The sequence below is a fragment of the Pristis pectinata genome, chromosome 1 (genome assembly GCF_009764475.1).
Source record: "Pristis pectinata isolate sPriPec2 chromosome 1, sPriPec2.1.pri, whole genome shotgun sequence".
Taxonomy (NCBI): domain Eukaryota; kingdom Metazoa; phylum Chordata; class Chondrichthyes; order Rhinopristiformes; family Pristidae; genus Pristis; species Pristis pectinata.
This window is the reverse complement of record NC_067405.1, coordinates 37,665,716-37,809,894: the sequence shown is the minus strand read 5'-3', so window position 1 is coordinate 37,809,894 and position 144,179 is coordinate 37,665,716. Positions and strand designations below refer to the sequence as shown.

General features: G+C 39.6%; 1 protein-coding gene across 1 annotated transcript; it reads left to right on the top strand.

Moving 5' to 3' along the window:
- Positions 1-56,303: 56,303 nt before the first annotated feature.
- tank (TRAF family member-associated NFKB activator) lies at positions 56,304-120,682 on the top strand. Its single transcript, XM_052028103.1, has 10 exons — positions 56,304-56,450; positions 63,157-63,289; positions 63,650-63,734; positions 64,333-64,356; positions 68,766-68,920; positions 86,173-86,343; positions 88,552-88,648; positions 94,806-95,303; positions 95,339-95,358; positions 116,597-120,682. The coding sequence occupies exons 2-10, from the start codon at positions 63,191-63,193 to the stop codon at positions 116,786-116,788; spliced, it is 1,341 nt and encodes a 446-aa protein (XP_051884063.1). The 5' UTR covers positions 56,304-56,450; positions 63,157-63,190; the 3' UTR covers positions 116,789-120,682.
- The last annotated feature ends 23,497 nt before the right edge of the window (positions 120,683-144,179 follow it).

Below are 144,179 nucleotides of genomic sequence, written 5' to 3'. Positions count from 1 at the left end.
ACTCACAATTACTGCTCATTCATGATGCTACCAGCTGAAACACACTTGCACATATTCCAGCTCCCACTCCCAAAAACACACATGCCTGGTGGGTAATTTGCAAGATGGTGTGCTTTTTCTGCCATTTACTCAGAGCTTCTATGCTGTTCTGATGCATATACTCTAGATGCTCAATACCATCCCAAATAGTCCTTTTCATTTTGCATAGTCATGGGTCAGGGATACACAGGAGTCAGTGGGGACATTGTATTTTCTCAAGGAAGCTTTGAAATCCTTGAAATTTTTACCACACAATTAGAAATATTTTGACAATATTGCTTCATGGTTTTGTAATAACAGTCAGTGCTATCATTGCTAATCAGTGTGCAGTATGTGTGTATTGATAAATTACTATTTTAAATTGGTCCATTATATCATCAGTTGATGATTAGTTGCAGTGCCTCACCAAGATAGTAGTCATTTGAATATATACTCATAGTTAATAACTGGCAAATACAGCACCTGAGTTGTATCAATGGTTCAGTCAAAATAAGATGAGGTTTATTGTGATAGATGTTGAGAGTTCACCTTGTGTATAGAAAAGTATGTTTTTCTTTCTGGCAAATAACTTGAAACACCATGGAGTAGCCGCATCATAGCAAGCATTAGATTATCCCTGCTGCCCACATGCTTGTGTCTTATCAACCTTTGTCTCAGAAACTCAATGTTGTGAGTGAGACTTCATGATTATTACCTGAAATCCTTCATTGCTCTTCTTGAAAGTGAGGGTTCTGTTTTTGAGTGTCCCAGGAATCATGGATGAGGCAGGAGAAACACCTGATTGGTGTTCAAAAACTACAAAATGATGTGATTGATGGAACTTAGATCATTAGATCTATGTCATTATTTGTGGAATGAATCATCTTTCCTATAATTTCTTATAATTTGGAACTAGATAAACATTTGATCAATGTTCAGTCTGGCTATGAATATTTTTTTTAAAAAAAGAGCTGATGATCAGTGAAACTCTACATAAAAGACTTTCTGATTGAGTTGCTCTTGGATGTTCAGACATGTCTGCTCCTCCAGAGAGTCACATGATCATGTTCTTCACCTTCTTCCTCAGGCTCATCATCATCCTGCTGCTCATCTTCATCTGGAAATCTCTTCCAGTTGATCTTCATCAAAAATGGGCTGAGGTCTCCCGTTAGCTAAGTTGTGCAACTTATAGCAAATAACCACACTATTTCCATTTCTGTTTAGAGCATATTGCAGTGTGCCCCCTAATTGCTGCAGAGAACAGAATGTCATCTTGGGAAGCTGATATCATTCTCCACTACTAGCTTGGTTGTGCCATAGCTTTCACTGCAACAGCACACAACAGGAATATTAGGAATATGTAGCGGTTGCTACTGCGAAATAAAACAAGACGCTAGTCGAAGGATTGTCAAACAAGAACTGGTTTATTTTCCCGCCTTGTACGGGCCTTTTAGGGGAGACTGTTCCCGCCCAATGCAACCGGCAATGACGTAAGTGCTACGTCATCAAGTCTTTCCCGCACGCGGGTTCTCCCCGTCGCTCGGGAAAGATGAGGCCCGCCGCCATCTTGGGCCTCGTCGCTCCGACACCGCATGACCCGACTGCCGAGCCGGTTTGCCTGACCGGACGTTGAGTCGCTACAAATATATACAGGTGTCAGAAACCATTTGAAGAAGTGGATAACCATCATCTCCCAAGTTCTGACCATTAAAAAGGTCTGGTAAACAGGATTCACCAATAATGAAGGAGTCTTGTGGGTTTTTTGCAGAAATGACATTGACTACAAGAAAATTCTTCCATGATTAACAAGCACTTACAAGTTAAACAATAAAATGACCTGCTGACAAAGGATCTCAGAGCCAAAATGTTAATTCCGTTACTCTTTTCACATGTACTACCTGCTGAGCATTCCCAGTATGTTCAGTTTTTATTTCAGATTTCCAGCATCTACAGTTCCCTTGATTTTCAATAAAAAGACCTTTCCAGTCGTGAAGAGTTACAAACTCTTCAAACTAACCTAGAAGTACAGTCCAGAGCAATCTGCAGTCTGTGGAATGCCAGTCAAAGTACACGATGTCAATTCTACTCTGGTATAATATGTTAATGATCTCTTTCATGCTCTCGCGAGCAGCAAATTAAGGGACCTGGCACAGATCAGATGCAGCTGCCAGAAATGATCCCGAAGCTAGCAAGTTGAATGAGACCATGAACTCGACCTCCACAGTTGGAGCAGTCCAGGCATGTATGCTGACTGGAGGCTCTCCTGCAGAATATCACATCTGCGTGACAGCTGACCGCGTAAACCCGAGACTGCAGAAATACTGCTCCTTGCAGACTGTGTTAGGAGTACGTCTTGGTATATTCAATGAGGCTAACATTTTCGGAAGTGTGCACATCTGTCTCTCCTTCTCCCAAGTCCCTGACCCTGCCTTGGGCACTTGTAGGATTTGGGCTGAAGATCCAATTCAAAGACACTTCCAAAAGTAAAACAATAGAGACACTCAAGAGAAAAAAATTCCCACATGCCTTTTTTTAAAACTAAGGCAAAACAATAGATTGAAATGATCCCAAGGTGATGTGGAAGAAGCCTCTGCTGATATTTGAAAATGGTTCCTTAAGTTTCGCCACTTTAATTACTGTTCTTAATGACAGTTGTCTGCTCGACCTTGGAACTCTACCAGGTATCTATATGATGCTTACAGGTACAGTAAACAGCGGAATCTATAAACCATTCATTTAAAAGGATTTACATGGATGCTTCAGTAATCTTAAATTGAATGAAGATACAGTCTCCACCTGTAATTTTTTTTTTGACACATTTGATATTAAAATCCTTTATCTTCGTGTCCACGTTAAGCATACAAAATGTTCCTTTTGCATAAAGGCAAAATCCGATATCACATCATCACAAAATTCCAGTTCTTCTTAGGTTAGATGACAGCAAATCCATCCTCCCATCCATCCCTCACCTCCCACCCCCACACTAGGATGAAGAGTCCTGAGGCAAAATATTTCAAGTTATAGTTCATAGCATTTAAGTTCAATTACCACCATGCTGTCCTTACCTGGCCTGGTTAAATTTTAAAATTTCTTTTGAAATGACCTAGCAAGTCACCCTGTGCAGGGGCAATGAGAGGGGGACAATAAATGCCAGCCCCGTCAGTGATGCCCACATCCCTAAGCAAAACAATTTAAATATATCCTGTCTATATCCTGTCTCATCTATGGCAGTATTACCAGGATTATGTGATCATGAAAACGGCTTGGAGTCAATGACACTAACACCAGACCTCACGAAGTCTTACATTCTAAGACAAGGAATGTTCGTGTTGATTACTATCAGTTGCCTTGCATCAGTGATCCTGCGATCTCTGTCTCAGAGGCAGATGTCAGAACATCCTTCAAGAGGGTGAACCCTCACAAGGCATCAGGCCCTGATGGTGTACCTGGCCAGTGACTGAAAGCCAGTGCTGACCAACTGACTGGAGCATTCAAGGACATCTTCAACCTCTCACTGCTGCAGTCTGAGGTTCCCACCTGCTTCAAAAAGGCAGCAATCTTACCAGTGCCCAAGAAGAGCAGGCTGAGTTGTCTCAACGGCCACCAACTGTAATATCTACCATAACGAAGTGCTTTGAGAGGTTGGTTATGGCTAGGATTAACTCTTGCTGAGCAAGGACCTGGACCTGCTGCAATTTGCCTACTGCCAGAACAGGTCTACAGTCTCACTGGCTCTCCACTCTGCTTTGGAGCACAAAGACAACAGCAAAACACACGCCGGGCTGCTGTTTACTGATTACAGCTTGGCGTTCAACACCATCATCCCCTCAGTATTAATCACCATGCTTCTAAACCTGGGCCTCTTGTACCTCCCTCCGCAACTGGATCCTCAGCTTCCTCATCGGGAGACCACAATCAGTACGGATTGGTGATAACATCTCCTTCTCGCTGACAATCAACACAGGCACACCTCAAGGATGCGTGCTTAGCCCACTGCTCTACTCTCTCTACACTCATGACTGTGTGGCTAAGCACAGTTCAAATGCCATCTATAGATTCATAGATGACACCACTATTGTTGGTAAAATCTCAGTGGTGACAAGGTGTACAGGAGTGAGATAGATCAGCTGGTTGAGTGGTGTCACAACAACAACCTCGCACTCAACATCAGCAAAACCAAGGAATTGATTATGGACTTCAGGAAGGGGAAGTCGGGAGAACACGCACCAGTCCTCGTTGAAGGGTCAGGGTGGAAAGGGTGAGCAGCTTCAAGTTCCTGAGTGTCAACATCTTGGAGGATCTGTCCTGCGCCCAACACATTGATGCAATCATGAAGAAAGCATGCCAGCGGCTCTGCTTCGTTTGGAATTTGAGGAGATTTGGTATGTCACCAAAGACTCTTGCAAATTTCTATCAATGTATGGTAGAGAGCATTCTGACAGGTTGCATCACAGCCTGGTGTGGAGGCTCCAATGCACATGATCACAGAGGGTTGAAGACTCAGCCAGCTCCATCACGGGCACAACGCTCCCCACCACTGAGGACATCTTCAAGAGGTGGTGCCTCAAGAAGGTGGCATCCATCACTAAGGACTCTCACCATCCAGGACATGCCCACTTCTCATTACTACCGTCAGGGAGGAGGTACAGGTGTCTGAAGGCCCACACTGGAGGCAAATTCATTGGGGACTTTTAAGAAAATGGAGGGATATGGGCATTCTGTAGGTAGGAGGGATTAGCTATGTCAGTACAACATTGTGGGCTGAAGGGCCTGTTCTATGCTGTACTGTTCTATTTATGTTCTCAACATTTCCCCTCCTCCATCAGATTTCTGAATGGTCCATGAACCCATAAATACTACCTCATTATTCCTTTGGTTGCACTATTTATTTATTTTGTAATTCATAGTATTTTATGTGTTTGCACTGTACTGCTGCCATAAAACAAATTTGACATCATAAGACAATGATAATAAATCTGATTCTGATCCAACTAAATATGATTTGTTAGGACCACATATGATAGTGAGGGCACAGAAATAAACTACTCTGAACACTTCATTTTCCATCAATAAGAACAAGTTGGTAAAGCCACCACTCACTGACATGGCTGAACCATGCAGGACTAAGCTATCAGGTTTGAGGTGGTGAAATAAGCTAATCTGTTTAATCTTTCTCTCTCCATATCAACACAGGTAATAATAACCACTTCAACCAACAATGTCCTCCATCACGTTTCATATCATGATCATTGTGCGAAATGGGATGAATTAATAACCTAAGAAGTCAAAACAATGGTTCTATGAAGTGCTGTGGGCTGTCAACCGGCAGTGTCTAGCGGCTGAAAAAAATTAACTGTGAGTAATGGAAAGATGAGTCAGTTAAAAGTTAACTGCAGTTTAAAATTCACACCATTAAGTTATAAAAGAATACCAAAATTTTTGAATGATCCATGGAAAATGCTTTACTCTCATATATACTTCTCATCTGTGTTCAAAACCCTTCAAGGGCATAATCTATTTGGTTGAAGGTGATTACAAAGTGGTAAGGTACAGCAGGAGCCAGAGCCCTCATGAAGGTACATGTATAGTCTGTGATTGTGAGTGGAAATTGACACGATGATGAAAGCCCCAGGACTCAGGGGTGCAGACAACAGAAACAGTGAGCTACAGAAATTGGAGGGCAGCAGGTGGCATTCAAGGACACCTGGGCCTAATGGATCCTGCTTTTCAGCCTGGTGGCAATAGAAGTGGATATGTTGGCCACCAACATCAGAGTCCTGAGTGGGGAAGCGACTGACCTGTATTACTCTCAGTGGTCAGCTTCGGTCTGATCGTGATTGCGAGATCAGGATCAGACTGCACCGAGCCCACAGGCAACAGAATCAAAGCAGCACTCTTCGGGAAAAACAGCATTGTGTGAGGCTGCAACAAATTTGAGCCTCTGATGCATAAGTAGTGGAGTCTCCAGGGAGAGGAGCAAGGATTCTTAAAAGTCAAGTCTGGGCCTGGTTCATATTTGACTGCCACACACTTACTTACTGATCCTGATATTGGTGGTCTGAATTGGAATACTGAGACCACCACCACTGCACCTCTCTCAGGACTCTTGTCCAACCATGTGGCAGATCAGAGTTCATCACATACTGGCATTCTGCTCTATCCATCTCACTGCTGCCTTTGGCAATGCTGAAAATAGATAAGCTATGCAGAGCATTACATTATTTTTTTAAAAACATTTCTGTCATTAATGAATGTGATTAAGCCATTAACAAACATGTTAATGTGTAAATGAGTGTTAATTTGTGTTTGCTGTAAATCCCACATCAATGTGATTAATGGACAACCTTACGGTCAACAGCTAAGCTGTGTTTTTACCAAAATCCATACCATCAGAACTTGGCAAACCTCTCACTCTTATATCAGTAAAATGAAAACAGTGGAGCTTGGCAGGAATATATGCAAGCATCGCTGAAAATTATATGCCAACCTTGCAATGAATCCATCTGGTACTTCATAGACTGTTGATGTTACAAGATCTTCTGGAGATATTTGGTGTGAAGGTCAGCACAGCATCAGACAAGGATGGCTCGCTGCTGGCAGGAAATTAAGACAACAACTTTTGGATTTCTGCATTAAACTACACATGTGTAGAAGTTCCAAAGCTTCTGTCATTATGGTGACAATCAATTATATTTTTGTCACCATTAACATCCAGAATCCTGGATTATCAAACAAGCCAGATATGCTTCAACAGCTTCTTCTGGAAATGTAGAACATTGAAAATGATTGGGAAAATGTATGCATTGAGCTAATCAAAATTCACAATGTTTCCAATAATATACTTAATATCATAGCATTTTGCCAAATTTCTAGGTTGTAAACTGGATGTAATTCACGTGTTTTAAAAAACAAATTTTTATGCAAATTGTTAAAAAAATCTCAGGTCGGTTTACACTGAAAATAGGTAATGCATGAAGCATATACAAGAAGCTGGAAAGATACAGCACATTTAGCCACATGAGATAACAACATTGTGGTAATAACAGAGATCTGGCTAAAAGAAAATGGCAGGATTGACCACAACATATTCCTGGAAACAAGCTGGTCAGGAAAAATGGAAAAGGGAAGAAAGAAGTGATGACAGTTTGACAAAACAGAATGCTACAGTGCTGGAGAGAGACGATATCATGAGCTGGAAAGGACAAATCTAATCAAACCGAGAAGGGAAATGGTATAAACTGAATTGCTCTTGCATACAGCCAGCACAGTCTTGATGGACTGAGGGCCTTCTTCAATTTGTGATCTTCTCAGATTCTCTGTCTTCCAACTAAAACAGATATTTCCCACAAATTCCTTACCAAGAGCCAGTATCAATCTAGTTCTAGCTCACTCAGCACCCAAGTGCTTCATGCACAGTGCCTGGTAATGTAGCATTTCTCAAATCAAACGAAACATCGTTGTTAATGAAATTCTCACATTGAAATTGACATAAGCCCTGTTGTGAATTTAGCCTTGGATATTCGAAGAACTGAACACTCAATTACACCATGTGATTAGCTACAAACCATGATTTAAGATTATTGCAAGCAAAAAAAAAATCAGTAACTGTGGCCAAAAATCAATACAGATATAACTAGATTAATTTAATTTACACTTACTCCAATACCAAATAACAAAAACTAGCACTTGCCACCTTTCAGAATATTGAACCTTGCCTGCAACATAAATGTATACATCATTTAGTCCATCTCCAAAGAACCTCTGCGTGACCCAGAGGAAAAGAACAACTTGATTAATTAGAATTGGCTTTGATACCCAACGTGGGTAATCTCTGGATACACAGTTGACACATTTTACTTACAGACAAAGTGAAACAGAAAAAAAGAAACAGCAAGGTTCTTCCTTGGAACAGAGGAGAATAAATCACAATTGTGCACTGGTGCATATAACCTGATTATGACAAGCTGCATACTCTGGATAATTAATGTATGTGCAGCTTTGCTCACGTCCATCAAATACCTGGAATAGCTTTCGTCGAGGCTACTCCAAATGCCAAATGATTACAAAGTTAATTATCATTTCTCCCCTAAGCATATGCACTTTTACTAAAGATGCTCGGGTTCCAGAGTAAAACAGGCTGTTTATTCTACTTAAACTGGTGCCACCAGATCTGATGCACTACTGTTTAATAGCTGGGTTGAGGCAATGCCCAGTAGAATGGAAACTAATCAATAGTTCTTTCTCTTGGAATGGATGCACATGCAAAATCCCCAGATGTGTTAAGGCTAACCCCTTAATGAAACTACTGATGGAGCCCAACTGAGCCCTCCCAAGCACTAGTTTCTGATCAGCAATCTCAAGATACATGCAGCAGCTAACTATCTCCACTGATATATCACAGCACTTGAAATCCAAAGAAGTATTCAGGCAGCCACTTTGGTTTGTAGTTTAATGCAACAGTCATCTGTTTTCAGCAAGATCTTCCAAATTTAAGGACATGAAACGTTTCTTCAGTTTGCTACTTGTGTGCTCCATTTATGACCTTCATGAAAATTCCATTTCATTAAATCTATTTCAGCCTATGCACTTGGCTGCCTCACAGGCATCATGAGCCAGAATTCAATCGGCTAGAAGACAGTTGAGATCATTATGAAGCTACTATACTATCATGGCTTATTCTGGCTTTTAATCAGTGGCATAATTGAGAGCTCTGTGATACCTGTCTGGGGAACAAGTACTGAGACACATCATATACAGTGCTAATTAAGTCAGACAACCTGAAGTGATCCTTTCCCAAAGATGTAAACTGTTGAAGTGTTTGAGATGCCAAATTCAATTACAACCTTCTCTGACCAATCCTGAATTTGATGGCTGCAGAAAATTGCATCACCTTCTCATGTTTCAAGGAAAATTGAAATTACATCTACTTCCTCCTTAGCTGCTACAAGGACAAGGATCCCTTTGACCTCACTTTCCACATCACCCCCCACATTCAACTGATCATCATAATTTTGACACCCTCTACAGATCTCCACCAAACAAATTTTTATTCCCTTCTCCATTCAGCATTCCAAAGGGACCATTCCTCTATTTTTCCACCTCCACCAACCGCAGAAGATACAACCCTTTTACCCGTTTACTTTCCATCATCCAGTGACCCAAACAGTCCTTCCAGGTGAAGCAGTAATTCATCCACACTTAGAGAAATAGGGCCTCTTTCCATGACTCTTTGGCCCAACAAGTCCATGCTGACCAAGATTCCCATTTAAGCTAGTCCCATTTGCCAGCATTTGGCCTATATCCCTCTACACATCTTCTATCCATGTACCTGCCCAAGTAGCTTTTAAATATTGTTAATGTACCTGCCTCCACCACTTCCTCTGGCAGCTCATTCCATATACTGACCACCCTCTGGTTGAAAAAGTTGCACCTCAGGTTCGAATTAAATCTCTTCCCTCTGACCTTAAACCTATGCCCTCTAGTTCTTGATTCCCCAACCTTGGGAAAAAGACTGTATGCATTGACCCTATCTATGCCCCTCATGACTTTATATACCTCTATAAGATCACCCCTCATTCTCTTATACTCCAATGAAAAAAGTCCCAATCTGTTCAACCTCTCTCCATAATTCAGTCCCTCAAGTCCCGGTAACATCCTCATAAATCTCCTCTGCACTCTTTCCAGTGTAATGGCATCTTTCCTATAGCAGGGTCATCAAAGCTGAACACAATATTCCAAATGCGGCCTCACCAACATCTTGTACAACTGCAACATAATTTACCATCTTTCATACTCTTATGCCCTGACTGATGAGGGCCAGCATGACAAAACCTTCTTCACTACCCTGTCTACTTGTGACATCACTTTCAGGGAACCACGTACTTGTACTCTCAAGGTCCCAGGTCCCTCTGTTCTAAAACACTCTCAAGGGCCCTACCATTCACTGTGAATGTCCTACCCTGATTTGCCTTCTCAAAATACAATACCTCACACTTTTCCAAATTAAACTCCATTTGTCATTCCTTGGCCCACTTACCCAGCTGATTGAGGTCCCTTGCAAATTCTGATAACTATCTTCACTGTCAACAGCACCTTCTATTTTAGTGTCATTTGCAAACTTACTAACTATGCCTTGTACATTCTCATCCAGATCATTGATAATAGATGACAAATAGCAATGGGCCTAGCACCAACCCCCGCGGAACACCTCGAGTCACGGGCCTCCAGTCTGAAAAACAACCTTCCACCATCACTCTCTGCTTCCTACCATCAAGCCAATTGTGTACCCAGTTAGCTAGCTCTCCCTGGATCCCTTGTGATCTAACTCTGCAGAGCAGCCTACCATGCGGAACCTTATCAAAGGTCATAACTATGTCTACCACCCTGCCATAATTGACTTTCTTGGTTACTTCCTCAAAAAATTGCAATCAAATTTGTGAGAATGATCTCCCACGCACAAAGAAGTGCTGACTATTCCTAATCAACCTCTGTCTTTTAATTAAGGGAGAAACTTCTTCCAATTTAACATATTTCATTCAGTGCTCATAATATGGTCTCCTCTACATTGGAGAATCCAAATATAGATGTGGTGACCACTTTGCAGAGCACCTCCTTTCAGTCCTCAAAGATGATCCCAAATTTCCTGTCACCTTAATTCACCTGTCCACTACCACTCTCACCTTTCCATCTTTTACCTCAAATGATGCCTCTGCAAATTTGAAGAATTACAGCTCGTCTTTCAAAGCCAAAGTCGAGTTTATTGTCATTTGCACAAATATGTATGCACAGATGCAATGAAAAACTTACTTGCAGCAGCATCACAGGCACGTAACATCAAATACATAATTCACAAGAAAAGCATAAATTATACAAGAAAGGACACCATTCGAACAAAAAAATGCAAGTCCATTGTAGTGCAAAGTAGTCAAAGTGGTTATTGTGCTGCTATACTGAGGTAGTGGGCTATGTCTGGGTACTTTACAGCCATTGGGACTTAACGTTGAATTTAACAATTTCCAGTAACCGACTTTTTCTTTGCTCCCTTTCCATGGATGTGGCTGTAACTTTTTATTTCAATTTATTTTGTTTTTCCTTTCCGTCTCCAACTGCTAACTTTTAAAGGTATTACCTTGACAATTTTGGTCTTCACTCTTCTACAGTCACTTCCTATTCTCGCTACCCTTCCTCCTTCTGCCACTTAAAACATACTTGTCACTTTTTTTTAGTTCAGAAGGGTCTCCCTCCATCCCTTCAATGATGCTGCCTGGCCTGTTGAATATTCCCAGCATTTTTCTGCCTTTGTTTTGGATTTCCAGCATGGAACAGAACAACACAGCAACAGGCCGTTCAGCCCACGATGTTGTGCTGAACTAATTAAGCTATTGATGGAGAGTTAAATTAATTCCTTCTGCTTGCACATGGTCCTTATCCCTCCATTGTCTGCATATTCATGTGCTTATCTAAGAGCCTCTTAAATGCCTCTATCGTATCTGCCTCCACCACCACCCCTGGCAGTGCATTCTAGGTACCCACCACTCTAAAAAAAACTTGCCCCGCACATCTCGTTTGAACTCCCCCCCCCCACCTTAAATGTATGCCCTCTAGTATTGGACATTTCTACCCTGGGAAAAAGAAGCTAACTGTCTACTCTATCTGAGGTCTCCCCTCAGACTCCGCCGCTCCAGAGAAAACAACCCAAGTGTGTCCAACCTCTCCTCATTGAACATGCTCTTTAATCCAGGCAGCATCAGGGTAAACCTCTTCTGCACCCTCTCCAAAGCCTCCACACCCTTCCTGTAATGGGGGCGACCAGATTGAATACAATACTCCAGATGTGGCCTAACCAGAGTTTTATACAGCTGCAACATAACTTCCTGACTCTTGAACTCAATGCCTTGACTAATAAAGGCAAGCATACCATACGCCTTCTTTAACACCCTATTAACTTGTGCAGCCACTTTCAGGGAGCTATGGATTTGGACCCCAAGATTCCTCTGTACATCAACACTGTTAAGGGTCCTGCCATTAACTACGTACTTTCCCTTTACACTTGATCTCCCAAAGTGCAACACCTCACACTTGCCTGGATTAAACTCCATCTGCCATTTCTCTGCAAATGATCTATATCTCACTGTATTCTTTGATAATCTTCTACATTATCCATAACACCTCCAATCTTTTGTGTCAACTACAAACTTACTAATCCACCCATCCACGTCTTCATCCAAGTCATTCATCTATACAACAAACAGCAGAGACCCCAGTACGGATCCCTGTGGAATACCACTAGTTATGGACCTCCAGCCAGAATAAGAGCCATCAACCACTACCCTCCGTCCTCTATAGGCAAGCCCATTCTGAATCCAAACAGCCAAGCCACCATGGATCCCATGCATCTTAATCTTCTGGGTGAGCCTACCATGAGAGACCTTGTCAAATGCTTTACTAAAATCCACAGAGATAACATCGACTGCTCTGTCACCTTTGATAACCAAAGGTTGAGCAGTAATTTCTACCACAGCATCTAGTTTTATGCTTCAATTATTATCTAGTTCACTGCCACCTCTCTTCCTGGAATGCCCACATTGAAGAAGTTCTGATCCTCTCTCTGACAGGGATTTTTCTCTATCTCTATAATGGTTGATAGTTTCTATTTCCCTTCTTGTCTTTTCGATAAGGTGGTGACAAAAATTTACATCCCTCTTTCCTTCATAAACGTCCCTGACTCCAACTTAATCCATGAGGGTCCCACCATCCACAGTTTCCATCCCCAATGATCTCAGTTATGTTCATATATACAGAGTTTCTCTAATTACCACCCTCATCCATGCTCAGTGCTTCAGCACAAGCATCCTCTTGACCTCTCTCAACAACAGCACTAACTCAGTCTATCTCAAAGTTGTCCTTTGAGGGCAAAGTACTCAAACTTTATCCTTCTCCACATTTGGTCTTTCAACAAGAAACAGTTTTCTTTTTCCCCACCTCGCATCAAAGTATGCAAACCAGCAGCTCCTGAATTCCAAAAGTACTCCTCCAGACCCTTCTTCCTCTTTACTTTCCACTAACCCCATCACTACCCCAAATCCCATTCTTTGCACTGCTTTCACAATCCCTCCTTATCTTCCCTTCTCTGCTGATAATTGATTATTTGGAATCAGAGGCCTCACCTGATTTCCAAGCCTGATATGATGTTGAACTCTTCCTCCACTGCATTCATCTCCATGCCCATCTCTTTGTCCAGGAGTCCTCACCCCAACCATGATCCTTTCTCCTACCATCAGTCTTCATGATCCAATGGACTGCTCCTTTCAGTCTCTTAACCTCCCCAGGTTTATTTATCACTAACTGCCTGCTCAACATCGATGGTTTCAATTTTTCCACTGCCCTTACTCATTCCAACTTAATCCTCCTCTGAATAAGCATCATTCCATTCAACCAATTTCAACATTATCATTAAACACACTGTACTATATTTGCAAATTGATATTAATTTTGCAGAAGCTGACTGTCAGATTTCAGAATCCTCCTCATACTGCTCACTGTACCATGACCCCACCAATATCCCAGGCCGTTACTGACCTAATTTCCTCAGGAAATCTTCTCTTGACAGCCTCCAGACTGGTTAACACCCAATCTGCACTGCCCACTTCTACCTCTTCCCCAAGATTCACAAGCAGAACTGTCCTGGTAGAACCACACTGCTTCTGCCTGCTATCACTCCACAGAACTTGCTTCTTCCTACCTTGACTCCTTATCTTTGTTCCCTTGTCTCTTGTCCATTCCCACTTACATGTGTGACACTTCTGATGCCGTCCACCACATTGACAGTTTCCATTTTCCTTGTCCCAATTGCCTCATCTTGATTATGGACATCCAAATCCTCTAGATCTCAATCGCACACCAGGATGACCTGAGGGCCCTTTCCTTCTTCCTTGAACAAAGGTTCAACCATTCGCCTTCCAACACCACTTTGCTTTGCCTGTCTGAACAAGTTCATACATTGAACTTCACCTTCCACTCATTTTCTCCAAATCAAAGGTATAACTACAGGAACTCACAAGTTATGTCTATCTTTTCACTGTGTCTGCCTACATTTTTAAATTATTCACATTACTGCAGAAGCATATCTGTTTAAACTATTAATTGTGTTTATTTGGCCAATTATCACCATGCAAGTTATTTGGTTAAGCAACTCAGATACAATGAGGAGAATTTTTTCATTCAAAGCGTAGTGAATCTTTGGAATTCTCTGCTTGAAGTGTTGTAGAGCCCCAAGCATTGAACTCATTTAAAATTGAGATCAATAGATCTCTGAATATTAGAGGAAATGGGGATTGTGCAGGCTGACAACGTTGAAGTCAAAGATCAGCCACGATCTTGTTGAATAGCAGGTAAAGCTCAAGGGACTGAATGGCCTACAGCCTATTTCCTATGCTCTTACATTCCTAATGCTGCTACTTGCTCATTTTCCAAAGCCCTGCATCATCCTCTGCTGTGAATGCTTGCCCACTTTTCCCATAAGAGGTTCAATGATCTCTGCTCAATTACCCCCATGTCAAGCCTACCACGATTTAGCATCACTGTGCGGTGAAATTTCTCCAAATATCTCACCTCATGCTTGAGTGATAATGTAATATTAATGTTCCCTCTACAGACTCTACCTAGAGAATATAAACCTCTCCTTGTGCAGCCCATCAAAAGCCCATAATTTTAAAATCCATTAAATCATTTCAATTGCATCTGCTCAAGAGGAAATGATAAAATAAAGTGATACAGTGCCATACTGTGATGGAGCATATTTTCTGTCCCAATACCAGCGCTTATTCCAGGACTTTATCACATTTTTCATCAGATGTCCCAGCTGACGTCTGCTGCTTCAGTTTGAACTTCCACGGATTTCCTCAACTCAGGCTGGGATATCTGCCTGCTGAGCCTGTGTCAGGTTACAGCTGTCCATTCAAATGAATAGAGAAATCGCTTGCCAGGAAAAAAGGCAAAGGGAACTATATTTTTCCTATTTAGCATAATTAGTTTAAATGTTGTTAATGTTTTTTTGTGTGTGTTTCTTTTAGTTTTTTTTAATCATTTTTTGACAGGTCCCAGGTGTGAGCATTTGTGCACGACAAAGACATTCACAATCATTCATTAACATTGACAGCCTTAGCAGCTGGTAAGCCTGGTTGGGGAGGGGTGGGGAGGGGGGTGGGGTTTGTTCACTGGCCATCAAAGCCATTCTGAGTGAGTTTCCAGCTGCTTGTGCTGAGACAGGTACAACGCAGCATTCTGACATGTTGAAATGCTGGAAACTGGACTCCATGGGAAGGCTGAGCCCAGGGCTATGCTGGAAGTGTAGTTGAACACTAATCCTGGGACAGGGGCAGATTTACCTCATTATCATTCTGGACTACAAAGGACTCTAGAACAACAGTAAGAATTAAAATCCTAATTTAAAAGCACTGTATATTCTCCCAGCTAATCCAAAAACATGACATAAATCTTATTACAAAATCTTGAGATTGGTGTATGATATTCTCATTTTTCATGCGAGTTACACAATTGATAAAATGCTTTGCTCAGTCTCAAAACAAGACTTCACTATTTTGATTTTTTTTAGAAAAGACATGATAAATATCATGTTTTCTTCCATTAAAATTTTTTATTTGTATCTTTTTATGCTATCAAAATGTATGGCTTTTGTTGATAGACATGTGAAGTTAATAAACCAAAAGCAAAAGTGTTGATGCAGGGAATCTGAAATACACTCAAAATACTCAGTGAATCAGGTGGATGGCCACAACCATTGCCAGAGTCACAACATCTGGCTTCATTCAATCTGACAGGCTCCAGGAACCTACCACTCAGCCAAGTTATCATTCCTCTAAGTCCAACAAAATCTCTACTCCTCCCTCCATGGTGACGCCAGGCCAAAAGATCACTACCAAGCTGGGACTGCATTCCACGGCATCACCCTCTAAACTCTAACAAAAGGCAGGATTATCCCTTTATTTCCCTCCCCACCCCAACAATCACCACTACATTCAACCAATGTATATCAGTGAGGGCTGTACCCCACATCCTAACTTATTACAAAGCCCAGAATTGATGCCATATGCATTTAAGTCCCATACTCAATATCTTTTATCCTTAATACTTGCAGGAGTCACTGTTACACCAATTACATGAGCCCTGTGCCATATGACCAATGTACATAGATTTTTTTTTAAAGATATCTCACAATGGAATTGACAGGCACTTTGCTGGTACTCTAACACCTACTATTGTATCAGAGGAGAAAGAAAATGCTTGCTCCAGTCGAAAAAATTACAGTTCACCCCACTTTATAGGAGAGCTGATAAGCTGTTGTTATTTTCCAATGTGCTCTTTTTCAGAGTACCAGACTACCTGCTTGAGCTCAATACCAACCAACAGCACCCCACCGTCCACTTCCTTAGAAAGCTGATTTGCATCTTTCCATTGGCTAACACACGTCAATTCAGAGAGGATCATATCTGCAATGAACCAGCCCACTTGAAGTTCCTGGAAAAAACAGACAGCAGGAGCAGCCTAGTGTATCCAGGTCTCCTTCAATTCTGAGACCTTGCCTGCACTCCCAGCTGCCATACAAGTACACATATCAAATATGGATTTCAAAATCCAACTAATATACTTTGCATTCTATATTCAATTTTCATAGAATCATCTGAAGTTGGAGAATTCAGTCCCTGCATTACCAGCGAAAGTCCAAGAATACTCACAAGTAAAATGAAATCCGACTTAATCAGATTTTGTAAGTCAGTGACCCTAACGATTTCTACTGCTTGGTATGAACATCTATATTGTTATAGAATCACAAATCCTTTTGCTTATATTCAGCACATCACAGGAAATCTGCATGCACATACAAATCATTTTAAGCGATTGGCATCTGAATCCTTTGATTTCCCTACAGCCTTCAACCTGGTCACTGTATAAGTTATCTGTTTAAAAGTTACATCTGTTGGCACATAGATTTGAAAGCATGAGGGAAATAACATAACAATCAGTTCTATTTTCAAATATAAAACATACAAACTCATCAACACCAAAGTAGCTTCTCCACTCTAGATTTATCAACCCAAAGCACACCCAACCTGATTAGGTTGTCTTTATTATACAACAATCTCTTATTGTAACCTCAGCTACAATGAAGAGAATAATAAAACTCTTCTGAGGGCAGTTTGCTGACCTAAAACATTAACTCTGTTTCCCTTTTAACACGTACTGCCTAACTTGCTGAATATTTCAAATATAGGCAGCATTTTGCTATTTCTATTATGGTCTCCATAATTCTACTAGGATCATTTGCTGACTCAGAAAAATAGAGTAGCTTCAGAGATCTTTTATGTTTATTGGTTTCGTTATTTTGCACATGAACATTATTCACTTAAGTTTGAGTTATGACTGAAATTCAAGATTGTGGATGAAAATATTTGAGTAAAACTAAAAATTATTCAAGCTAAATATTTTGCTTACATTATGATTTGGAGAAAACTCAAAAAATTTCTGCCAACAGAATCCAGATGAGTGAGAAACAAAGGACTGCAGATGCAGATGAAAAACACTATGATGCTGGAAGAACTCAGCAGGCTAGGCAGCATCTGTGGAGAAAAGCAGGTGGTCAATGTTTCGGGTCAGGACCCTTCTTCAGGACTGAAGATAGGAAAAGGGGAAGCCCAATATGTAGAAGGGAAAAGCAGAGCAGTGATAAGTGCACAAAAGAGGGAAGGCAGTGTGGGCATAGAGTGGTGATAGGTAGATGCAGGTAAAAGATAGTGATAGGCAGGTGCAGGGGAGGAGGGGAGAGCAGATCCACCGGAGGATGGGTAAAAGGTAAGAAGAGAGATGTGTTCTTTTTGTGATGACCATTATCGGTATTCCTGGATTTCCAAAAGGGTTGCATTCCTGGAAAATGTGTTACTGAGCAAAAATTTGTAATTGAAAAGGCATTCCCCATCAGCTTCAATACAAAACCCTGGTTATATTCCAGAGTTCAAGAATTATGGTCAAAGAAACTAAATACTTAAAATATATCAATGTAACTATCTGCTTAAGGAGCAGCACCTCATCTTCCAGCTAGGTATATTAAAATCCTCAGGACTTAAAAGCTTCAGGTAAACTCCCTTTCTTCCCACAGAGGTGATAATTATGGTTTAGATTGTTTCCATATCATTTTGTTCCAACTGTCAGTTTTTACTGTAATTGTTCCATAACAACTTTGGTCTGCACACTGTTCCCTCTGACCTAACCACACACCCCTCTCTTTATAACCCAAGACATGCTTGTCTTTTCATTTTTCCAGTTCTGATGAAGGCTTTTTAAACCTGACACGTCAACTCTTTTGTGCTCCCCATTAATGCTGTTGAGTGCTTCCCATATTCTGTTTTTGTTTTGGATTTCCAGTTTCTGCAGACTTTTACTCCAATTAACTGATCCCTGTTTGTAAGCTCTTGACCATCAGATTCCAAAACTCTTTCACGTCACCCTAATTCATGAAACCCAACCTTATTTCACAATATCTTTTTGGAGATTTTAGGTTCATAAACCCATGGAAGCCATGCACACTCTCTGGACATTATTTCCACCATTTTATTGTTGGGTTATGTCATCCCATAGCTTTCTTGATGTTGTACCTCTCCTAGACTTCCTGAATGGTGGGTTGGTGATTGCTACTTAAATCCAAAACGACATGCCTCATTATGTGGTACAGATAGTAAGTCTTGAATGTGGTGATAGCATCCTGTGGTGTGAGGAGGCAAAAATGCTTGTTGGATGATGTCAGCCACGTCCTCACCTTAACTGGTTGTCACTGTTGAAGATGAGCAAGGCTCTGTCGTCCATAATGCTTCTCAATGAAGGAGTAGAGAAACAAGATTTTTTAACTTGGAAAATTTGCATGATCATCCAGGTTATTTTTGTTAGATTGCCACACCACTGCAAGATTTGCCTTTGAATATCTCTCTAGGTCGATTGTTGGGGTTTTCGGAGCAGTATAATAAGTGAGACTTAAGCTTGCAGTCACGCCTTGCCTCCAAGGAAAAGAGTAAAGCAGTATTCAGGGAGCAAGGCAGTCTGAAGCAGTTCCTTGATGATTTGCTTTAACTCTTCGGGAGAATTTTCACCTGTTATAATATCTGCACTTGCTGCATCCCTGCAAGATAAATATTATGCAGGTATGTATGTTTCAAGTTTTCCCCCATTAGAACCTTGCTTTTTCCTGGATCATGCTGTGTATTCTGATCTTTTAAACAACAGGTTTAACCATTTTTCCCTTCTTTCCATCATAGCATCTCTGCCCTTTATAATACAGTGCATTTCCGGTGTTTAATTTTGGGCATTAACTTTTATTTTGCCATGTTGCAAAGGAATGTACACACCATCACTACTGAAAGCAATGGCTGATGTTCACCAAATGTTCAGTTTTTTTCCCACTTCTAATAATTACATCCAGCACAGTATTAATATTTTAACTTGTTATTTCTTGGTGGACATGCATCTTCAGAACAGCTGGAATGTTTTGAAACCACCTTGAAGGATGAACAGCATAAACTGTAATGACCTCAATGATCTTGATTAGAATAATCTCGCAATGAGAGGAAGCATAAATGCATTGTGGTGGAGATTGTTATGGCAAAGAAAGCTTCACAAATGAAGGAGTGAATGGTTGTAAGAAGAATACCTGTAATAGAATATTACTTTACTGTAAAGTTTCTGCTTGTTCAAGCCCTATGTACAGTACAAATCAGGAACAAAAAAGTCCCATTAACAATTTGATATTCATCCAAGTATTAGGACGTCTGCAGTAAGTGTTCCATTAAACCTAGTAAACATTTAGGAATGTGGGATGTGTCTAATTATACATATGCTTCTTGTACACAGCTTTAAAGTGACATTTTTCCAATACATAGATGGGAAGAATGAACGTAATGCATAAAGTTGCTGATAACACCAGCTTAAATGAATTTTTCAATTTTTTTTACTATCTATGGTTCAAACATCCACAGGTTTGTCTCTGGAAAGAGCACTTGAAAGAACTCCTCAATGAAGGCCCTATCCTTCAGTGCCCTTGCTTCCCTCTCACTGCTATCCCAGCCTGACAAGAGGTTGAAAAGACTGTATTATACCTATAAAGACAAAAAATGCTACAGATGCTGGAATCTGGAGCTATACACAAAAAGTGCTGGAGGAACACAGCAGGTCAAGCAGCATCTATGCAGGGAAATAAACAGTCGACGTTTCAGCCTGAGACCCTTCATCGGGACTGGAAAGGAAGAGGGCAGAAGCCAGAATAAGAAGGTGGAAAGAGGGGGAGGAGCACACGCAGGCAGGGGATAGGTTAGTCCAGGTGAAAGGGGGATGGTAGGTGGGTGGGGGAGAGGGAGAAGATGTAATGAACATAGGTAGAAGAGGCAAAGGGCTGAAGGAGAAGGAATCGGGTAGGAGAGGGCAGTGGACCATGGAATAAAGGATGGAGGAGGGAAGGAGGAGATGGCCTTTATTGCCACGTTGAGGCTAGATGCAGGTTGGAGGAACAACACCTCATGTTCCACCTTGGGAGTCTCCACAACCTAATGGCCTCAACATTGATTTCTCCAACTTCTGGTAACCCCACTCCTTCTTTTTCTTCTCCGCCAGCCCCCCCCCCCAACCCCTTTGTCCTCCTTTATTCCTGTGGCTCCCTTCCCCACCTTTACAACCTGCCCATCTCCTCTCCTCCCCTCTGCCATCCTTTATTCCACGGTCCACTGCCCTCTCCTACCCAACTCCTTCTTCAGCCCTTTGTCTCTTCTACCTATCACCTCTCAGTTTATTACGTCTTCTCCCCCCCCCACCTACCATCCCCCTCTCATCTGGACTCACCTATCACCCGAACTCACCTATCACCGGCCTGCGTGTGCTCTTCCCCCTCCCCCTACCTTCCATTTCTGGCTTCTGCCCTCTTCCTTTCCAGTCCTGATGAAGGGTCTCGGCCCGAAATGTCAACTGTTTATTTCCCTCCGTAGATGCTGCCTGACCTGCTGTGTTCCTCCAGCACTTGTTGTGTTTTATGCCTAAAATACCAGGCCTACTTGGCAGAGGAACATCTAGCACAAATTCACTCTCAACTCCCTCATCTGAGAAGAGGAAAGTATGCCAGAGGAGCTCCAAGGTGGTATAATTGTGATCATGGAAGGAATGCAGCAACTACAGAGGGGTCTCCCAGAAGCCTACCAAATGGAAAGATACTGCAAAAAGACTTCCTCAACTGTCTTGTCCCCATGGTTGAAAAACTAAATTCAGAGTCACAGTAGAGATTTAAAAGGTACAATGGACATGATCTTCAATAAGTATTAACTCCAAGCAAACTGCATGGAAGGGCATCAATCACGAAACCTTTATCAAACTCACAAAAAACCTTTGAGAAGAAACCATCCTCAGAAACTTGTCCCCATGCTACTTCTGCTACATGATGACATGCAAGCTATACTTCTGAACATCGCATTCACCACAGACCCAATTCCAGCGGAAAGACAGGGAAGGCCATGTCATTGCTCTTCTTACCCTTCAATGCCACAAAACTGCAACTCACTTTCAACAACTTCCCTACTGGTGTGAAGCTAATGTACAGATTGAATGGGGAAAACATTCAACCTTTTGTCACTTTCACTCTAGAACCAAGGTCACTCCAACTTAGTATGCAGAGTTTATATTTGATGCTTGTACGTGCTCACTCAGAGCCCAAACTCCAGGTCATTGTTAATTCATTCACCGAGGCAAAAGAGAGCTTGGGCCTGACACTAAACATTAGTGAAGACAAAGCTCCAGTACCAACCTCCCTCCACTGCACAACATTGTCCCTGACCATAGCTGGTCCATGACTATATTTCCATATCTTGGAAGTCATCTGTCAGTGAAAACAGACATTGATGACAAAGTTCATCAGCTTCAGTGCATCAGCACAACTTTGGCCATCTGAGGAAAAGAATGTTTAAAGATCAAGAGCTCAAAGCCAGCATTAAGCTCTAGGCCTTGTGAACAGTAATGTTCCCCAGCCACCAACATGCTTCATAAAAAGGGACCATCTATAGCAGACACCTTAAAACAGCGAAGAGGTATTACCAACACAGTGTCCACAAAATCCTCTCCCATGCCAGTAATCCCTGCATTGAGACTAATTATGCCCAACCAGCTCTGATGTACAGTCATTTCATTCTTATGCCCAAAACAAACACCCCTCCTTCAAGTTCCATCACAGCAAAATTTTCAGGACAAGGAAAAAGCTTCAACAATATATTCAAAGCTTCTGTGAAAATGTTACATCCTATTTATTCATGGGAATCCTTGGTGTATGACCACTGGAAATGGAGCAGGAGCAGTCAAAAAACCACCAAGCACCTCACTAAAGCAGCCAACATAACCAAAGACCCCACCCACCCTGGATATTCTCTCTTCTTCCCTCCTCCTATTGAGCAGAAGATACAAAAATCTGAAAGCACATATCACCAAGCTCAAGGACAGCATCTATCCTGCTATTATAAGACTTTTGACTGGTCCTCTAGTATAAGATAGACTCTTGACCTCACAATCTAACTTGTCATAGCTTTGCATCTTATTGTCTGCCTGCATTGCACTTTCTTTGTAACTGTAACATTTCATTCTGCATTCTGTTATTGTTTTCCCTTGTACTACCTCAATGGCATTGTTGTAATGAAATCTGTATGGATGGCATGCAAAACAAAGTTTTTCACTGTACCTCAGTACATGTGACAATAATAAACCAATTTACCAAACGCCAACATAAATGGCTGGAGAGCAGAAACTCTCAAACAAACCACCCACTCACAATGGCAAAGATGGAGCAGGATGTGTTTGACAATCTGTGAATCCCACATAAGCCTTATGAACTAGCTCACTAACCACCGAACTTCAGTGAAAATAAGTCACCCATGACCCTGCCAGGGGTAGTAGTGGAAGCAGATACAATAGTGATGTTTAAGAGGCTTTCAGACAGACACATGAATATGCAAGGAATGGAGGGATATGAATCACGTGCAGGCAGAAGAGATTTAGTTTCTTTGGCATCATATTCGGTGCAGACATCTTGGGCTGAAGGGCCTGTTCCTGTGCTGTACTGTTCTATGACCCCGAGGGACACCTAGGGAGCAAGAGGATGGCTGCTGAACATTTAGGAAAGCGGTTCATGTCCTGTGATACACATGCCTCACATCCACAACTCAAAAGTAACGCTTTTCAGATATCAAGCTGTTCTGGGGGCTGGCCACAAACTCTGGACTTCCCATCAATATCTTTAGAATGGGGCCACTAATAGTGAGACCACCTTATGCATCAAATAAGCATGAAAAAAAGGCTGTCCTACTTGAATTCCAAGGAGGTACTCATCTTTTCAAAGTAATGATCACATTGTTCAAGACAACTTCACTTTGAATCCCCTTTTATATTTTATATATTGTATCTTAGTCCAGCTTCTTAAATGCCTCAAACTTCACCACAGCTTAAGGTTTTTTTAAATTCATCACGCCTATGGAACAGACAAAGACAAGAAAGGGAGGCGAAACAGCAATTTTTATTCAGGAGGCAGGATCTAGATTGACATAGTGTGGGTGCTTAGTTGTTGATTACAGACTTAATTTAGCTATTCTCTCTATTAAAAGATCTTGAGAGCCCACATCATCCTCGACCTCGAGGGACAGCCACGACGACTACTAAAAGAAAATACTCTGAAAATCAACAAAATTTTACATTCTTTGATTAAACTGTAAAAAAAACTTTAAATCTGCATAATTAACAAGTGATTACAAGGTATGGTGGGCTGGATTCACCTTTTATCCAGCACCTTTTCCACAATGTATTATTTTGCAAAAGGATTCTTGACTTCCTGACCAACGGACTGCAATCAGTGAGGATAGGCAGCAACACCTCCGCCACTATTATTCTCAACACTGGTGCCCCACAAGACTGCACCCTCAGCCCCCTGCTCTACTCCCCATACACTCATGGCTGCATGGCCAGATTCTGCTCTAACTCCACCTACAAGTTTGCAAATGATACCACCGTAGTGGGCCATATCTCAAATAACAATGAGTCAGGGTACAGGACAGAGATAGAGAGCTTAGTAACATCGTGCCATGGTAACAAACTTCCCTCAATGTCAGCAAAACAAAAGAGATGGTCATTGACTTCTGGAAAGGGGGCAGTGCACATGCACCTATCTACATCAATGGTGCTGAGGTTGAGAGCTTCAAGTTGTTCAGAGTGAACATCACCAATAGCCTGTTCCGGCCAGCCATATAGACGCCACGGCCAAGAAAGCTCACCAGCATCTCCACTTCCTGAGGAGGCTAAAGAAATTTGGCATGTCCCTTTTGACACTCACCAACTTTTATCGATGCGCCATAGAAAGCATCCTATCTGGATGCATCATGGCTTGGTATGGCAACTGCTCTGCTCATGACTGCAAGAAACTGCAGAGTTGTGAACACAGCTCAGCACATCACGGAAACCAGTGTCCCCTTCATGGACTCTGCCTATACTTCTTGCTGCCTCAGTAAAGCAGCCAGCATAATCAAAGAGCGCACCTACCCCAGACATTCTCTCTTCTCCCCTCTCCTCTCCGATCATGCACAAGATACGAAAGCCTGAAAGCACCTACCACCAGGCTCAAGGACTGCTTCTATCCTGCTGTTATAAGACTATTTATTGAATGGTTCCCATGTATGATAAAATGGACTCTTGACCTCACAATCTACCCCGTTATGACCTTACACCTTATTGTCTACCTGCACTGCATTTTCTCTGCAGCTTACACTGTATTCTGCATTCTGTATTGTTTCACCTTGTACTACCTCTATGCACTTGTGTAATGAATGATCTGTATGAACGGAATGCAAGTTTTTCACTATCCCTTAGTACAAGTGAGGATAAATAACAAACTCTCCACAAAACAGGCATTGCTATGAAATTGTTACTGTGGAAAATAACCCAAAATGATCCAACGTAACCTCGGCCTTGACATCACCATCCGTTCTGTTTATGTCCACATTTGGTACTCGAACTCCTGAAATATTTGCTCCGTCTGTATCACGTGACACACAGTTCATCAAATTAACAGAATTTAAAAGTCGAATGACGCAACTGTAGTCCGACCACCCCTTCCTGGTGATCAAAGGCAAACAAAATCAAGAGTGAGCGATTCTCAGTTATTTCTGCTGCAGCAATGTGCCCATTGCAGGGCAACAGTTGTTAGCAGTTTTCACCTATAACTTAGTTCTGTACCAAATGCAAATACAATTTAACTTCTAACATGTTTTTAAAGTATCTCCGTGAGCACACGAAGTGGGAATTTGGCGGTGCGGCAGCTTGTACCTTCGCCCTCTCTTGCTTCCCTTCCTTCTGTGCATTCGCGCACTTCTGACTCCGAGAGCCGTTGGCCTGCGTATCCTCTGTAGTCTGACGGTTCACCTTGCTCTCCATGTTGCTGCCGGGATGCTTCCCTGTTGGTTTCCCTTTCCCTCGCCAGGGCTCCTCGACCCCGTTCATAGCCCGGAGCCAATGAACAGGCGCGGCCTTGCTGGAGAAAGAGGAGATGTGGCGGTGTGAGGGGGGGGGTCGTAAATAAAAGCGGGCGGCCTGATTTTTGTTCGGCCCGCTTGTTTCGATGGTTGTTTGTCTCCTCTGCTGGGCTGGTGGCCGCTCCCGAGAATGATGCTGCGGGCGCGAGTTCAAACGGTCGGACCGAGCGCAGGCTGCGGCCTAACCCTCACAATGGAGGCGGGGAGTCGGGGGCCCACGGGAGACTGCGGGCGGGGAGCCACGCCGGGGGCCCGCGGGCGGGGAGCCACGCCGGGGGCCCGCGGGCGGGGAGCCTGGGTCCACGCCGGGGGACTGCGGGTGCTGGGACCTGGAGCAACAAACAATCTGCTGGAAGAATTCGGCGGGTCGAGCTGCATCTATGGGGAGCAAGGAATTGTCGACGTTCTGGGTTGAAACACTGCATCAGGATTCAGTCCTGATTAGTTCTGATGCAGGGTTTTGACCCAGAACGTTGACAATTCCTTCTCACTCCTCTCCCCACAGATGCTGATTGACCTGCTGACTTCCAGCAGATTGTTGTTCCAGTGCTGGATACAAGCTACATTTAGGTGGGTTGCTAGAGATCTACTCAGGACGATTTTCTTAATGGCCATTTAAGATATCTTTATTAGTCACATGTACATTGAAACGCAGTGAAATGTATCTTCTGGGGGGCAGCCCGCAAATGTCGCCACGTTTCCGGCGCCAACATAGCATGCTCACTACTTCCTAACCTGTACGTCTTTGGAATGTGGGAGGAAACTGGAGCACCCGGAGGAAACCCACGCAGACACGGGGAGAACGTACAAACTCCTTACAGACAGTGGCCGGAGTTGAACCCGGGCCGCTGATGCTGTAAAGCCTTATGCTAACCACTACACTACTGTGCCTGAGAGATTTTGTTTATTTGTGGGATGTGGATATTGTTGGCACTGACTGGCCCTCTCTGATAAGCCTCTGAACAGAGCAACCAGCTGGGCAATTTCAGAGGGGCAGTCAAGTTAACAATATGGCTCTGTGTCTTGGCCAGATGGGGTGGATGGCATATTTGCTTCCTTGGAGGATATCGGTGAACCAAATGGGATTTGTATCAATCCAGGATTTAGTTAATTTACGCTACTGAAATATATACTTGTGTCTCCAGATCATTAGCCTAGCCTAGTGCTGTAACCATTAAAGGGTAATATCCTGGCATGGAGTGAGAATTAGTTAACAGATGGAGAAAATAGTGGGAATAAACAGACCCTTCTCTGATTGGCAGGCTGGAATGAGTGAGGTACTGCAGTGATCAGTGCTACGGTTATTCTCAAGCTAGATCAACAGTTTAATGGAAGGGACTAAATGTCAACTTTTCAAGTTTGTTGATGCAAAATTAAGCAGAATGGTAGAGAAAGTTGGATGATATAAAGAGGCTTCAGGGGGATATAGACAAGCTCAACAAGTGGGTGAGAACATGCAGATGAAATGCAATGGGGAAAAAAATGTGTGGTCATTCACTCCAGTGTACAAAATAGAAAAGCACTTTATAAATGGTGAGAGATTGGAAAATTGATCGACAAAGGACCTGGGAGTGTGTCCTTGAATGCAACTTAGTAAAAGCTAAAATGAAAATGCATTGTATAGTGAAGGCAAATGTCTTTGGCCTTTATTACAAGAAAATTTGAGTGAATAATCAAGAATGTCTTATCACAATTACAAAATGCCTTGGTGAGACTGCACCCTGGAGTACTTGTACAGTTTTAGTCTCCTTCCCTTTTTTTAAAAAGAAGATAAACTTGTGCTAGAGGGAGTGCCGTGAAGATTCATTAGATTGGCTCCTGGTTTGGCAGATACACCAAAGAAGATATTGAATGAGTTTGGCCTCCATTCTGCAGAGTTTAGAAAAATGAGGTGTTTTTATTGATACATATAACATTCTGAGAGGGATCAACAGGATGCATGTAGGGAGGATGTTTCCTCTGATTGAGGAGCCCAGAACGAGGGATAACTCTCAGAATGGATAAGCAATAGAGGACTGAAACATGCAGAAATTGGAGAGTACTTAATCTTCTTGATTCTCTTCCCCATAGGTTGCGGAGAGTCAGTCATAGATTGCATCCAAAACAGATCAACAAGGAATCGGGGAATAATGTAGGTAAATAGATAAAAGTGTGCCTTTATTCAAGAAAGGCTGCAAGGACAAGACAGGGAACTACGGGCTAGTAAGCCTAACATCAGTGATAGGGAAAGTTACTGGAGTGGATTATTTGAGGGATAGGATCTATCAGCATTTGGAAAGACAAGGACTGATTAGGAATAGTCAGCATGGCTTTGTGTGTGGGAAATTCTCTCCTGAATTTGATTGAGTTTTCTGATGAGGTGACGAAGAGGATCAACGAGGGGAGGGTGGTAGATGTCTACATGGACTTTAGCAAAGCTTTTGACAGGATTCCGCTTGGTAGGCTGGTCTGGAAGGTTAGATCACATCCAGGGTGAGCTAGCCAATTGGATACAAAATTGACTTGGTGGAGAAGGTGGTAGTGGAGGGATATTTATCAGATGGGAGGACTGAACAGTAGTGGATGATCCACTATTGTTTGTCATTTACATTAATGGTTTGGATGACAATGTTGTTAACATGGTTAGTAAGTTTGCAGATGACATCAAAATTGGTTGTGTGGTGGAAAGTGAAGAGAATTATCTAAATTTACTAGGGCATTTAGACCTACTTGGGAAGTGAGCCACAGAATGGCAAATGGAATTTATCTCGGACAAGTGCAAGGTGTTGCACATTGGTAACATAAATCAATGTAGGACTCGCACAGGAAAGGGCAGAGCCCTGGAAAGTGTTGCAAAACAGAGGAACCTGGGGGGTGCAGGTATATAGTTACCTGAAAGTGGAGACACAAGTAGACTAGTTGAAGAGGGCGTTTGGCATGCTTGCCCTCATTGGTCAAGGCATTGAGTACAAGAGTTGGGATGTCATATTACAACTGTGGAAAACATTGGTGAGACTGCACTTGCAGTTCTGGTCGCTTGGGTATAAGAAGGATGTCATTAAACTTGGAAAGGTGCAGAAAAGATTCATGATGATAGATTCATGATGCATAAAGGTAGGTCCGATTAAGGACAAAGGTGGGAGAATTTGCCTGGAGGCGGCGGAAGTGGGAGAAGTTCTCAGTGAGTACTTCTGTTCGGTATTCACCAAGGAGAGGGGTCTTGATGATGTGGAAGGGAGTGCTGGTAGGGGTAATGTTCTCGAGGTTGTAGATATCAAGAGAGAGGATGTGTTGAAGTTGTTAAATAATATTAAGACAGATAAATCTCTGGGTCCTGACGGGATTTTCCCCAGGCTGCTTCGAGAGGCTAGGGAGGAGATTGTTGAACCACTGGTAAGGATCTTTGAGTCCTCGTTGTCCACGGGGATGGTGCCGGAGGATTGGAGGGTTGCGAATGTTGTCCCCTTGTTCAAAAAAGGTAATAGGGATAGGCCAGGGAATTATAGACCGGTGAGTCTCACGTCTGTGGTGGGTAAGCTGTTAGAAAGGATTCTAAGGGATAGGATTTATGAACACCTTGAGAATCATGGACTGATTAGGGATAGCCAGCACGGCTTTGTGAAGGGAAGATCTTGCCTCACAAGCCTGATAGGGTTCTTTAAGGAGGTGACCTGGAAGATTGATGAGGGGAGTGCAGTAAATGTGGTCTACATGGATTTCAATAAGGTGTTTGACAAGGTTCCACATGGTAGGCTTCTTCAGAAGGTCAGAGGCCAAAGGATCCAAGGAAGCTTGGCTGTGTGGATTAGGAATTGGCTTGCATGTAGAAAGCAGAGGGTTGAGGTGGAAGGAGTGCCCTCGGATTGGAAGGCAGTGACTAGTGGTGTCCCGCAGGGATCAGTTCTGGGACCTCTACTTTTTGTGATATTTATAGATGACTTAGATGAGGGGGTGGAGGGCTGGGTTAGTAAGTTTGCAGACGACACTAAGATAGGCGGTGTTGTGGATAATGTGGAGGGCTGTCGGAGCTTACAGAGGGATATTGATAGGATGCAGAGCTGGGCTGACAAGTGGCAGATGGAGTTCAATCCGGAGAAGTGTGAGGTGGTACACTTTGGAAGGACAAACTCCAGGGCAGAGTACTGGGTGAATGGCAAGCTACTTGGCAGTGTGGAGGAGCAGAGGGATCTGGGGGTTCATATTCACAGTTCATTGAAAGTTGCCTTACAGGTGGAAAGAGCAGTTAAGAAGGCCAATGGGATGTTGGCTTTCATAAATCGCGGGATTGAGTTTAAGAGCCGCGAGGTGATGATGCAGCTTTACAAAACTCTAGTTAGGCCACACTTAGAGTACTGTGTTCAGTTCTGGTCGCCTCATTATAGGAAGGATGTGGAGGCATTGGAAAGGGTGCAGAGGAGATTTACCAGGATGCTGCCTGGATTGGAGAGTATTGAATATGCGGAGAGGCTTAAGGTGCTAGGGCTTTATTCACTGGAAAGGAGGAGGATGAGAGGAGACATGATAGAGGTATATAAAATACTGAGAGGAATAGTTAGAGTAGACAGTCAGCGCCTCCTTCCCAGGGCACCAATGCTCAAGACGAGAGGTCATGGCTTTAAGGTTATGGGTGGGAGGTTCAGGGGAGATGTCAGGGGGAGGTTTTTCACCCAGAGAGTGGTTGGTGCATGGAATGCACTGCCTGGGGTGGTGGTGGAGGCAGATACATTGAACAGGTTCAAGAGCTTGTTGGATAGGCATATGGAGGAGTGTGGGATGGGGGGATATGCGGGAGGAAGGGGTTAGGTAGTGTGAGGGTGGTTTGATGGACGGCACAACATGGTGGGCCAAAGGGCCTGCTTTGTGCTGTATGGTTCTATGGTGTTACGGGGACTGGATGTCTTGAGCTATGAGAGACTGGTTAGGCTGGGACTTTTTTCCCTGGAACCTGATAGAGGCTTATAAAATCTTGAGGGGCATAGATAAGGTGAATGTGCACAGTTTTTTCCAGGGTAGGGGGAGTCTGAAACCAGAGGCCCTAAGTTTAAGGTGATCTTGATGAATGGCTGAGCAGGCCTTGAAGGAGCAACTGGCCTGGTTCTGCTGCTAATTATATTCTTATTGTAGAATATGAAACACAGTATTAGTTTTCAACTATAGTTGTTACCTTAGTGTATCCCAAGCTCTGGGTTGCAATACTGTTCATAGAAAGTTCCAGAGACACTGATGAGCCCATGAATTGTTTTGACTTTGCATGTTTCGTATGCTGCAATGGACTGCAATGGAGTACACATTTGTAGGTCCAAGCCATTAACGTAGGTGTTTCATTACTACACTAGGAAGTTCTAATTTCAAATATTCTGTAATTGATTTTTTTTTGTAAATGTACATGCACACTTTGGGTGTCCAAACTTCCCAAATGGCAGCTTCTTCCTTGTCCTTTTCAAGCTAAAGTTTGTTACTGTCTAGAGAAATCAGAGCAAAATCAGTTTTTAAAAATTGGACATGTGATTAATCTGGAAGCAAGCTATGAAATGTATATGTACAAAAGGAAGAAAAATAAGTGCAGAAAACAAACTACTGGAGGAACTCGGCAAATCAGGCAGCATCTGTAGAGAGAAATGGACAGTTGACATTTTGGGTCAAGACCTTTCATCTGGACTGAGAGTAGAGGGGAGATGGCCAGTTTAAAGAGGTAAGGGGAGGGGCAAGAGTTGGCAAATGTGAGGTGGATCCAGGTGAGGAGGGGTGATTGGCAGATGGAGGAGGGAAGCATGGAAATTTTGATAGACACTGGGAGGTGATAAGTGGAGGCAACAATGTTAGAGATTTGCATGTAGTTGGGGTTGTAAACATGTATGCCCAAATCACGATGATACCACCGTTGTGGGTCGTATCTTGAATAACGATGAGTCGGAGTACAGGAAGGAGAACGTGCCTAGTGAAATGGTGTCATGATAACAACATTTCCCTCAGTGTCAGCAAAACAAGAGCTGGTCATTGACTTCAGGGAGGGGTGTAGTGCACATGCTCCTGCTTACATTAACAGTGCTGAGGTCAAGAGGGTTGAGAGCTTCAATTTCCTGGGAGTGAACATCACCAATAGCCTGTCCTGGTCCAACCACGTAGATGCCACGACCAAGAAAGCTCACCAATGCCTCTACTTCCTCAGGAGGCTAAAGAAATTTAGCAAGTCCCCTTTGACCCTCGCCAACTTTTATCGATACACCATAGAAAGTATCCTATCCGGATGCATCACAGCTTGGTATGGCAACTGCTCTGCTTCTGACTGCAAGAAACTGCAGAGTTGTGAACACAGCTCAGCACATCATGGAAACCAGCGTCCCCTCCGTGGACTCTGTCTACAGTTCTCGCTGCCATGGTAAAGCAGCCAGCATAATCCAAGTCCCCATCCACCCCAGACATTCTCTCTTCTCCTGTCTCCCATCAGGCAGAAGATACAAAAACCTGAAAACACCTACCATCAGGCTCAAGGATAGTTAAGACTATTGAATGGTTTCCTTATATGTTAAGATGGACTCTTGACCTCACAATCTACCTCGTTATGACCTTATTGTCAACCAGCACTGCACTTTCTCTGCAACAGTAACACTTTATTCTGCACTCTGTTATTCTTTTACCTTGTACTACCTCAATGAACTGTGTAATGAATTAATCTGTATGAACAGTATGCAAGACAAGTTTTTCCACTGCATCTCATTACATGTGACAATAAATCAATTCTCCAATATTTTGGTGATACAGCTTCTTCCCAAGTTACGACAGGGTTCCATTCCTGTGAACTGTTCATAGCACAAACAGTTTGCAAGTTGGAAATTTGGCCACAAATCTTGTTCCCACACAGCAAAAGGTGCTTCAGCCCCACAGCAGCTGGCAAATCTGTACTGCTAGTCTCCCAAACATTGGTTAGTACGTAAGGACTGTACATAAATTGGGAGTTTGTAAACTGGGGAGGGGCCTGTAGATTTAACTCTGGTTCCTACAGCCAAAGAACTTAGTAAAATAAATTAATCATCTGAATCCTTGCTGCACTTAAAGAACTGTTATGTGTTTTACAAGAATACATCATCTGGGGTCTGTCACACCTGAGGAGCTATCTTAAATGTTGCATTCATCAGTTAAGTTATCTTTTTCCATTTGTTTTATGTTCAATGCTTTTCTATTTTGCCCTGTGAGGTTCTTTTTCTTGCTACCTGTATTTCCCTGCAGTATACTCAGTTCCTGAGACAATCGAGTGGCACTAAATTATAAATATTTTGTTATAAAGTACCAAATATAAAAGCATGACATTGAAGCAGTTCAAGCTACACTAGTGTCTGCCCAAACACCTAAAAACATATTTACCACTGATGTGAGTAAACTTCCTCTCATGTAGTTAGGTGCATAGAAGCCAGATGATTGCATTTTATGAATCAGAAACATCAGCACAATATATTGTACTTTTACAGGGTGTTTTTATTTCAACCTGATGTAGGGCTAACTACTCGCCTTGGTGCACTCCACTTCTTCAGCATCAAAGGAACACAGTTACTCATGTTTCAACACTTTGATCAATTTCTTCACATTTCTGTCTCTCCGCATCTTCCAATTAATAACAGGTTCTATGTTATCTTATTTCTGCAAAGAGGTTAACAGAGCAAATTATTTGGGCAAATTTACCTTTTCAAACTCCATACCTGCTCAACCCCATTTTACTACGATTAAAAATTTTGACTTATCTCAACAATGGCTGTAGTTTGTGCACAATTCAACATCACACATTCTTTTGTATTCATACTGCTAAATGCTGAAACAAGGATTATACATTTCAATGTCCTTATTGTGTTTCAATCTTCAGTAACATAAACTTTCACATGTGTACCTGCTCAATTCCATTTTGGAAAGAAGTAATCACCTTTCTAATGAAAGATCATTGACATGAAACAGCTCTTTCTCCACAAATTCTGTCGGGTATTTTCAGCAATTTCTGTTTTGCCCTTTAAACAGTATTTCCTTATTTTATGTATTATTTTCAGTTATTTACAGTGAACATCTGCCACCTATATATACATATCCAGCTTTTTCTCCAAACTTGTGCAATATTTGTCAAACATTTTTTAATCAGAAAATTTATAGTTCTAAAATATTTTTTAAATAAAATGGCCCCATGCAACTCTTGGAACACCATATCACATGCTTTTTTTTCATTCAGAAACTTTTTTTTACTCTTAGCCTCTGACTGTTACCTCCCATTATCGTTATATATGGCCCAGTGATGTAGCTCAATCATTTATAGGCCATATTTCATTCAAAGTATTGAATTTTATTTATTTATTGGCCAACATTCTTACCTTAACTAACATTACCAAATAAAAGAGTAGTTGGCCATTCATCTCAGGTTGGCTTGCATGAGTTGACTAATACAGAATTGATTCTGTATTTGACTGCAGAACAAGAAGCTGCACTTCAACAATGACTTATTTTGTGAAATGATTTGAAGCATTCCAACGTGGTAGGCTATAGTATGATTGTAAGTTTTAATTTACAAGTATTCTTAGGTGCTGAACAGCCAGATACAAGATTTTGCTTGTCACTGTAACTGCAGATGGAGCTTTTCATGTAACATCTTGTTGTTATTGTTTAGTCATCTTTTAATCTAGCTTATTTGTTTTCTTGATTATTGTTAAACTTTAGTCTATTTGAAAGATCTGCAGGTGAATAAATCAAGCCTGATTATTCACTAGTCTTAATTCCCAGGTGTTGTTCAACATTTTTAGAAATGAATATTAAAACTAGCAGTGTTATGAACAAAATAATACAAAACATTCATGAGATTATATGATAAAATACCATCTTACATGATAATAAAATTACACCTTCAGAATCCAAAATATAAAAATATTCCTTTGCTAGCATGTTGTTGTAACATTTTGCAAAGGTTAATAATTTAATTAATATAGTTATCAAGTAAGATTTCAATCAGTGAAAATGGGAAAATACAGAAAAACGTTGCATCGGGTCACATTGGTGCATCTTAATCATCGTTTTAAAAAACAAAAAAATTCCAAACAACCAGATTTGTGTATTGTTGTCAGCCTCAAAGCACCAGGGGAGTGTCAATTGTGACAGAATGAACATGTCTTGATGCTATCATGAGAAATTTACCAACAGATGGATAACATTGTAAGTATCACAGACCACATTTGATTATTCACAAAAGACAACCCTTTCCAACTGTAGAGTCAGATTGGATTCTGTGGCTTTGCATGCATTTCAACATTCATGCAATCTGTTACCTCCAGTCCCAAAGAAAATTATGTTGGTTATCCTGTATTTTACAAGAAAAAGAGATTTGGCAATCTGCAAACCAAAGCAAAGCTTCTGTTATACAATACAATATGGATGGTGGATTGCTCAGTCCTGCAATAACGTTTGCATGATCTTGAACTATGCAATAGAAAACATAAAAAACAACAATATGGATTATATTTGGTGCAATTGGCAAAGATATAGCTGATCAAGAATTTAATTTTTAATAGCAACTGAAAATGTCCAATATCTGCCTGCCTCATAATCTCTTTCACAGGTGTGTTTAGATTTGCAACCTTTTTCTTGTCTTATCCTACAATATGTGAGAAATAAAAGTTTGTCAAGTTTGCTCTGTAGTTTATTACATATGAATTATTCAATCTTGCACATTTGAAGAATTATAGATAAATATTTAAATGAATAGATGAGACTGTCTAGCATCTTGATGCACAAAATGAGCTGAGTTATAATGACCTCATAAGTAGAAATATATAAATAGAAAAATAGCCTTGCTATCTGGTTACATTGAGCAAAATAATCACTCATTCAAAAATTATATTGCCCAAAATAAATAAATGAAAGACTAGAATTTCCTTCAAGAATCAATACCAGAAGAGAATCTTGATCACATTTCTATTTGCCAATGTGATCCTGTCCTGCAATGGCAATTTAATATTACAGGCCATTCACAACACTATTTATTCTCTCGGTCCAGTTTCTTTTGGAATACAGATAGGAAGGAAACATAAGTTCTCAGTGCAGCATCAACAATTAAGGACTTGCATTCGCCATTTCATTATGGATTAAATTAGAACAACAGCAGTTAGTCTAAATTACAAATTTACAGGCTATTGAATTGAAGTTTTATTGTCATAAATCAGGCAAAAGAAGCAGCAAATTTGTGGCACAAACAGAAGATTTCCCATAGGACACACTGCAAGCTCAGTGATCTTAGTTCTACTACCTGCAATTCCTGGCCAGTTACTTGGTCCTAGAATAAGGTAATTGACATATGAAGTTAGCTGGAGTAGTAAGCTGTCACAAGTTGACTTAAGCCAATGCTATGTTAAAAAACAAGTTTTACCTTTCTACATACTGTATTCTACAACATATTATATCACTGAAATGTCCAAGAGAAATAATGAGATTCTTTATTATCTCTTCCGTGTGTAGGTTTGCTTTCTTAAGATCCTACCATTAAGGTAGTTGATAAGAGATTGTCCTCTGTGTTTGCTTGTTTCCTGAAGCTATCATCACCATCAAGGAATGCATACTGAGATCTTTGTTCTATTCTACATAATTGCAGGCACAAGGTATAGTCAGTAAGTGCCCCATTGGTAAAAATAAACAAACTGTTAACATCTCCTTCCTTACAAGGAAGATGGCTCAAAGGCTTGTCCAGGGATAAGGGAGAAATATGAAAAATTGAGAAATAGAAGATTGATAGCTGCAGTTTGGTCAAGAAAACTGCTCCATCAAGATTCAGATCAGATGTAATCTCTATTCATAATTTACTGAAATTACTTAACATGAATTGCTCTGAAATATCAATCACCACTGTGGTGTTCATCTACTTTAGCTTCCATTTTTCTACAACTTATACTTTCCTACATTCTTTGCAGCAACACTCATAAAAGAAGGTTTAAGGGCAGCATTATTACTCTGTTTCTAAATGACTATGTCAATGCATCTCATTTTTACAATCAGCAATTTAATATGGTCCATACTTTGGGGAATAGACATACGGTGCTGCACAGAAAATATATATCCAATATATATACAGTATATGCTGCCATTCATCAGGTCAGTGTTCAATACAATCACCCCATCCAAACTCATCATCAAGCTTCAAGACCTGGGCATCTGTAACTCCCTCTACAATTGGATACTTGACTTCCTCATCAGCAGACCTCGATTAGTAAGGAATGGGAACAACGTCTTCTTGCTGACCATCAATACAGGTGCACCTCAAGGCTCCATGCTTAGCCCACTGTTCTCCTCGCTATACACACGTGACTGTGTGGCTAAGCACAGCTCCGATGCCATGTACAAATTTGCCAATGACACCACTGTTGTTGGATGAATCATAGGTGGTGATGAGTCAGCTTACCGGAGCGAGATAGGACACCTGGTTGAGTGGTGCCGTAACAACAACTTCTTGCTCAATGCCAGTAAAACTAAAGAGCTGATTGTTGACTTCAGGAAAGGGAAGGAGGGCAAACGTGCCCATCTACATTGGGAGATCAGGCATGGAGAGAGTCAGCAACTTTAAATTCCTGGACATTAACATATTGGATGACCTGTCCTAGGCCTAGTACATAGACACAATCACAAGTAAGGCATGCCAGCATCTTTACTTTCTTAGGAGGTTCGGCTTGTCACCGAACACTCTAACAAACTTCTACAGATGTACTGTTGAAAGTATCCTGACTGGTTGCATCATGATCTGGTACGACAATTCGAACGCACAGGAATGTAAGAAGCTGCAGAGAGTAGTGGACTCAGCCCTGTACACCACGAGCACATCCCTCCCCACCTCTGAAAGTATCTCCAGGAGGCTATGCCTTAAAAAAAACAACATCCATCATCAAGATCCCCAGCATCCAGGACATGCCATCTCCTCACAACTACCATCGGGCAGGAGGTACAGAAGCTTCAAGTCCCACACCACCAGGTTCAAGAACAGCTACTTCCTTTCAACCATTCGGTTCTTGAACCAACCGGCACAACCCTAATCACTGCAGTTTAGCAACACTATGACCTCTGATCACTTTGCACTAGAATGGACCTAATGATTTTTTTTGATCTAATTGTATTCTTTCTTGTAAAATGTGTGGATAATTTATTTTTAATTTTTCTTGTGAATGCTGCTTTTATGATGCCATGTACCTGTGATGCTACTGCAAGTAAGTTTTTCGTTGCACCTGTACTTGTGCATATGACAATAAACTCAGTTTTGACTTCGACAATAAAACATAAGCCAACACTGGATATATTCCTGGAGATATTAATACATGATTTCCTGCCTCCAAGTGTCTCATCCTCGCACTACCTTCATAGGCTTCCTTAATATCCTCTCTGCAAACCACATTTCTGCAAAGCCAGGAAAATGAATAGACGCCTCATTGCCCGTTTGAATGATTGTTGGTTCCCAGTCTACCAATGTTTTCCATGCCTGACAATTAAATAAATATATTTTTGGAGGGAAAGTTTTATAACTGCAATGCTGACTTATGATGATTGGTCTTGTTAAAAGTATTATTAAGGATAGTGGAAATAGTTTGAATAATTATAAGGCAAACGTAGGTGGATTCTTGATAAGTGAGGTAATGAAAAGAGTGGACAGGAAAACGATGTTGAAATTACAATCAGATCAACCATGATCTTATTAAATGGAGATTCAGGCTTAAGGGGCCGAGTTGCCTATTCCTGTATCTAATTCATATATTTATATGTTTCTTGAATTTTACAACAAAAGTTTATTTAAAAGTAATATAAACAAACAGTTCTTTACCAGGAATAAAAATAAATGAGTATCTCAGGACTATATGTTTGTAAAATTTGGTGCAAAAAGATAAAATATATTCTTCTTAAAATTATAAATCATAGAGAATGGCAGAAACTGCTTATTTGTGGAATGTCATTGATCGTAATGCTTCTGAATTTGTCATTCCTAATTATCAAATTCCCAGGCAGCAGATATTTCAAATTTCCTACTGAATGTCAAATTGAGGTCCACGATACTTTCTATACACAGTGAAGTCACATTTATTTCAGGTCCTTAGGATTTACCCAGATAGTTGCCCATGGGTCTGTTTGTGTATCAAGAGAATTCAAATAATATAAGCATGGGTTGTAAGTTTGGATATTCAGTTTACATCTTCAGGAAAACTGCATCAATTATTTGTAAGACCCAATGGGAATTTCTCAATTTGAAGCCATAAATGAAAAGAGTTGAAGAGGAGCCAAGATAAAATATTTATTCTTTCATTTGGCTGCAGTAAGTAATGCCTTATCATTCAGATTGGATTAATTACTGTAATGGTGTTTGATGCACAGTCTGATCTCCAGATCTAATACGATAATTATCTTATAACATTCTATCATACAAACAGGCTTTGAAACTTGCACACTTAGAGAAATACAGGTATGGATTAAAAAGTAGTAAGAGAATTTTCCATTAGTATAATATTACCACGAAGTTGTGTTTTGGTTCTTTTAGCATATTCATGTTCCTGGGCCAATTTTATTCTGAAATTGTAACCTACCAAACAACTTCCTAAAATAATTACAAAATTATATTTTTAAACTTTAGGAATATAGTTTAAAAGAAACTAATTTCAAATTGCATGTAGAGGAAAGAAAGGAGAAGTTGACAGAGAAGTTATGCAAAATTCCAATAATACATGTGCAAACAAAGGTTATTTTACCATGGAGTAAATTTTTGCATTTATCCATTTGATGTAAACAAGGCAACAATTTTTGCATCATGCCTTGTGTATGCAATAAGCACCATTAAAACAATGCAAATAAACTCATGCAAGTATTACCCTAATAGGTTACCAGCAGGCATATACAAGCTGTATAATTTGAAATATGTATATTTACTGCAGAATTTTCTTCCGTTGATTATCAATTTCCCTGTAAATTTTACCATTTTCATGATATTGACACATATTTTAAAAAGAAAATGAAGCCCATCTAAAGTGTACCTAAATGTCTGACTGAATATTCCTATAACCATTTTTACATTTCTCTGGGTTATAACTGAATTAGCTGGTTGTTGTCAGTTCAATGTGAGAGCATATAAGGGCTATGGAGCGAAGGTAGGGGAGTGGTATTACCTGGATTGTTCTCACATTGAGCCAATGTGGACTTTACAGGCCAGATGACCTCCTCAGTGCTATGAAGAATTTCTTACCGGAAACAGTCAACTCAGTTTTCAAAGATAGAACTGTGCTGCCCATCCCCTGAAGGATTATGGCATCAGTAATTTGTTACAAGTAGGTAGCTTCTTCCATTAATAACAAAAGCAAATATATGTCTTGAGAATATGAGTGAGACTAAGTAAAGCTGTCAGAAAATAAAAATAGTTTGACTTTGTAAAAATGGTATAGGGTACAAGAGCAAAGAAGTGATGATAAATGTGTGCAAGGCAATATTTAAGTAACACTCCACAGGAAAGGTGTGCAGTTTAAATGCTTCTTTATAGGAGGCACATAAAAGTGATAAACAACATACAGTGCAGATTCAGCAGGATGTTGTTAGGAATAAAATAACAAAGTTATTCGGAGAAAAGTGGAACACAGGGCTTACTTGAACTGCTTCAGAAAGATAATAGGTGCATGATTAGAAGTTGTCAAAATTACTTTTTTGAAAGGATGAATAGGGAAAAACGAATCCCTCTGGTTGGGGGTTAATTAGCGAGAGTCATCTATTTTAAAATATCAGAGAGGGAGAAATTAGAAATGTTCCAATGCAAAAAAAAGTGGAATGACAGAAGTCTTTGATACAGGGAATGGTTGAGGCTGACGTTATTGCACTATTAAAGATAAAGATTGAAACAAAGGAAAACCCAGAACAGATGGAAGATGGAAGATTGGTCGGATTATTTATCAAGTTCTTTGGCAAAGACCTGACACTTCCATATTATCCTGCACATTAACAAGGGCCAATGATGGGTGGAATTTCAGATTAGAAACCCAGAAGACCCAGTTTCCCCATAATCTGTGGAGCTTTCAGAAGCATTTGTTGCTGAGAATCCCTGTGGTTGTGCAATCAGCAGCCATTAAAACAATTGTGATACCCTAATTATAGTTGTTTTTACCATGGTATTAAGCAAAAAAATAAACTGAGGGCACATCATGTTGCAATTCTAACCACATCTATGAAACTCTGAAACCATGAGCTTGACTTGAATTTTTTGTTTTTGGACAATGTGGCTGCAGTTATCTGTCACTTTCTTCTAACTGTGCCTGCTAAGGCTGTGAATATGTCTCAGGGAAAAATCCATAGCCCACCATTTATTTTGTCTTTTAAATATTTAGTACATCACTCAAATTCATAATATTTGTATTGTATCCACACATGGTGTATAAGAATATTGTTCTTGTTCATAAGTTCTTATTTTATTCAATATCAACAGATATGAGGATCATGTATATGGTCTTGCATGCATCCAGTGAAGGAGTTTTCGTGGAATTGTGATTGTTTATACTTTCTTTCATGTGAGGTATTGACTGTAAACTTAATAACTATTAATGAACACCACCGAAGACTAATACTAAATTGTATGATAAAACATAAAATATTATATGAATTTTAAATGTCCTAATTATCCATGTATTGTTAATGCACCTTCTTTTTAATATGTCTCTGCCAGTATTGAAAACTTACTCATCCTGTGCCAGGCCCAACAAAACTTAAGTTTCCTGGGCACATTCCACAATGATGGTGCTGAGCAATTGTGCTACATCTTCCTCTGGATGGCATGAAGAATTCAACACTGCAGCACAGTTGGCAAAGCAACAGCATAGGGTGACTAGAAATTTCAGCACTTCTGCACTTGAATGAGACCCCTAAACTTGGTGGTAGTTACACTGGGAAATATTGGCTGGTCAGCGTGGAACCATCAGTATTTCCAAACAAGTTCTGGCTCAATGCTCCTTGAATTAAATTTAACATTTCATTAGTTGATTCCCTGTGATAATGCATAGACAAAGCCAAGGATAAGAAAAATCTTTAAGGTTAAGGGCAAGGGATTATTGAAGCTTGGCATACTTAAGTGAATATTTTAGTGAGAAATAGAGATGGGGGAAAATAATTCAGCAGGAGGTAAAAACTATTACTGGAGGCAAATCATGGCTGATTAATGTTTTTCGTTACTAACAAAATACTACTTAACATATTGTTATTTTCTTTATACATGTGATGTGGGCATCACTGGCAAGGCTAGATTTTAATCCCCATCCCAAAATGCTCGTGAGTAAATGGACTGATTATTTTCTTATTGTACATATTCTCAACACTGGTGCCCCACAAGGCTGCGTCCTCAGCCCTCTACTCTACTCCCTATACACTCATGACTGTGTGGCCAGATTCTGCTCTAACTCCATCTACAAGTTTGCAGATGATACCACCGTTGTAGGCCGTATCTCAAACAGCGATGAGTCAGAGTACGGGAAGGAGATAGAGAGCTTAGTGGAATGGTGTCATGACAACAACCTTTCCCTCAGTCAACAAAACAAAAGAGCTGGTCATTGACTTCAGGAAAGGGGGCGGTATACATGCACCTGTCTACATCAACGGTGCTGAGGTCGAGAGGGTTGAGAGCTTCAAGTTCCTGGGAGTGAACGTCACCAACAGCCTGTCCTAGTCAAATCACGTAGATGCCCCGGCCAAGGAAGCTCACCAGTGCCTCTACTTCCTCAGGAGGCTAAAGAAATTCAGTTTGTCCCCTTTGACTCTCACCAACTTTTACCAATGCACCATAGAAAACATCCTACCTGGATGTCTCATGGCTTGGTACGGCAACTGCTCCGCCCAGGATCGCAAGAAACTGCAGAGAGTTGTGGACACAGCCCAGCGCATCACGGACACCAGCCCTCCCCTCCTTGGACTCTGCCTCTACCTCTCATTGTCTTGGCGAAGCAGCCAGCATAATCAAAGACCCCACCCACCCAGGACATTCTCTCTTCTCTCCTTTTCCATCGGGTAGAAGATACAGGTGCCTGAGGGCACGTAACACCAGACTTAAGGACAGCTTCTACCCCACTGTGATGACTATTGAACGGTTCCTTTATACAATGAAATGGACTATGACCTCACAATCTACCTTGTTGTGACCTTGCACCTTATTGCACTGCACTCTCTCTGTAGCTGTGACACTTTACTCGGTACTGTTACTGTTTTTACCTGTACTACATCAATGCACTTTGTACTAACTCAATGTAACTGCACTGTGTAATGAATTGACCTGTACAATCGGTTTGTAAGACAAGCTTTTCACTGTACCTCGGTACAAGTGACAATAGTAAACCAATACCAATACCAATACCAATCCACAGTGTTGTTAAGATTGACTTTTTGAAACAGAGTCAAAGTTAGTTTGTTGTGTGACTTGGAAGTCAATTTGTGATGGCATTTTACCCATGTGCTTGCTACCCTTGTCCTTCTTGGTGATATAGGTCACAGATCTGCAGGGTTCCATTGAAGAGGGTGGTAAGTTACTGTAGAGCTATTTGTAGATTTGTTTTTACCTGTACTACATCAATGCACTCTGTACTAACCCAATGTAACTGCACTGTGTAATGAATTGACCTGTACGATTGGTGTGCAAGACAAGTTTTTCACTGTACCTCGGTACAAGTGACAATAATGAACCAATACCATCATTCACACTGCAGCCATAGTGCACCAGTAGTTGAGGAAGTGATAAGTGAGTTGATTTATTCGGAATTGTGCTCAGTTTCTTTAGTTTTATTGAAGCTGCACTCATCCAGGCAAATGGAAAGTATTCCAACACCCAACAACCTTGTACTTTGTGGAAAGTTGAAAGCTTTAGTATTCAGGTAGAGAGCCACTCACTGCAGAATACCCAGTCTTAGATTTTCTTAACAGTAGTGTTTATGTGGCTGGACCAATTATTTCCCTTCGTCGACAGCCCCTTGAGGATAACTTGCTTCCACTCCAGACAGACAAGTGGAAGATGCCCACGTGTGAATTCTTTCAATGTTAGGTGATCATTGCACATCAGCTACCACATAAAATTGAGAGAGCAAGCTCTTCAATTAATGGCAAAGTGGTCCAAGATGATTAGGGCCCAGATTCTGCTGCACACATGTAATGGACTGAAACAAACAGAAACATGCAGACACACATTCTGAGCACACATAGACATACTAATATCATTAACACTGTTGTTTCTTAACCTTTTCAAAGTTACGTAATAGATTTACTATTTGAAACAGCACTGTATTTCAAGAAATCAGCTGCATTCTAAAGAAATGAAAAGTGAATATCTTGTAAAAGTAGAAATCATATTGAATTTTGTTACTGCTGTTTTGTTCATATCTAGAATTATTCAAAAGCATCCTACAACTAATTTGGAAGTTTCCATCTCTTTTCTTATGCTTTTCATCCAGTATTTGCTTCCCTCTATTATGGTTTCAATATTACAACAGTGCAAACAGTACTTAAAAGATTATCAAGGACCATGAAGGATGCCATATAAATGCAGGTATGTGATTATTGTGCCATGTTTACTCCAGCTCAGATGCTCAGCTTGTATAAAATTTGCTTCCATTGAAAACTGACCTATAAACAGAGGAGTGAAATATCCACCTCATTGCAGAATTAATGTCACCACCAGGAATTTGTTTTGGAAAAAATGAATTAATTGCAGATCCTTATGATTGAATTATGAGGAACATGTATCAGTTCTTTAGATGTCTTATCAGTGAATGTGGTTATTTTCAGCAGAGAAATGGCTTGGAGAAAAAGGGAGAAACCAACATTACTTGCTGCACTCATCATAATGTTTTTTTAGTGAAATGTTACTTCATCCGTAGTAAACCCTTCCTCTCATTTCTCAAATTCTCAAGAAGGTTATCAGCATTAACAGATCAAATAAAAATATATCCACCTACATTACTAAAACTGTGTTGTCTACTTTACCAATTTTAATGGCCATTAAGTGAGTATCCTCTTCTGATCATCTAATCAGTGCTTTGAAACCAAATGAATATTTAGCTCGAAGCCCTACAGACTGCTTAAAAAGAAAAAAGTTTTCATTCATGTTAACTGAACTTTAGTATGATTATTCCTTTATTTTGTGCATCATTAAAAAGCTGCTGATTAAATAACATTTTCACGTAAAGGCACGAGAACAAATAACTGGCAGGATGGTGCAATGTTGATGATAGGGGATTTGGCAATGTTAATACCATTTCATGTCAAGGGAAGATGGCTGAACACTATTGTGGGAGATGATTATTTTTTGGGATTTGTGTGGTGTACAAGTCACTAGCCACCTCAACCAATGCCTGTAATAGGTCTTGCTGCATACCACCATCTCAAACTCCTTCTTTAACTGAAGACTTGTGAATGGAACCGAATATTTTGCAATTTTCAACAAATCAAAACTTCTGACATTGTAATGTAGGATAGATAATCAAAGAAACAGCTGTTTCTTCAATAATCTATCCTACATTACAATGTCAGGTTGGTTGTAGTACACTTTTCTGAAGAATACCTCCAGTGATGTCTTGGAGTTGATCTGGTTTGGCCATCAATGATGCTTCTTTGTGCTAAGTATGACATCTTCACTTAAACCAGCCACTGCAGAGACATATCAATCGGGTTAGAACTTAATTTCCAGTGACTGTCAAGGTGACTTTAACCATAAATGTAGATATCCTACTCATTCCAAAGATAGTTGCAACTGTTTGCTTTCATTGTTGCAAAAGGGACTAACTCTCTCTGTTTAAAGAAACTTACTTGTTTCAGTCTCTCCTATCAAATAGCAGCAGACAGAGGGAGGAAGCAGCAATGTGAGGTTTGCAGGCTTCCCTATGGTTTCAAGAGGCCATTTTAGGAAGTGACGGGACAGCTTAGCTGGCAACTTTCTCACCAGTGTTATCTTTGAACAACATATCTCTCTGTGATATCAATAAATGCAACCCCATTTTCACATCCATCAATGCTCCCATACCTTATTTTCCCTCTGTCACTGACCATCACAGGGTCCAGGACCACAAATGAATAACTAAACTCCAACATAAATTAAATTTTCAAAACCTAATTTACAAAGCAAAGCTTACAATGTTAAGATGGAAGCATCAATTAATCATTCATCTGTTTTCCTTTACTGTCTGCTTTCTATGCCTTTCCCTGTCCTAGTGATCCTCATTGGTAATCCAATGGCTGTAGCATAATTGGTGGATGGTTGCTGGCTTTCAACGTGAGAGACTGCAGATGGCTTTGCAGGATAACCCTGAGTAACTCTGGGCCTTAGAGAAACCATCCTGGCATGTTGGCAGTAGTTTGGCCTGGCCGGCTGTTAGGTGACACCAAGGGTGTTGACGAAGTGACAGACATAGGAAAACAAATACAGTCATAGGGAGAGAGGTGGTTCATGCTCCACATAGCCAGTGCCACAGCTCCAGTGTGGAGCCTGAGCAATCCTCATAATCTATTGAACTGAATAGGACCCTGGAAACTCCATTTGGAAACTTGCATCCACAGCCCTGATGCCAGCGGAGTGAGCTTGTGTGGCTGCAAGCTAACAATGTGTGACAGAAGTCTGAATTTCCATTATAGCATCCAGATATTGGGTGACTTCTGATTGTGCTTCACTGGTAGATGAGGCGATGAAAAGTCCTCTAGTTAGACATCTTAAATATTCTTTAAATTATGCGTCATGCCAACATCTTAACAAATGATGAGGAAAGTGACACTGAAGAAGAGTTTTCTTCAGCATCACTGTCATAGAGTCATAGTCATAGAGTCATAGAATCCTACAGCACAGAAATGGACCCTTCGGCCCAACAGGTCCAAGCCGACCAAAATTCCCATCTAAACTGGTCCCATTTGCCCGCATTTGGCCCATATCCCTCTAAATCTTTCCTATCTATGTACCTGTCCAAGTACCTTTTAAATGTTAATGTACCTGCCTCAACCACTTCCTCTGGCAGCTCATTCCACATGCTGACCACCCTCTGGGTGAAAAGGTTTCCCCTCAGGTTCTTAATAAATCCCTCCCGCTCACCTTAAACCTACGCCCTCCAGTTCTTGATTCCCCAACCCTGGGAAAAAGACTGTACGCACTGGCCCTATCTATGCCCCTCATGATTTTGTACACCTCTATAAAATCACTCCTCATCCTCCTGTGCTCCAGTGAAAACAGTCCCAACCTGCTCAATCTCTCTCCCTAACTCAGTCCCTCAAGTCCTGGCAACATAAATCTCCTTTGCACTCTTTCCAGGTTAATGACGTGTTTCCTATGTGAGGGTGGCCAAAACTGAACATGTGGCCTCACCAACATTTTGTACAACTGCGACATAACATCCCAGCTTCTGTACTCAATGCCCTGACTGATTAAGGTCAGCATGCCAAAAGCCTTCTTCACCACCCTGTCCACTGTTGATGCCTGTTTTCACCTGTTATAATTCTACCACCACCTGGCCCTGTTGCAGATTTGTGGTAACTTAAAGGAGAAAGGCACATGCTTGAGGTGAGTGGAGGGTTCCAGACAGACTAGAATGTGGGAATGGAGTAATGGGCTAATAGTATGGTAAGAGATGCTACCTTCAAATCAGAAGTGGTTGTGAGATGAGGGGAGTTTCACACATGAGAAAACTTAGTTTTGAGGATATGTCATTTATTGGTTCAGGCCCCACCAATGACCATAGCCTTAGCTATCCAGAGATAACAAACGCTGAATTATCCATGGGGTTAAAGTTCTGATCTCTTGCCAATTTTGAAGACAAATATTAACTTAAGTCATACAATGTGTTTACATGGTGATGGCTATTATTTAGCTAGTGTATTTAGTCATCAGTCAACTTACAAGGTATGGGCATGCACCGTAGTGTAGCGGTTAGCGTGGTGAAACTTGCAGGCTACGCCCAGAACACTCTACACAAAAAGATGCATTTCACTGTGTGTTTCGATGTACTTGTGACTAATAAAGATATCTTATATTATGAGACTTGCAGCAGTGTTAAGTTTATGAGGGTGAGGTATGAGTGGTGATTGATGGTTGTTGGGTGAGAGATGTGATGTTGTGAATGAAGCAGTTGTTGAAACTAATGGCATTTTAATTGGGATGTGGCATTAGTTGGTGCATTCGTTGATCATGCCCACAAGTGTGAACCTTTTGTTGCACTACATCCATTTCCTTGTGACTTGATCCCTGGCACTGACTGCTATGCCTATTTGGTTGCTTAGCCATCTGGGTGTTTATCTGGAGGGCCTCCTTCAGAAAGACCCCAATACAATATTAGATCTTTTAACCAACTCTTCCATGTTCTTCCATTATGACATTCTCTTCTACATCAGAATAGGTTTCACATGACTTCAAGCATCGAGCGTTTGTCGGCCCTTGGACTGTACTCACTGGAGTACAGAAGAATGAGAGGGGACCTTATAGAAACATTTCGACTGTTGAAAGGACTGGACAGAGTAGATGTGGCTAAGCTGTTTCCCTTGGTGGATGAGTCCAGGACTAGAGGGCACAGTCTTAGAATTAAGGGGTACCCCATTTAGAACAGAAATGAGAAGAAATTTCTTTAAGCCAGAGGGTTGTGGATTTGTGGAATTCGTTGCCACATACAGCTGTGGAGGCCCGATCATTGGGGATGCTTAAGGAGGAGATTGATAGGTATCTAATGAGTCAAGGTATCAAGGGATATGGGGAAAAGGCCGGAAATTGGGGCTAGATAGGAATAGTTTAGTTTAGCTCATGGAGCAGCCTCGATGGGCCGAATGGCCTACTTCTGCTCCTTTGTCTTTGATCTTGTGATCTTTTGGAAGGAGACTGGCTTTATGTATTGTAGGTTATCTTTAAGTGCTGGTAGTATTAGTCCCCTGCTGAGGCATCCACCACTCAAAAGCTCTGTTTGTGCTGGTTGCAATCTTGAAACTTAATGTCCAGCATGAGGTTGGTGTACTACTTGTAGTGGAAGAAATGGATGCAAGTTAACTCAGCATTTGATGCCTGCATACATATTCTGGGATTTCCTAGTGAATTCAGCCTCCAAGGATTTACTGTGGAAAATAAAATAAAGATTATTCCTGAAAAAATATATGAAAAAAAAGAAAAAATTGAGATGATGATGGAAGAGTTTACCTTCAATCTACCAGGAAAACATAGTGTGAAATGTTACATTTTATAAACCAAACAGTAACATGGATAACCTGAGCACATATTTGTAACTGTATTTCACATTTCACCTGATAACTGTTAAGGCTGATTCTGTCGTGGGAACACAATATGCATAGCTGCAATTAGATACAAAATTGACAAGACATGGTTGTGATGCAGTAAGCCAACTGTGATTGGTCAAATCAGATGGTAAGCATCAGAAGTGTTATTACATAGATCTATCATACAATGATATCGATGCATAAGCAAGAAGTAGCTAACTAAGAAAAAATAGTAATATCTAGGTGTGCACCTGTATTGGGTATTGACATTTGTTTTATGAGCAAATTTATGCATGGTTTGGAGAATGATTTTAATCAGAGGGAAGTATCTTGATTTGAAAATGGAAACAGTGGCAAATAAATCTACTTTAACCTCAACATCAATGCACAAGCCAATTTTTCTAAAATGTAAAACAAATGCAATTAAAGGAAAGTACATTAGAGATATCATTTATTTGAACAGGAGGATAGGAAATCCATTCAAAGGTCTTCAAATGCATTCTTAAGAGTAAGTACTTTTCTATAGGGAATATAGCTATTGTTTGTGTGAACAATGTTTGAATATAGATAGAAGTTATATTTATTACACTGCTTGAAAAAAATTAGCAAGGTCAAAAATAAATGGTAAATATAGTGGCTATACTATTAGAAAAAAAATCCAGATGCCTGAATTAATAATCTGGTGATTTGTGTTCAAATTCCACCTCATTAAGTGCAAATTTAAATTCAATTAATTCATGAATAAAATGCTTGCATTAGTGATGGCTTTCTTGTTAATCAATGTCCTTTGGACAAGAAATGTGCCTTTTTTACTTGGTCTGGTCTATATGTGTCTCCAGACCCACAACAATGAAGACCCAAGAGGGTCTTGCCCAAAACGTTAACTGTTCATTTCCTTCCATAGATGCTGCCTGACCTGCTGAGTTCCTCCAGCATTTTGTGTGTGTTGCCCCACATTCTCAACTGCCCTCCGAATGGCTTAGAAAGCTATTCAGTCTTACCAACCTTCTGCAATAAGCCATAAAGAATAAAACTGGACAAAGCACACAACATCAAAAAAGGCACTGGGATTAGAGTTTAAAAATATACATCCTATCCAAGAGACCCTGATAAGTCCTCCCCACAAATATATTGGATGAGACTAAATTAGAAGAGCTGCCACATAGTTTATTCAAGGAACAGCTTAACATAGTTGAACCCATGCAATCATGCTTTTAAACCAACCTTCTCCATTACAAATCCAAGGTTATGTCCTGTCTCACTGCCAACACAGATCCAAAAGAGGTAGCAGTTCATCCCACTAATATCAATTCCTTGCTCTTAATCCATACTGGCTGCAGGTAATTTGCTCCCTGATCCCATCATCTTCCTCCCCATCAACCATTTTCTCCTCCTTAACCACCTCTACCCTTCTGTCTTCACCATTTGTTTTGTTCCCTTCCCCAACTCCTCCTCCCACCTTCCTCACCCTTATTCTCCTCTTCCCTCTTTATATATTTGATCTTGACTTCAGCCAGAGGACTCCATTATGGAATTCAATCAAAATGGCAGCAATAAACTAATGGTGCAATAATCCTTATTTTTATGAGATGGCATAGGTGCAATCAATGAAAATCAAAAAACTCCAGATACTGAAAACCTGAAATAAGTTAAATGCTGGAAACACTCAGCAGATTGGACAGCATATGCGGAAGGAGATATAATTACTGTTTCAATTAACCGTTAATGAAGGGTCTTGGACATGAAGCATTAATTACTTCTCTTTCCACAGATACTGCCTGGCCTGCTGAGTGTTTTCAGCAATTGTAGGTCCGATCATGATTCAATAATTGTACAGGGGATGGAAATAAATCATGTTAAATTCTCCAGACTGATAAAACTATCAAAGAATCAGGTCACGGCAATTTGAAGAAAATTGTTCAAATTAACTCAGTTTGAAGTGACTTGCTAATTGTATAGATAGAGAAATAGACTGACACTTTTTTCCCAATATATTTAACAATAATAATAAGCTGGATAAGAGGGTTTGCAAGGAAATTGGCAGACAGTGTAAGAAGGGGACAGAGGATGTGTTGGTGGAACATGGAACAAAGGCAGAGAAACCACTTCAGTGGGAGGAATACCAATAAAGAATGGAGAGAGCAGAAACCTTGGTCAACAGGCTCTTGCATATCAACAATAATATATTTAATTAAAAATCTGCAAATTCATATGAAGCTTTGTCAAAATTACTTATTACCTGCAGCCAAATATGTTGCTCTTTTTCTCAGGTGTTTAAATCATATTTTTATGTAATGAAATGAGGGAACACCAGATAATGAAGAAAGGTAATTAGCACATTGCATTATTACTTGTGGTTATGCTATAGTTTCTGTTGACAGGTTTGATACATTTTAATTTTAATTTGCACTTCCTTTCTCAAATCAATAAGATTATTGTGTATTAAATTTAATTACAGGGTATTGACTCTCCCTTCTGTTCAATTGTTCTTTCCTTGTTCAAAGGATTAATTTTATTTGACAGATAACTATAGATTAATTCAGACTTCAGTTTCTTTCATCACGTTAGGATAGGAGCTGCTGCTGGATTTATATAATCTCTGGAGCTGGATGACAGTTTTGAGCCTCCACTTGCAATATTGATTTTTGTGTTTTTCTGAAATAAGCTTGAATTGAATTTTATAATTCTGATTTTCCAAATGTCAGCAAAATGATCATTTAACTATGATGTGCTACTGTTTTATCCTAGTTATTTAGCCTTATTTTCCCTTATCGATCCTTGTACAAATGATTCTAAAATGTAGATTGCTAACCAACTATTACATAACCTTGTGAACTTGTTATAAAATCAGAAACTACTAGAAAGTCTCAGCTCATCAAGCAATATCTTTAGAAAGAGAAACAGTGAATGTTTTGGATAATGAGTCTGAGGCAGACTGGGAAGGGCATGAATATACTTATAGGGTTTTCTACTCAAATGTGTTTATTGGGAGAAAGACCTACAAACTGTAGTCCACACAACATGGAATGTTTGTAACCAATAATGCAATGGTGTTGCAAATGTGCAGATATTAAAATGAATACTTACATGTAAAAACAGAAGTAGAATTCTTGCCACTCAACATGTACATGTCATTATATGGCCATTTCGTATAATGTGTTCTGTTTGGTCTTCACACATGCAACATAATACTAAGGTCCTGTGAAGAGATCCAGAAGAGGACAACTTGGTTCATCTAAGGTGTAAATGTCCTTAGTTTTCAGGGTATTGACATATGAACATTGTATTTGTTTTCTGAACAAGATTAGATTTTGAGGAAATATGTTTGAGATCTTTTGGATAATAAAAATGTTTAATTCCAAAGAAGTGAGTTAAGTTTAATACCAGTACAGGGTATTGATTTTTCCATCAGTTCATTTGTTCTTATTCAAATGATTGATTTTATTTGATAGAGGGATGGTAAAAAGCTGGAGTTAAGTTAAATAATCTGAAATTTCTGTTTTCACAGAGAATTGTAATGGGAGTTTGGATTCAATGCAAGCCATTAAAAGGCCCGTAAGTGTTTCTGTGAGTAGAAAACATCTCAAGTTGTGGAAGATGAGTGGGTTAACTAAAACTAGTGATATCAGTCACAGTGGCATCCTGGAGCTTGTCTATAACATCAGAAGAGTGGAGACTAAAATAAAAATGTGTGATCACACGTGGCAAAATATGGGCTGAATTTTTATTTCCTGACATGCTGGTAGCTGTAGGGGTCTTTTTAACTGTTGTGATGAAGAAGCTTGTTGATGAAACAAAGAAGTGACTGGAGGTCGCCAATGAGGTCACCAGCAGGAGTGTATTGTTACGCTTGTGGTTTAATGCCAAAAGCGGTTCAATTTCCTCGACTGTGAAGGAAGGGTGAGTACAGTGAAAAAGTCATAGGCATCCCGATATTTATATCACCTCAATTCTCTCATCTGCTTTCTCAAGTCTGTTTCACATCATATTTCACTTCAATATGGGGTTCTGTGACCTGGTGATTATATTGGAGTAATGATCCAGTGGCCTGTACTAATTATCCAGAGGAATTAGTTCAAATACCATCATGGTAGCCAGGAAATTAAATTTATTTAATTAAATAACATTTTGAATAAAGGAAACTAGTATCCATAATGGTAACCCTTGAAATGATCAGATTGCTAGAAAAAGTAAAAATTGGTTCATTTGTGTCCTTAAGGGAAGGAAATCTGCTGTCCTCTCCTGGTCAGGCCCATACGTGACACCAGACATACAAATGAACTTTTATTAATTCATTTTTTGAGATGTGGGCATCAGTGACTAATCTAGCATTTATTCCTAATTTCCCTAAAAAATTATTGGTGAACTACTTTTATGAAGCACTGAAGTCCAAAATTGTTAACCTAGACTTAGTCCTTAACACTCTAGTTAGAAATTATGGACTCCTGTCCACTTTGGTGAAAGCTTCTGGATTGTCTGAGAAGTTATTAGGTTTTTAGCCTTAGAATTCTTGGGTTTTTAATGCTCTAACCTTCTTATACCACCAGTATAATCCAAAGCCTGTGAAATACTGCAATCTCAATGCATCCCTAGCTTATCCTTGTACAAATACAGAGAGAAGCAAATATGAAATGACAATGAGTTTCTGTGGTATGGAAAATATTACAATATGTAATATGAATGTAAGATTTCCATCCTGCAGTAGAATCCTTATTTTTAGTCAAAAAGTGAAATTAAGTTGAAATTAAGGACCAATAATGGGGAGCTATCATCCCGTTCCTCATGTTTTGGCTGAAAATAATGTTTTGTGTGGGATTACCATGGCACTAAATGGAATAGATTCTGATAAATCTGAAAGAATTTTCATAAGAGGCAGCCAGTGTCATGGACAGGAGCTTGTCTATGGATGTGCACATAAAGTTACAGAAAAATATTTGATAACATTATTTAGAAGAGGCTATCAGATAAAGTTTAAGCACCTGCAGTGCAAATGGAGCAGTCTATGTCAAGTATTTTCTGCTCCTTTCAATCAAAAGAAAGCACATTACATTCCATCTGCCGGGTTGGTGCCCATTCACTTAACCTGTCTATATCCTCTCTCTACTTGCTCCACACAGCCCACATTACTACCTAGTTTTGCATCATTAGCAAATTTGGATATAAAATTTGATTCAGCACCAATCCTTGCAGCACCCCTCCTGTTTGTCTCAGCCTCCCAACCTGAAAATGACATTTAATACTACTGTTTTCTGGTAATAAACAATCTTTAATCATGCATATATATCACCCACAGTACCACACACTCTAATTTTACTTAATTATCTCTTGTGTGGCACTTTATTGAAAGCCTTCTGAAAGCCAAATACACCACATCAATTGGTTCACCCTTATTCTATGGATTACGAGCTCAAAAAATACCAACAGAGTTGTCAAAAATGATTTCACTTTCATAAGTCCTTGCTGACTTTACTTAGTCCTATTTTTGTTTTCTCAGTGCCTGCTACTGGACTTGAATTTCTCAGTGCCATCCCAAATGTTCTTTCTCCATTTTGAGACATACTTGCATTGGCTGCTGCAGTGAACAAGCTCTTTTTCCTTCGTGTGTTCTTTCTGATGCTCTCAATATTCCTCTTAACATGGTCATGACCTTCATTATAAAGTTCACAAATAAGTCTATGTTGAAGCAACAAATCACTGAGGATTCTTGTCTCTCTGCTTCCGCTGTTTTGGCCATAAGTGGGGGAACAAGGGGAGTTGTCTGTTGAATCTTCAATCTGAAACATTAGCTCTATTTCTTTTCCCACAGATGCAGCCTGAACAGCCTGAGTACTTTCAGCATTTCTTGTGGTTATTTCAGATTACCAGCATCTGCAGTTTTGTTTTTTTTCATTTTCAGAGGTTTACTCAGAATCAGAATCAGGTTTACTATCACTGACTTAAATGTTGTGAAATTTGTTGTGCTGCGGCAGCAGTATAGTGCGAAGGCATAAAATTACTATAAGTTACAAAAATAAATAAATAGTGCAAAAAAAAGGAATAACGAGGTAGTGTTCATTGGACTGTTCAGAAATCTGATGGCGGAGGGGAAGAAGCTGAATTGTTGAGTGTGGGTCTTCAGGCTGCTGTACCTGCTCTCTGATGGTAGTAATGAGAAAATTGCATGTCCCGGCTGGTGAGGGTCCTTAGTGATGGATGCTGCCTTCTCGTCTGCTTGATGTTTTTTGTACCCAATGGACACCAAATTTCTTGCCCAAGACAGAAAGAAAATTGCAGAGAATTGTGAATTCAGGTCCGTCCATCACACAAACCAACCTCCCCTCCATTGACTCCATCTATACTTTCTGCTGCCTCAAGAAAGCAGCTAACATAATCAAGGAGCACACCCACCCCAGTCGTTCTCTCTTCTCCCCTCTCCTGTTGGGCAGAAGATGCCTGAGAGCATGAACCACAAGACTCAAGGACAGCTTCTATCAGATTCCTGAACACTACCTCATTATTCCTTTTTTTTGCACTATTTATTTATTTTTGTAATTTATCGATTTCTTATGTCTTTGCACTGTACTGCTGCCATAAAACAACAAATTTCACGTCATATGTCAGTGATAATAAATCTGATTCTGTCTTCTATAAGATTCTCAAACAGACTTCTCATACACTAAAAGATGAACTCTTGATCTCCCAATCTACCTCGTCGTGGCCCTTGCATTTTATTTGTCCATCTGCACTGCACTTTATCTGAAACTGTAACACTATATTCTGTTTAATACCTTGATGTAAAGAAACAAAGGACTGCAGATGCTGGAATCTAGATGAAAAACACGATGATGCTGGAGAAAACTCAGCAGGCCAGGCGGCATCCATGGAGAAAAGCAGGCGGTCAACGTTTTGGGTCAGGATAGAAGAAGAAAACTTCTTCAAAGAAGGGTCCTGGCCCGAAACGTCGACTGCCTGCTTTTCTCCACAGATGCTGCCCGGTTTGCTGAGTTTTCTCCAGCATCATTGTGTTTTTCAACTACCTCGATGTAATTACGTATGGCAATGATCTGCCTGGATGGCACGCAAAACAAAAGCTTTTCACTGTATCTCAGTACGTGTGACAATACTAAACCAATACGAATGATCTAAAATGACTTGTAGGTAACTTAGTGCCATGTAGTTGCGAAGGTATCCTTTTGCTTTGGAGGAACGTTTGATATTTTGGTATCTTTCTCATTGATTGGATCATCTTATATTAATGGATGTCCAAAAATAGGAAACGTGTTGGTAATTTTTATCCATTGCCCTGGAGCACTCAACCCCTGCCACTTCAATGGTCCAGCAAGAGAAGACCCAAGTTGTGCACCTGCTTCTCGGCTCAGGGAACCTGTGTTGCTGGTGAGTTGGGGAATAGCCCCGTTAAGCGCTGGAACGGAGGGTGCGGCCCAGCTTCCTTCCCTCGGGTGGCTGAAAGCAGCAAGGCGGAAGTCAGCGAGCTCAGAAGCCGGGGATTCCCCACCGGGGACTTCCGAACTCTTCTCTCGGCCGTCAGCGAGCAGCCAATGAGCGGCGCCGGCCAAAATCCTCAGCGCCAGCGGGTGCGACGCTACAGCTCCGCCGGGACTCGGGCTTCTGATGTTGGTGAGTCTGGCGGCGACCGTGGCCGGTTAGGGCCCGAAAGTGTAGAGGAGCCGGGCCCAAGGGAGCGGACACCCGGGCTCCCAGGTCTGGGACCAGCATCAGCCCCACTGCCAGGGGTGGGGGGGAGACCGCTGCCCTTCAACTGCTGTCGCGTCTCGGGTGACTTGCTGAGGCCTAGTGAAGGGCGCTCTTCAACCCAGCTGCTCGTAGGGGAGGGGAGAGACCCATTCATGTGATCGGAAACACAACGGGCAACGTATGTCTTAGATCATCCTTGCAAAGTGCTCTCTCGTCAGTTTTTACGGTTGCATAAGGTGCAGTTGGAGAGCTAACTAAAATTACTGTTTTGCCACTTGGTCGAGTGGCGGAATGGCCTCTTCCGCTCCCATTTATTATGTTCTAACTGTTAACATCGCTTGAAAGTTCTCTGCCGAGGGAAACGATGAGTGGAACATCAAAAGCACAATGCTGCAGATGCTGGATATCTGAAATAAAACAAATGCTGTAAATGCCCAGGTTAGACAACATGTGTGGAGTGAGAAACAGATCAGGTCGATGATCCTTCATCGATTCTGGGAAATGTTGGAAGAGGAAAGAACTAAAGGAAAAGTTTGAATTAAAGAGGGGTAAAAAAAATACTGGAATTATGAAATACAAAGGACTGGAATTGCTGAAAATTATTCCTAGAAGACTAATTGGAAACTTCTTCAAGCTTCATTTAGGCATTGTTGATAAAGATTGAGGTCCAAGTTGAAATACATTGGGGACTGAAGTTATAGATGACTCAGAAGCTTGAATTCACACTTGAGAAATGGACGTAGACATTCTGCTAAGCTGTTACCCAGATGACATTTAGTTTCCCCAATGTGGAAGAGTTGACTCTGAGCATTGAATACCGTACACTAAATTAAGAAACGTACAAGTAAATTGTCTTATCTGGAAGGTGTTTTTGGGAAGGGCATCTATGGCTCTTGCAGTTGCACAGGAAGGTGCTATGAGAGGGAATGGTCCTCTAGGAATGCTCCAAAAAAAAAAGTGGGCGTGACAGATGTATCATGCTGAAGGTGTTGGAAGTCCAAGATGACAATCCTATGAATATGTAGTGGATGGAGAGAAGGCAAGGATGTGGGAAACATTTTCCTTTCTCTGAAAGTGAAGAGGAGGTACGAGAACAGGAGTGTGAGAAATAGAATAGGCATGGTTGAGGGCCTTGTCAATTGAGGTAGAGGGGAACCCATCATCAGAGGGGGAGAAAAGGAAAAGCTAATGGAGGTACTAATGTGGAAGATGGTATCGTCAGATCAGATGTGGTGGACTTAAATAGAATGGAATCTTTGGAGGAAGAAGTGTAGTTCAGGTCATAGTAGGGATCTGTAGGTTTGCAAAAGATGCTGGTCATGAGATTTTCCTCTGAATTGAAAAATCAAGAAGTCAAGGAAGGGAAGAGTCAGAGATATACCAGATGAAGGTAGGAGTAGGGCAGAAACTGGCAGCGAAGGTAATGGAACTTTCTAATTCGGCAAGGAGAGTAGGAAGTAGAACTGATACAATCATCAGTGCATCAGTAAGAGAGATGAGGTGGGAGGAGGGGTGTGATTTGAGTGGCACTAAAATGGGGAATGTTCCACCTATCTCAGAGATGGCTATAGCTTGGACTCTTACAGGTTCCCACAGCTACCTCACTTTTTTGGAGGAAGTGGATGGAGTGGTAGGAAAGATTGTTCAGTGTTACAATGAGTTCACCCAGGCAGCGAAGGGTGGTGGAGGATTCAGACTGGTTTCGAATCTATTCAAGGAAGAAGCAAAGAAGCTTTGGTGACCTGGTGGGAGATTGTGGTGTGGGGAGATTGGATAGACACCTGCTGAAACTGAGCCAGCTGGGGGCAGTAAATTAAGGTTGTTAACATAACAGTGTAGTGGGGAGGAGTTTACTGTCAGAAAAGATGTAGATGTAGCTGGGAAGAGATTGGACAAGGAAGCTAAAACAGAGTTAAGATAGGAAGAAATGAATTTTGTGGCATCCTTGTTTACACACACATTCCAGGTCTGTCTGTCTTTTTCTTGATCTCTTCCTATCCAATGCTTTATTATTTCTTACTTTGGTTTAATTGATCACTTCTGATTCTCTATGCATCTTTCTTCCTCTGTAATTATACACATTGGTGCCTATGCTCCTGCCAAATTAGTTTAAGCATTTCTTGAGCATGCTAGTGAGATTCCCAGCAAGGACATTGGTCTCAGACTTCTTGAAATGCAGTCCTTCTATCTTGAGAAAGTCCCACCTGCCCAAGAAATGAAAACAGAAAATGCTCAGTCGAGCATCAACAGAATAAGAAACAGGATTAACATTTAAGATCAATGACCCTTCAGCAGAAATGAAATATTACCTTATTTTCTCCCCCAACAGGTGCTGCCTAACCTATTGAGTATCCCCAGCATTTTCTATTTTATTTCAGATTTTCACCACAATAGTATTTTTCCCTTCTGCCTTGACGTCTGATCCTGGAATTACTTCCATAAACCTCTCTCCCTTTGCATCCTCCTCCTGTTCCTTTTCAATGCTTCCTGAAAAATCTTCTTTAATCAAGCTTCTAGTTGCCTGTCCTAATATTTTCCAGTGTAGCTCAATGTCAAACTTATTTTGAAGCTTAATCAAAGTATTTTTCAGGCTGCAGCATTTACAGCCATTGTCAGTCAGAAGTGCTGAATGGATCAATCATCTCTGTTATTCTTTAGCCACTTTTGTTCACCTCATAAAATATCCAGAAATGGCTGAGAGTGCTGGTCACAGCAAAGACTATGGGACCAACCAAGATCCCTGCTGTAATTCTGAATGTCTTTGCTGCAGAACTAGCTGCCCATTCAGCCTTGCTATTCGAATACAGTTCCAATGGTGTGACGTGACTGTTCAAGATTAATTCTACTGTTATCCACTCAAAGTATTAATTTAAGTCCAGATCTAAGTATACCAACATTAGAAATAGGAAGGTGATTTCTGCTTATTATCAAACAGCTTGCTTCAGGGCAAGAGTTAGGTGATTTTTTTAAATCTGCACAAGGACTATTCCAGACAAAATTAATTCCATTTGGGCAGTAGCTATGTCACTCAATACCGGACCAACTGAAGGATGTCAATAATACAAGTGAACAAGCTTGCCAATATAGTTATTTCATTAAAAAGGTTAGTTAATGATAGAGGAAATAGTATTCCTAAGGGATATCCAATTTTTGTGAAAAAAAATTAACTAATATCCATTGGTGGTGACCCATCTTGAAGGTGTTTGTCAGAGTCTGAATATGTAACAATGTTCAATCTCAGTCAGTATTTTAGATTCCATTCAAAACAAAAGAACTAATATTTATGACCATTATGTTTTAAAAATCAGGTCATATTGATTTTAATTAAAGAGCAGCTTCTCTGGCTTTGAGCAGTTGGACAAGAAGAAGAAAACAAGGACCAGATGTCCAGTGTTTTTCTTTTTCCCTCGTGTCGGGCCCTTGTAGTTACTAATTTAATGTTATGTGAGTGGTGTTGCTCACAGTGCACGATAAAGACAATTTTAAATTCTTAATGTGACAACATGCTGATATTGGATGATTATGTTGTACTTTTGTAGGAAAATGTTTTCTTTCCCCATTTGCTCACTAAGCCATTTTCTGTCACGGTACTTTGTGACCCAGTCAAGACTGAGCTTTCCATAAACTTGTTACTGGCCCAGCACAACAGCAATGCTTATGCCTAATCAACTTGTATTTATATCACAACAGCAAAGGAAAACTTTAGGAGCCATTAAAGGATGACTGTCACCTTTCAAAAGCATTCTCTGCAGTGGTGTACCAGCTGTCTCTGCTTCTGTTTATATTATTTGATGATACAGTTATATTATTAATGTTGTAAATGAAACCATAATTATGGGGATTAACTGGAGAAATATTTGACCCTATTGTTTCACCATGAGACAGACTCAAAGTGGATAGAGTCCAGTTTTATTTTCATTACCCATGCTGCCCATTGGATCCAAACAAGGAAGACAAAGATATTTAGTTCTTGTAGATTATGAAAAAATAGAATATTTCTGGACACAAACTGATATCAACACACTGACTCTCCAAAGAACAAAAGCTAGTTCAGAAGGGAATCCTAGGATCAGCAGCAGGCATATATAACAATGAGGCACCACCCTAGCAAAATTGTAACATTGGGCTTCAAACATACCAAAGAGCGAAAGCAGCATATTAACAGACAGACTGAATAATTCCCACAAACAACAGATCAGATTAGAGGTGTGCAATCTTGCCAAGTCAGATTATGATTGGTGGTGGACAACAGATGGTTTTGGGAGGAGGCAGAGGCTTCAAGAACATTCTCTTTCTTGATGATGACCGAGGCCAGCACAGGTCCCAAAGGTGAGGTTGAAGGATTTGCAACCATCTTCAGCCAGAAATGTCAAGTGGACAATCCATCTTGATCTCCTGGTTTCCCCACAATTGCACAATCTTCAGCCAATTTGATTCACTCCACGTAATATCAAGTGTGAATCAAATCATGCCACTGGATAAAGCAAAGGTTTGGGGACGAAACAACATCCTGGTGGTAATGCCGTTAACTTGCATCCTGAACTAACCCACTTCTCAACATCAGTTTTGAATAATGCCTAGTTATATTCTGTCTATGAATTAGGAATGAATTCAGTCGAGGTAATTACTGCATCATCAGTCTACTCAATCACTTCAAAGTGATGGAAAGTATCTTTGATAATTCTGTCAGACACCACTTATTCACCACTAACCTGCTCACTCAAGGACAATTTGGCTCTAGACCTCGTTACAACCTTGAATTCCACAGATTAGTTAAAAGTGACTGCCAATGATATCAAGAAAGTATTTGATCAAGTGTGGCATCAAATAAATAGAAATCATGGGGAAACCCTTCACTTGCTGAAATCGTAACTCATACAGTTGTGGTTATTGGAAATCAGTCATCTCAGCTGATTTCTGTTCAATCCCATTTGAAGCCCCTCAGATTTTGAATCAGCTTGAAATGTTGATGCATGAGCAATTAAGTGAAAAATAGCATTTAACTGAAGTGCCAAGTAGTGACCATCTTCAACATGAGAAAGAATCTCACCACCCATTCTTGGTGATGCTAATGCTTTAGAACGCCAAGTTCCATACCATTGTATTCAGATATTTACCTGGCTGGTCCAGTTAAATGTAGTGGATATAAGAGCAGATCTGAAATTGTTAAGTTTACTGTATGTGACTTGGGTCCTGATGTCCCAGAGCCTTTCCACTACCTATGAGGCACAAGTTGGTAGTGTGATGGAATATACTCTTGCTTGGATGAGTTCACTTCCAACATCACTTAAGAAGCCTACATCATCCAAGACAAAACAGCCCACATGATTGGTGCCCATCCAACATGCTTGAATAAATTCATTCATTCTCTCTACCACTGCTGCAGTGCCATCCATGAAAAGTACTACAGCAACTGGCCAATCCTATTTCGATGATATCTTCCAAACCCACACATCCTGATCCATCCAGAAACATAAGGGCACAGGTGCATAGGAATGTCACTTTTTGCAAGTTCCCCTCCAAATCACAGGGCATCTCAGTTGGAAATGTATTAGAAAGAATCGTGCTGACTGATAACCAGCAGGACTATCATCTGTTTGCACCTCAGAAAATCTTGGACATCCGTGCATGCATGGTCAAAAGCATTAGTCCCAGATATGTTGACGGTTAAATGCTGGTAAATCTGATTATGTTTCACCATTGGGGTTGCCATTGATACACTTCATCTCAGTGCTGAGAACTTGTGGAAGTTTCTATTTCCTCCATTGAACAGTCCAATGGTGAACCATGGTTATTTAAGATTTCCATCCTTGCTCAGAAATTTTAAAAACATTAAAATTTTTAATGTTAATTACTTACCCAGTTAAGCAGGGATTTTGGCTGTCTATTTGTCAGGTAAAATAGTTCAGCTTAGTAATTGCTGCCATAACTATTCCATTATGACCATTTTTATTTGCTACCTTTTCTAAGATTTCACTACAAAAGTCAAAATGATACCAAGAGCATATGACAAAATTGTTAAATGGAGATTTCTTCATGAAAACATGAAAATCAATCCCTCAAACCCTAGAAGAATTCCAGAGATGCTTCTATTTCTAAGTAGTATTTGTCTTACTTAGCCTTTGTTAATTCATTATGTTTATTCTATATTTCAGGTATTAAAACCATGTACTGTATGTTGTTATAAAAACCTCACAAGCTTTAGGAAAAAAACTCAGAATTCAGTGTACATTTGTGGATCATTCTGCTTGGTTGTCTGAAATATGCCAAGTCTGAGAACATCTTAATTTGGTGGGTCTTGTCACTTGCATAGCCCAGTCACACCACAAGTGTAAACTCGCTCTAATAGCGCTGTGTCCTCAAGAGTAGCAAGAACAGAGGACCATTTTGCAGTCCTAAGATACTGATAGTTGCTGATTTGATTGCAGCCCACAGAAGGGCCTGCAGGAATGAAGCTTACTACAATGCTGGATAGGGATTTACAAGATAGGATTTACATTCTTGGGTCTATTGTTTTCTGCCGAATGGTGAGAGGCACAAATAGGACTTTTGCGATTTAATGGTTTTTGTATGGTATTCTAAAGGTTTATATGCAAGTGTTGATACTAAGCATTTTTTTGTGTTGCAGTTATTTTTAGATTTGTAATATTGTTCTGCTAAATATGGATAAAAATATTGGAGAGCAGCTCAACAAGGCATTTGATGCTTATCGTCAGGTATGTGTGGAGAGAGACATCATCAAGAAAACACTAGAGCAACAGGTATGTTATCTGTTTATGGATTATTGAGTACTAAATTGGATGCAGAGGATGTACATTTCAGTGAAAACTCATGAATTATCTCAAGTACCTAGATAAGGCTCTGACAGTTTTCCACAGTAATTTCCATTTTCTTTTGACTTAAGAGTTCAAGCAAAAATTTGATTTTACAATAACTGCCGATATAAATTACTAAACTCCTCCTGTGTCTTATAATAACTTTTGGATATCACGATATTTTTCCCATACTTGTTCAGATGTGTACTTTTGTAAAATGTGCATTTATATTTTAATATTGTCTAAAATAGTTGATTCTATAATAAGTTAAAAGAATTATTTGCGTGAATTTTATTTTTTATTCAGATTTGTGTCTTAGAGCAAACCCTGGAAAAGAAACAAAATATCATTGCAAAATTACAATCACAGGCTGCCTCTACCACTCCTAGAGGTAAGTTCTGGCTGCCAAGTAAGAGAATTTTTTTTAATCGCACCACCACCATTACTTAAAAACTCATCAGGCCTGCCTGTGTGTCACTTTGAGTATCCAGTCCCTTTGGGGTTATTTTTTATTCTTTGCAATATAAGACTGTGAGGTTATTTTGAAATATTAGTCTCTAAACCTTTTTCATTGTATTCCTCAACTGTATTTTCCTTGAACTGTCTTCAATTCATCAATGTCCAGTGTGTTTCCTTTTCCTCCTTTGTTCTCTTTTGTTGCCACCCTCCTGTAACACCCCCCCAAAAAAAAACTGTGTGAACAAGGTCTTGTTCCTGCTCTTGGCACTGATTTCTGATTTTAACTTTTGCTCCCATAATTGGGAGACAGATGGAATGAAATACTACTACTATTCATTGTATTTCTAATTTTGTGGGTAACATAAATTGCTTAACTGAGATGCCATCTGCCAGCTTTATGAATTCTTGGATGAATTGCTTTTACTTTGTATATTGCCTTTTTTATTAAATTAAATCTAATATGATGGAACAATTCCACATTTACTTTTGTTTTTATTCATTTTAATATTCAGCTTTTAATGTTTCAACAGATTTCACCCACTCTTCCAATTGTGGTGAGTTTTAAATCCCCTTCAGAAGGTTGGGGGTGACAGAGGTTAAAACTTCAAATATTTGGAATCTGGCTTTAAAGCAATGATTTGCAATTTAACTGAGATCACTTGGGGTCACATTTGTTCTCCAGAGGCAGGTCAGTTATTTAAATGTTTTGGACTGCAGTAGGCATAAGATTCACTTTAGTTTAACGCATATGTGAGGAGGGTGTTGTTATTTACATTACAGGAGGAGTCTAAGTTTTTATTCACTTTCTGGCATCTGGTCATCACCGTTATATCATGGGTCTTTTGCTTTTTTGCTCTTTGGTCCATGTTTGGACCAAGGTTGTAATGAGGCCCAAAGTGCCACTTGTTGCACTGTTAACAACTTCCATCATTTTGCTTCTCATTTGCAATATCTTGCACTTCAGATGGAATTCTATCTGCCACATTTTTGACCACTGGACCAGTATATTGATATCTTCCTGCAGGCTAGAATATTATTCTTCATCGTCCCTCAAGCTGAGTTTGGTTTCATTGGCAAACCTTTTGGTCATGGCTCCTGGTTTTGAGTCCAAGTCCTTAATTGTATCACAAAAAGCAAAAGTTCTAGCACCTACCCCTGCAGACTCTGACTGCCCACAGCATTCGTGACAGCCTGGCTACATGGAATCTGTTACAGGAGTGGTACAAGCAGTGGGGTTCCATAGGTCTGTGGTTGGCTTTGCTATTTGTAACACAATTAGAGACTTGGTCTTCAAGGTTGACTGTTACTTTTTACTGTACTTGATTTTTAATCCAATTTGTAACTTTCTCTTAAATCCTATGGATTTTTACTCTCCTGGTCAATCTGCCATCTGGGATTTTGTCAAAATCCTTGAAGGATCCATGTACACTACATCAAATACAACACTGCCTCAAAAAAGATTAAATGAACTTAGACAGAAACAACTTCACTCAAACCCATGCTGACTGTCCTTAATTAACTACTGCTTCTCTAAATGTTGATTCATACCATGCATTAATGCAACAGAATCTTTTCCAAAAGTTAAGCCACCACGAATTTGGGCTGAATGGCCTGTAGTTACTAGATTTATTCCTTTTTCCTTTCTTGAAAATAACAATGCCGCCAGAGTTAAAATGGAAAATGCTGGAAATGTTCAGCAGGTCAGGTAGTGTCTGTGGGAAGAGAAATAGAGTTAAGGTTTCAAGTTGGGGGGAAGAAAAACCATCAGAATTGTTGAAGGATCTGAATTTGGGTCAGAACTGAAGGGTGAAAACCTGAAACAGTAACTCAGTTTCTCCTCCTATAGATGCTGCTTGATCTGCTGAGTCTTTCCAGCTTTCTCTGTTTGTATTTCCAATTTCAAGCATCTACAGTTTTTAATTTTTTTTGTTAATTATCATACGAGTCGTCTTTGCTCAGCTGCACAGATCCAGCTCTGAGATTTATCTATGCTAACAAGCTCAATGACTAGCAACCGCCGTTGAGCTAGTTACCGCACAGAACTCTTCTTGCAGCAGATTAAGAAATGGGAGACAGGAGGTGATGAGTGAGACAATAGGATCCAGGAATTTTGCCAACAGATGGAGCAGGCTGCTGCCAGTCCCCAATAGTCCACAATCACTGCCAGCCAGGATGCGTGCTTATGCCCCACATCTCAGGGCAGAGCTTCTGCACCCGCTTTCGCAGGCATCCTGTGCACCTTTGCCTTGGCAGCTAACTCCAGAGCAATGAGATCACCTTTTCCTAGTGTGGGAGCATCAGTGACAGCAGGGCTTTGCTCCAGTGTTATCACACACCAGAGCACAGCCTGAGTCCATGTCTGTCTTTTCACCATGATGTTGCCTGGGATGGAGTGTATGTGTTATGAGGATAGGCTGGGTTTGTTTACCTTGAAGTGGAGAAGGCTGAAGGGGGACCTCATGGTGGTGTACAAAACTGAGGGGCATAGATAGAATAGGAGTAGTAAACTTTTCCCATAGCAGAGGTGTTTACAACCAGAGGGCATAGGTTTAAGGTAAGGAGAAAAAGGTTTAGAAGGGATATCAGGAAGAATTTTTTTCACCCAGAAGTTGGTTGGGGTTTGAAGAACACTGGCTGAGTGGGTGGTGGAGGCAGAGGCTCTTATAACATTTAAGAAGTATCTTCATGAGCATTTGAATCACCAAGGCATAGAAGGCGACAGATCAAGTGCTGATAACTGGGATTAGTAAAGATGGTTACTTGGTCAGAAACAAGGTGGGCCCAGGGGCTATTTCTGTGCTGTATGCTCTTTACAGTATACCTGTGAGTAACCAGGATCAAGAGCACTATAATGAATCAAATATAATGTATATGCAAAGTGGGATACCAGTGTAATTGAAATCTTCTACTGTTGCTGTCATTATTTTTCATTTCTCAGAAATGCACAATTGTTGGTAGGCAGGAATGGCCTGGTCCTTATGGTGAATGCTCTTTCAGTACCTCTTGTGGTATAGCTGGAGCATGAATATTTCCATTTGGCCCTACAAGCAAATCTGCTTCTCTCTGGAAGAGTAATCGCCACTAACCATCACCCACAATCCAATGAGTTGACCCTTCCCCTCACAATCCAATTCCTGTCAAAATAAGGCAGGTTCTCAAGTTTACTTATATTTTATAAGTTCCCAGAACATTGTAACTTCTCCCAGTTTCTTCCCCATAAAATCAAAGCTATATCATTGGAAGTTTGTCTTTTTTTAAAACTTGGCTTGCATCTTTGTACAGCTACTGCAGTATCCAAGGTTACTGGCTTGCAAGCACAGTTGTATAAATGGATGTAGTGAGGTCAGGAAGAACACTAAAAGCTGTTTGTACTGCAACCTTCTATTTAAACAGCACTAGTTCTTAGTTATCAGTGTTGAAAATATTTCCCCCTGGTGAATGTTGATTAAACAACATTTATCTTTTTAGATTTAAGAATTCAATTAATATTTGTCCTAGATACTGCTGCTCAAATATTTTTCAATTTGTTGCAATAATGGTCAAAGTGGGATGTTTCAGTGTGTTGTGTTCAACAGGTAGCACAGGAGCATTATTCCTTCATGTATGACAGTTTCCACAAAAGTTTAAATTATCTTCTGTGTGAGAGGGAGGATATTGCAATAATCTTAAACATTCAGTCTCCATTTATTTTGAATCTTTGTGGAATGTTTTCAGGTTATTTGTTGACTCGCACAATTATTTGTAAATCTCTTCTACTGTACTGCACCAAACATGTTGGTTTACATTATAATTACAATGTTAGTCATTGGAAAATTGAAGTTTTGATATAGACACTGATTACATCCAGTTCCATGTCAGCAACACTTGATGCTTCCACTCTTTAAATTGTCACAATTTATCCAAATTTCAATTCAAGTCAGGAAGAAATTTCCTTGAACTAAATTTTAGGAAGACCAAAGCCCTTGTCTTAAGTTTTGTTCCCTTGGCACTGACCAGCTTTCTCCCTTATTCACCTGGAATAATTTTCTGATTGCATATCTCACTGTCATTAAGACCTCCTAGTTCCACCTTTAAAAAACAATCTCTGATTTAACTGGAGTTGCAGAAATCCTCTTATGTTTTGACATAAAAGCTCATCTTGTTCACTAATGACTTTCTGGAAAGGAAATCTGCCCAGACATGATTCTAGATCCATTAAAGTGACAATGAATTACCTTCCAAAATAGCCAGCCAGCCCAGAGTTTAGGATAAATGCTTTCTTTACCAGTGAAACCCTCATCTCGTGAATGATAAATAAAACAAAAGATTACTTTAAATTAGTATTGATTGTTATTCCTGCTAAAATCCTGACTATCTCTTGCTCTGTTGGAGGTAGACTTTCTTCATTAACGTTGTTACTTTTGTGAGCTGTTTCATTTTCTTATTGGGGTGTTTATATATCTAAATGATTGCAAAACCTTAGAGGATTCCTATTATTTTGGACTAAAAAAGTTGTCTGCTTCAGTCTTGTGCTTTTTGCCATTTTTGTAGATTGTCCGTTATTAAACTTGTATTTTTACATCTGGTTTTAGATTGTTTGATATTTTTAACAACAGCAGATTTTTGCCAAAGCAGGCCATTTGACTTCAATAACATCTATCTTGTGCAAGGTTCAAGGATATGCAATTTATGCCAATGAATAGATGGTAAAGCATGTATTTGTATCTGATGAAAACCTTTGATCAGAGAGGTCCTAACTGAATGTTCCACTCATTGGACTGTGCATTGCAAATCCAAAGTTCTTTTGAAAAAAAAGAGGGGGAAAATATACATGAGAGAGAGTTAATTGCTTGAATTAAGAAAATCTTAATTGACTAAATAAGAAAAAGAGAAATGGAAACATCTTTGTCAGTGAACATTGATTTACCACCCCCAGATAGTAATCACCTTCACATTTACCATTTTGGTACTGAACTTTTTGCAGGTAATATTCCTGGTCAAGTTCAGGCTCTGGACACTTTGCCACAAATAAATGAGGGTGACATACTGAAAGTCAGAAGAAATGAGGCGCAACATTCTGCAGCATCTGATTCACCAGAGGACTTGAAAGAAGCATTAGAAAGGGAAAGACTTTGGAAGGTAAACTTCATTTATCTGAAATTACGAATGACTTGAATGAAGATGTAACCTTCACATTTTAATTGTGTGTGTGGCTCTGTCTGTGTATCTGTGGCTCCTCAGTCATGGAGGGATTGCAGCCAAGTCTGATTTACTACTCTCCCATTTTTTTTTGAAACATACTTTTCCAGCAGGTGTCATTGGAAAATGATTAGAAGGTGCTGCTTACTCACTGGCATTATTCCATTGGCCAAAGGCATATTGGTGCACCACAAGCTCAGCTGAGGTTGCCAAGCTTGGCACAGATGAGGAGTCAAACCTAAGACCTCTCTCCACGACTTGCTCAACCACCAATTTGTCCCTAGTTACTTTCTTTTTTTATATATATATATAGTTATTACAATGGCTGGAGGAACTCAGTGGGCTAGGCAGCATCCATCGAGGGAAATGGACAGTCGATGTTTCAGGCCGAGGCGCTTCAACTGGATTGAGAGTAGTGGGAAGATAGCCAGTATAAAGAGGTGAGGGGGAGGGTGGGGCAAGTGATAGGGGGATTCAGGTGAGGAAGAGTTGATTGGCAGATGAAGTCAGGTGGGGGAGGGAAGGTGGTAATAGTGACAGAGGCTGGAGGTGGTAGGTGGAGGCAACAAAGGGCTGGAGATGATGGAATCTGATAGGAAAGGAAGGTGGAGCATGGGATTAAATAAGTAGGTTGGGCAAATGGAAACAGTGGGAGGAGGGGAGCTAGTGGGAGGAATGTGTGGGTGATGGTGTCGTGAAACAGATTCGAGGTCTCGAAGGACGAGGTCTCGAAGGACAAGGACTCTGAACACAGTCTTAGAGATAAATGATTTATTTACAATGACAAACTAGGGAAAACAGTAATGGGAATAACACATACACACGCACAGTTTATAGAGAGCATGGGAAAACCGCAACAGGGGTAAAATTCACACACACAACGAATTGGGTACATACAATCAAGGAAGAGATAATACAATTGCCGCCACCCCTTGACTCAGTGCAGGCACGGCTCTATGCTGCTAGGGACATTAACTAAGATGCTCCTAACCCTACTTAACAGTGCACACCTTACCAACGATCTCTCCAGCACTGTTCCACGGTTCCTCGGCCTGGGACAAAGCAGGGTGAATCCCTCGGAGCAGTCACAAAGAGGCCAAGCCAAGCACATATGGCACTCTTTATACTGCTGGAGGGCTGGGGGGGCGGGGTTCAGCCCAGGTAATTTAAACAGGCCAATGGCCTGAGGCCAAGTACAAAGGTGTTTAAAGGGACCAATGGTCAGGTGTGCACTGATGGGTGGGGTGGAGCCAAACCTTGATTGACAGTGGTGTGTCTTTTGACCAGGTAATGGGCAGTGCTGTCACGTGACAGCCACGACCCTCCACAATACAGATGGGCAGATGGATTAGGTGGAGGAGGGGAAAGGAATTAGATGATAGGGGGCTAGGGTGGGGGTGGGAGTTTGGAAAGAATAGGACCTGGATTGATCAGAAGAAGAGACAGAGGAGGAGCGGGTTACCTGAAATTGGAGAATTCAATGTTCATGCCCTCAGGTTGTAGACAATCCAGGCAGATTGAGGTGTTGTTCCTCAAGTACATCTGTTCCCATGCCCTCTCAAATTTGTTTATTAATTTTTAGGAGTCTGACTGGCTATGTTTAAAACCTAATCTGATAAGCATGAATTGTTTCTAAGCTCCTGTAATGCCACATGCTGAATCCCTACACCTACCTAGCTCTCTCTTAACACTGCTCAAACCCAGGCTACAGAATCAGGATTGAATCTTGGATGATCTCTCTAGGTAACTCCCCCCTTTACTGAGACTCTGTTTCAGCTCAAGAGCCATAAGCTGATTTGTAGTACTGCAATAGCACTTCAGTCTCCCCTTCATCTACAAATGACAGGGATGTTAACCTTTGCAGATTTGGTTGAAGCCTATTTGTCTGCAATCCAGGGTCTTTCTTCAGTGTCTGTCCCACTTTTGAGAAAACATTATAGTAAATGGATAAATTACTGGGCTGATAAAAATTTAAAGAACTACAGATACTGGAAATCTGAAGTAAAAATACTCAGCAGGTAAGGTAGCATCTGTGGAAAGAGAAACAGCTGAGGTTTCAGGTCTGAGACCCTTTGTCAGAACTGGGAAAGAGAGAAACTAAATTAGTTTTCAGTAGCAGAGAAGGTGGAACGATGGGTAGTACAAAGGGAATATTTATGATGGGGTGAGCCCAAATGGGCTAATGTATCAGTTAGAAACACATTGTACTGCTTTCCACTCCAGGACTCCGAGCTGTCCAACTTCTTTTCTAACTGGGGCTTCCCCCCAACTGTGGTCGAGAGAGCTTGCACCTGTATCTCTGCCATTTCCTGCACCTCTGCTCTCATATCCTCCCTTCCCCGCCCCTTTCTGCCTTTCGCAGTGACTGTTCTCTCCTTGACTCCCGAGTTCACTCCTGCACCACCCACACATGCACCCCCCCCCCCCCATCCCACTCTCACCCCAGGAACTTTTCACTGCCCCCGCCATAGGTGCAACACCTATCCCTGCACCACCTCCATCCAGGGACGCAAACAGTCCTTTCAGGTGAGACAGAGATTCACCTGCACCCCCCTTAATATCATCTACTGCATTTGGTGCTTCAAGTGGGGCCTCCTCTATGTTGGTGAGACCAAACGCAGACCAGGTGACCATTTTGCAGAACACCTGTGCTCCGTCCGTAACCACGATCTGCATCTCCCCGTTGCCAGTCACACCAACTCCATGCCAGTCTTCGGCCTCCTCCACTGCCAGGAGAATTCCAAGCACAAATTGGAGGAACAGCACTGCATTTTCTGTCTTGGACCCCTGCAGCCTAATGGCAAGAATATTGAATTCTCCCACTTTAAGTAATCCCCACGTTCCTTCCCCACAACACTGCCCCCCCACTTTGCTGCTTCTTTTCTTCCGTTTCCTAGCCTATCTCTCTTATTTCTGTCCCTCTCTTTTTTTTCCTCTCTCCTTGCCTTTGACCCATCCCCCGGTGGATCTGCTCTCCCCTCCTCCCCCGCACCTGCCTATCACTATCTCTTACTTGCATCTACCTATCATCACCTTGTGCCCACCCCGCCTCCCCTCTTTTGTCCACATATCACTGCTCTGCTTTTCCCTCCTATGTATTGAGCTTCCCCTTTTCCTATCTTCAGTCCTGAAGAAGGGTCCTGACCCGAAACATTGACCACCTGCTTTTCTCCACAGATGCTGCCTGGCCTGCTGAGTTCCTCCAGCATCATAGTGTCTTTCAGCTGTTCATCTTGTACTATCTTCTCTTGTTGTCAGAGCAGTGAGAATGATGAGATGCAGCACTCTGGGAATGATCAGACAGCTGTTGGAAAGGGTGGAAGAATGCCTGCTGTGTTGTTAATTCATTGACCAATGCTCACCTTGGTGCCTGAAAGTTGTTTGGGTGGGGCTGTCAGACAACACAGCTACCAAGGAGCAACAGAGTGCAAAAGAATGGAAGTTGATCATGGGAAGTAGGTGCACAGGGGAAGAGATGCTCTCACTCTGTGTCCAGTACTTGCAATACCTGTTCATATAAGCTTCAGGCAACATATTTGATTTTTAATTTAAAGCTCAGAAAAGACTGAATGGTAATTCAAGTTTAGACCATTTAATTTTTAATATACTATTGTTTTCAAAAATAACAAGTAAGATTAATAATTAGCCCAAATGAATTTAAAATATAAATCAAAATTTTATTGAGACAGCAGGGGAGGTGAAGTTTTAAAGCTGCAAGATGTGGGAATTGACGGAAATCAGTGAGATCCCCAGCATTAATTTTGCAGTAAGTGTCTTCATTCTGAGGAACTTAAAGTTGTTGAGCTGGAGTCTGAGTTAGAGTCATGATGATAAATGAGGGAAAGCAGGGAAGTATGAGGTAGTTAACTGAACAAGTGATCCAGGAGGCAATCATGCCCCTTATGTCATGCAGAAAGGAGGGAGGAACTTAAAACAATAATTGATCCAAATCTGCCTAGTTGTGACTGATGATTCTGAAAGAAACCATTGGTATTCAGCCATTCATATAGAAATAGATCTTGGACTTAAATGGACCTGCTGTTACACTGGTGAAACATCTTGCCAAGTTTGTAATACCTTGCATCCCTGGACTCCACGTGGATGCAGTGCAGGGCTCAGTCTTGCTCAGACTCTCCATGTTATGATGGGGAATCATCTCTCCAATCCAATGCCACATTAGATCTGTTGGCATAGGATCAGTGACCCCGTTCGTTGGAGTGAAGATCCTAATCCTGCAGAATATGTGAAATTGTTATTTTAATTTCATCCACTGTTTTCAATAATTGTTGAGTGTTTGAATCTTTTCTTTTACAAAATCTTTAGTTTTTAATAACACATTTTAATATTTTTAAATATCAGTGTTTGAAGCATTTAAAAACTATTAAACTGCTTCACCTCTTTGACCAAAGCAAAGCTCTGCACTGTCTTTACTTTCTGTCAGGAATATTCCGGGTTGTACTTCAGGACTATGCCACCTGAGTATGCTTAAGATGCAGTGTGATCACCTTCCTAAACTTGCTATCCACCAAGTTCTCATCAAGGGAATAAAGGTCCCAAGAACGTTAGCAGAGAGTGGGACCTGTAGTAGTTTGAAAGTATGATGTGGCAAAATGCAGCAAACTGTTTGTTGAGTGTCTGGTGAATAATTTCTATTGTCTAATTTCTGCTTCACAAATTACAGTCTGTGAAGTTAAGGAATGGCAGGGCAGCTTGTCTGAAGGGAATGTACGTTGTGGGTTCTTGTGGATGCTTCTGGAGGCCACATTACATGAAATTTACCTCTGGGTTTCAGAGTTGAAGCAACAGCTGGAGTCATTGTTGCACATCCACAAGGCTGAGAACTTGGTGGGTGTCATGTTTACAGAGGTGGTCATGCTGCAGTTCAAGTGTGAGCAAGCACAGGGGAAATGGGTGGCAGATAGTAATGAGTAGGCTCGTAGTGCAAGAGTCTCCTGAGATCATCTCTTTTCCCCCAAACAGATTTTCCCTTTTGGATATTGGTGAGGGTGTTGGTTCCTCAGTGGAGTACAGCTGGGGCAGGGGTGTGACGCTATGAGTGGCTTAACAGCACAAAAGGGAAGGAAGAAAAATGAGAGAACAACAGTGATTGTGGATTCAATATCCAGAAGAACAGATGAGCATTTCAGTGGTTGTAGATTTGACTTCAGGATGCTTTGTCTCCCTGTTGCCAGGATCAAGGATGTCAAGGGGAATAGTAAACAGCCAAAACTCATGGTCTACATCAGTACCAAGTACATATCTAGAAAGAGGAATGAGATGCTAGAGGCAGAGATTAGGGAGCTAGGAAAGTGTTCAAAAAGCAGGGCCTTAAAAGTAGTAACCTCTGGATTACTATATTTAAGGTAGTAATAGTGCTCTGTGTCCAGAATGGAAAGGTGCAGAAGATGATTGTGTTGCTGGAAAGATGGTGCAGGAGGGAATTCTTTAGATTTCTGATGAATTTGGACTGTTCCTATGGGAGACGGCTGACTGGCTGCAACTCAACAGGAATGGGACCAATATCATCACAGCAGAGTTTGCTGCTGCGAATGGGGAAGGTTTAAACTGCTTTGACAGAGCAGATTGGAACCTGATGGTATAACCAAAAAGCAGAAAAGCTAAATTGGAAATTAAATATAGGGGGGTTTGGGTGAGTGAGCATTTAGGAAGGAAAAGACACTAGTGCAGAGCAGTAACTGGGTAAATGATAACTAGAGTATATTGGGAAGGAACAAAGCGTGCAAGTATAAGAGTGACCAGCAAATAGGATCAGAGGGAGGAAAGTAATAAAGTAAAGGGAAATAAGCAAAAGAAAATGAGAACAGTTCACACTAGATAAAGTCAATGCAAGAATTTTGCTGGAGTTTACTGCTCTGCTTTTCCCTCCTATATATTGGGCTTCCCCTTTTCCTCTCTTCAGTCCTGAAGAAGGGTCCTGACCCGAAATGTTGACCGCCTGCTTTTGTCCACGGATGCTGCCTGTCCTGCTGAGTTCCTCCAGCATCATCATGTTTTTCATCTAATTGAAAATGGAAATGAAATAACAACTAAATTTGGTTTATGCATGTATGTGATTGCATGGAGTGTAGTAAATTGGTGAAGTGAAGACACAGATAGCTGTGTGGGAAGATGATGTGCCAGTAACTGAAATATCTTTCAAATAGGGTCAGGACTGAGCACTAAATGTTCCTGGATGCAAGGTGTTCTGGAAAGGTAGGGAAGGAAAGCAAGGAGAAGAGATAGCAGTGTTGGTAACTGAGAGTATTGCAGTGCAGGGAAGAAAGGATGCAGCAGAGGTCAAAGACAGAATTTATTTAGTTAGTTCTAACAAACAGTAGAGGGAGCAATACACTGCTGAGTATATTCTTTAGACTGAGGAGTGGGAGAAATATGGTGGCGCAAACATGCAGGAAACTTACAGAGAAGTGCAAAAAGTACAGGATAGTTATAATGGAGTCTTGGAGTCATAGAGTTATACAGCACGGAAACAGGCCCTTTGGCCTCTTGTCCATTCTGACCACGTTACCTACCTGAGCTAGCCCCATTTGCCTGCATTTGGCCCTTATCCCCATAAACCTTCTCTATCCATGTGCCTGTCTCAATGTCTTTTAAATGTTGTAATTGTACCCACCTCTACCACTTCCTCTGGCAGCTCGTTCCATATACCCACTGCACTCTCTGTGGAAAAACTTGCCCCAGGTCCCTTTAATTTTTCCCCTTTCACATTAAACCTATGCCTTCGAGTTTTAGACTCTCCTACCCTGGGAAAAAGTCTGATTATTCACCTTATCTATGCCTCTTTTGGTTCTGTGTAACCTCTATAAGGTCAACCTTCAGCCTCCAATGCTCCAGGGGTAAAAACCCCAGCCTATCCAGCCTCTCCTTATTAGCTCGAGCCCTCCAGTGTCAGTAATATCTTTGTGAATCTTTTCTGCAACCTTTCCAGCTTAATAACATCCTTCCTATTAGCTAAGTGACCAGAACGACACACAATACTCCCAAGTGTGGTCTCGCCAACATCTTGTATAGCTGTAACATGATGCCCCAACTCTTTTACTCATTGCCCTGACTAATGAAAGCAAGCACACCTAACATCTTCTGCACCACCCTGTCTACCTGTATCGCCACTTTTAGGGAACTATGTACTTGTATCCTTAAGTCTCTCTGTTGTACAATACTCTCCAGGGGCCAGCCACTTACTGTGCAAGTCCTGCCCTGGTTTAACTAATCAAAATGAAACACTTTGCACTTGTCAAAGTTAAATTTCATCTGCCATTCCTTGGCTCACTTTCCCAGTTCATCTAGGTTCTGTTGTAATCTTAGATAACCTTCTTCACTGTCCATAATACCGCTAATTTTGGTGTCATCTGCAAATTTACTTACCATGCCACCTACATTCTCATCCAAATTGTTAATGTACTGTATATGCCAAACACTACAGGTCACAGGCCTCCAATGTGCAAAAAAAACTCTCTCCATGACCACCCTCTGACTTCTTTCACTAAGCCAATTTTGTATCCAATAGATGACTTCACCTTGGATTCCATGTGATCTAACCTCCCAAACCAGCCTAGCATGCAGGACCTTGTTAAAGGCTTTGCTGAAGTCCATGTAGATGATGTCTACCACCCTGCCATTCAATCCTTTGGTCACCTCTTCAATAAAAAACTCAATCAAATTCATGAGACAGTTTCCCACAATCAAAGCCTTGCTATCACTAATCAGTCCTTGTCTTTCCAAATGCAGGTAGATCCTGCCTCTCAGAATCCTCTCCAGTAACTTTACCACCACTGATATAAAGCCTACTGGACTGTAGTTCCTTGGCTTGTTCTTGCAGCTGTTCTTAAATAAAGGCACGATATTAGCCACCTTTCAGTTTTCCGGTACCTCACCCATGGCTAATGATGTTACAATTATCTCTACCTGGGGCTACAGCAATTTCCTCCCTTGCTTCCCACAATATCCTAGGGTACAACTGGTCAGGCCCCGGGAATTTATCCACCAATATATGCTTTAAGACCACCAGCACCTTCTTTTGTAATATAGATATGTTTCAAGACATCATGATTTCTTCATTGAATTCCCTAATTTCCGTGAGCTTTTTCACGTTAAGTATAGATATGAAATATTCATTTAAGATCTTGTGCATCTCCTGTGGCTCCACACACAGATGACCACTTTGATCCTTCAGGGGTTCCTATTTCCTCCTAGTTAACCTTTTGCTATTAACGTGCTTGTAGAATCTCTTGGGATTCTCATTTTCCTTATCTGCCAAACCAATGTCATGTTCTCTTTTTGCCTTCCTGATTTCCCCCTTAAGTGTAGTCCTGCATGCCTCATACTCCTAAAGGGATTCACTTAATCCCAGCTGCCTATAACTGACACATTCCTTCTTTTTCCTGACCAGAGCCTCTACATCAACCAGGGTTCCCTAATCATGTCAACCTTGCCCTTCACTCTAACAGGCCCTTAACTCTCCCTATCTAACTTTTAAAAGCCTCCCACTTGCTAGACATCCCTTTACCTGCAAACAGATTTCCTGAATCAGCTTTTGAAAGTTCCTGTCTAATGTCATCAAAACTTGCCTTGCCCCAATTTGTGGACCAGTCCTATCTTTTTCATTAACTGTTTTAAAAAACTAATAGAACTATTGTCACTGGTCCCAAAGTGCTCCCCCCACTGACACTTCAGTCACTTGCCCTGCCTCATTTCCAATAGGAGGTCAGATGTTGCCCCCTCTCTTGGACATCTACATATTTTATGAGAAAACTTTCCTGGACACACATAACAAATTCCGCCCCATCCAAGCCCTTGGCACTATGGTGGTTCCGTTGAAATTAGGGAAGTTAAAATCACCTATTATTCTTAGAGCTATCTACAATCTCCTTACAGATTTGCTTTCTTTAATTCCCCCTCTCTGTTGGGGGGCCCTCTAGTACAATCATGTCAAGCTGATCACCTCCTTATTTCTGAGTTCCACCCATATGGTCTCACTGGATGAACCCTCAGGAATACCCTCTCTAAGTATTCTCAGTATATTCTCCTTAATCAAAAACACAACTCCCCTTCTTCTCTTTGCTCCACCTCTATCACACCTGTAGCATCTGTACTTGGGTTGATGAGCTGCCAGTCCTGCCCATCCCTCAACCCTGTTTCTGTAATAGCTGGAAAATCCCCAGTCCCATGTACTTATCCATGCCCTGAGTTTATCTGCTTTGGCCCGTCAGGCTTCTTGCATTAAAATAAATGCAGTTTAGTCTTTCAGACCTTCCTCACACCTTGTCCTGTCTATTGAACTTGCTTTAACTTCTACATTTGCCTCACTCGCTCACCTGCCCACCCCGCTACTTTGGTTTCCACCACCCTGCCAGATGAGTCTTAACCCTCCTAAGTAGCTCTAGCAAATCTCCCCACCAGTAAATTGGTTCCCCACCAGTTTGAGTGCAACTATCCCTCTTGTACAGGTCACCTATGCCTCAGAAGAGATCCCAATGTCCAGGAACCCGAGTCCTTTCCCTCCTGCACCAGCTTCTCAGCCACACATTAATCTGCTGAAACTCCCATTCCTACACTCACTAGTGTGTGGCACCAGGAGTAATTCAGAGATTACAACCCTTGAGATTTGTCTTTCAACCTTCTGCCTAATTCCCTATATTCACACTGCAGGACCTCATCTCTCTTTCTACCTATGTCGTAGGTACCAATATGTACTCATTGTCCCTCTTGAGAATGTTCTGCAATCACTCAGACATTCTTGACTGTGGTGCCTGGGAGGCAACATACTATCCTGGAGCAGCAAAAGAATCTCATATCTGTCCCCCTAACTATCAAGTCTTCTATCACTAAACCTCTACTTGTGTCCACCCACTCTTGCTGTGCATCAGAGCTAGTTGTTGTGCCACAGACCTGGCTACTGCTGCTGCTCTCTTCTGAAAGGCCATATTCCCCCCCACCCCATCTCAAACGATATCCAAAATGATATACTTGTTAGTGAGGAGAATGGCCACAGGGAATACAGCACCCTCTATCTTCCTGGTGGTCACCCAACTACCTGCTGCCTGCACATTAGGTGTGACCACCTCACTACTAAAGCTCCTATCTGTGATGCTCTCAGCATCATGAATGCTCCTGAGTGAGTCCAACTGCAGGTCCAGATGCTCAATGCAATCAGTCAGGAGCTGCAGCTGGACACACTTCCCACAAGTATAGTCACCAGGGAGACTGGAAGTTTTCCATCATCTTCCACATGCTGCAGAAGGAGCATACGATTGCCATCTCAAAACCAACTGCTCTGCCTCCTCACCAAAGCCTCTCGAGATAAAGCCACTTACGTTTGCACCTCAAACACAGCATTTTGACCTCAAACAACAGCCACTCTCACAATGGCCACTGCAAAATGGCTGCTCCGCTATAGCTCAGCTCCTTTTAAATCTTCTCAACAACATCTGCTCGCTAGGACTTCCTTCTCCCAATTTAAAAAGTGGGGTATTACTAGTCTTAAGGCCAGAAAGAATGAAGAATTGTAAAATGTGTCCAGGATAATTTTCCGGAGTAGTATGTTTCTGGTCCACCAAGGAAGGAGCATTATAGGATCTAGTTCTGGGGAATGAGGTAGGTCAAGTGCACCAAGTTTTGGTAGGGAGACATTTAGGAGATGGTGATCATAACATTATGAAATTCAGGTTAGCTAGAGTAAAGGGGAAGGAGCAATCCAAAGTAAAATGAAAGGAGGAAGGCCATTTTCAATGGAATGAGACTGGATGTGGCCCATTGATAAATTGGAACCAAATGTTGATAGACAGAAATCTGTTGTCGAACAACAAGCTGTAATTGAAGAAGAGATAGTTCAGGTACATTTGAGGCACATTCTCATGAGAGACAAAAGAAGGAGAATGAAATGCAGAGTACTCTGAATGACAAAAGAAATAATGAGGATGATAAAGTAAAAAAAGGCTGCATAGATGAGTGTTGGATTGTAAATACCAGTGAGAACTAGGCTGATCACAAGTGACTCAGAGGGGAAGTACAAATTAAATGAGAGGCAAAGAAAGCATATGGGAAAAGATTAGCTGCCAATGTAAATGGGAATCCAAAATCGTTCTATTAGCATATGAGTAGTAGAGGTTAGTATTTGGATGAGTGTGGCCCATTAAGAACAAAAATGGCAACTTGCACATAGATTCTGTGGGCACTTTCGAGGCACTAAATGAGTACTTTGCATCTGTCTTTTTGCAGGAAAACATTATTTCCATAGCAATAGTGAGGGAAGAGATGGTTAAGACATGGGATATTTAAGAAAACTGACAGCATGGAGGAATCAGAATCAGGTTTATTATCACTGACTAGTATGTCCACAAAATTTGTTGTTTTGCAGTAGCAATACAGTGCAAAAATGTTAAAAATTACTATAAATTACAAAATAAATAAATAGTGCAAAAAAAGGTTGTGTTCATGGACTGTTCAGAAATCTGATGGTGGGAGGGGAAGAAGCTGTTCCTAAATTGTTGAGTGTGAGTCTTCAGGCTCCTGTACCTCCTCCCTGATGGTAGAAATGAGAAGAGGGCATGTTGCGGATGGTGAGGGTCCTTAGTGAAGGATGCTGCCTTCTTAAGGCACCGCTCTTGAAGATGTCCTTGATAGTGGGGAGGGTTGTGCCTATGATGGAACTGGCTGATCTACAGCCCTCTGCGGCCTCTTGTGATCCTGTGCATTGGAGCCTCCATACCAGGCTGTGATACAACCAGTCAGAATGCTCTAACTGTTGAGTGAAAAATGGTGTTTAAACAAACTGAGAGAATATTTTGATGAGGCAACAGATATTGATAAGGGTAATGCATTTGATGTGGTGTACATGAAGTTCCAGGAGGCTTTTGATGTGGTGCCACAGAAACAGGTTTATTAGCAGAAGTTAAAGCATGTGGCATGAAAGGACATAGAAAGCAGTGATGAGAATTTGGCCAAGTAATAGTCCAGAGGGGTTGTGGTGAATGATGTTTATTTTGGATTGGAGGAAAGATGAATAGTGGCATTCCCTCGGGATCAGTGTTTGGGTAATTGTTTTACAATCTGTATTAATTGCGTAGATGTGGGTTGGCACTTGCTATGGTTTCCAAGTTTGTGGATGACAGGAAACAGCATTCGGGTGAAATGCAAAGACGGTGATGATAGATTGCAGCTGGATAAACGAGCTAGTGGAATGGACAGAAGTTTAATGCTGAGAAATGCAAAGTGATGCATTTTTGTTTTAAGAACGAGAGGCAATATAGAATAAAAGATACTGTTCAAAAGGAGTGCAGGAGCAGCAATGTATGTGTGCATGAATCACTGAAAAGTGTCAGGACAGCTGAGGAAGTAGTTCATAAGATGTATACAATCTGGCCTTGTATCAATAGTGGCAGAGAATATAAAAGCAGGAGGGTTATGCTGAACTTTGGTAAAACATTAACCTTAGTTTAGTATTGTGTTCAGTTTTGGTTGCTGTGTTGTTGAAGGATATGAAGGCATTGGAGGGGATCCAGGAAAAAATTTATTAAAATGGTTCCTGGGGTGAGGGACTCTAGTTACAAGAAAAGATCAGAGAGGCTGGGAATGTATTGATTTCAAGGAGAAGGTTAAGAGGAAACTTGATGAAGAATATAAAATGATGAGTCTGGACAGAGTGGATTGTGGAGGCTGTTCCCTTTGGGACACAGGAATACAATAAAGTTAAAGAGTATTAAGAGGAAAAACATTTGTGCAGTATGTGGAAGGAATATGGAATGTGCTGAATGTGATGGAGGGCAGTTCAGTTGTGGCCTTCAAGAGGAAACTGTTTAAATACATGGTGGAGAAAAACTTACAAGGCAATCAAGAAAGGGCCGGTGGATGAATCTGGAGAGTTCTTCCAGTAGAGAGTGGCACCGACATGTTCGGCTGAAGGGCTGCTTCTGTGCTATGTCCATTGAATGATTCTGTGGTATGATTCTTGCATCAAACTCTTGTGGTCCGACTCCTAGGTGTGTAAGGCCCGTGAAATCGACCTCCGTATTCCAACCCAGGTGAGTGCATGTGGGCAGAGATATTCAATTGCAATTCTGGTCAGAGGATTGGATTTGGCACAATCGTGCCCAATATTGCTACAGAAAAAGTAATGGCAAACTGATGGGATTAAAAGCAGATAAATCTTCTTGGATGTTGATGCCTTGCATTCTAGATTCCACAACGTGTGTTGTATTGGTTTTGATATTTCAAAATTCCCTAGAATCTGGACAGAAGGAAGAGAAAGCAAGAAGCTGTTGGCCAGTAAACGAACGTCATCTGTGGGAGTCCACCTAGATTCAATTATTTAAGAATCTTGGAGAACTTGGAAATTCTAATATGTAAATTCTAAGGCAGAATTAGCATCGTTTTTTGATATAAGATTGTATTTGACATTTTATTCAAGACCTTTGAGGATATAGCAAGCAGGGTAGATAAAGGGTAGCTACTGGATGGATTTCTAAAAGGGCACATAATGGAGTGTCACGTAAACGTTATTCTGCATAATAAGGGCTCATGGAATTAAGAGGAATATATTTATAATGGAAGATTGGTTAGCTAACAAAAGGAGAGTAGTGATAAGTGAGCTAATCTCATGGGGATTGTTGCTTGAGCCTTGGGTATTTGCCATTGATGACTTGGTCAGAGTGTATTTTACCTGTATTTTTTCATTATGCAAAGATCAGTAGGAGAGTAAGTTGTGAGAAGGACACATAGCATGTGCAAAAGGAAAAAGACAGTTGAGTGAGTGGGCAAAAAGATGGAAAGGCCAATGGAAAATATGAGGTTGTCCATGATCTGACTTGCAACCTCAATTCTGCATTTGAGTCCATCCATGTTAACTTCTTAACCCCTTGCTTCACAAGAATCTGTCTTCATCTGCCTTAAAAAAATATTGGAAGACTGCTTCTACCATCCTTTGAGGAAGAGAGTTCCAAAGATTCCTGATCATCTGAATCAAAAAAATCCCCTTGTCTCTGTTTTAAATGGAGACCCCCTTAATTTTAAACTAATTGCTTGCTGTATCTGTATACAAGTTTTTGCGGAATCTTGCACAAGGGCATCTAGATCCACCTGCATTGGAGTTCTCCATTTAGATAATGTGCTTTTTAATTTTTCCTGCCAAAGCAGAGAATTTTGCATTTTACTTTGTCATAATCCATTTGTGAGAGCTTTTGCTACTCTCTTAACCTATCTACTTGCAACCCTCCTTATGTCCTTTTCACAACTAAATAAAACAATAGGTAGGAATTCAGTGATTATAGTAATTGTACTTGTTGTATTTCATCCAAGGTGTTTATAGAAATTGTAATGAGTTGAGGTCCCAGCACCAATCAGCTAGGAGCACACTATGCATTACATCTTGCCAATCAGTAAAGCACCCATGTTTGCCTTCAGTTCTTGTTAGCCAGCCAATCTTCTCCATTTATTTTATATCCACTCTATATCAATCTTCTCCATTTATTTTACAGAGTAGCCTTTGATGTGGTATCTTATCAAGCCTTTGGAAATTTAAAGTTCATATATCCACACGTTCCCCTTATCTACAACACCTGTTACTTTAATGAACAATAAATTGTCAAACATTAATTCCCTTTCAGAAAGCTATCTTGACTTTACCTCATTACTTTGAATCTTTCTGAATGTAATATTACTTTCCTAACAGCAATAATGTCTTTAATAGTAACAGCATTTTTGCTAACACAGCTAGCTAGCCTATGAGAAGGTCATCTTTTTTGAAAACACATGAGATGGGAAGGGGATAAAAGGGCAGGTTTTGGATCTCCCCGCAATGACATGGGAAGGTGTCATGGACCATTCATAGAGGAAACAGTCTCTTTGGGATGCTGAAAGGCAATGGAAGAGGAAGGGAAGGACAGTAGAACAGTCTTTGTTTCACTGCTGTTTAGGTCTCCTCCCTCAATTCTTTTTCTGCTGCATTGAAGACTGTATTTGGTGCTGCTTCCTGTGCCTCGTACAGAACTCAAATTTCATTGCCTCTGCTGGCAATCTTGTTCTTCCCTTCCATTTCTTGACTGCCTATCTGTATCTTGGGGGAGGGGATGCAGAGGTTGGTTAGTCTCCGGTTATACATTAGAAGCCCTCTGTCTCCCACAACTATTTTGACAACACCACCTCCCATGCTCCCTTATAGTTTCTCCATCACCATCATTTTCTGTTCTGTGATGAGACTTAAGAATGTCTTCTTTTTTTGTTTTTTTAAACTGTGGTTTTTTCCTGTATCATAGTTGACAGGGCTTTTCAAATAAATATATCCACTTTTCTGTACTTCTGCTCTCGCTTCTCTCTCCCAGCCAGAATGCAGGGTTTTCCCTGTCCTTGTGTTACACTCCTCCAACCTGTCACGTCCAACAGATTTGATCACCAGATACCTATTGCCCCTCTGCCCCCCTTTTCACATGCCAAAGAGAACAGTCCCTCCATGACTCCCTAGTCCACCCCTCCATCTCCACCAACCGCTCTCCTTCTCATAGCACTTTCCCAGCAACTGCAGGAGATGCAATATCTGCCCTTTTTCTCTTCTCCTCCTCCCTTCACCAAAGGTCCACCAAGGGTACCTTTCAGATAAAGCAGCAATTCACTTCCAATTCAGTTGTTTTTGCTGCTCACAGTGTGGTTTCATCTACACTGGAGAAACCAAATGCATTTTTCAGAACACCCCCATCCAGTCCCACTTTTATTCTGACTTCTCTGTCTTCGGCATCCTACATTGCACCAATGATGTCCATTGTAAGTTCGGGGAACAGCCCCTCATCTTACATCTGGATATGTTGAAGCTGTTGGAATTTAGTGTGGATTGAAAAATTTCAGACAATTATTCCAATTTTTCTTTTCTGTTTTATTCCACAGGTGTGGCTGTACTTCTCTTTTTCTGTGTTTTGTCTTTTTTTGTCTCCAACTGCTAATTTTCAAAATAATTGTTACCCAACTATTTTAATCTGACCCCCGTAAAAGACATTCCCTCTGTTCTCCTCAGCACCATTCCCCTTCCAACTTAAGGTGTTTGGGTTGTTTTTTCACTTTTCAGTCCTGTTGAAGGGCCTTTGGCTTGAAACATTTCCTCTGTTTCACTCCCCACTGATGTAACATGACTGCTGAACTCATCGAGCAATTTTTTTTTATTTGTAAATTATATTTTCTTCATTAAAAATGTGGCTAAATCTTCTCATCTAACACAATGTAGATATGTGAAGAATGAAATATTTTTTGTCCAGTATATTAGAGTACATTTTATTGTCACAAAATTCATGTCAAGTAATTCTTTGCATGAGATTGAATTGTTTGCAATAAAAGCTAAGTACTTCAGATTTTCAACATTTATAATTGTCATTTTTACAAAAAAATAAAGAACAAGCTTGCATTCAGAAACCTGATGCAGGGTTTCGACCTGAAATGTAAACTATTCCTTTCCTCCCATAAATGCTGCTTGACCCATTGAGTTCTTCCAGCAGATTGTTTGTTGCTCCAGATTCCAGCATCTGCAGTCTCTTGCATCTCTATTCATACGGTGACTTTCATGATTGCTGGAGTACTTTATCGCTATTGAGTGCCTTTGAATACTGGACATAATTGTGCGATAGGAAATTCAACAACCAATTTGCCCATAGCAGGGTCACACAAGCAACTGGGAAATAACTGTACCAATTTAGTAGGTGTTGATTTTGGTTAAATATTATCTGGCAGAACCCCCCTGCTCTTGGCTTGAGTTTATTTGTGCCCAACTGGGAGAGCTGTGTGCACTTCTGTTTAATATCTCATCCAAAAATCTTCACTTTTCCTTGAACAATGCTTCCTTAGTACTGCAACTTGGAGACTTGAACACATAATATGAGCAGAGTGGGTCCTGACCCTCCAAACTTCTCAATTGATATTAGGGTGCTATATCTTGCTATGGCTGACACATGATTGGAGCTTGTTTATGCAGGAAGTTGTGAGATACATTTCTTGTGGCAAGGCAATTTGCTAAACAGTCTAGAAATGTGGCTAGTAATTGCAATGTTGCCTCTGTTGCTCTTAACAATTAACGAAGATAGAGGACCTATGGTTTCAGTGCCAAGGAGATTTCCAAAAAATGCAAGGTGGCCTTTATCTCTAAATGGCTGTCTTATTTAATATATTGATTTCTGTTGCTTTTTATTTCCTTATACTTTCAGGATCAATTGGTAGCTGTGAACAACAGGTTAAAGGAACAGATAAAGGATTATCAGCAAAAACAGACAGAGCTTAAAACCGACATTGAAAAAAAAGACCATCAACTGTGGCAGCTCAGAAAAGAATTAAAGGAATACACCGACTTACAACCCTGCAGTAGGCCAACCTTGGAGGTAAGATGTAGAAATAAGATACTGAACAATTTCAACAAAGATCTTTTAAATAGGCTGTATATGATATGGAGCCTATATCCATAAAGGAAGTATGGATTTTTTTTCTTTTAAGAAGCTTTTTTTTTCTGGAAATGCTCCCTTAATGAAACAAGGGGCACCACTGAAGTTGTAAAATGGGTTTTTGCACCATGCTGATTTTCAGCTCTTGCTTCATTGCTTAAGGCATCACACTTTTAGTTAAAGAGTTGCTGATCTGTTTTTATTTCACATAGTTTCTGTTTTAGTTTCATAATGTGGTTGTACTTGAATGTTACAGTAAGAACAAGAAATGACATGATGTTGTTTTCTTCCAGAATGCTTTAATCTGATTTAGGTAATTTTGAAATAGAGTACAACGGCAGGTTAATTCTCCTGAGGAAATTTGTACTATTTTTCTGGTGTTTACTTTTCACTGTTTCTAGTGCTTTGACACTTCAAGTGTTGATGCTGTCAGTTGTATTAATGTTTTATAAAATTAGAATTGAAATGAAAATAAGATTCCAGCAACATCATGTCTAATAAAATCTATTGTCTCTTTTTAATATCTCCCATCAACTTGAAATATACTTCATACAGTTTTGCTTTGTTTTTCCCTTTTGCTTTATGCCTTTTACTGACTTCTTATTTCTGTGTATGTTCTTCGTTCTTTTTGTTTTTGCCTTTGCACTTATGCCACCAAGAGCATTCTATGGTCAGACCCTCTGGGTTACATTAATTACTTTTATCTAGTTAGATAAAACCATGACAACATAAAATACAGTTGTTCCTTTCGGTAAAGTAAACTACTTTTGCTCTGCACAAAGGTCAAAAATTGTGTCAACCCACCACAGAACTACTTTCATGTCTTTCATATGTATTGTCATCATCTCAGGAGTCATCTATCAATCTTGTTTTTTTTTGGAAGGAAATTGGAGTAGATGAGTCCCAAGGAACTGGGAACTTCATCGTTGTCCATTCCTGGAGTCAGGCTCCAGAGAAGGCTTGAAGTCTGCTGTACAACCCATCATATCTGCAGATCAGAGAGAAGCTGGTAATGCAAGATGATCATTGGTCTGGTGAAAGAGGCCCACGAAGAGATGAATCTGGGGAAAAATGCCAGTGGAGAATTGAGAAGGATCAGTGGGGGGTGGGGGAACTGTCTCGTAGAATTTTGGGCATGGGGCCAAGAATGGTCTTGTTGGGTTTGCAAAGCAATGATAGATGCTGGGATCATTTGGAAGGAAATTGGGGACAGGAGGTCATGCTCAAGTGAGGGGAATACCAGGAAATAGTTATAGTGGGTGTTAGTTGTTCTCCCTACTTGACATAAATTTCTGGCACACAGTGGGAGGAAATGATGAAGATCCAGAAAAGTGGACCCAGGCTGTAGCAAAGAAATGCGAATCCTTTGTTGTTTTAGCAGATTGCCCCTATGTATATGAATGGCTTTAACCAATTATGTGTATATCTGATATTCTCTGATCAATCAGACTTTAAACAAAAAAAACTGGACCCAACAGTGAATGAGAGATATACATATATATATATATAAAATAAAAATGCAGAGTTGCCAGAGTTATTTCTGAATGTTAAATAAGTGAATCAAACTAGAATCTGTGGATTTCATGCAGAGTACAAGTGATCCAACCTGCAATCCATGGAAACTTAGCTTGATGGGCACTTATGTTTCTTATTTACGAGTTTTTTCCTGCGTGATCATTTTTGGGCCTGGATTTGGAAAGAGGTGATCTTAATCTTGTTGTCATATTGCTGAATAAATTGCACATTGAAAACGCAAGATCGGTTGGTGTCAACAACGCGCCATGCAAAATATTCAGAATATAGATTTAAGCTTTTCTTGTTCCATCTGTGTTATCCTGTTAATGTTTAAGTACCCCAAGACAAAGACTTGATTTATCCTCTGCTAGATTAATACTTGTAGTCTGACACAATTTCAGCAGATGGTGCTCACCGATCATGTACATGCTCAGTCAGTTGGAATTGGCGGCTACAACCTCTTCATTTGCTATTATTTTTGACATAAACTTAGAAATATATGCAATTTAAAATAAAACGTTTATCCTTTTGCATCTGATCTACTATCCCAGTAGCAAAGTAGTTTGCTTCTTTTTAAATATGTATACTTCAAAGTAAAATCTAGTTAATCACAGTAAAACTTTATATTTCAAGGTGAACTGGGAGTTGACTGAATCATCATTAAAGAAGGATGTTCCTTTGGCAGGGACAGATCATCATGCTTTATACAAGTATGTTTTCATCCCTCTTTGTTAAACTTGTTTTCTACAAATAAGATGATTTGGATCACAAACTCTGGGGTTTGTGATTTGGAACACAAAATAATAGATTACAGCAGTTGGAAATCAAGGCACTTTTTCATAGTGCTAATAAAAACCTTTTACAATAAAATGTAGCAACATTCAGTGAGCTCGGTTCCATGAAGATTCCATTTCTCTCAAACAAATGGTGTGTGTTCAGACTGCATATTAATCCCTTTGTTTTAACCAAGCCTTTCACAAATGTCAATAGAACTTATGACAAGGTGATGATGCTGCAAGTGAATGATAGCAATTGCAATGATCTGGCCAAACGAACTAGATGGGTTTGGAGATTTTGCTCTTGTGCAGGAAGAGTACCCTGCAATGCCAAATAGAATAATAGCATTTTGTTGAAGCTGTACAGCTGTTTCATTGAGGTTCTGTGCCATTGTGGTCCAGCAGTGCTCAGTTTCTGACTGTGATGCCTTTTACAGTTAAGAAAATTAATTCCCCTTTCAATTTTAGTTAGTGCCTCAAAGCTGCAGCTATGAAGATTTCCTTGTCTTCATGTCCCTTAAGTGGGGTGATCTAGGCTGGCAGTTTGCAACAACTATGAAATCCTTGCAAGATTTTATTGGATTCACTCACTGCACAAAGATAGTTTTAAGCACCAATTCTTTAGCTTCAGAGTTGGTTTCAAAAAATATACTTTTTAAAAACTCCTTTTTAAAAATGGCTTGGCCTGAAGGATGAAGGAGAATGAACAAAGCAGTAAATTGCTTCTCTGGGATCATTATCAATTTTTTTTCAATCCCTGCATGACCTATTTTGCCCAGGAGTTTAGGCTGATTCTTTAATTGCTAATTTGTGTATCATCTTAGTCAATTTTGTAATGTTTTTATGAAGATTGCCAATCCATTCTGCTTTCTATATCATTTATTTTGAACATTTAATGTTCCTCTTTGTGTTGCAGTTGTGAAGTGAATATCCAATGATTGTAATATTTATAAGAAGGATGTGCTCAATTATAGATTGGGACATCACAATCAACCATAGCCTCTTGTTTTCACTCTATAACTCGGGAAAAAATATATGTAATTAAGAACCTTGCATACAGCATAAACATGTTTCTCTAAGTAATATATTAAATGCAGTCGGAAAAATCAAGTTTTTATAAGTAAACAAGGCAAGCATGTTAATTAGCTGAAATTGCATCAGCAAAGATCTCCCAGATAAGGAACGACTTGAAAGGTTGCAATTTCAATTAATGCCCTACCACATTTGTTCTTTCAAAGCCTTTCTGGCTTCCATTTTCACTCTGTTAGCTAAAGTTATATATAGCCATTTATTTATGATAAGATTTTTTTAAATTCCCATAAAGTCAGCAGTTATGCATTTCTTTCTGTTTCTTATTATAGGTATTTCTATTTTCAATGCTGTGTTTCCAGAGGCCCACTAGTGTTTTGGGTCTTGAAAATTTTTTCTTGTTTGCAGTACTTAAATTTTTTTAAATCCTTGGCCTATGTATCTTCCATTTCTTTGTAGTCATCCCAGACAGAAATGAATTAATCAGTTCTGACTTGCAGTGCATCCATTTGGAGTATTTCTTTCTTTAACAAGCCCCTTTCTTTGTACTTTCTTCATCTCCTTGACTTTTGGAACTCAGGTTAAGTTCTTCCTCTGCTTGGGAGCAATAAATATTTTCTCCTGGTCCACTCCCCACCACAGTTCCAGTCTTTGCAAATCCCCATTCTCTCAAGAAATGATCAGTTCTATGTGACCGTTTCTTAACAATTAAGCAAAATGTAATGAACAGTTTAGTTAAAATGAATATCCTCTACAACAATGACCTTTAGCATTGAACTGTCATGAGTGAATAAGGTCTCCACCTAATTTACAAACAGAAGATCGCATGTTCTTAGCCAAAATATAAACTGCTGGAATAACTCAGCAGGTCGAGCAGCATCTGTGGAGGCAAAGGAATGGTCAACATTTCAGTCCTGGTATAGGGTCTGACCTGAAACATTGATCATCCCTTTACCTTCAAATGTGCTTGACCCACTGAGTTATTCCAGCAATTCATTTGTTTGCTCCAGATTCTAGCACCTGCAGTTAATTGTGCCTTGTTCAGAGCAGTTCAATTCATGTTACAGATATTACTGTATTACGGTAGCCTTCTGTACTCTTGGCTCAAAGTGGGAGAAGTCATCTTAAATTCTTGCCCCATAACTCTGTCCGTAACAAATTTACATTTGAGGAGTATAAAGTGAGAATAGGATTTGCCTTGTTATGATTTCCCCGCTTTGAGAAGTCCACTGACATGAGAGAGGTTAATAAAAAGACATCTTTTGGCAAGTTATTCAAACCTTATCAATTGTACTTCCGATTGAAGAGGGGAGAAGATCAAAGAAAAAATAAATTGAATTTCTTTTATTTTGTATAATATATTTGAGGAGGTCACTTTATTGAGACATTAACCAGTGGCAATAACCTTCACTGAATGCAGAATAGATATGTTATAGATAAGTGCATAGTATGCCAGATTAGCAAAGCAGTTTGCATTCCTGCCAGGGTCTTCAGTGAAGTACCTCTGCATTCCTACTGGCATGTTACCAACCCCTGAATGGGTGATTATCTTTGCCATGCTGGTATAAGTTTGGAGCAGTAATTCAGCAGGATTTATAGTGCCAATCTAGTGCTGGATCTTTGTAAATGCCAGATTAAATTGACACAAACTTGGCAGTATAAACTGGTTATAAACATTCGACTTCTGTGTTGAGGAATTAGTCCAAAATGTGATATTCTCCCATGAAACTAATACATAGTTCCAAAATATAAAGGTTACACTGCAATAAATGTCATTTTATCTGTAACTGAAAATGATACTGAGGGGTGTTAGAATTCATACCTGCACAAAGTAAGAAGCCATTCATTCAAAATGTGATTCTTATCACCACCTGGTGGCCTGTCTCCAACAGATGATCACAGGTTCAAGAAATGTAGAAAAATTGGCTGTTTTCTACTGTTACAAGCGCACCTTCTGTCAGCTGATCATGTACCAGCATTGATTATAGTCATGGCCAATCTAAGGCCTAAACTCTCCCTCATTTCTACCAAGGAAGGTTGTGTGGTATGTGTGGTACTGAGTGATGCTATGAGTGAAAATTAACATTGAGCCATTTTCTTGATGTACAATTCTTGCATTGCAGAGAGAGGATGAGTTTGCTTTTCAGGGAATTTATCAAGAATTTAAGCATCTGTCTGCCTTGACCAAAAAACAAACAGAACTCTCTCAGTAAATATAACTACAACAAAGAAGTAATAAGTGAGTACTGTACACATTTGCATTGTACGTCCAATTGTTTAGGATATCAAATAATATTTCTACAAAACTGAAGACCTGCAATTTTTCATTGTAACACCCTCCACACAAAATCTCTTTGCTATCTGACGCCCTTAATTTTTTGTTTTTTTTTAACAGTATTTCTGGAACCATAGTGATTTTTTTTTCAATAGAAGCAATGGACAAAATTAATTCAAAGGGAAATTTTGCAGATTTTCTGGTAGTGTTAGAAAATTCAGTTCAGATAACTGTTTATTGATTTTGCTATGCTGTAATACTTTTCATCTTTCTAATTTATATCAGCCCTCAAAGCCTGCTGCTGCTTCTGTGTTAATGATTAGAAACTTTTAACATTCTAGGTTTGAATTTCCAACACATGAAATCTTAAGGGAGAAAATACAAGTTAAGTTAATCTATTGAACATTTTCATGATGTTAAAGTGCTGCTAGAAATGTCCTTATGGATCTAAAATCCTTCTCACTTCCACCATAGTAATCTTTCCTCTCTCAATTCATAATTCCCAAACATCAAGATTTTTCTTGATGCCAATAATAATTAAAGAAACTCTCAAAAAAGGTTATTTGATAAATGATCTCAAATGTATGGCTTCAATTTTTTTGCTTAATATGTAGATATGTCTAAACAATCCACATTTCTTGTTTGGTCTTGCAGCAAAGGAGGACTAAACTATTAATAAAGGAATAAACAGAGTATGTGATAAAGCTTATCAGAAAGTTCAAAACATTACGAGTTTTCTTGGATTTTTATGAGAAAGTTACCAAAATTCCCTAAACATGTAACAGAAAGGGAGTTTGGGGAATTAATAATAGAAAGCAATGAGATGGAAGATGAATTAAACAGACATTTACATCAGTCTTCCCTTAAGATGTTCCAGGTAAAAATCCCAGGGAAAAAAATGTGAATTTAAAATTGGAAGGGAGGAAGGAACTCAAGTAAATTACTCAGCAAATTGTTGGAGCTGAGGGCTGATATGTCTCTCTGCCCTGAAGGATTTCATCCTGGTGACTTAAAAGAAGTAGCTGGTGAGATAGTTATCACATTGGTTTTACTTTTCCAATACTCCATAGATTTAAGTAAAATTCCATTAGATTGGAAATAGCTTTGTAACTTCTTTAGCTAGTAGATATAACATCTGTGATAGGGAAATTGCAAAAACCTATGATTAAAGACCTTATAGTAGGGCTCTAAGAAAAACTCAAAGTAGTCGGGTCAAGTCAACATTGTTTTGTTTGAAGGGAAATCATGTTTGACCAACCACATGTCTTTAAAGAAGGAATGTGCTGTGAATGAAGGGAACCCGTGGGTGGACTCTACTTGGCTTTCTAGAAGGCAACCTGATTAAGTGCCACAACACAATTTATCTCAGAAATAAAAGCTCATCATGTAGGATGTAGCATATAGAAGATTGACTGGCTAACTGGAAATGGAGTAGGCATCAGTGTGTTTTTCCGGCAAGATGAAGTGAATGGTATATTACAGGGATCAGTCACTGGAGCTTCAACATTGTACAATTTATATAGATGACTTGGATGAAAGCACCAAAGGCATGGTTGCTAAATTTGCTGATGACACAGAATATGTTGGAAAGCACCTTAAGAGGACATAAGGGGGCTACAAAAAATTATAGATAGGTTAAATGAGTAGGCAAAGAAGATGCGAAATTGTCCATTTTGACAGAAAGAGATGAAGAAACATATTATCGAAATGATGAGAGTTTGCAGAGCTCTGAAATGCAGAGGGATTTGTGTGTCCTTGTGCATAATGTGGAAAAGACTACTGTGTAAGTAGAGCAAGTAATTAGGAAAGCTAACAGAATGTTGTCGTTTATTGCTCTAGGGGAATTGAATATAAAGTACAAAGATTTTAGTCTGTTATACATGGCAATGAGTGGGATGAAATCCAGAGTAGTGTCTGCAGTATTGCTAGATTAAGGAGCAGTCCAAGAAGTTTACTGGACCTGATACTTGGAATGAGCAAGTTATCTTATGAATAAATGTTGAAGAGACTAGACTTGTTCCATTTATGTTCAGAAAATGAATGGACTCAGAAGTTGATGGATTCTTGATAATTGGGTGAAAGGTTACTGTGGGTAGCTGGGAACGTGGTGTTGATATTATATGCAAATCAGCCAAAGTCGTATTGAATATCAGAGTAGTCTTGAGGGCAAAAACAGCCTACTGCTCATTCAGGTGCTTATGTTATGCTAAGTTACCAGCTACCTTGTAAGGTATCAGTTTGTCCTTTCCAGCTGTTGGTGTGCTGGAACTGCAATGCAATTTGGGGGAAAAAAGTAGAGTGAAAGCTATTTTATTCCCATGAATTTTTGGAAATAATAACTCTTTGGGAAACAAACTTAATGACTCAGCATTTACACAGCACATCTTCCCACCACCACAGCTTGTAATGACCAACTATTTTGATGTTGCTAAGGGAACTCAATGCAGGTATTCTTTTATTAATGTATGAAGATGATGGGACCAAATATACTCCCTATATTTATGATAAATGATGGGTGGGAGTTGTGAAAATTTTCAGAGTGGTTGTGACAACACAAATGGTTTGAACATTGTCCTTTTGACAAGGGTTGCATTCCTGCAAATTTTTCCACATTAATTTCTAAATATATGAAGATCAAGGGATATAGCACTCGTGGTGTGAGATAAAAGATCAGCCATGATCAGAGTGAGTGCATAGTAGGCACGAGAGAGCCTGGGTTGGCCTAGTTCAGCTTCTCTTTATTCTGTTCTTGTATTAATCTGATACCAATAATAACATGCTGTTTTTGCTTGGTTTTTCAATTTTAGATATGCCTTTCTCAATGCCTATACAGTGCACAGATGAAGGAGAGCAAGAACATATAACAAAAGCTACTGTGAAGGAGGGAAGTCTATCAAAGGACTTTGTTGCATCACAAGGCCACAGAGTTCAACAGGAGCAACTTCGTGTTGTTGAGTCATTGTCTGATTTAGATATCAAATTTCCACCTTCAGATAATGATTATGATTTCCTAAACAGTGCACCAGAAAAACCAAGACTAAAACTTCCTATTGGAGTCCCTACTTGTAAAGTTGAAGAGGTGCTGCTGAATGATAATATCCAGGACTTGAATGAAAAATGCAATAAACAAGAATGGACTTCATTTGAAATTTGTAATGTGGGACCAACTAATGAAGCATCTGCCAACCTTTTCTGTGGTGAACAAGGGAAATGTGCAAACATTAATATTTCCACAGTTGACAGAACCCCATTTAGAAGTCCTTCAAGCCCTTCAGTTCATAAACCTTCCAAATCCTTTCCTAAACGTTGAAGAATCTAATCTTAAGCTTTCCGTCAACAGAGATAAGAGGACCACAGCAGGTAAGTCAAAAATTCCAAAACCAGCATTATAAATAGTTTATTCCCATTGCATTCTTGTTTACTCAGTGTTACGTTCATATTAGAATCGGGTCAGATTTTAGAGTCAAAATAATAGAAGCTAATGTTTAGTTGTGCTTAAGCAGTATGACAAGCACAGGCTAAGAGCAAATATTTGATTAAATGCTAATATCCCAACTATTTGTCTCATTTGCATCTATGTTAACTTCACAAAGTTTTTGCTCATTCCATTATCGTTGACTTTAAATATCTTAAATTTGCTGTATCTTAATGATGAGCACACATTTTATACAAATTTCAGTCTCATTATTTGACCACATTTAATAACATTTATGATGTGACAATTCCTACTGCCAATCAATTCCTTTTTGTACTGAACATGAACATATGTGGAAGCCTTATTTCAACAATTAGAGGTTTTAACATCTTACATAAAAACGTTGATTCCTCCTCTTTCAATCTAGTCTATCTTTTTGTTTCTTATCTTTTGTGATTTAACATTGAATTTCTACTAGGCTTTCTGCTAGTATTTGTTTCTGACTTTATTTATTCCAGAATACAGATGCTTCAGGTTGTGACAGGTGCAGGTAAGAGAAGAGGGGGAGTTGCCTTCTTGATAGCAGAACGTAACAAAGGTCATTAGAGAGGATATTCTTGGGGGTTCATCCAGTGAGGCCATATGGGTAGAACTTAGAAACAAGAAGGGGAGGGTCATTCTGATGGGATCGTATTATAGGCCCCCCCACCCCACCCTCAGTAGTCGGTGGGAATTGGAGGAGCAGATGTGTAGAGAGATTGCAGCTTGTTGTAAACATTATAGGGTAGTATTAGTGGGAGATTTTAACTTCCCTAATATTGACCGGGCCAACCACAGTGTGAAAGGCTTGGATGGACTGGAATTTATGAAATGTGTCCAAGAATTCTTCCTTTATCAATATATAGAGGGAACTACTAGAGAGGGTGCAACACTGGACCTCCTCCTTGGGAATGAGGTAGGGCAAGTGGTGGAAATGTCTGTTGGTAAGCACTTTGGGTCCAGTGCTCATAATTCAATTAGTTTTAATATAGTTACAGTGAAGGATACGACTGGTTCACAGATTAAGGTCTTGAACTGGGGGAGAGCAAATTTTGGAGCCATTAGGCGGGAGCTTGCAGTGGTTGATTGGGCGACATTGTTTGCAGGGAAAGGAGCATCTGCCAAGTGGGAAGCCTTTTAAACATGTGATGTCAAGAGTTCAGGAGCTACATGTTGTTCCTGTTAGGGTGAAGGCAAGGTTGGCAGGTTTAGAGAACCTGGTTGATGAGAGATATTGAGGTTCTGGTTAAGAAAAAGACGGTGGCATACACTATGCATAACAATTGGGAACCAGTGACTCCCTTGATGACTACAAGAAGTGTTCGGAGGCATTAAGAGGGAAGTTAGAAGGGCAAAAAGATGATATGAGAGAAACCTGCAGGCAAGGTGAGAGAATATCGCAAGAGGTTGTAATAGGTATACTAAGAGTAAAAGAGTGGCTAGTGAGAGACTAGGTCCCCTCAAAGATCAGCCTGGCCGTCTGTGTGAGGAACCAAGCAAATGGGTGAGATTTTTAATGTGTATTTCTCTTCAGCTTTTACTGTGGAGAAAACAATGAAAGCTAGGGAAATGGGGGAATGAGTTGGATTGTTTTGCATCACATACGAATTAGCAGGGAGGAATATTGGAGGCCTTAAAGTGTATTAAAGTGGAATAAATCCCCAGGACCTGACCTGGTGTGTTATCGGACCTTGTGGGAAGCTAGGGAAGAAATTGCAGAGGCCCTTTGCAGAGATTTTGCTTAATCTCTGGCCACAGCAGAGATTCCAGAGGACTGGAGAGTGGCTAATATGGTACCATTGTTTAAAAAGGGTAGCAAAGCAAGCCAGGAAACTACAGGCCAGTGAGTATGACATCGGTGGTGGGGTAAATTGCTGGAGGGGATTCTGAGGGACAGAATCTACCAACATTTGGAGATGACGGGGTCTGATTCAGAACAATCAGCACAGCTTTGTGCATGGGAAGTCGTGTTCTGACAAATCTCTTGGAGTTCTTTGAGGAGGTACCAAGAGGGTAGATGAGGGTAGGGCACTGGATGTTGTGTATATGGACATTAGCAAGGCCTTTGGACAAGGTCCCTCATGGCAGGCTAGTCTGGAAGATTAGATCGCATGGGATCCAGGAGGAGGTAGCAGATTGGATTCATAATTGGCTCAGTGGTAGGAAGCAGAGGGTGATGGTTCACTGTTGTTTATCGGACTGGAGGCTGTGTCTAGTGGTGTGCCACAGGGGTCAGTGCTGGGGACCTTTGTTGTTTGTAATTTATATGAACGATTTGGATGTGAATGTACAAGGCATGATTAGTAAGTTTGTGGGATGATACTAAAATAGGTGGTGTTGTAGTTTAGTGTAGAATGTTATGAAAAATTACATGGATCTAGATCAGCTGGGTATGTGGGCTGAGGACTAGCAAGTGGCTTTCAATCCAGATGAATGTGAGGTATTGCATTTTGGGAGGATCTAACTAGGGTAGGTACTTGTACAATGAATGGCAGGGCCCTGGGGATTTTTATGGAACAGGTGGACCTTGCAATGCAAGTGCATAGTTCGCTGAAAGCAGTGTCGCAGGTTGATAGGGTGGTGAAGAAGGCATTTGACACGCTGTTCTTCATCAGCCAGGACACTGAGTATAGGAGTTGCAGTTACATAAGATGTCGGTGAGGCCACACCTTGGAGTATTGTGTACAGGTTTTGGTCACCCTGTTCAGGGAAAGATGTTATTAAACTAGAAAGAGCACCAGAAAGATGTACCAGGCTGTTGTCTGGACTTGGGGGCCCGAGTTACAAGGAGAGGTTGCATAGACTAGGATTTTATTCCCTGAACATATGATATTGAGGGGTGACCATGATAAATGTATATAAGATCATGAGGGGCGTAGACAGGGTGAAAGCACATAGTGTCATGTACCAGCAACAAAAGAAAACACACCGAGTCATGTATAAGTGTTTAAAAACTATTTTATAATAACTACTTATGATAATAAGAAAATAAAAGTAAAAAAAAGTTAGAATGTTAGAAGTAAAAATGTTAGATCTTAAACATTAACCCCAAAAACTAAACTCGACGTGTGTGTGTGGCAAATTCCCAAACTCCAAGTCCAGGAATAGTTCTCAAGTTCAGTTCAGCAAGCCGTAAGGTGAAACGTGAGCAAAGGCTTCTGCAAAGCCACCGTTGACTGAAGAGGAAATGTAGAGAGAAAATAGAGAGTAATTATGAATCCAAATATTCCACGATGGAACTCATATGACACCTCAATCACTGATGATCTCCATTCCTTTGTTCCGAAGTATCTGCCACCCCGAAAGGCATCCGAGACGTGGCCCGTCCCACACAAATACCTGTTTCCTTCTACAGGTTAACGACAAAGTGGACTCCACCGGATTACTCCAAAAATCCATACGTGGATCGTAGTAACAGACACAGTCATTGTTTTTCATCCATCGATTACAGAGACCAGCAGGCAGGTGTCTCTCTCTCTCTCTCTCTCTCTCTCTCTCTCTCGCTCTCTCGCTCTCTCGCTCTCTCTCTCTCTCCTCCAACTGACCTCCGACTGCTCCAAAATGTCATCACATCCTTATCTCCTGTTGTTGTCATCACGCCACACACACACACACACACACACTACTGTGCAATGTCTTAAAGGGACATTCACCAATAGTAACTTAATCTGTAACAATAGTAATTTTCCCAGGGAGGGGGTGCTAAATCAAGATGGGCATAGGTTTAAGATCAGAGGCCAGAGATTTAAAAGGGACATGTGGGGTCAACTTCTTCACGCAAAGGGTGGTGCATATTTGGGAATGAGCTGCCAGAACTAGTGGTTTAGGCAGGCACATTAGCAACATTTAAAAGTCATCTAGATAAGTACATGGATAGGAGAGGTTTAGAGGACTATGGGCCAAATGCAAGTAGATGGGATTAGTTCACTGTGGTAGCATAGTAGGCATGGACCAATTGGGCTGAAAGGGCCTGTTTCCATGCTATGACTCTGAGTCATTCATTTGAATTAAATAAATGTACTGTATTTGTACTACTCAGTCAGGTTCCAATTGCCCTGTTAAGGCTCACTAACAATATTCTCATTTGCATTTTCAGAAATTTAGCAGAAGAGTACTTGGCCAAGTCTAATTAATGATGGACGTTCTTTGATGCCTTGCTACAATAAAATTTAGCTGACTGTGTTCACCCAAGTCTTGATGTATTTTGCTAGCTCCTGAGCAATGTCTATATGACCTGAAAGCATTCTTTTCACCAATAGGTATATTGCAATGTTAATCAGCAAGTAAAATTACTTTGCACTTATCCTACTGGTCTTTCAAAGAAAAATAATACTCTTTCTGTCATTCCATTAAACTGTAAACCATAGAACAGTTAATGCTTCAGATTCATGAATCAATATGATTTATCCTTTTTCTTGATATGAAAGAATTGAGTAAGTACATTGGTTATAGGTAAAGATTCGCAGACGACTGGCTCGGTGAGGTACGCATTTTGGAAAGTTATCCTTTTCATTCATGGTATGATAGCTTATCATCAGCGTGACTGTATGATACAACTTTATTATGTATCTGATTATCAATCAGGAGCTGTAAATGGAAACCATTTTGCCTTATAGGTACTTTCTAATCACTCACTGAATTTCCTTTACAGAAAATGGATCTTCCTTTCTCATGTTTTGTAACTGAGCAGTAAAGCACTGAGCCCTACCTGCTTTGCTGGTTGTTAATGTGGAATTTCAATTTGACAGTTTAGTTTGAGAAGACTTGTAGCTGAGTATCTAGATATTTCCATGGTGACAAAAGCAATCACTTGCTTAACTGGACATTGAATCCGTTGCAACTGTCTATCTTTTCATCAGCAAATGAAGCAAATGCATTTTGTTCATTTGGAGGAAAATTGGGATTATGAAATTCCCCTTGGATTCTTTGATCTTTCTCAAAGGGTCCAGATAGGAATGTTGCAATGCAATAACTACTTGGTTTCATCACTGGGGATCCAAGTGAAAGAAGACTGGCGGTACTGGAAGAAATACTTGAAGACAACAGGGAAGATCTAGAGTCTGTGATATCATTAGTCAGAATCACTAATAGGCTATTTGGCCCAGTATGTGTATGTCAAACATCAAGTACCCAATTATACTAATCCCATTTACCAGCAATTAATCAGTAGTCTTCTATGCCTTGTCAATTCACATGCTTTTCCAGGTACTTTTGAAATGTTGTAAGAGAACTTGCTTCCTCCACCTTCTCAGACAGTGCATTTCAGGTTTGCAACCACCTGTGAGGGGGTGGGAGATCCTCTAACCTTATTACTCTCATCTTAACCTATGCCCTGAGAAGTCTCTGTTAGGGGTAAACATTTCTTACTATCTCACCTATATGCTTCATAAATTGTAGATCTTTATCATGCCCCCCCCCCCCCCCACCAGCAGCCTCCTCTGCTCTAATAAAAACAAACCCAGCCTATCCAGTCTTTCCTTGTAACTGAGGCATTCTGCCCAGCAGCATCCTGGTAAATCACATCTGCACCCTCTCCAGTACAGTCACATCCTTCCTATGGTGTGGCAACCAGAACTGCACATAGTATCCAAGCTTTCGCCTAACCAATGTTTTTAAAAAGTTGTTCCATGCCCTTCTTGCTCTTATATTCTATATCCCGGCTAAAGAAGGCTTTCTTCACCACCTTATCAACCTGTGCTGCCACCTTAATGGATCTATGAATTTGTACACTGAGATCCATCTGTTCCTCAGTGCTTCCCTAGGGTTCTAACATTGATTTTGTATGTTCTGCTCTTACGCGATCTCCCAAAATGTATCAGCTCTGATTTATTGGGATTAAATTCCACATGCCATTGCTCTGTACAACTAACCAGCTGATTAATAATATGAAATGGAAATATTGGGTTGCATTATCCACTTAAATCTGCTTCAGGTTGGATGATGTGACCCTATTTGTCAAGTTTGAAATTGTGGATTTTTTTCCCCCACTTGGGGGAAAAACGCAGTGATTCCAGGGCAAATTAAAACCAACAATGAATAGTTTAAAAAAAGTGCCTGGAAATATTTTTAAAAAGTGCTGATAATAAACTTGGACATAGATATCAAGACTTTTGCTCAAACTCAACTGGTTACATGACATGTCTTTAGAGAAGAAAACTTAGCATCCCTTCTCCATCTGACCTTTATTTGATTCTAATCATGACACCAATAAGTATGACTCTTAACTTCCACCCATATGTCACTCTCCCCCTTCACCCATAGTTTAATAGAGGACTATCAAACTAAGTTGTATAAAATTGATAGAGTACCAGAGATTCAAGAAGATGACCAACATTTAAATGTCTGCAATTATTTGCAGACTGTCTGTAGATGCATAACTTGTGTGTGTATTGGGACCAACCATGAGCCCTCATTTATAGTGGAGGGATCTTGCGGAGCTGGAGTTGGCAGTTCAAATTGGAGCCAACTGCTTTCAGATGCAGAAACTTTTAAGTCTCAGACTTGGCTGCTTACATTAACACATGTAGAAGTCTGACTTAGCATGACGGATGCTGCACTCCACACTGAGTTCAGCAGTGGGGCACAGCAATTGGAATCACTTTCTAGAATAGAGACACCATTGATTTCATTTGGGATTCTTGGTCTTTGGATTTTGTACCTTAGAAGAAGGCAAGTTTCTTATTTAAGTTAAACTTGGAAATAATTAAGAATATTGAAGTTTTTTTTGTTTTTGATTTTAATTACTTAAACTTAATTTTAATGGTTTTTAAATAGTTTGATATAAGAGAAATTTCAAAACTTAAAAACTGTTTGTAACTTTGATAGGAGGCTGCTTTCCAGATTGTTTTGGGGGGGGGGGGGGGGGGGTGGATGTTGATGTTGGGGTTGGGGTTGGGGTTGTCACTGCTGTGAGGCCTTGTCACTGCTGGGACCTGATGAGAATGGCCCTCTCCATCTGACCAGTTGAATCCCATTTTATCTCTGACTTGTGTCAAAATTAATTTGGATGGTGGAAGGAAGGTCCCCCCTGGCTGGAAGAACCTAATGTAAAATGAATTCGGACAGTCTCCATTTAATTTCTTGTATATAACTGGGTCCAATTTGGCACTATTTATTAGTGTAACAGATCGTTTATGGTTTGATGCAAAAAAGTAGAGGTGTGTGTGGGGTGGGTGAATAAACTGCTGAGGTACTTTGTGACTGGGTTGAGAAATCTTCACTTTGTTTGTAGTTTGCTTGCAGTACTTTCTGTTGACGGCTTTCTGAGGTCTCCCTTTCCCAATACTTCTCTGTTTTTGCTGAAGAAGATTTATTTGATTAGCAAACTAATTAATTCATAGCTATTTGAATATTAATTATTTCCACTTGAAAAATAAAGATAGGATCAGTTTCGCAGGTGTGGCTGTAAGTCAGCTCTTGATATCAAAAGCAATTTAAATCACATTTACCTTTTAACATCTCTCTGTTTTACACAACATACATTTGGAGCTCTTTTATAACTAAGGATTAATGATTAATGATTTTTGTCATTCAAGACAACCACTTACATTTATTTTGTGAATATTATTTCAAATTAAGGAAAGCTAGCCACCAAATTAGTTTAATGAGTTTCCTACTACAGTGAGTGGAATAATGAAGCTTTTTGTTGAAACTCTAGATACATCAGGACAGTTGTGTACCTTGGCAATTGTGCACGTGCAGAGCAAAATAAACTCTCTTCCAGCTGGTTAAGGCCAAATGCTCTGCTTAAACTCATTAAATATGCATAGATAGCAGAGTATATTTTGCCTAATAGTTGTAGGCTGTAGACTCCAAGCTATGCTCGTCCTCTCACCTTTATCTGGTGCCACAAGTCAGGGATGTTGGTTTTGCTGCCCATTAATCACACCATCCATACCATGTAATTTTTTTTGAATGCTTAAGCACTTATTTGTTTGCCATTTATCAAAAAATAATCAACTTAAAATGTATTAGTTGGCTACTTGAAAAAGAATACATTCTGGAATATTGTCATCTTTCAGCAAGGATACCAGAGTAAAATTAAGGACTTTGGCATGAGTCCGATACTCTGTCTGTGGATTATTCGATTATGTTCCAAATGTTAGTATTTCAGAACAGTCATGTGGTGTACCACACAAATGATGATCTGATTTTGACGGTTGGATAGGAGAATATCCTCCACATATTAAGTTTGGTATTATTTGTCCCCTCTCCTTTCTTTATTTACTGCTTTAAGTTACTGGGAATATGGCAGATATGGAATGAAGTAAAAATCAGTTTTCCATTTTGGGTTTTTCATTCTCTACTAACAGCTTTTAACTAAGTGTATGGTTTGCAGTTTATGGTTATCTTTCATGTAAAAAGAACCTGCTGTTAACAAATGCTGAATTAAGGAACCATGTATGGTACCATCTATTTCTTGACATCATCTTGTGTTTTGTTTGTAACCTGGTAGTATCCAATGATGTGTACTGAATGCATTTCTTCAGAAAGATCAGGTTCTTATAAAGTAAGTTGTTTTTATCATAAGCTTAATTTTTATGTGGAAATTACCTCTTTTTAGTGCACAGTAGTTGTGTGTTCCTTTCCTGGTAGTAGCATTCGAATGAGGCACTAGGAAACATTCAGTTTTATTCCTTCATTTTGTTTTGTTTCAGGAAAATTCTCAACTATTCCTGAGGCAAATCATATTCTGTTGTGAATAATTGGGAATCAGTTCAATTTCTTTGCTATATTTCAACTAATTCAGGGTGTTCTACATTAGTAAGTTTATTTTATAAACTGAAGTCTTTAAGATTGAAAACATTGTTCTTTAACTATTAGGGTGTTTCTTTGCTCCGCTCTTCATTTACCTTAAACTCTTCTGTGCATTCAGTCATTGAGTTATTTATTTTAAGGACAAAATAACATGTTATCCAGTAAGTATAAATCTATATATGGCTTGTCCTATGTTTAGAACTTGGAGGTGCAGAATCACCTCAATCGGAATTTTCTTCACCATTTTTCGATTATTTTACTTGTGCTGAGTGTTACTTCTTGATATTTACATGCCAGTTTATATACTCCTATACTCTCCTGGGCTGTGTAGCTGATGCTTTATGATTTTCAATATTTTTTCCTCTCATAAAGAGTAAAAGAATCTCCAGGGAAGGGTTAGAATCAAGATGTGACAGAAAGGCTAAGTTTCAGCCTTTTCACCACTCTCTACTTCCAGCTCTTTTTACGTTGGACAGGTTTTGCAACATTTAACTTTGAAGTAAAAATTAAACATATGTTCAGAAAATGCGTGATCATTTGCTGTTAATAAAATTTTAATATGCAGTATCAAGTGATAGGTCTACAACATAGAAATAGGCCCTTTGGCCCACCACATCTATGCCAACTATCATGGCTTTATACAAATTCCAGTTACCTGCATTAATTCCAAATTCATCTATGCCTTACTCTTCAAATACTTGTCCAAATGCCTCTTAAATGTTATTACTTTTCTCCCACCAGCACCACCTTTGGCAGCTCATTCCAAATACTAACTACACATTGTGTAGTAAATTCACCCCTCAGATCCTCTTTAAACCTCCTCCCTCTCACCTTAAACCTATCCCCCCTAATTTTAGACATCCCTAGCACAGGAAACAGACACTGGCTATCTATCTATGCCTCTCATAATTTTGCATACCTCTTTCATGTCACCTCTCTGCCTCCTTCACTCCATGGAAAACGGTTCCAGCTTATCCAATCTCTCCTTATAATGCAAGCTTCTAATCTTATGAGGTATATTTCAGTTTTTTGATATTGCATAATAATTCAACAATCTATTATGCAATCAAATTTGCAATTTTAGTCCTAATATTGTACATTTCTGATTATTAAATACATTTTGCCCTTCTAATCCTGCATGTTCCTATTGGCAAGATGCAAAGTTATTTTGGGAGATTTTCAAATCAACAACATGTTTTGGCACTGATCACCTCAACCTTATAGAAAATGGCAAAAAATATAAATGGATAAATAACTATTAAAATAAAAATGTAAAATATCTGCTATGTATGACACTTTTTCACATGACTGAACTTACCAATTTTATCTACTTATTGTGAAAATAGTTGAAGTACAGAAAGGAATTATTTTAATTCATTTATGGGAAGCAAGTGTTGCTGACATCAGCGTTTATTATCCCATCTATAATTGACCTTGAAACTGTACTGGTGAGCTGCCAACTTGGTGCTATTGTTATTGGCTGTCAATGTTATTGGTTACAATATTCCTGGATCTAGACCCAACAACGATGAAGGAATGGTGGCTGTTTTCAAGTAAGGGTAGTGGGCAACAAACAGAATGTGAACATGGTGGTGTCCCCATGTGCCTGCTGCCCTCCTCCTTTATAGTGGAGGAGGCTGATGGTTTGGGAACTGGTGTCAGAACGACCTTTAGAGGATGTCTGGAGTGCAATTTGTGGACAGTACATACTGTAGCCACAGTGCAGCAGTGGCTGAGGGAGTGAACATTTATGTTAGTGGCTGGAGTGCCAATCGAGTTGCCTGCTTTGTCCTGGATGGTATCACGCTTCATGAGTGTTGATGGAGAAATGGCAAGTATTTAATAGCACTCTTGATTTTTATCATGCAAGATGGTGGAATGGCTTTGGTGAGTCAGGAACTGAGTTGCTCACTATGGGATATCCAATCTTAGGCCTTATCATGTAGTTCCATTATTCGTGTCTCTAGTGCAGTATAGTTTCTGATTAATCATGATCCCTGGAATATTGATGGTGGCTGATTCAAAAATGGTAGAGGTATTGACTGTCAAGAGTCAGTGGATAATTTCTCCCAATAATTTTGACTGCTGATACCATAATGTTAATGTCATGCATTACACCACCTTACCCCATTGTTTCTCAGCTTTGATCCAGCTTCTTATTGCTGCCAAGCTATGCCAGCTCCCATACCACAGTACTTAACAAATCCTGGCTTTTAACACCATAATAACTCCTCTGTCTCTGTAAATGCATCAATTTAAAGAATGCAGACTTGGAATAGAACCATGAAATTGAACTAAACGTGTTACGATCACTGCCATGGATTTCTACTTTGCATAAAAACATGGGGATGATCACCTGTTTTCTCTGCAAACAACTGGACAATGTAGCCTGTGGCTTTAGGTAGCTTCTTTTAAGCATCACATTCCACCATCTCTCTGAAAGAAAGGATGGAAGAGAAGAGAATTAGACATGGAGGAGATATAATGAGAAAAACGATATGAAATGGAACCAATTTTGGCAAATACCTGGAGATTTAAGTCACCTTTTCCAGACATTTCATATTATGTTTCAAGTATCGCAGGCACTTTAAGACTTAAGATATGAACCAGCATTTGTGGTCAGTGGTAAAATGATGGTGCTTCCCACTCATTGGCAAAATTAGCTTTCTCTGTGGAGTGATGTTCCTTTTTTCTGACACCTGCAGCTCTTAGTCATCAGTTCATTTAGATCCTGATAGCCAGCAGCTGTGATTTCATCAACTGATTGAACATTAAATCCTATTAATGAATTCTCACTGACAGAAAACCAGAAAGCATTCTTTAATTTTTAAAATATCGAGTTAAATATTGTAGAGCACACATTTGATTAAAGTTGTTGCTGAAATACCATGAGTAAGCATTTACAAACTATATATATTAAAATCACATTTTGAAATATTCATGCAGGAATTACAATATGTGTATGAAGTTAGTGTCTTTATTCATTATGGCTTTGTTTGCTATTTAAAAACATTTGAAGCTCATACATCTAAGCTATTTTACAGTGGCAGTCATTTGTAATGAGCATAAATTCACATCATTTCAAATAACTCTGGGTCAATTGTGCTGGAGAAGGCAGCCAACAAAGCAGCCTATGAACTTTTGCTGAATAACTGACAGAAGCTTGGAATTTCTATATTAAGTTGTATGTGTGTGAAAATCTTGAAGTTGCTGTCAGTTGCCCAGAGTAATGACAATGAACTCTACTAGTTTCACAGTCATTACTACTGCAAAATCTCAGCCATTAAGTTCTGAATTTGCAAAGAGTGATTTCAGTTTTCCTACAACCCTGATTCTCACCATTAACTGAGTGATATTGGGACGAAAATTGCAACTGATAAAATATTGTCGACTTGTGCCAAATGCTCGTCATTGTGTGGGCCTTGATTTTGGCAGATTAGGCTCCCACCTGAAACTTAACACTTGTGTTTCATTATTTAGATCCTCTTATGCACTGTTGAGACCCAATATCTTCAGTGAGATATTCTGCTTGGAAGTCAGCTTGTTGCAGTGCCCTTTGCTCTGTGACTAAAAAGCATCATAAGTGGCATTGAAATATAGCCGGAAGCAAGTCTTTCAGATATTGCCTTTAATTATTTTTGCAGCATTTAAATCTTAGATGTGCTCCTCTTTGCTACTGCTTTGCTTTTGGTTATTTTTTTCTCTCTGTCACTGCAGTCTAATTGTCCCAATTTCCCCCCACTCTTGAACATTGCTTTAGCTATCTCTTTTTCCAGGTGCTGCTACAGGCTCACTAGAATCACTGCACTCCCATATTTCCTGGTGCCTCAAACAGTGAACTGTCTGTAAACAGCAGGATTAGCACTGGCAGCTCACTTTCTGCATTTAAATAGGGGCTGATCAGACAAATCAATTGGGCCACCTGCCCAACTAGGGTTGGTGAAGCATACACACCACCTGACTACCCTGTATGTGCCAAAAAAATCTTCAACCCCACCCAGTGATTAATGAACAGCAGTGAGACCTTTTTATAATTTTAGTTTCATTTTAACAAAAAAAAACTTGATTATGCCTTGCATCATGATTAGAAAAGAGTGCATTATTTAATATCATCATAAAATTATGAATGGCATTTTAATTAAACTACAATTTAACATCAAATGATAATTAAATTTTAATTCACTGAAGCTCTCTGAACTTTATCAATTACATAGTGCTCTTAAAACAGCTTTATCTTGGCACCTGACTAGTCAACATAGCATCAAGTAATGGATTTCTATTTACTTAAATAATTTGTTTTATGAGTAGTTGCATGAGAAATCCTATAATGTGTATCTTTGAAGATATTGTATATATTGAACTGAGTAATTATGATCCTGTGTAATAACAGGGTTGTTATGCTGTGTAACATATAATGCATTATTAACCCTATAATTAATAATGTCATTGATGTGGAAGTAGGCAGAATAATACAGAAAATAGCTCAGTGTTATCCACTGGAGAATTTTGAAATGAGGTAACATTTAGAGGATCTTTTTTGCAGTTCATTAGGACTAACGTGGAGATTCTGACAGTTGGCAGTAGGAAGGGGCAACCTAAGGTTTTGAAGCATTGAATTCTTGGAGTTTAATGATAAGAGGAGCAGGATTTTCAGTTTTGGTATTGTGGGAATATTGAATTTAGGAGGAATAAATTTGCTGCCATATGATCTTGGATTTCTAAGTGATTTGACCATGGGAAAGAGGAGCTCCAGAGATCTAGTAAAATTAAATTTGGAGTACCAGATTTTGGTCAAAGGTGAATCTTCAAGTTGTCAAATGCTCAATGAATAAAAATTGTAAAATATGCAAGAAAAATTTAGTTAAGCAGAGTAGACAAAATACCAGGGTGGGGGAAGAAGGAAATTGAAGGGTCGTTGATAGTAATGATTTAAAATTCTATTGCACTAGGATGTGTGTTGGAATTCTGAAAGCAGGGAGTGCAGCACCATTTTTTTTGTATATATTTTTAAAAAAAGGAAAGAAAACTAATCTGGGAAATCGAGTGCTGGTTATGTTGATGCCTGCAATTGGGGAAACTTTTAGTTAAGAATGAAATTGTCATATATCCAGCTAAATGAGGAGATAGCAAATATAACAATTGGGAGAGTATCAGTGTATATGGGTTTTGAGCAAGCTATAGACAAGATCTAGATATTATTAAATCAGATGGAACTGGAGGGATGTTTAAAAACTGGATTAAAATCTACATAGAAGGGGAAAGGTAGAGTACACATTATTAGCAGATTTAGTAGCAGAAAGAGGATTGCAGGGTTCAGTTCAGGGGCACCTTTGGTTCACTGTGTATCAATAGCAATGGATAGTGCAGAAGAAGTGGTAAAATTTTATATGGTATAATACCTCAATAGGGGTTAAGATACAATAGAAGATCAAAAGAAACTATTAGGGCATATGAAATGAGTAGGAGGAAAATAACTTTAAAAATGTTTTAAATTTTGTATTTAGTGTGAGGTGATGATGCATTCTTTAAAGAAAATGCAGCTTTTATGTGAATGAAAGTAGTCCTGGACTGTGGCAATGTTGACTGTTCACCATCTTGAAGAATGAACATTCTCCTGTGGAATAAATAGTTAGATCCTATCTAGTGCATTGTTATGATTTTGAAAGGCAAGATATAGGTCTTTTCCATTTGTGTATGTATGATGTTATCTGATCAGTCTGAGGAAGTTGCTTCAGTCTGCTACTCAATAATCTATATATGAAGTCAGACTCCTGCTGAGCATTTATATTTACCAAAAACTCTTGGATGAGAACCTGAACTAACTGGTCAGCTGGTCACCTGTTATTGATCATAGACCTGAGAGTTTCAGAGCAATTGTCCTGTTCAGTTTCCTGCAATCCTCTGAAAGGAGATTTTAATAATGTAGTTGACAGAATTCTTTAGGTTGGATAAAACAACTTATGGAAGGCATTACTTGGAGACTGACCACATGAGTGCATACTTGTATACCCAGGGTTATTGCCCACTTTGTTGGAGTTAGAGAGATGTGAACAGGTGCAGAAATCATGCACCCGTAACTCCTGCAATTTAATGGCATGGATTTTGGTGGGAAATTCCATCAGTTCTCCAAGTTAGTGCCAGTATAATTGAGTTTTCTCGCATGCATGCTTGAATCTTGAAGGCCTGAACTTGCTGCGAGTTGTTTGGTGCTTTTTCAACTATCCTCGCAGAGCATGAATTTGCAGAAATTTCTCAATAATTAGTACAGGGAATCTGCTCATAAAGTCTCCACAGAAGATGCATGTTTTAATGTTATTTTTAATTTTTGTAGTCTTCTTAATAATTTCTGTTTTTCATAGTGGGTTAAGATGAGGACCTGGACTTAAGCAGCTGTCATTTCATTACATTTTGTGGGCAGATCTTGTGGCCCATCTCCCCAAGCCATTTATTGCATGGAAAGCCCCTGACACTATTATTTTTGTACATCAATGAGAAGTACAGGTAAATTATCGCTCACTGCATGTTCTGAACCAAACATGTAGTATCTCAAGGGCATAAACTCGTCTTACTCATTTCTCTCAATTAGTGATTATTCTCCTTTGAGGTGGAGATTTGTTTGTGGATCAAGGATGGTGACACATTTTATCCTTTGTGGTAGACTCAGTAAAGGTTTACAAGCAGAGCTAAGTGGTTGCCATTAATATCAAATATACTCAATAGAGCCCAAGTAAAACTGAAGCATCATGGGCTCAAATATCTTCACTTACTACCCCTTGGTCATAAGATCGGAAGTGAACTGTTTGCTGAGTCAATGAGGCAGTGCATGTCACATGCAGTAAGACTGGATAATATCCAGGCTTGGCCTGACAAGCAACAAAGCAATGGTGCCATCCAATTGTCAGACCATGATCATCTCCAGGAGGAGAGCCTAACTACCTCCTTATGACGTTCATTTACATTGCCATTGACAAATCTAGCAGTCATTGAGCAGAAACTCCACTCGCCGTACATGTCCTGGATTTCTCTGCTGAGTGGTTCATCTGACTGCCCAAAGTAGGTCAGAAGTGTAATGGTTTGCCTTCCATTTGCCTGGGTGTGTGCACCTGTAGTAACACTCAAAGATCAACCTGCTGCAGAATAAAAACAGATCACTTAATCAGCACTGCATTCATCACATAAGAACAGTGTTAATAAATGCATGCAGGAGGAGGTTGTAAAACCCTTTGAGCCTGTTCTGCCATTTAATAATATCATGGCCAAAAGTATTTCTTCTTAATCTCCTTATCCTTGGATTATGTCAGTGTACAAAAATGTATTGATCCCATACCTGAATGTACTTAACAACTAAGCATGTACAGCAATGAAATAGGGAATTCCAAAAACTTGTATCCCTCTGTCCTCATCTCAATTGTAAATGGTTACCCCCTTATCCTGAAAATGTACCTCTTTCTAGATTCTTCAGCTTGAGAGAATCTTCTGAGACTCAACAAAATCATCTGAATAGACCAGCCTGTAACTCCATCTCTATTCATTAAATCAACACCTTCATCCTATCATTCAACCTGCTAAATCTCTGCAGCACTAACTTTCAAGGCCATTATACACTTCCTTTAGTGCAGAAACCAAACTGTGCTCAGTACTGTCAGTGTGGACTCATCCAAGCCCTATAGAACTGCAGCAAGTCTTCCTAACTTAAATACTCCAACACCTTAGCAATAAAAGTTTTTAAATTTGCTTTCCAAATTGCTTACTGTAGCTACCTATATGCTTTCATTAGTTGATGAACCCACAAATTCCAATGAGTACCACGTTTACTAGTTTCTTAGTAATTAAATTTTTTTTCTCTCCCCTTCCAATGAAATCGAATATCCTCAGATTTTCTCACATTATAGTCCCATCTGTCACCCTCTTGGCTATTTACTTAAACTATCTTTTCCTTTGCAGGCTCATTGTGTCATCCTCACTGCTCACTTTCTCAACCAGTTTTGTATTGTATGTTCTTTCCTTTACATCTACGTCATTAATACAAATAGTGAGTATTTCTTGATGCTCCAAAGATCAGACAGACGAAGAACCTGCAAAGGCTAAAAGGGTGGCAAGAAGTTGGTGGATGGACTATAATGTGATAAAATGTGAGGTTATCCACTTTGGAAAGAAGAATAAAAAAAAGTAAATATTATTTAAATAGAGTGAGACTTATAAAATCTTACGAATCAAAAGGATCTGTGGATCCTACTTCCTGGAACACAAGGATTGGCTTGCAAATAATTAGGAAGACTAATGCAATGTTGGCCTTTATTGCAAGTATTTCAGAGTATAAAAATAGGACAGTTTTGATGCAGCTTCACAGGGTACTGGTGAGACAGTTGTGGTTGCCATTTTTAAGGAGGGATCTCCTTGTGTAGAAGGCATTGCAGATGAGGTTCGCTCAGCTGTTTTCCGGAATGAAGGGGTCAACATATGAAGAAATGTTGAGCAGGTTAAGCCTTTACTCATGAAGTATAGAAGAATGAGAAGTGATCTTATGAAAATATAAAAGATTCTGAGTGTGATTGACAGGGTGGATACTGAGTAGATTCTTTTCCCCTATTATTGTTATCTGGAACAAGGGGGCATAGTTTCAAAGTAAAAGGTTGCCTGTTTAAAATGAAGATGAAGAGGAACTTCTTTGAAGATGGTAAAACTTTGGAAAATCTCAAATCCAGAGAGCTGTGGAAGAGGAGTCATTAAGTACGTTTAAAGTGGGGTGGAGGGTATGAGGAGAAAGGAGGAAAGTGGTGTTGAGATTAAGATTGGACCACCTGTGATCCTTTTGAATGGCAAAACAGGCTGAGCGTTCCAGTTGGCCTGCTCCTATGTCTTGTGTTCTTGCATCTTTAGGTCCCATACTGATCGACATGACACCCCATCAGCAGTAGTCTGAAAGGCTCCCATTTATTCTCTTTTTTCTTTCTATCTAACCAATCATTTATTCAAGCTTTTTTGGTACCTCCTACCCTGTTGTCCCTTATTTAACCATATGAAGCAAATTTTTGTGAGCTACCTTACTCGATGCTTTCCAATGTATATACTACATCCACTGGTTTCCCATATCTGCCCTACTAGTCACATTCTTCAAACTCTCTTGGAACTCTCTTTACTCAAGAAGCATTGCAACAACTTGCCATGGCTTCTTTGACAGCAACTCCCAAATGTGCACTTCCACCACCTTGTAACTAAGTTTGCAATGAGGACCAAAAACGTTCACTTTCTGCCAGCTTTTGGATACTTTTAACCAGTACCCAATAATAAATGAGAGGCAACTTTTGTCCAAGTGCTGGAATCCAAAAGCAAAGTACTGGTAATGCTGGATATGTGAAATAAAATGGAAAATGCTAGAAATATTCAGCAGGCCAGGTGGTATCTATGAAGAGAGAAAGGTTTCAATGACTTTATAGTGGACTTGGGTTTCTAAGCTGTTTCTACAACTTTATTGGGAAAGCAACAGCCACTGCTCAGTCTTGTATTTGCCTTTGAGTTCAACCTTTAAGCATTTAATTTACCCATTTTTGGGTCAGAGAAGTATTACTTTTTATATGTGGATGTTCTAGTGCCGATCTGCCATTTTGCCATTGCAGTTATTCTAATTACATTTTTTAGCAAATTGTGTTTGGAGGAGAAGATCAGGGAGTTTAACATTCTAATTTAGGACATTAATGCTAAATGATCATAGAAGTGAATAATAAAAAAAATCAACACAGCAACTGATAGAACTTTAAACAAATTCATGAATTTTATTGTTGGAGAAAAACGTGTTGTCCATAGGATTCCTTAATACTCTAGGCCCAAGGTTTGTTGCCTGCTGTATAAACAGTACAGTATATTAATTCTTTTGCATCATGTTTATCACCAATGCTGTTGTAAGAGATTTAGCAAAAACAAATTACACTATTTCCTCTATTGCTTAGAAGCCCTGTGGAGCTGTGAAACACACACACTCTATCACATTACTTGTTACTAATGCCTTTTTCTATTATCTCATTGGATTGTTCTTTTACTAGTTATCTGAGTATCTATTTTCAGTAGATGGCACCCTGCTTTGTACAGTGCAGAACTGTACAGAAGCAAATGAAGCAGCTGGTACATAATCACATGGATTTTCATAATATATAATTTAAAATATATAAAATAAAAATTACTGCTGAGTTGAATTGAATTGAGCTATATGCTCATGGATTAATGATTTGCAAGACATAAAAGAGTTGTATCAATGTGTCTGAAATCAATGACAATGAAAAAGGAATCATTGCAGTTTTCCATAGTTTATCAATTTAGAGAACTTTATTTCAAGGCAATTAATAAGCCTATATAAAGAAGACCAAATTTACTATCATCAACTACAGCTTTACAATCCTTGTCTTCAATTTGGAATTAAATCATATATTTTCTCTGTTCTTAAGGTTCCTTCCATCCATTTCAGGGATAAGATATGTGTTTTTGTATTATTTTTCTACCAAGTTTATGCAATACATAGGAAAGTTATTATAAAATTAATTTATCAAAATAATGGAGTTTGGGCTGCTTGGGTCTACTTGATAGTCAAAACTTATTAACTGGAATCATCGAAAATGATAATAAATTTAACTAAATAAGTATATTTATGTACAAGCGTTGTACCATTCGAATGACTTGAATGTGTTCAAATTGTTTCCCTGTTAATTCACTTGCCCTATTTGAGCTTTCCCTATTTTACAATGAAATTGAAACATCATTTTGCCAATTTTCTTCTCTGCTTTCCTGGAGACATTTGAATCCTTGCTGGGACACAGTTACACATGTCCCAGGTGGCCTCTGGTGCATCACCAAGTGGCTATTATATATGTGTTAAGTTTTACAGTGTGTGTCAGGACGCTGTTCAGCTACCGGGGCTGTTGCAGCTGAGCCCAATTAAGTCCCTGCCTTGCATCCACACATGTGCATTTCCAGCAGGAGTCACTGGATTACAGGAGTCTTGGCCAATTTTGCCCTCCTTAGACAAGTTCATTGAATCATTAGTAGGACGGTTCTTGATTTAACTATAGATCTAGTTTCTGTATTGTTTTTGTTGGGAAGTTGACAAGTGGTCACCATGGAGAATATTTGTTCTTGTACTTGCTGCAGGTTGTCTTTAATCAGTTTGTGTCTATGAAGATTCCTTTCAGTGACTTATAACGGTGAGATGAATAGGAGACGGATACTGTCCACTTGATATACAGTGCTGGAGGTCCATTTTGGAACAGTTTGTTCCTCATGTTCAGCTTTTCTAAGTTGGTAAAAATTATATCCTGGTCTATTCTACCAGCAAAATTTAAAACACAGGCATAACCCCACATATTTATCCACCTCTGGTACAAAACTAAAGTGCAGGCTTTTTGTTCAGTAGCACAACCAGCTTTGTATTCTTTGTGTGCAGAAATAATGGTGTAGTACCAATGTTAAAATAAGGTAGAAAGACTGCTTAAATCAGTTAACATTTATTAGTTTACAATGCAAGATCCCCTTATAAATTGCACCCTCCTGGGACTTGCTACGATCTGCGTTTTATATTCTGTAATTTACAGTATTTAGCAAATACATATGTTTCAGTAGCTCTAGATAAATGTTCTGTCTACACCTAAGCAGACTTAATGTGCAATTTGCACCAACTGCTAGTTACATACATCAAGCAAAATGTTTATTAACAACAGGAAGTGGTGCTATTACACTTAAAATTAGGATATTAATATGCATTGAAGCTGACCCAGCTATGCAGTTAGAATTAATGTACTTGGCTGCATCGAAAATTTAAAGTATATTTCAGATCAGGACACTGTATCTATCACATGGTTAATAAACATCACTTTTCTGCCCCAAAACATCAATGGCATGAGATGGCAAGTGAAACATGCTGCGTACCAAATTGTTAGCAACCCTTTAGTTCTATAGCTTCCAATATTATTCAAATCATGGTGTTACATGAAAATTCAAGTCTGAGTGAGGTTTAAAAGACTAACTATAGACATCTCTGGACTTGGGGGAGGGGGGGTGGTATTGAGTCACCATTGAGTAATAGTGTGCATTGCTCTTATTGATCCTATTATTGAGTATTTTTTCCAATGTAACAAAGTAATCTTTGGCACATGTGCATTTATTGTTGTTGAGTCATTGTTGTAGAAAAATCTATTTTGTAAAATGGGCATTTTGAGCTGATCTCTTTATACAGCATTGAAGTAGATAAAGGGTTGATCAGAATGTATTTTTCTAGACTGCCATAAGGGCTGATTATTCCACTAAAGCTGTTGCATTATAATCTGACTTTTATAGACATATGGTGTGTTTTTCATTTACACAGCATGCTCAGTAATGAAAAATGTTTCCTCTCTCCTGCAGCCTGTGTGGAGTCCTTACCACAATAAAGAGGGTGAATTGCTACATCAAGCATCCAATGACTCTGACCTGGACCTAAACTCCAAAATCTGTGAATTCTGTCAGGCAGTCTTCCCAGCAGGCACCACATCTAGGGAAGACTTCCTCAGGCATCTTAATTCACACTTTATGCATCCCGCTAAAAATGGATTGTAATGCTTATACATTTCTACAATTGAGATGAAGAAACCAGTCCTGTGAACTTAACAAGTTTACACGATGTACAAAATAGCTGTTGTTAACGTGGAATTATAAATTCCAAAAGGACATCTTTATAAAGTTAGTACAGTAACATACTTTGGAATTTTTGTCCTTGAAGGAACTTTTTTACTTTGGAACAATGTATGATTATTTATAAAGAAACACTTTGACAAGTTCATTTGAAACTAATTGTCCTTTTGGGCCATTTATATCTTCATAAGTGTCATGAAATTGTAATTCATCTAAATCAGCATTTTAAAAAATCACTATATTACAAAGTGAGGAAAAAAAAGCTGTTGGCATAAATAAACTGAATTATTAATTTTGTAATCTTTATCCTTTTTTTATATAAAAAAATGCTATTAGATTGCCTGTTCCTCATTTTATTTTTGTTTTTTTATTGTGACCAGCCCACTAAACTAAGAAAGTACCCAGTCCTATACACAAGCTCTCATTTATCTTTCGTTTCTTCGGTCTCCCTTGACTCATCTTGTTCATCATCTTTATCCCTTGAATGTCTTCCCACCAAAGTGTTGCCAACCAACCCACCATCTTGGACTCCGTATTAATTTATTTTGCTCATAGTTCTTCCTCCTTGGCGACTGATCTGTTTCATTAAAAACTGGTGTTTCCATGGCTCTCCTTAAAAAGCCCCTCTGCTCTTGCACGTTACTGCATTGACTCCAAACTCCCTCTCCTCTCAACTCATTGAATATTTTCTAACCTTCCAAACTCATGCTTATCCCACCAGAACTTAATTGAATCACTTTGTTACAGTATCAGGAAAGCTTTGATCAAAGCAACATAATATGATATTCTGTAAAAGTAATCAGCCCATTCTGATTCATCATGACCTGTGTGCAGTCTCTTTCAAACCATCTCTAGTGCCGTACAGCTGGGTAGAGCCATCTTCAACTGCTTTCATTCTTTCCTATCAGGCTTAGCCATTGACTTACCGGTCCAGTAACTGCACTATTGCTTCTGATATATCCCAAGGAATAATGTTTCTCATTCAGGTGCTGCCCCTTGATAACATCATTCATAAATACAGCTTTGGTTTCTGCATCTAAGTTAATGCTATCCAACTTAACCTCACTAGGCCCTCTCTTTACTCTTGCACTATTGCAAAATTGTCAGACTGTTAATCTGACAAATAGTCCTGATTGAGGAGAAATATTTTCAAACCAAGTATTAGAAAGACAAAACCCATTGTCTTTCATCCCTATCACAAATTTTGTTCCTTAGCCGTTGATTCCTCACTGGCAACTGTTGAAAATTGAACTGCACTATTTATAATATTGGTGTCACCACTTCTGATCCTGATTTAACCTTCAGACTGTAAAGAATTATTGCACAGAGGAGACCATTCAGCCCATTGTTTCTTTGCTGGGTCTGAGTAAAGCAATTCTGTAAGTCCCATTTCCCTCTTTCCCCATACCCCTTCATATTATTTCTCTGATGCCTATCCAATTCCCTTTTAAAGGCACTGATTAATTTTGTTTTCACCACCTTTACAGGCAATGATTACTGGATCCTAACTACTCTGAGTTTTACAGAATATGTGCCTTGCATCTTTCGCCCAGAGTTTTAGATCTTTGCCCCCTAGTTCTTGAACTATCCACCAGTGTCTGGTTTCACTGAGTCTGTCCATTTCCACCAAGATAATTGTCTGACTTCTCCACTGCCTGATCTTGTCTGCTTCTGAAGCATTGAAGCATGCATCCTCTATTACCTAGAGACAGAACTGTTCCAATATATAGTAGGTTTTGCCTCGTCCACAACTTTGTCCCTATTTCTGTTCTCCTTAACCCTGTGCTTGCTGGGATGGATTAGACTGCAGTTATGCAGTGCCTTAATTTCAATATTACCCCTTTCATTCTTAGATTGCTTTAGGCCTTAGTCCATCCCTTCTCTGTAATCTCATCCACACTCAGTGATATTGAATGCCCCTGGAATCTAACCTCTTAACTCACCCCTGCCCCATATAGTCACTGCCCCCTTACTCATTCTCAGCTCTGGAATTCCCTCCCTAACCTACCTCCCATCTACCTGCACCTTCCACCTCTCCCCTTTTCATAGCTCCTTAAAATCAGCCTCCTTATACAAGCTCTAGTCAGCCACTGTAATATCTCTTGTGTAGCTCAGCATTGATATTTTGTTTGATAACGCTTCTGTGAAGTGTTTTAGCTAAGTTCTGTGAGGAGCTTCAGGAAGGCTCGAATAAATGAAACTTGTTGTTCAAGTCTGACTGCATTTCACAGTTTTTCACCTAGTGTCAACATCAAACATTCTCTATTCTTCCACAATATGCCTTAATATGACCTTCAAAATGAAACCATTATTGTTCAATTTGTTTGAAGTTGCACGAAGTTGCCAATTTAATGCCAGTGAAAACAAATTTATGAGCAGTTTTGAATGTATATGCATGCTGAATTTTATATCATTGAGAGTGTTTAAAATAAACCACTAAAAGCATTATTTTTTTTGTTTTGTTCAAGGCTGTTGGCTAAGACAAATGATGTATTGCCCAATATTGTATCTGAAATTCCAAACTGTTCTTCATCTTTATGAAAATATTTGAATTTGTTTCTCGTTCCAACACCAAGTGGCAAAATGGTTGGAATCTAGTCTTTATTTTTAGAGTTTGTAACATGGTAATTCATTTGCTTTTTGGATGAGTCCATCTGACCTAACTTAAATTATCTCATTAGTTAATGTAGTCACTTAAAACACTAAGGCTCTCAGTACAGAGTTGATCAAAGTGGAATTATTTATCACTTCTGTGTCATTAAAGATGAAATGGAATCCAGAGGGATGCAATAGCTGAAACTAGCATTCACTTTTGGGGAGTAGAATTTTGAAGATTTTTTTTCTACAAGTGGGTTTTTAAAATTTTTATCTCAATTATCAAGTGTGCAAACAAAGCATGAACTTAAATATTTAAGTTTATCACAGGAAGTCCATTTTGGGGACATATTAATGATGAAGCACAATAATCAATATAGACAAATCAATCTTTCATCAGTATGTGGTTCTGACAAAGAAACTTATAATTCCTTGTTTCATGAATGATGAGATTCCAAACGGAGGTTGCAGTTCTAGTTTCTCAATGTCTATATTATAATCTATTTCCTGATGTCAAGAGTTTAAAGTAGCTCAGTAGATAGGAGTAAACTTCAAAGATGACATCAGGTTTAATTGAGGCCACCTGGTGATAATAAGGTATGACATTGGCACTTAGTTTTCCTCCTTCTTCTGGTATATCCCGGCTGATAACAAGACATCCAGAATGCTACGGGTTTTCCTGCATAATTGCATTCAGATCTATTTAAGACATGAAAATATTGTAATCTTATATATGTGTTATAAAGTTATTTATTTTGCCTAATTATTACTTCTCATCTGTTTCTGTGGTTCTATATAAATGTATGAATTTAGAGCAAGAATTCAGTCCCTCAAATTTGCACTGCCTTGTATTAAAATCATGACCTACCTGATGGTAACCTCAACCCTGCATTCCAGCCTACCAATGATAACTTGTTTATCAGAGAGATATCTTCCTGTGCCTTAAAAATATTCAATGAATTTACTTGCACTGTCCTTTTGAGGAAGAGAATTCCAAAGACTTTCAAACCTCATACAGAAGAATTTTTGCCTTCTTTCTGCCTTAAGTGGATGCCCCCTTATTTTTAAACAGTAACCCCCAGTTGTAGCTTCTGCAAAAAAAGGAAACAACATCTCCACATCCAATCTGTCAAGCCCCCTCAGGATCCCATGTGTTTCAGTGGAAACCTCTCTGTTCCAAACTTCAGAGGAAACAAGCCTGACCTGTCCAACATGTCCTTGTCCATTCCAGGTATTAGTCTAGTAAAACTTCTCTGAACTGTTCCTTATGAATTAACATCCTTCCAATACATTAGTACCCTTCCTTCCATAAGGAAACAAGTACGGTACACAATACACCAGATGTGATCTCACTGATCCCCTATGTAACTGAAGCATAATCTCTCTACTTTTGTATTCAATCACCTGGCAATAAACAATAATGTTCTGTTAGCTGTCTTGATTATTTATCTATTAGCCTTTTGTAGATCATGCACAAGCACACCAGTGCATCTCAGGTCTGCAATCTCTTGCCATTCAGATCATATCTTTTTATTATATTTTCCCACCAAAACAAACTATGTCTCATTTTCCCACATTCCCACATACTCCATTTGACAGATCTTTGCCCATTCACTTAACATTAGATATTTATACAGTGTTTTCCCCAACTTTATTTTCCTACCTACCTGTATCTTTGTGTCATCAGCAACTTCAACCATATCATTTGGTGCCTTCATCCAAGTTATTTATGTAAATGGTAAAAAAGTTAATGTCCCAGCAATGATTGTGTGCCACTCATTCTATCTTGCCAGATAGAAAAAGACCCTTCTGATTTCTGTTGCGTTATTTTAATGCTCAAATATGAGAGTGTGTAGAAAGCAATGATTATGTTATGAGTTAAAACTGATTTTTTTTTAAAAAGGTGATTACTTTTAAGTCATTGAGTATTATGAAACTGATCTAAAGTTAATGTATTATGTCCAATCTTGTTTGACATTCTGTACTTTGTCTCATTTGTAATTAGGTTCTGGACAAATGTATATAATTTCATTCTTTTTCTGTGCAAATCAACTTGGTTTCAGCAATAGCATTCAAGTTGGGAAAAGCCTGTTAAGAGAATTTTACAGTTAATGTATCTTTATGTTCATTGCGACAATCACTGATCTCTGGTATGATTTTATTCCTATCATGCCTCTCGTGGCGCATTTCAATTACAAATAATGTAATTGGTACTTTATCTTTGCTGTAATTCACATTGGAAAAAGTGGGCAAAGCTCTGACCTCAGGATAGTTTTTCTCTGTTGTAGGACTGCCTTTGGCTATCTCATGCAGATTTATAAAGGACTTTTTTATGTAAAAATTGAAGTGCAAATAATGATATTTCATGTTTTAATGTATTGGCTAAACATAATTCAAATATTATTCTGAAATTCTGTAGGGCCCTGGGGAGATTTCACTTGAAATACTGTGTGCAGATCTGGTCTCCCGACCCAAGGAAGCATAACCATTTATTTAGGAGATATTCTCATTTGATCTGTGGGTTATCTGATACAGTTTATGATGCACTAGTGTCTTTGTACATTCTGGCTTTGATATTCCTCAATGTTGGGGTCTTGAAGCAAGCGTTTAGTTGAGATGTCTGGTTTATTCCATTCAGTTCATCCATATTACCCCAGCTGTGTGAAAATCTAGGGTGACGAAAGCACATTTCCAGCAGAATAGGGATTGGGACTTTGGTTGACAGTGAAATGCACAGCTGAGATCTTGATATTGAGGTTGTCATTGCCAAATAATGTGTAAAATGTGTCTCCAGATTTTTGGTGGCAGAATATTTATCAGATCAAGGAAAGAGGCATTTGTTGGTTTCAGTATCATAGTTATGGTGCATATTGTTATATTTAATTGTGCATCATAGACTTCTGTATATGAGCTCCCAGTCAGGCTGGGAACCACAGTATTTTGCATTGAGTTGACCAGGAAGAAGGTTGCATTTCATAGCATATCTACGGTGGTGCTCTGGGTCATTCCTGCAAGTTTCTGATTCAGATGAACTCTTGATTTGATCTTTTCACAAGTCTGTCTAATGTTGAACTTGAACTTTTGACTTCTGTCCATGATGAGACTTAAGTGTTTTGGAATGGAATCATCAGGCACTGGGCTACCATGTTGAGGATGGCATTTGCTGTAGGGAAGAAGCACTTGTTTCAGAATCAGACTTATTATCTATGACATATGTTCTGAAATTTGTTGTTTTGTGGCAGCAGTACAGTGCAAGACATAAAAATTACCACAAGTAACAAAAATAAATAAATAGTGCAAAAGAGGAATAACGAGGTAGTGTTCGTGGGTTCATAGACCAATTTGGTCAGCATCTCCAGAAAAAAAAATGTTTCCCTTGTACTCAGTCAGCTGTTAGAGTATTGACAGTATCCTAGAGTTTCCCCCCCCCCCCCCCGCCTCAGTATTTATCAATAAATGGCATGATAATTATTTATATAAATGTTAAATAATCATGGGGTTGGTATTTGTCCTTGAAGGAGGTAATTGCTCAAAACACCAATGACCACCTTAATGTGAAGTCAGCAGAGTATTATGCTTTTAAATGTATTTATTGATAGGCTATGGCACCAAACATTGCAATAGAATATGGAGGAGTTCAGTTATTACTGTATCATTTTTCTGTTTTTGTTGGAAACCAACTTTGGGGGTTTTGAGGGCAATGATCTGGACACTGTAGCCATAGCAAGTTCAAAATCTGGCTTGTGTGGGATGCACTGGAGACAAAGAACTTAAAAGCAATCTTTCATTTTTCCAGACCCCCAGTTGTGACATTCCAAGTAAAAACCTTTGTTACTCTTTTTAAGGAAATCAATTAATAAACTGATAAGTTAGGAACATTCAGCTGTACAAATCAAATCCAAGATCAATAAACTGCAGATGAGTAATTAGTAATATTAAATAAACATGATACATTAAGCATGAATTTAGTTAACTTCATTTATTGCCATTTGGCTTCTTCCATTAAGCAAAGTTCTTTCTGTTGAAAATCAAGTTTGTAATACTTATAAAGTCAAAGTTGCGAGGAGAATGTTTCTCCTGGCTGGGGTATCCAGAACAGGGGACCATAGTCTCAAGATGTGCAGTTCTTGTTGCCCCATGACAGGAAGGATGTGCAGGCATTGGAGAGGGGTATAAAAGGATTAGAGTATTAGCTATAATGAGAGGATGGACAACTTGGGTTGTTTTCTCTGGAGTGTCAGAGGCTGAGGGGAGACCTGATACAAGTTTATAACACATTTAGGACTGAGCTGAGGAGAAATTTCTTCACCCAGTGATGAACTTGTGGAATTCACTAACAAAGAGGGCTGTAAAGGCCAAGGTGCTGAAGATATTTAAGAAGAAGATAGCTGCAAAAGGCATCAATGGTTATGGGGAAAGAGCAGAAATATGGTATTGAGTAAAATGATGAGCCATGATTGTGTTGAATGACAGCTGGATTAAAGGGACAAATGGTGATCAGTTTAAAAAAAATATTGGTCTGCATATATGTTGCTTCTGAGAATTTCTTGTTAATTTCATTTAACAGTTGATGGATCTCTGCCCCCAGGAGTGGGGTTGATGGCAACCTGCTCACTGGATCCACCAGCAATTTTGGGGCTGTAAAAATAATGACTTTGGACAGGGCAGTGTCCAAATCCAAGCCCCAACCTCTATACTGAGAAAAGTAATTAATTTTATATAACATTTAAAATGCAGTTGTTATTTTTGAAATGGTGTGTTTTTTCAAAAGTGCATGTTTTTAAGGTCATTGTGCCCTCTGCATGGGGCAGTCGAATCACTGAAAGTGAATCACTGAAATCAGCGAGAGATATATGGAAAATAAAAAGTTTCAAAGCAATGATTTAATTCACAGTGGGCACTGCTATGGGTCTTTTTCCTTTTTATTAAAAGAAACAGGTGCTGAAATTGCAAATGTCGTAAACATATTTTTCCTAATTACTCGCAATACAGGAATGAAGCATTTGAATAGGGGGGAAAAGCCTGATGTCATTGCATTATTTAAGGAAGGGAAGATGGTCACCTCAGACCTAACAGACTTATAAGATGTTTATCTTATTTATACTTATAACCAGACTATTCAGCCCATCCAGGTCCATGCCAGCTTCCAGATGAGCAATCCCATTAGTCTCCTCCTCTGTCTCCTTATTCCCCTGTAAGCAACAACTTATTCTCTCACATATATGTCCATCAAACCTCCTTTGATTCTTTTTGCCATTAACATACACTTTTACAGCAGCCAATTAATCAAGTGGCCCGTTAATCAATTGTAGTCAAATAAAATAATGATTAATCATAGTAAGTGTGCCAGAACTTGGATAAATATAGCATCAATTTAAATATTGGTCACCTCAGACTAATTGATGTTAATGAGATCATTAGAATGGTGGAAGTATATATGGACTTCCAGTCAGAATTTGATAAAGATTTTTCACAAAATATGTTCAAAAATGAGAGTGCATGGAATTGGACATGTCGTGTGTATTGGTTAGGTGATAAGAAAGTTGGGGTGGGGTAGAAGGATTGTTATTTGAACTTCGTAGACTCAGATGGAGTACTAAATTCCATTTTGGGCACTGAACCACAGGAAGTGACACTGCAGGGGTAGGCATGCTGTTGGATTTTTTTCACCAATTAACTTTAAGTAACCAATGCAAATGATTCAACTTTGAACCAGATCGGTGAAAGCAATAGCATTTCTATTCAAGCCAAATAACATGTCTTGGGCAGAAGCCAACAGAGCTTTATGCAAGATACTTACGCAGGACATCATGAGTACCCCTTCAACTTTGTTTCTGACACTTAGCCCACATAATGTGTATGCCCCTGACATTTACTCAGACCGATCAGTGTACCACACGTGGTTCTTCTGACAAGCTGTTCCTTGTCTACTGGGCTGCAGCTGCTCATCTCTGCTAAGCTTCCTAACTGAATAACTGTAACTAAGGATGGTGTGCCTCATGAATAGCTTTCTCCGGATCTATGCAGAGTACATGAAGCAGTGTTTGGACCATTTGAAAGCTTGCATGCTTTGGCTTTGAATTTTGTAGAATTACACGCAAGACCAAATAACTCCTAATCCCAGCTAGTAGAGGTAAGAGTTTGTTAAGCAACTCAATAGCATTTCACCTGCTTAACATTCTCATTTATTATCACACAAAGCAGCATTACGAAGATCAATGAAGGAGCTTTGCTGCAGAAGGCATCGTGGCTTACCAGTTCCAAGAGTAAGTAGGCAAACCTAGATGGTGGAGATGTGGCCGTTTCCTTGCCATGTCAGGTAGAAATTATATTAATCACCTGGCCCCAAGGGTTCAACAAGCAGACAGGTACCAATTTTTAGCTCTGTTTATCTTGACAAAGCAATTTTTTAAAAAAATCACCTCAAGGGTCTACCAGCCTGTGTTATACTGGTTTTATATTTATTATTTGGCATCTGGGCATTGCTGGCAAGGCCAGCATTTATTAGCGATCCCTAATTGCCCTTGGTAAATAGTGGAGATGTACTCTCTTGAACTGCTGTATCCTTCTGCTGAAGGTACTGGTACAATGCAATTAGGTCACGAGTTCCAGGAATGTGACTCGGTGGAGCTAAAGGAATGGCAACACGTTTCCACATCAGGGTAGTGTTCCCATCTGCCTGCTGTCCTTGGCCTTGTTGTAGAGGTAGCAGCTTTGGGAGGAGCTGTTGGAGTAGTCAAGGTACTGTAAATACAGTGCAATTTGTAGACGGTACACACTGCAGCCATAGAATATCGGTGAAGGGAATGGATAATCTAGGGTTGGAGGAGGGGATGCCCATCAAGCAGGCTATTTTGTCCTGGATGCTGATGTTAGGGGCTCTTGGCAATGGTAAAGCCATTGAATGTCAAGGGAAATTTGTTAGATGGTCCTATTATTGGAGATGGTCACTGCCTGGCACTTTTTTGATCACAAATATGAATTCCCATTTATCAGGCCATACCTAAATATTGTTTGACCAGGGTTTGACGACGTCATTTCCCCTCACTGTGCCCTTTGTTCTGGGGTCCCCACCATCTGTCTCTGTCTCCCATGCCTCATCCACCTCCCCTTCCCTGTTCCTTTCCCTCCTGGCTCTCTCCCCCATTTTCGCCTGCCAGTTGCTCAGCCTGTATCCTCACCAAACCCCTGGATCTGGCATTCCCTCACCTACAAACCAGGACTGGTTGATAGCAGTGGTCTTGGGTTGAAAGGCAGGCAACTAATTGCTTTGACAGTACTGCCCCTGCTCCCAGCCATATTCCTGCTCATGCCCCCTGCTTCACACATGCCTCCTTTGGGAAGACTTGATTGCAGTTAGCTTTCCTTCATCCCACTTTACCAATGTCCACCTTCAAACAAAATGCTTTGGGCACTGTCCTGTTTCACCAGAGAACCAAGCACAAAACCTTGTAGTGACACCTCTGATCCAGGAATAGTTATCTGTTAAATTACATCATTTTCCAAACAAGAGGTTACAAGGATATCTGCATAACCTGCAATCTAACAGGTACCAATAATTTTTCATCAGAGGCCAAGCTTCAAGTCATTGTCAACTTGTTCACTGAAGAATATTAGCTAACAGGCCTTATACACATCTACAAAACAAAGGTCCTCTACCACTCTGTTCCTCCTGTCCTCCAATCCTGCTGTGCCACACTACCCTTTGAACATAAAAGTTCATAAAAGGAACCTGGAATGAGTGAACCACTTCCTGTAACTCAGGAGCCACCTCTTAACAAAGGCAAATGTCAAACATAGTATTAGAATTCCCTTGAGGAAGAGGGTGTTTGAAAATCAAGCCCTCAAATCTGGCAGTTTGAAAATCAAGCCCTCAAACCTGGCATAAAGCTCATGATCCGTTGGGTGGCAGTGATCCCTGTCCTCTCGTACACTTCTGAGACGAGAACGACCTAAAGTCAGCACATCAAACCACTGGAAAAGTAACTGTACCTCCACAAAATTCTCCATATCCACTGGCAGGAATAAGCAAACCTGTGACTTCATTCTCTCCTAGGACAATGTTTCCAGCATAAAGCCTCTAATCGCACTTGGTCAGCTTCAATATGCAGGCCACATTGTTCACGTGCCCAGCAATAACCTCCCAAAAGAGACATTCTAGTTCCAACACTTCAAGAGATTACCAGGTGGACTAAGGAAGTAACTCAAGGATGTTTTCAGAGATGTTTTGAAAAAAGTGTAATATCACCACCAACTCATGGGAACCCTTGGGCTTAGATCACTTAAAATGGAGATAGAACATTTCAGATGGCACTGAGAACCACATACATTCACTGGTAGTATATAGAAGTAAGAATAAGTGGCAGAGTTGTTGACCTGCTCCCAACATTCCCATCTACCTGCCCATCGAGCACCACCTGACCCACTTATGGCAGGATCTGTTGATCCCAAATTAGCCTCATCAGGCATCTCACAACCCGCTGAGCTGGAGCGGAGCCAGCCTTCCTCAATCCTGGGGGACTGCCTTAAAAGAGAAAAGAATTATTTCATAATTGTAGGATATGTGAAATCACACACAGGCCAGACTGAATCATGCTGATGGGTTTCTTTCACAAAGGGACTTAAGGTACCCATTTGGGTTTCTTCAATAGAACAACAATTTTTCATTGTTATTCTTCTTGTAATCTGGTAATTTCCCATAGTTTATTTCAATTTAAGAATTTGCCTTGTTTGAATTAAAAATCTTGGCCTTTTGTTTGCTGTTATCATCGTATTAATGAGGCTAGTTTTCCCAAATATTATTCTTTTGAATTTGTGATAATCCTAAGAATGATAATGTGCTGGATGGATTTTGTAATCAGCAGCTAAGAACAGTGCCTACAAATGCCTGGCACCCTCTATCACATGAACTTGTTTTTTTCTCTGATGTCAGTTGCTGCCAGGCATCAGTTCAAAGGGATTCCATGATATCTTCAAAGTGGCTAAACAGGTAATCACTAACAATACTTGCTGCACACTGGGGGGGCAGAAGTTAATGTTTAGCTAATATTTTTACTATTTTATAGAGTGCTAAATAAAGATTAGAATGTGTACGTTAGACTAAATTAGAAAACGCTTTAATTAAATTAGAAAAATATAATTAACTTAAAACATATAATCAAACTTTTACAAGAGAATTACATTCTGTTTGCAGAAACTTCTTATTAGGATCAAGGTTTGTATTTAAGAAATCATGCCATCAAAAACAAATGCAACAAATCACAACATATTCAGGGTATTTTACAGGACAAATAATTCATTTATACCTTAAATTTTCATCAGTTCAACCAATTTCCCTTGATTGAGATGGAGCAGACTACAGAAGGGCAAAACCCGGAAAGCAGACCTAAATTACAAAAACTTTGGGATTTCTGCATTAAACTCCATATCTGTATTAGTTTGTCTTTCATTTTCTATTCATGGAGGAGAATGATACTGTTCATTCACGATGATTACTACTGCAAAATCTGGGCCAGTGTAAAATTAAGCGTGAATTAGGTGATAAAGTTAATGATGAATTTTTTGCTCTCTTGCTGAACCTCAACCAGAAGGGGATAAAATCGCTCTTCAATGATGCAGACAATTTTCATTCCATCCTAAAGCATGTAATTGTTCCAACCAATGGTAACAAGGTTTATATTTTTACTAATATGGTAAAATGTGCACAGCATTTTGCAAATGAGCTCCATCACACAGTCATGAAACAGGGTGATTTCTGGTGTTATAATTTTTGAAATCTTAAAATTTAATTCTTCCTCAATTTTACATTATCAATGTTTTATTAGACATGTATTTTAATTTTTATGAATAATTAAAAGTATGTCAATGAAATAGTTTCTCTCACCATATCAATGCACAGGTCACATATTTTGCATCTTTCAATAAAATAGTGAAACCAAGCTGTTTTGCAGCATGAGTTCTAATATGTGGGGTCTAGTTTTATTGTGTTTACAGTATAAGCAGCAATGCTGTAGCAGATTTGCATTATCCTCTTTTTGTAGAAACCTTGCTGGCATAATCCATTTCCCCTTAAATGATAAAAATGGTTAAATAATGAGGCATCTGTCCAGTGATATAGAGCATCAATGTGATGTTCTAAGATAGATAAACTGTTCTAGTTCCTGTTTATCCAACCTCTCAATGGCAATGTTGGGACAAAAAAATTAGATAACGTACTGTACAAATACAATAATTTTCAGGTTCTGGTAAGCACTGGATATTAGCAAATTCATCTCCCAGCTGCTGGAGCTGGGACTCAACACCTCATTTTGCAACTGGATCCTTGAATTCCTGACCAACAGACCGCAGTCAGTAAGGATAGGCAGCAACACCTCCCACGATTATTCTCAAAGCTTCATCCTCAGCCCCCCACTTTACTCCCCATACACTCATGACTGTGTAGGCAAATTCTGCTCTAACTCCATCTACAAGTTTGCAGATGATACCACCGTAGTGGGCTGTATCTCAAACAACAATAAGTCAGAGCACAGGAAGGAGATGGAGAGCCTAGTGACATGGTGTCACAACAACCTTTCCCTCAATGTCAGCAAAACAAAGGAGCTTGTCATTAACTTCAGGAAGGGGAGGTGATGCACATACTCCTGTTTATGTCAGTGGTGCTGAGGTCGAGAAGGTTGAGAGCTTTAAGTTCCTGGGAGTGAACATCACCAATAGCCTGACGTAGTCCAATCACGTTGATGCCACAGCCAGGAAAGCTCACCAGTGCCTCTACTTTCTCAGGAGGTGAAAGAAATTTGGCATGTCCCCATCAACCCTCACCAATTTTTATCCATATACCGTGGAAAGCGTACTATCCAGATACATCACAGCTTAGTGTGGCGACTGCTCTGCCCATGACTGCAAAAAACTGCAGTCGGTTGTGAACACACTCAGCACATCATGGAAACCAGCCTCCCCTCCATGGACTACACTTCTCGCTGCCTCAGTAAAGCAGCCAGCATAATCAAAGACTCCAGCCACGTGGGACATTCTCTCTTCTCCCCTCTCCCATCAGGCAGAAGATACAAAAGCCTGGAAGCACGTACCACCAGGCTGAAGGAAAGCTTCTGTCCTGCCGTTATAAGACTATTAAATGGTTCCCTAGTACATTAAGATGGACTCTTGACCTCACAATCTACCTTGTTATGACCTTGCACCTTATTGTCTACCTGCACTGCACTTTCTCTGTAACTGTAACACTTTATTCTGCATTCTGTATTGTTTTTCCTTGTACTACCTCAATGCACTGTTGTAATGAATTAATCTGTATGAATGGTGTGCAAGACAAGTTTTTCCACTGTAGCTTGGTACATGTAACAATAATAAACCAATTTACCAATTTAAAATTTACATTCTTATGTTTGATGAATTGCCCCATTTATTTCCTCTTGACCTAAGGTGAAAATACTGAGCAAGTGTAATGCTCACGTATAGTAATTTATTTAAATTGTTTTTATAATGATTGGAAATAAAAAGCTTGTGTCCTTTTTAAGGATACAAATTTCTTCCCTAGCGCTTTTGGCTGCAGTTGAAAAAAATGTGAACGATATACTCTGGTGGTCTGAGCAGCCTTCTGGTTTCTGGTGGTCTGAGCAGCCTTCTTGAAGAGGAGTGAGAATTGTACAAGTACAAGTACAATTCTCACAATGTTTTTAATTCATGCAATGGCATTCTGTAAGAACACTTATAGTACTACTATATTTAAGAAATAATCTTTGACTGTTTACTTCCTTGTAATGTCCTGAGTTTACAAATGTCACGGTATGTAAATTCTTACTTTTTTAAAAAGACTTTCTTTTTATTCCTAGCAGTTTCAGTGTGAGTCGGGTTCACCTGATAGTACAACTACCTCTTCTCAGATCTGCTTAACATTTTGAATAAAGGAACCTTCTCTATTCTTGTGCAGCTGGCAGATGGTTTGCTACTTTTAAAAGGTCTGTGGATTCTGAGGTTACTGATGAGTTCTCTCTGGGATCTGCAGGGCTTTGAGGCTGGGGATGTTGGCCTAGGAGAGGATATTAGCATAAGTTCACCCATCCCACCAATGGAGTTAAAGGATCTTGCAGCGGCATTATTGATAGTACTTGCCCAGTGCTTTGATATGCCTACTGTAAGTTTCCATATTTCTCAAGTATACAGTAGGATAGTAGGTTGGGGATCACTGCTGCTTAATAGACCATGGGTTCTGTGGCAGATTTGATATCTTGGTCATTGACTTTTCTTTTTCTCAGGTGCTGCTGTTATTGGTGCATTGGATATAGTGATAGATTTTGTCATTAAAATCTGACGTTGTCATTGGTTACCTTTACTCCTGTAGGGAGCATGTAGTAAGTGAGATGAAGTATTGCATCATGAAAGATTGAGAAGAGGGTTGGTGCAAAGTACAGACCTGCTTGATCACAATCTGCACTTTGATTGGGTTTGAGGTGGATCCATTGGTGGAGGTTATTGGCTTGCATGTCATGGTGGAGCAAATGGATAATGGTCACAAATTTTTGAGGTCAGCCAAATTTGAGAAAAATCCCTTTTGCTTGATGACAGTTCAGTGGTTGATCTTGATTCCTGGAGATTTTTTTTCTGAATTGGTCACATGGTGAGGGGTGGCATGGTGCTGCAGTAATTAATGCTGCTGCCTCGCAGCTCAGGAGACCTGGGGTCAGTCCTGACCTTGGCTGCTGTGTGAGGGGAATTTGCACATTCTTCCACTGGGTATTCCAATTTCCTTTACACCTCAGAGATGAGATGCTTGTTTTATTGGCAACTGTAAGCTACCCCTTAATGCAGGTTAATGGAATCAAAGGACAGTTGATGGGCATGTGTGAGAGCGAATAAGTTATTGAGGTACAAGGAACTAAAGAGTGGGGAAATGGGATTAATAGAGAGCTGGCATTGACCCAATGGACCAAATAACCTCTTCCTGTGGTGTTATAAGTATAAGATGTCCATGCTCTTTGTGGATGGAATCTGAGTTGGGAAGGAACATATTGGCTATTGAGCAGAGGTTTTTGAGGACGATTCTTCCAATGAATTTCTTTGTGGAGGATGGCAGGGAGACTTTCACTCAATTGGGCTTGTCTGTTTACTTGCGAATGATCACAATTATAGTCTCTCCAAAATCCCCAACCATGCTTTTCTCTTCCCGCCAAGTGCTCACGAATTTGCACTTCTCCACCATTGAGTACTCGACCTACGGGGGTGGAATATTCTTTTATGGAAAGTGCTATATTTTGAATATAGTATCAAAGAAATATATTTTGTTTTCAACTTACCACGCTTGTTTTCTCACTTCTTCAGTTCTGATGAAAGGACATTGACCTGAAAATTTAACTGTTTCTCTGTCCACAAAATGCCACCCGACTCGCTGGGTATCTCCAGCAATCTGATTTTATTTCCAGAAATTGTAGCTTTTAAAAATAAAATATATCCATTCATTCCGATCGATGCTTAAGATCCTATTGCACTATTCAGAGAACAATCCTCCGTTTATAACAGCACTAATAACAAAATCCTTTCTTTACCTTTTTGCTGTTTGTTGGATCTTGAGGGGTGTAGCTTGGCTGCTGTATTTGCTTACAAAACGGCACAATAATATCGCAAATAATTCTTGTGAAATTGATTAGGCCTTCCTCGGAAATTAATTTTAAAAATTCAGAAAATCAAAGTTCTTTCTGACAGAAACAGCAGCAATTAAGCAAGCCACTGTGGTGACGCAACGAATCTAAAACTTAAAGGTTTTAACTCTCTTTTTTAAACAAAAAAATCCCCGAAGGATTATAGGAAAAATACATAGACAAATGTGCAACCGGTTCTGTGTGAAACAACATGGTATACTAAAATGCGTGAACCTATAATTTAATGTGATTCTTAAAAAAATACATAATGATTCCATTAGTATTCTGATATTGAGAGTCCATCAAGGCTGGCATAATGGAAAGTAGACACCATCTCTAGTAATGTTACAATTACATTAAAGATTAAAAATTGAAAGTTGGATAGCAACCGGTGATTCGATTAAAATTCTTAATATCGTTATATATAGTAGATTTAGATTGCAGCATATCCTCGTTGTACAATATAAAAATATTAGAAACTGGAAGAAATTCTGTGCAGGTTAAGCTAAAAAAGAAATAGGTGGAATGAACAGAATTGTATCATATAAAGCAAATTTTAAATGAACTAAACTCGCGGGCTATACATAATGTGAATAGAATTGTAAAATGAAAAGAAAACTTTAAATGCCAAAGTAAATGTAGTACGAAAAATATACTGCACGTTGCACCTCTGCGATTGAGAGAAAATGCTTAAGGAAAACCATTTTAAAGGTGACAATGATTCTCCAATGCAAAATCTAAATGGGGCTGTGTATTTCATGAAATTTACTTTCATTGAGGGAGGGTTGATTGCAAATTCTGGATTTGTTTAGTCGCACTTCATGTGGATGTAGTATTTCGAAGCTCGCCTGGAAATCTGTCCTTTTTACAAATTATTTACTAACAGGTTCGAAGGGCTGAATCGCCTACTTCTGTTACTGCGCTCATCTGATACTACATTTCTCTACATTATTTAGAAAATCTGCCCCCGATTTGCAATTATGACGTGCCTATTTATTAGTTGGGGTTCCTTTTCAAGAGAACAGTTTTCCTTAAAATTATGCATTGGTTTGTAACCTGAATTTAGCAATAATATATGGAGTACTAACGCAATGTGTGATGGTGTCACAATAGGATGTTGTAGCTCAGCCTTAATGTAACACGTGGAAACTGAGCGAGTGCCGGCAACTGCTGGCTTTTCGAACTCAAAACTGTTGGCAGAACTATCACTGTAGTAACACAATTTGCAGGTTTGGAAATTGTAGGATTTATTACCCCAATAATGGGAATTTCTTAACATTAATGTCAGAGAGAGAGACAAGTACCAGCACATTTCGGCGAATGAGTGGACTTAGTTGTACAAGCCGTGAAAAGTCTTTGCCGTTGGCTTTTCATTAAACGGAACTTTAAATTCTTAAGATGTCTTTAAATCGTTTGAGGCATGAACTGTATTAACATAAAGACCATGAAATGGCCATAAAGGAACCCGTTCGGCGCAGTGGTGGAGTTTGTATTGAGGGAGCCTAGCGATTGTGCTCATTAAAATTGGAGCTTTTACTTATTTTATAACATGTTCGTCCCTTTTCAGTTGTATCAATAAACGATTCTTATCGAAAACCGATCATCGTATTTGGAATTTATTCTTAGCCTCGTGTCAAAGGCACAGTAAGATCTTATAAATTTAAATAATTCCTTTCCTCTAACGAATAAATGGTAACATAGGTCCGCACTTAAGGATAAAGCTTGTTGAAAATAATGCTGAGTGTTAATGCTTCAAAAATGTTGCAAAGTATATACTGTGACTAAAATCACTGGACCCGAATGAAGTGTATGGGCATGTTCCGGCATTAATCTTCAGGTAACCAATCCTATTTATGTATTACTTTTATAATAGCAGTATTTTATTAATATTAATTTAACGATGGACAGCTATTTTGCTTGGGATGAACAATCCAACAAAAGTCGCGGCAGCAGAAAGCAAAACATGACATTGGATCGGGTTCATTCCTCCTTCATCTCTGGAGCACAAACTTTGATCCGAACAGTATAGATCCGTTCCATTCTACTGTATACTTAAAAGTTATGACTAGGTCGTCTGTATATTTGTTGCATTAGCAATGATTTTCTTTAAACGATGGTTAAAAATATTTAAAGGTGAAATTTGTCCCTTTTACAGCACCTTTCAACTAGCTTCCTGCTGGTAAAACATGAATTCAGTTACTGTTACAGAACCCATTTACTACTCGCATTGATGTGTAGATATATAAATATTGCATCGAGATGATTTGAGTCGTTTATCATGTGAAGTGTTTTACAATTGAAGTAATCCAGTTGTTCAATTACCAGCGGAAGTCAGACTCGTTTCTCAGATTTCCCAGACAAACTTGCACAAAAAAACAGATTCCTTGAAAGATTTTAATGGAAATAAATAACAACAGCAGAAAAATGATCTGCCGTGAAAAAAACACATTTGCTTCATTGTGCACATTTTAAAATCAGACTTTGCTTGCCTCCACTTGTGACACTATTTGATGCTGAAGGTGATATTATATATAGGAACTTAGCTTATTAACGTACGGCAATATGAATTATATTCTGGTTCGCCGATAACCAAAGCATACGTTTGCCCCATTTCACTAGCAATTGGGTGCATTGATCCTGACTGAAAATATTTTAAAAGCAAATAGTTTAATGGGTTGATGTCTTATTATTCTGTTACCATTTTGGACAGAATGCTACACAAGTTTCGCAGTTTCCTTTCGGCGATTCGAGGTAAACGGGTTATATATGTAATTACGAGTATATTGTGCATTATTCTGCACCTTATTATTTACTGAGGCGAATTTGAACACAATCAGAAGCTAGTTTTCTGCCGAAATCTCATGATGGCAGGAAATCGGGGGATGGAGCTCTGAATCCTTCTGTTGCGGTGAATATAAGTTTCCTCAGGAGTCTCATTTTCCCGCGTCCTCTCGGTACGGTTGGTGGTAACCATAGAAGCAAAGCTTGTTTGCGAGGTTTTCTTTTTTTTGAGGCGGTACAATGAGAGATGGAGGTAGAGACAAAAAATGGAATCGGGAGAAGCAGCAGGCTGATTACGAGGTGTCAAAATTGCCAGGAGCAAGAAGGTGATAGCAATCAGGAGCTGCAGCGGGGTGAGAAGACTGCGGCATTCGTGCGGGCAACTAATTATACATCTCATTTATCGACTCGATCAGCAGAGCTGGGGAATAGTGACAGATTGGTGAGGCAGGATCGGGAGGTGTTAAAACAATGGGGCCGGCTCGGCTTCATTACGGCATGCTAATCAGTGCGGGCTGTGTCTGTAAGAGAGCCTAGATATATGTATCAAGATAGAGAGAAAAGAGATGGATCTGTGCTATTCAGAATTGCCTGTTCCTCAGGTGGCGCCTCGCCAACAGGCGCTTCCCGCGCAATCAGCTGGGCGCCAAATATTGCAGGAGAACTTTTATCACGATCAGTGGAAACTAAAATAAAATATATCCTACCTGAGATCTGATTATTTGCTGCAGCAAAATATCTCTGATCCATCATTAAGCTCTAGGGGCGTTTAGTTATTTAAAATGTAAAGATACCACACTCGACTTCAGCTCAAAGAAGGAGTTGAGATTGATTTTTCGCTTCCAATATAATTTTTTTCAGCGGTGCGAGCAACATAATTTCGTCGTAATATCAGACTGAACTGAACCAAACGCATGTTTAGATTCAAGGGGTGGCAATTACAGGTTGCAAACGAGAATGAAATTGTTACAATAATTATTCAAAATCTGTGTTAGCATACTCCTGCATTTAAACAAACATGTCCATGGATAAAGGCAGTTACATTTTTTTCATTAGTCACTTTTCTTGTATGACTATATATTTCAATTATTTCGTTTTCCATAAACTCAGTCTAGACATGTAATCATAGGTCTGTGCACTGAAGGCTGATTTCAACTATTTTTATTTCATGCATGCAGTAAGTAATGTAATTCTCGCAGAATTTGTTCATCTCCAGTTGTGTATTGTGTTTATATAATACCTTGGTTAAATAAGAAAGGTAATCTAAATTATACACCTATCCAATTGGAGGTTTTATCGGTTTTAGAGTTCACTGTCCTTTTAAAACGGTTTACCGAAAATATCACCGTATGGAAATTGTTCAGCTTGCAGAGAGCGCGGCATTTCATTGTTATTATATCGTATAGGCGCTTTAGTTAAATAGGGTGAAATTAGTAATTCAACATTAAATTATCTAACAAAAGGATTACATGATGCAAACACGATAACTGCGTCATGGATTCGCTATCACGTTTTCAATTTTTTTCTCTCTAAAGAGTAGATCTAGATCGTCACTATAAACAACCTTTTCCGCATTTTTGCTCTTTATTTAGATAAAACTGCCCACCCTTCAGCACTTTGACAGTAGCGTCATCACACAGTATCAATTATTTATTGCTATTCAAAATTACAAATTCCAATTTACGAAATACAATATACGTCATTCTATGAGAATGTTTGAACCATAACAAATTCCGTACCACCAATATATGATTACAAATTATAAATCAACCCTATCGTTATTGGCAGATCGTAATTAAAATATTAATTTATTTAAAGAGAAACGTTGTGTTGAAATCAGCCGACAGGTGCCTCATGACATTCTGATCGTATTTGTTTTGTAGGTACTTCTTAACACTGGAAATACACAGATAGAATCGTGTAATTAATATATGCACTTGACTGTTTTTAAAACTAAAACCTATTAAGGCCAGTAAGTGGAATGTGTAAATCACTATCAGTGGTCTTGCTTTCGTCGTTGTTATTTAAGGTCGATTATCACATCATACGTTTACAGTTCATTGCCACAGTTTGGAAAGCTTTAGTAGTTAAAGACTTCTATCTGACATTGAATATCCATAGAAATATAAAAATGTAAAATACCTACAGATCATTCAATAAAAAATCGTCTGACAAAAATCGCACTTCGTTGTCGCCCCGTTATTAAATGCAATTTGATTTACGTTTGTCAAATTTTCTAGCTTGCAGTAAACTAATTACATAACATTAGCATATTCAGACGCCTATGGACTATTTTGAATTAGGTGTTAAATAGACCTAAGTGAGCCAAACTGCCTTTAAAAGCACAGCATGACCATGTAATTCTTTTTCCAGTTTTTTGGAACGAAACGACAAAACTTCTTTCCAAGTAGCTATCACCCACATTTAGTGTGAAAAGTAATGTAATTGTAATTCACGCTGTCGGGTCTGTCAGATGTTCTCGAGTTGCTGAAGCTTTCTTTAAAATGGGAAAACTGCCAAATGCACTGTGATATCTCCATCAAGCATTCCAGAGTCAGGTCTGAGCTAAGGTAGCATCTGCAAACGCATGTAAATTGCCAATTAATACATTAGCATCTCCCAAAATTTTTAAAAAAATAGAAAAATCTGAGATCCCTAGTAGCAACCTTACCAACATAATGTGCATCTTGCCTAAACAGACGAACACTAATTACACTCTGGGGAGTTTTGAACATAACATGGGTTCACCGAACATTGTTTGCAAAAAAATATACCTTTATGGGTGTCAAAATACTTTCTATCAGGAACTTAGTAGCTGCATTCTTTCTTATTAGTAGAGAAATGCTATTATAACAATGGTTTTGTTGGAATTTGTATGCTCTAATACATTCGTGCAATGAAACAATAATATATATTATAACTTCATAAAACTTCTGAAAATTTGAGGGTTAATATACTTTACATGATAAAAATAATGTAATCCTTCTTTGGTTTCCAAGCACTGTGCACTATGGTGCGTACAATGCTACATTAGCGCTATCACATGGATTAAGTAGAATCATGAACTAATAAATGCAAAAAATAAACACGTTTGGCCAATTCTACGAAGCAGCAATAGTTTACAAGGTGATATTGTTAGAGACGTTTGTTTTCTCAGTCCATTGTGAATATTTTAATATGTTAATCCTCCGACGATAAATTACCTCTGCAATTGTACTAAGATTTTGTTTTAAAGCCGTCCAGAACATTTTATATCTTCGCTAAGGGCACCAGGACTTGCTGTTCTAATCGGAACATCTCACAGAATTTCCATATGCGGTTTCATTGTCGATGTTATTTTCAATTTATCAATTGTTTTAGCTGGAAAATTGAAATGTCTTTCTGTTCCGCCTTAATCATAAAAACATTATTTCGTAGGAGAAATTCTCCGTTTTTAGTTACGAATAAATTTTGTTAACATGTTACAGCTTTTGCTTCAAAATCTTTTTTATTGTCTTATGTTTGGTGATCATAATATACTTTCATCTCAGACTAAAGTTTTTTTTGAACACATTATATCCTCACCTTCAAACTCACCTTCATGTGTAATCAAAAGCTGCTGCTAGAATACGGGTAATACATCGAAGAAACGGTTGGAGGGAAAGAAAATACACAGGCAAAATGGTTTTCTTAAAACACTGCTTATTTTATAAATATAAAGCTGGTGTTATTCCAAGTAAGGTTGCACAAGAAATACTGAAACTGAACTTTAATTATGTGTATTTGGAAATTAAAGTTTATTGTTTAATTTTTATATTGATGTATGTCGTACATATTACAACGTTGCCCAAACACAAGTAAAAGTGTTTGGGTTGCTCCATTTATCTACATGTATGTAACAATTGTGAAGATGCTTTTTTAAAGGTTCATGTTTATTAAACAAAATGAGTGTTCATTGTTGAGACACTGTGCAGTAGTTCCCTTGCAAGCATTTCCTTTATATTACAGCTTTTTATTATAGCATCAGCTTGTCACATTTATTTTCCTTTTAAAAATATTCATTCAGGACTGCTGCACTGGACAATGAGAATCTATTTGGTGCAAAAATAGCATAAATGGTTTACAAGGTGGAAATACATTTTAAGTTTATGTAGTAATGCTCAAAATAAATGCCAGATTGATTTTTTTCAATAACATGACATCATTAGTTAATAAACTTAAACATCAGAGAAAGTCTTGAAAAAGCAGTACCTGCTTCATTTCCCAGTTTTCAAATGGTGCTACACTGGATTATTGTGCAAAAGCTTTTGAGATACCATTTCTCTCTCTGAATTACTTATCATTGAAATCTTAACTCAAAAGACAAAAATAAAAACTCATTGTATCTGCTTGAACTTTAGGACAACTAACAGTTATTGCACTATTGAACTTACTTACTCGTTTAGAGGTATTTGGTATTTAAGTATGGAGAGGTTATAGTCATACTGCAGTAATTAGTTCTAAGGTTTTGTTCAAGTTGTGGGAAATCACTTTTAAAATAATTGCTGAAAGAGTATTATGACTCAGTATCTTACAGAATACGTTCAGTATTCATCAGAGTATCTGCAGGGCACAAATGCTTGGGTTTATTGGCATGTTGGTAAATGAACCATTTTATTTCTTCTTCGGCAGTAATTAAGTAGAGGATAATTTGCTTCCTCTAGAATTCTGTTGGTTCTGAGGTGCCTGATGAGCCGAAGGAGGGGACCACAGAGGCTGCCACAAGTGGGACAGGTGGTGCTTCATGAGATGGATGGTAGTTAGTGTGAGAGTGGTGTGCCCCTGTCATTTCTGCTTCTGTGCATGGCCAACAAAGGGACTCAAACAATCTTAATGCCAAATGCTTCTTATCCATTTTGAGCAGTCAAAGGCCAGGCATTTGTACAAGCTGGTGGCTTTGAGAATATTCTTGTTGGTTCCTCTGTCCACCTGGTAATATCTTGCCATGATGAAGCTTAGAGAAGGCCTGTTTTGAGAGTCTGATGTTGGCATGAGAATATTGGTGGCTGGCCAAAGGGGCCAACTGTGTTTAGGGATATTGGCTTGGGAGATGAGATTAACTTGTTTATTTATTCTGCCAATGGAGGATTTTGCAGAGACAACAAAAGTGGTATCCCTCCTGTGGCTTGAGATACCTAGTGTTGGTAAAAGTGTACAGGAGGGTGGGGATCACTGTGGCCAGCAGACCATGGGCTTTGTTCTGGGGCTGAAGTCCTGATCTTCAAACACTGTATTCCTCATACAGCCAAAGTCTGTGCTGGTGCATCTAAGGGTATGGTGAATGTCATCATCGATCTCTGCTTTCTTTGAGAGATGACTCCGAAGATGAAACAGTCCATCTGTTCCGGAGTCCATTTGCGGGCCTTTATTTTCAGGGTGTTTTGTGCCATAGTGACTGGTGGTAAGTGACCTTTGTTGGGCGGATATTTCATGTAATGGCCATCAGTGAAGCAGTCAACCCTGTCTTGGTGCTTGTCATCCGAACATGTACACCCGCAGGCATTGTCTGCACATTGCTGATCAAGGTCATTCCAATCTCAGACATTGGTTCTGGAGTGGGGGCATTGGAGGCTGAAAAGTTTCTCATTTGTCTTGTACATGAGCATCACTTCAGGAGAAAGCTTGTTGGAGGTGAGGTGACACAACCTTGCTTGACACCAGGCTGCACTCAGATGGTTACTGATTGGGACCCACTCATCAAAATCATAACTTGTGTCCATCAAAACCAGGTTCTTTCATCAAAATAAACTATGAGGGGAGAGTTGGCAGTAAATAATTTGGGAAATATTATTTAAAAGTATAACAGTAGACAGGCAATGGCTAGCATTTAAAGAAATAATGCAAAATTTGCAGAACAAGAAGTATTCCTTTGAGGTACGAACACCAAAAAGGCAAAATATTCCATTTGTAGCTGACAGAGAAAATTAAACATTGTATTAAACCAAAGGAGGAGGCTTATAAGGTTACTAGAAATTGCAGTAGGTCTGAGAATTGGAACAACTTTAGAATTCAGCAAAGGAGATCCAAGAAATTGGTAAAGCAAGGCAAGACAGGATATGAGAGAAACCTGGCAAGAATCATAGAAATGGAATGTAAGAGTTGTTGTCGATCTGTTTAAAGGAAAAGACTTATGAGGGCAACTGTGGCTCTCTTACAGACAGAGATGGGAACATTTATCACATGGAGTAAGGAGATGGCAGAGGAATTAAACAACTACTTTTTGCCTGTCTTCACAAAAGAAGAGACAAAAATGCCTGCCATGTACCAGAGATCCTAGGGTCAAGCAAGAATACTGCTAGAGATATTGGTGAGACCAAAAGCTGATAAATTCCTAGGATTCAATGATCTATCACTTTGATTTTTGAAAAAGGTGGCTGTAGAGATATTGAATGCTCATCTGTAGAATCTGAAATTGTGCCTGTGGATTGGAGGGCAGCAAATGTGATCCCGTCATTTAAGAAAAGGGAGAGAGAAAACACAGAACTATTGACCTCATAGTGGTAATAATGCAGGAGTCTATGATGAAGAATGTAATAACAAAACACCTTGAAAAGAGTAATAGGATTTTGTTGAATCAGGATAGATTTAGAAATGAAAAAATACATTTGACTAATTTTCCAGAATTCTTTGAGGATGTGACTAACAGAATAGATGAGGGAGAACCACTGAATGTGGTAAATTTTGATGTCCAGAAAGCTTTTGATAATGTCCCACACAATGAGGTTGGTGAACAAGATTAAGGCATACAAAATTGGGGGTAATAATACCAACATGCATTGAGAATTGGCAATCTGACAAAAAGCAAATAGTGGGAGTAAACAGGTCCTTCTCAGTTTGGCAGGCTGCGACTAGTGGAGTACTTCAGGCATTGATGCTTGGGTCCCAGTATTTCATGATCTGTATCAAAAATTTGACTGCAGCAATCAAATATTATTTTTGAAGTTTGCTGATGATACAAAACCAGGCGGGAATGCAAGAAGGGCTCTTGTAATGAATTTCCCTGCGTAGAATGTAAAGAGGGATAAAGACAAGCTGAATGAGTGGGCAAAGGCATGGCAGATGGAATATAAATGAAAAACACTATGATGCTGGAGGAACTCAGCAGCCTGGCCTGCTGAGTTCCTCCAGCATCATAGTGTTTTTCATCTGGATTCCAGCATCTGCAGTCCTTTATTTCTCTCACAGATGGGATATAACGTGGGAAAATGTGAAATTGTCCAATTTGGTGTGCAGAAGAATTTTTTTAAACGTGAAAGATGTGGTAATGTTGATGTTCAAAGGGACATAGGTATCTTTGTACCAAGTCACTGAAAACCAATGTGGCAGTGCAGTAGGCATTTTCAAAGGCAAATGGTGTATTGGTCTTCATTATGAGAGGATCTGAGTATAAGAGTAAAGATGTCTTACTGCAATTCTGCTGATCCTTGGTAGTCTTCTTACCAAAAAAAATGGATATACTTGTCATAGTGGAAGTGCAGCGAAGATTGACTGGTGGGTTTGTAGTATGAGGAGTGATTGAGTAGACTGGGACTGTACTCTCTAGGGTTTAGAGGAATGAGAAGTTATCACATTGAAGTGTATAAAAATTTTGACAGCTTTTTTGACGGCTGTATGTAGGGAGGATGTTTCCCCTAGGTAAAGAGTCTAGAGCTAGGCTCACAGTCTCAGAATAAGGGGTAGGCCATTTAAGACAGAGATAGGAGAAATTTCTTTACCCTTGGGGGCTACAGATGCTCAGCCAATAAGATTGTTCAAAATGGAGATCATTAGATTACTAGAAGTTGGCAATGAGACTGCAAATATGTGTCTGAAATTTCTTTTTGCCAAGTTAGAACTTCATCAATGCGATCTGCTACCAAGACTTTTTTTTCAGTTGACACATGCTCTTTTCAACTTTTTGTCAATCTGTGGTGTCTGCGAGGTTAACTTATATAGTTATCCTGTCAAGGATAGGGTCACATTTGAGGGCTTTAAAAAGATCCTTCCAACAGGGTGTTGACTACCGTTGTATCCCTGAAAAACTCTCCTCTGTTCTTGACTCCTTGTGGGGTGGCCCCTTGGGCATTTGGACTATAGATGGTCTTGCTAAAATATCCACACAGGTCACGGTTATCAGCAAGTTGCTGGACCTCCTGTGCTTTTTCGAGCTATAGACTGTTGTTTAGGTCATAGTTTTTCTTTTCTCATCTTCAAGTGCTATTTCTTTTGCCTGAAAGGGTGGCAGAGTCTCCAATCCAAGGATGCCTTTTGTTTGTGGTTAATGAGCTTCTAGA

What these genes read in the sequence shown, in the direction of transcription:
- tank (XM_052028103.1), top strand. Translation starts at nt 63,191, where the DNA reads ATGGATAAAAATATTGGAGAGCAGCTCAACAAGGCATTTGATGCTTAT. An exon ending in GCAGTAGGCCAACCTTGGAG is followed by an intron (nt 86,344 to 88,551) that starts GTAAGATGTAGA and finishes TTATATTTCAAG; the next exon opens with GTGAACTGGGAGTTGACTGA. An exon ending in GTATGTTTTCATCCCTCTTT is followed by an intron (nt 88,649 to 94,805) that starts GTTAAACTTGTT and finishes TTTCAATTTTAG; the next exon opens with ATATGCCTTTCTCAATGCCT.